The 143,501-nt window shown below is 41.7% G+C and overlaps 6 protein-coding genes across 25 annotated transcripts; 4 read left to right on the top strand and 2 right to left on the bottom strand.

Moving 5' to 3' along the window:
* Positions 1 to 34,121: 34,121 nt before the first annotated feature.
* Positions 34,122 to 44,367, top strand: ARMCX4 (armadillo repeat containing X-linked 4). Of its 8 annotated transcripts, none has more exons than XM_084788449.1 (6): positions 34,122 to 34,298; positions 34,803 to 34,870; positions 35,674 to 35,751; positions 36,091 to 36,173; positions 36,465 to 36,549; positions 36,864 to 44,367. In XM_084788449.1, the coding sequence occupies exon 6, from the start codon at positions 36,992 to 36,994 to the stop codon at positions 44,000 to 44,002; it is 7,011 nt and encodes a 2,336-aa protein (XP_084644575.1). In that variant the 5' UTR covers positions 34,122 to 34,298; positions 34,803 to 34,870; positions 35,674 to 35,751; positions 36,091 to 36,173; positions 36,465 to 36,549; positions 36,864 to 36,991; the 3' UTR covers positions 44,003 to 44,367. The 8 variants fall into 8 exon arrangements, with proteins under 8 accessions (XP_084644575.1, XP_084644573.1, XP_084644572.1 ...); XM_084788447.1 differs by having other exon boundaries at positions 35,674 to 35,763; XM_084788446.1 differs by having other exon boundaries at positions 34,803 to 34,928.
* A 19,001-nt stretch (positions 44,368 to 63,368) lies between these two features.
* On the top strand, positions 63,369 to 67,696 carry ARMCX1 (armadillo repeat containing X-linked 1). 3 transcript variants are annotated; one of them, XM_084788459.1, is made up of 4 exons: positions 63,369 to 63,502; positions 64,444 to 64,523; positions 65,261 to 65,365; positions 65,787 to 67,696. In XM_084788459.1, exon 4 carries the CDS (start codon positions 65,918 to 65,920, stop codon positions 67,307 to 67,309), a length of 1,392 nt encoding a protein of 463 aa, XP_084644585.1. In that variant the 5' UTR covers positions 63,369 to 63,502; positions 64,444 to 64,523; positions 65,261 to 65,365; positions 65,787 to 65,917; the 3' UTR covers positions 67,310 to 67,696. The 3 variants fall into 3 exon arrangements, with proteins under 3 accessions (XP_084644585.1, XP_084644586.1, XP_084644587.1); XM_084788460.1 differs by having other exon boundaries at positions 63,392 to 63,524; XM_084788461.1 differs by lacking the exon at positions 63,369 to 63,502 and adding an exon at positions 64,249 to 64,272.
* A 9,788-nt stretch (positions 67,697 to 77,484) lies between these two features.
* On the top strand, positions 77,485 to 78,285 carry LOC311601098 (protein ARMCX6-like). Its single transcript, XM_084788474.1, has one exon. It carries the CDS (start codon positions 77,511 to 77,513, stop codon positions 78,003 to 78,005), a length of 495 nt encoding a protein of 164 aa, XP_084644600.1. The 5' UTR covers positions 77,485 to 77,510; the 3' UTR covers positions 78,006 to 78,285.
* A 15,446-nt stretch (positions 78,286 to 93,731) lies between these two features.
* Positions 93,732 to 96,640, bottom strand: ARMCX6 (armadillo repeat containing X-linked 6). Of its 6 annotated transcripts, none has more exons than XM_084788471.1 (4): positions 96,531 to 96,632; positions 96,128 to 96,230; positions 95,730 to 95,811; positions 93,732 to 95,410 (listed from the first exon to the last, which is right to left on the bottom strand). In XM_084788471.1, the coding sequence occupies exon 4, from the start codon at positions 95,263 to 95,265 to the stop codon at positions 94,360 to 94,362; it is 906 nt and encodes a 301-aa protein (XP_084644597.1). In that variant the 5' UTR covers positions 95,266 to 95,410; positions 95,730 to 95,811; positions 96,128 to 96,230; positions 96,531 to 96,632; the 3' UTR covers positions 93,732 to 94,359. The 6 variants fall into 6 exon arrangements, with proteins under 6 accessions (XP_084644597.1, XP_084644595.1, XP_084644596.1 ...); XM_084788469.1 differs by having other exon boundaries at positions 96,154 to 96,230; XM_084788470.1 differs by having other exon boundaries at positions 95,734 to 95,811; positions 96,154 to 96,230.
* A 5,235-nt stretch (positions 96,641 to 101,875) lies between these two features.
* On the top strand, positions 101,876 to 106,719 carry ARMCX3 (armadillo repeat containing X-linked 3). 2 transcript variants are annotated; one of them, XM_084788466.1, is made up of 5 exons: positions 101,876 to 102,032; positions 102,570 to 102,648; positions 103,023 to 103,084; positions 103,347 to 103,417; positions 103,742 to 106,719. In XM_084788466.1, the coding sequence occupies exon 5, from the start codon at positions 103,889 to 103,891 to the stop codon at positions 105,026 to 105,028; it is 1,140 nt and encodes a 379-aa protein (XP_084644592.1). In that variant the 5' UTR covers positions 101,876 to 102,032; positions 102,570 to 102,648; positions 103,023 to 103,084; positions 103,347 to 103,417; positions 103,742 to 103,888; the 3' UTR covers positions 105,029 to 106,719. The 2 variants fall into 2 exon arrangements, with proteins under 2 accessions (XP_084644592.1, XP_084644593.1); XM_084788467.1 differs by lacking the exon at positions 101,876 to 102,032 and having other exon boundaries at positions 102,551 to 102,648.
* Positions 106,720 to 129,380: 22,661 nt separating this feature from the next.
* Positions 129,381 to 134,399, bottom strand: ARMCX2 (armadillo repeat containing X-linked 2). Of its 5 annotated transcripts, none has more exons than XM_084788454.1 (6): positions 134,259 to 134,384; positions 133,952 to 134,038; positions 133,623 to 133,876; positions 132,974 to 133,091; positions 132,606 to 132,670; positions 129,381 to 132,323 (listed from the first exon to the last, which is right to left on the bottom strand). In XM_084788454.1, exon 6 carries the CDS (start codon positions 132,190 to 132,192, stop codon positions 129,802 to 129,804), a length of 2,391 nt encoding a protein of 796 aa, XP_084644580.1. In that variant the 5' UTR covers positions 132,193 to 132,323; positions 132,606 to 132,670; positions 132,974 to 133,091; positions 133,623 to 133,876; positions 133,952 to 134,038; positions 134,259 to 134,384; the 3' UTR covers positions 129,381 to 129,801. The 5 variants fall into 5 exon arrangements, with proteins under 5 accessions (XP_084644580.1, XP_084644581.1, XP_084644579.1 ...); XM_084788455.1 differs by having other exon boundaries at positions 133,952 to 134,063; positions 134,259 to 134,336; XM_084788453.1 differs by lacking the exon at positions 133,952 to 134,038 and having other exon boundaries at positions 134,259 to 134,399.
* Positions 134,400 to 143,501: the final 9,102 nt, after the last annotated feature.

Raw genomic sequence — 143,501 nt, 5'->3', positions numbered from 1 at the left:
ATGTGTGAAGCTCACACACACACATACACACACACACACACACACACATACACACCCTAATGAAGAAAAAAGAAAAGTACCATCTTTAGTTTATAAAAGCTTCTTTAAGTTTTATGTCATGTCCTTTTGCCACGACCTCAATATCCTTTCATTTTTTTCCCCTCTGATGTAGTTTTTGACAGCTTCTTTAGTAAATTGCGTAACAAGATGCTTTAAGCTAAGTTTTCACATTAAATACCTCAGAACTGGCATCAGCCATTTTGCCAAAGTGTTGGTAGAGCAATAACCCCATATCTACAAAACCTCATATCCACACTCATATCATACTTATCACTATCTGGCATTAGATTCATGACATTTCGTTGCTTATGATCTGTTTCTTCCATTCATACTTTTGTTTTTTTGAGACAAGGTCTGTCTGTTTAGCCCTGGCTATCCTCGACTCATTTTTGTAGACCAGGCTGGCCTTGAACTCACAGAGATCTACCTGTTTCTGTCTCCTGAGTGTTGGGATTACAGGCATGTACTATCTGGCTCTCCTTTCACACTTTAAATGCATAGGTCCTTGGTGTATGAAGGGAGAGAACTTGGTTTTCTTCCTTCACGTATCCTAAACACAGAAGAGGACTTGGCATGCTGGCAGAGTCCTATTTATCAGACATTGTGATTATAGCCCTCGGCACAAGGGGAGTAGTGATCTTCCCAGAGACTGAGTCCTAGCTGTTCAGTCATTCATTCCACGTAGTGAGTGACTGGTCAGTTGCAGGCATTATTCTGGTCATATAACAACTGGGGCTCAGATTGGCTAGGACTGCCCAGATCAGCAATCTGACTGGGGACAGCATGGGTGGGAAGGCTTCCTCTCCAATGTCAAGCTTTAACCAGCCTGACAAGGTCATGTGAGCCCTTGGAATAGAGGGAAACTAGAGAGAGCATTGTCTCCCTTCAGGGAGAAAATGTTATGCAACTGTGAATACATTTAATTCCTTGCCTATATTTCCAGAAGCAACAGCAGCGATTTTATTTTATATTTCCAGAAGCAACTGCAGCATTTTATGCCAAAGCCATGTCTTTAACATTTGAAACATTATTAGTATGTTTTTTGAGACAGGGCCTCTCTGTGTAGCCTTGGCTGTCCTGGGCTCTCTTTGTAGACCAGGCTGGCCTCGAACTCACATAGATCCACCTGCCTCTGCCTCCCTGATTGAAATTGATTTTTAGTATGGGTGTGTGTTTATGTGCACGCATGTCGTGCATGTGGAGGTCAGAGGACAACTTTGTGGAGTGGAATCTCTTTCTATTTTTGCATAGGTTCCTGGGGTTGGATCTGGGTAGTCAGGCTGGTGCAGCAAGCACCACACGTACTGAGTCATCTCTGTGGCTCCTAGAAGTCACATCTTTGTGTGGGAGAAAGCTGCTTGGGTGAGGCTAACAGTTGTTCGATTCCTGCTGGGTGCCAGACATTCTCTGCAGATTTGCTTATTATGTTTTTTCCCTTACTGCCATCCAGAAGATAAAAGAGGAAAAGAAAGCACATTTTAGAAACAGGAAATCAAATAAAGAATTTTCTAGTCTTTTCTGAAGCCCGGAAGTAATTAATCTCATAGTCCTGCATTGTCTCCAGATGCCATCTGCACAGGATTTCCTGTTTACTCCTCACACTGTTATTACAACCGGCCTGTTTGGCCGCCTCACAGCATGTCAGTCACTGAGATGCTCTTTTTCTTTTTTTCTCTTTCAAAACAGTGCTTACAGGACATTCAAGGGTGGAAGAATAGACCTACATGTCTCAAATCTGCCTCACAAAGGATAGTTTGCTGATGTTAATGGGGAAGGAGATTGGGCTGATGTGGGGTGTGAGGGAAAAGTAATCAGGAGTGGAGTCATCAGTGGCCTGAACATTTATAATCAGTTTTCAGGATGCATGGTCAGAAAACAGGTCACAGTTAGTACAATCTGAGGGTGGACTTTTGAGGTTCTTGACAGCAAAGGTCACTTGTAGATCCAAGTGAAGTGTCAGTGGTTTCTACAAAAGTGCTTTAAAAGGTAACCTCAGTCACTGTTTCTACCATAGCATCATCATCAAATAGCATCAGATTCTCAGAATTAGTGATAGTTTGAAATTTATCCCCCCTCCGTGTGTGTGTGTGTGTGTGTGTGTGTGTGTGTGTGTGTGTGTGTGTGTGTATCTGTGTCTGGGCATGACATGGCACACATGTGGAGGTCAGAGGACAACTTGCAAGAGTCAGGTCTTTCCTTCTATCACATGGTTCCCAGCAATCAAACTCAGGCTTGGCAGCAAACTTCTTTACCTGGTGAACCAACCATCTCACTAGTCGAGAATTAGTGGTATTCTTATAAGACAGTCTTTTAAATGTTTTTCAAAAGAGAGTTTATTTTAATGACATCATAAATAAAAAGAACACAAAATTAAAATCTGGCAAAGAGACAATCACAGGGGAATAATGAAATAAAAATGCTAAATAAGAGAGACCTATTTTGGCTATATACAAAGGGCCTCATTTGTTTGTTTTGTTTTGTTTGTTTTGTTTGGAGACAGGGTTTTAAGGTTTGTCTGTATAGCCTTTGTTAGGGCTATGCTTCAGTTCGTCCACCTATGATGTCATTCCTTACCTGCCATGGGGGTGTGGCCTGCCCAGGGCCATATAAAAGAACAGACCCTCCACAAGGTCTCTCTCCTCTCTCTTCTTATTCTTCCTGTCTACTCTCTCTCTCTCTCTCTCTCTCTCTCTCTCTCTCTCTCTCTCTCTCTCTCTCTGGAGTATCCCTACCTCCTTCCCTTCTCCTCCCATGCTCATTTAATAAATGTCATATAACATAATATCTGGTACTGGTACCTTCTATCTGTCATTATCTTATTCTCATATATAAAAGCCTTGGCTGCCTTGGACTCACTTTGTAGACCAGATGGTGAATTCACAGTGATCCACTTCTGCCTCTCCGAGTGCTGGGATTATGGTGTGTGCAACCATATTTTTACATTCCAATTGTAGCCCCTTTCCTCTTCTCCTCTCAATTCCACCCTCTTTCCCTTTTCCCCCATCTCCTCTCCCTTATTCCTCAGAAAAGGGAAGCCCAACCCCATCTCATCAAGTCATATCAAGACTGGCCACTGGCCACATCCTCTTTCACAGTGGCCTGGCAAGGCAGTCCCACTAGGGGGAAAAGATGGAGAAGCATGCAACAGAACCCATGTCAGAGACAGCCCCACTCCCTTTACTTTATTTTAGTTTTTTTATGTTTAAGGGCATTTTGTCTGAATGTTTATCTGTGCACCACATGCATGCAGTGCCTGAGGAGGCCAGAAGAGGGTGATTTGGATTCCCTGGAGCTGAAGTTGCAGGTTTTGAGCCACTATAAGGGTACTAGGAATGAAACTTAGGTCCACTGGAGAGCAGCCAGTGCTCTTAACTACTGAGCCAACTCTCCAGGCCCAGTACTAGTGATTTATAAAATCAACTAAAAGAAAACAAAGCTAGAGAGTTTATTGAGGCTTTCTCTTCATTTCAAGTTACTTTGGTGAGTAGCAGAGTTTGATAGTTCCATCAAGGAGACCCACGCTCACAAGAGTATATCATATAAAACTCTACCAGCCATTAATCGATTAGAAAGGAGGGGCTAAAATGTCAGCATAAGTCATTTGTCGAGGATGTAACCACCAATTTCTGGACCTTACCCTTAGAGCTTCTGATTTAGGACCACAGTTCAAAAATCATTGATGTGAAGGCTGAGGGAATAGATCGGTGCTTAAGGTAACCATCTGCTCTTCCAGAGGACCCAAGTTCGACTCCCAGGACCCAAATGGTGGCCTACTACCATCTATAACTCCACTGGATCTGACACCTTTTATGGACACTGAATACATACATGGCAGAGATGTAAGTTTAGGCAAAACATCCATACACATGAAATACAATTAAATAGTATGGATAACAAACAAATCATAAAAGTTAGGGTGGTGGTTTGAATAAGAATTCTACCCTTGGGCTCGTAAATTTGAGTGCTTGGTCACCAGGGAGTGGCACTATTAAGATCTGTGACCTTGTTGGAATAGGTTATAGTCTTGTTGGAGAAAGCATGCCTCTGGGCTTAGGGCTTGAGGTTTCAAATGCTAAAGCCAGGCCCTGTGTCACTCTTTTTTCCTGCTGCCTGCCAATCTAGATGTAGAACTCTCGGTTCCTTCCCCAGCACCATGTCTGCCTGGATGCTGCCATGCTTCCTGCCGTGATGACAATGGACTAACCCTCTGAACCTGTAAGATAGCCTCGATTTGACATGTTTGCATGTTCTGTCTGTATTCATAGCTGTACTACATATGTACTACATAAGAGCAGAAGCCGCTGCTCTCAACTGCTGAGCCATCTCCCCAGGTCACTTATTACTCCATTTGTAGTGAATATCAGGGTATAAAGGAAGGTTAAATAAATCAGGGAAACTACCTTGGGGAGAGGCTGCTTCATAGGAAAATCTGCAATTATTCTAAAGCTTTCTCCTTATGTCAGGAAGTTTCCAGGGTTTTGACTGCTTAATTTCAATGAACAAAGAACAATTAATGCTGGCCAAAAACATTGCTTAATTAAAAAGAAAAACAGCAGAACAGTCTATGTGTTATTTTTAATATTAATATTCTTGAAAAGTTAGCTGGACAGTGGTGGCACACACCTCCCAGCACTTGGGAGGCAGAGGCAAGTGGATCTGAGTTTGAGGCCAGCTTGATCTACAGAGTCCAGGACAGCCAAGGCTACACAGAGAAAGCCTGTCTTGGGAAGAAAAAAGAAAAAAAAATAGACATGGTGGTGTATACCTGTATTCTCAGTACTTGTGAGTTAAAAGCCTACATGAGACACTGTTGAAAAGATACAATAAAATTTAGACATAATATATAGACCATTCAGCAAAGACTGCCTAAGATATTTAAAACTTGTAAAAACTTGTAACGGCCTGTCTGCATTAAGTACTGGGAATGCATCACGGACCATAAGAATTAACCACAGGCAGCCGGGCGTGGTGGCGCACGCCTTTAATCCCAGCACTCGGGAGGCAGAGGCAGGCCGATCGCTGTGAGTTCGAGGCCAGCCTGGTCTACAAAGGGAGTCCAGGCCAGCCAAGGCTACACAGAAAAACCCTGTCTCAAAAAAAAAAAAAAAAAAAAAAAAAAAAAAAAAAAGAATTAACCACAGGCCATTGCAAGTCTTTGTCAATACATTTTATGTTCCCATCCTTGAATGTGAGCTTAGAAAGGCTATGTGAAGTCATTGAAGCTGGAACCATTTGAATTTGTCATTTGTTTCTGGGTGCTAGCATGGCATGTTCCCAGGGGAAAGCTCGATTTTTGATATGCTAGACACGTTTATTTCATTTCTTATTTATAAATTATAAATACCTTAGAAGTTGCCACTTTAGTCATTTTCAGGAGCGCCCTTCAGAGGTACTAAAATGCATTCAGATTGTTCTGAGATATATGTCAGTAGGAAAGGACAAAGGCCTGGCTCCAACCCTCAATATCCATATACAAATAAGCATATTCACATTGTTGTGCAATCATCACCACCATTTGTCTCCAGAATTTGTCCTGTGTCACTGGAACTCTACACTCATTCATTTCCTATTTGCCCTCCCACACACCCAAAAATCCACTGTTCTACTTTCCGACTTGTATGAATTTGGATCTTGAGTACATAATAAAAGTGTAGGCATAGTATTCTTTTACCCTTTGCTGTCCTGCTTCTTTTGTTTACTGTGCTTTTTTCTTTCTTTCTTTCTTTCTTTCTTTCTTTCTTCTTCTTCTTCTTCTTGTTCTTCTTCTTCTTCTTCTTTCTTATTTCTTTTGGTTTTTTGAGACAAGATTTCTTATCTGTGTAGCCTTGGCTATCCTAGACTCACTTTGTAGACCAGACTGGCCTCGAACTTACAAAGACCCGCCTGCTTCTGCCTCCAGAGTGCTGGGCTCAAAGGTGTGCACCGTCACTGTTCTATGTCTAATATTCAAAAGGCTGCCTATACTGTTTTCTAACGAGGCTGCACTGTTTGTGTTCACATCAGCAATACAAAAGTGTGCCACTTTCTTCATATCTCTATCAACACATTATGTTCTATTTCTTGATAGTAGCTATCTTAATGGTGACTTTTTACATTATGCATTTTAAAATAGACTTTATTTTGTTAGTTATTTTATATGTAAAAGTTTAATACTAATACCGACACACGCCTATATTCTTAGCACTCAGGGTCAGGAGTTCAGGGTCATCCTTGTCTCCATAGTGAGTCCAAGGCCAGTGTGGTCTACCCGAGACACTGAAAAACTGATCATTTAAATTAAAATATAGAAAATTGTTAAGTAAGTACTGTGGATGCAGGAAAACAGTCAAAAGTTAGGTGAAAAATAGAATAACACAACGTTATGAAGGCTGGGCATGGTGGTGCACTCCTTTAATCCCTGCACTCGGGAGGCAGAGGCAGGCGGATCGCTGTGAGTTTGAAGCCAGCCTGGTCTACAAAGGGAGTCAGGACAGCCAAGGTTACACAGGGGAAACCCTGCGTTGAAAAACCAAACCCAAACCCAAACAAAACTACCCAAACAAACCCAACCAACCAAACATAAATTAACAAAGAAGCAAAAACAAAACAAAACAAAACAAAAAACAAAAAACAAAAAAACCCCCAAAACCCAAAACAAACTAACAAAAACAAATCAAAAAGCAAAAAACAAACAAACAAACAAACAAAAAACCAATTTATCCCTCTGGGTCACTCTGTTGACAAAACTCAAACCTGAAAATTTGACATTTAAAATGGTGTCAAGTAAGCACAGTCTTAAGTAAATACGGCCGTGGGAAGAGCTATCACAGCTATTGCAGCTGAGAAAGAAAACCCCTGATAAGAACCTGTGTGTGGCCATGAGCACAAGACTCCTGGGGGGGGGGGGAAGCCTCCACGTTCACAGAGAGCACTGGGGCCCTTGGGATTTCAGTACTGTGGAGACAGCGCAATTCCGTAGGTTCAGACGCCATTTCCTTTATCCTGGGCTGGTTTTAGCCTCCAGAAACAGGCATTCCTTTCCCCCTTATCTATCGGAACTTACGTCGCTTAGAACAAAGGCTTCCAGAAGCTATTAGCTTAGAGTTATCCTCCGTGAGAATAAGCAAAACCCCTTAGAGTCTACCAACTTAGCGGAGCACTAGCTGCCACCCACGCAAGAGCGAAGGACGTCACAGGGCAGCGTCTTAGACCTATACAAAGCCTTCTCCCTTCTCAATGTATCTGCTTCTCTGCTGTGCCCACCAAGGTAGTTTAAACTCGCCTTGATTCCACTTATATAAGAAATTAAAAATAGTCAAACTTAGCCAGGAAAAAGAAAAGAAAAAGAAATATAGCTGAGCCAGGCAGATTTCTGTAAGTTCGAGGTCAGCCTGCTTTGCATAGTGAGTTCCAAGCCAGGCAGGACTATGTAGAGAGACGATGTCTCAACCACCTCCCTCCAGAAAAAGAAGAAGAAAACTTGAAATGGGTGGATAATGAAGTGGGAGAGGAGAGGGTGGATTTGGGAAGAGGGGTGAATATAATTTAGATATATTATATAAAGCCAGGCAGTGGTGCTGCATGCAACTTTAATCCCAGCACCTGGGAGGCAGAGGCAGGCAGATCGCTGTGAGTTCGAGTCCAGCCTGGTCTGCAAAGCGAGTCCAGGACAGCCAAGGCTACACAGAGAAACCTTGTCTCAAAAAAATCCAAAACAAACAACAAACAAACAAACAAACCTTATGAGGTTCATATCTGCGGTATGTTAGGCAAACAGGCTTACTAAGACATAAGTGAGTTAAAGCAGTATTTGGAGCTGGGCATGGAGATGCATATTTGCTATCACTGCACTCAGGAAATGGAGGTCGGGGGGCTGGAGAGGTGGCTCAGCTGATAAGAGCAGTGGATGCTCTTCCAGAGGACCCGGGTTCGATTCCCAACAAACACATGGCAGCTCATAACTGTAACTCCAGTTCCAGAGGAGCTGACACCTTCACACAGGCATACACATAGGCAAAACATCGATGTAAATAAAAATATAAACAAACAAACAAATAAATAGAGATGGCAGGAGGATTCTGATTTCAAGGCTATCTTCAACAACAGAGCCAGTTCAAGGCTATGCTGGGCTACAAAGTAGTAGCTCATTATTTGTGCTTGTTGGGTACTAGTTCTTTAATGTCAGTGAACAGAAGAGATATAATGGTAAGTGAAGTAGGCAGAATGTCAAAATGTAGGTATGTAATGATTATGATTGTGTATACTATATATTTTAGGTAAATGCTTTCCTTTGTACTTAAACTGTACTCAGAGAAGCACGTGTTGAGAACAAACATCTATTTTCTTCTTTTAAAAATTTTTATTATTCACTTTTATTTGCATTATAATTAAAAAACATTTATTTATTACATACACAGTGTTGTGCCTGTATGTACACCTGCAGGCCAGAAAAGGACATCAGCTTGCATTATAGATGGTTGTGAGCCACCCTGTGGTTGCTGGGGATTGAACTCAGGGCCTCTGGAAGAGCAGCCAGGGCTCTTAACGGCTGAGCCACCTCTCTAGCCACCAAACATCTATTTTCAGCGAATATATTTGAGTCAGGGAGTGAGGGTCAGGCAGAGAAGCCACACAGTGTTCAGTTTACAGGTACACCTCTTTTTGCTATGTTTGAAAAGTTGTAACTAGGAAAATCATTAAGATAGAAATTTGGAGCTAGGGAGATTGCTAAGCAAGTAAAGGGGCTTGCTGCCAGGCCAGCTGACATGAGTATGATGTCGGGAACCTTGCTGCGGGGGTGTGGAGGTGCGGGGGTGTGGAGGTGCGGGGGTGTGGAGGTGGTGTCTCTGCGACCACCATAGGCAACAGAGTAACCATCTGAGGGAGGCAAGAAGGCAGTTGGGTTCAGTATGTCTGAGTAGCTGATGTTGATTAGAAATTTAGGTTCTAAGCCAGGCGGTGTTGGCACACACCTTTAATCCCAGCATTTGGCAGGCAGAGGCAGGAGGGTCTCTGTGAGTTTGAGGCCAGCCTGGTCTACAGAGTGAGACTAGGACGGCCAAGGCTACACAGAGAAACCTGCCTTGGAAACTCCCCCCCCCCAAAAAAAAGGAATTCAGAATTCAGGTTTTATGCTGGGGCTGTGGTGGCCCATGTCTTTAATCCCAGCACTTGAGAGGCAGAGGCAGGAGGATCACTGTGAGTTCAAGACCAGCCTGAGCTGTTTCACAGATAAACTCTGTCTCAAATAACCAAAAACCAAAAACCAAAAAAAAAAAAAAGAACAAAACAAAACAAAAAACCCAGCTTCTATAGAAGGACTGAGAAAAGCAAGCTTTTGCTAAGACCCTGGGGAGGATCTAGTCTATGCCCAGCCTTCTGGGAGGGTAATAGGACACACATTCCTTTCCTTGAGGGGACAACCCTGTGTGTTTAACAGTTCAGATTGCCCTTGTGTTTATCTGTGAGCACAAAGACCTCCTACAGAACCCATAGGGTGAAAGGAGAGAAGCGAGGCCTATTCTGACCAGAGAGAGAGAGAGAGAGAGAGAGAGAGAGAGAGAGAGAAATCAATAAATAAATGTAAAATTTATTTAAAATATAAAAAAACCCAACTGACAAAAAGTATGTACATATATTATATTTTGGAAGTGTGTACACAATATATTGACTTTCTGAGCAAAATATATTTAGATCAAAATGACGATTTTGGTAGTGTATCTTTGGGTGTGTTTTTGTCTCAAACAGTTTTCTCTTCAATTTAGGCAGGAATTGGATATCTAGTTTGGGGCTTTGAGACTGTAAAACATCTTGTGTTTAGAGAATCGCTGCCAGTAGGTTGTAAATTCTAGACAGATCTGGCTTACATCAGGAGTCTAAGCCCCTCCCTCTCTTTTCAGGTTCTGTTTGAGAAGCTTCAGGTTGTCTTTCAGAACTGCAATTTTTATTCTGACCACCAGGTGGCACCTGTCGCTATTGTCCCTAATTAAAGGACATAGGATGTGTGTGTGTGTGTGTGTGTGTGTGTGTGTGTGTGTGTGTGTAATTTAACTTGTAATATATTTAAATCAAATCACATCAGGAAGCATATGGTTAAAACAAACAAAAACATCAACATCCCTTACCAACCCACAATAAAAAAGTTCCTTGCAAAATAGATCATTTTTGGTAATAAGAAGACAATGTAACAATGAATCCAAGTGGAGCAGAGGACTAGTGTTTAGTTTCTAACTTCTAAACAAGCACACCTCACCTAATTTATCTCAAAATATTTTGATAATAAGCTGTATTGACAGGATAACTGCTTCACTATCCATAACAGGGTGCATGATTCCAATGATGGTCTTCCAGCTAGTTAACAGCATTTTCAAATACAGCCAGCCAGCTGCAGTTCTCTCAGACAAGTATATATGCTTCCCTAAAAGGTTCTTGCAAAAAATCGAGTGTACTTAAATGGGTCTTAATGGGGCTTTCATGATATAAAAAATATTTTAGGAAGTAGTGTGATAGGGTTATAACAGCAGTAGTCATTAACAGAACTCACAGAAAAGCTTGTTGCTTTCATGGACAACAAACAGCTGCACTACAGGAAACACAACCATGTGACCTACTAAACTTCACTCACATCTGTAACCTTTTTACCCAGCAAAGAATAAGTCATAAATCTTTCCTGTAAGAATTCCAAGTATTGAGTGTGCAGTTTCACATTACATCATGTTTTGTCTTATTTTCCAAAGGCACAGAACAATGGATTTCCCCCCAAAGCGGAATAAGATGTCCACATTAAAAAAAATTACAGCCACAGAAAGTTCCAGAGCTGGAAAAGAGTATTCATGTGGCAGAATGTGATCTCTAAAGTCCAGAATATTGAAACAAACTCTATGCATGCATCTTGTTTGCTTTCTGATGCAACACTATCTTTACTGAAGTGAAATCACAATGTTAGTTCTGCAGTCAACAAATAGACACAAATGTTTTAACTACACAGTTATTAAAAATGAGATTCAACTGATTGTGCCAAAATGATATCTTCAGTTGGATATTTTAGCATCTTGAAGACATTTAAAGAAGGGATTTCCTTGGTTTGTTTCTATTGCTTGAAAGGCTAAAAATGAAAAAAACGTCAACAACAAACAGCAACACTTGCATCCATATGGGAACGGAGAATCCATTCTCTGTCTTTTCTGAGCTGACATCTGCCAAGGGAACATACTTGGAGACAAATTTAGATGAGAACCATTCCCCTATCCTGAAGTCATCTGAGTTCTAGTGGCTGGCCTGCACCCCCCTTTGGTTGGTCTGCAGCAACTAGCATTAATTCCTGATGGCTTATAGGGGAACATTTCCTTAAGAATATCCCTTTCCACGGGGCGGGGGTGGGCTGGGGGAAAGCTGGGTACCTGTAATCCCAGCACTCAGGGAGGCAGAGGCAGGCGGATCTCTGTGAGTCCAAGACCAGCCTGATCTACAGCCAGGACAGCCAAGGCTGCACAGAGAAACCCTGTCTCAAACCAACCGACCAACCAACCAACCAACCAAACAAACAAAAAAACCATAAGTGGAGTCACTGGGAACAGGAACTGTAGGAAAAAAGCAAGGGTGTGGAGATTTGGGGGACAAAAAGCAACAAAAACAAAGTATGCTTAGAAATGCCATAAGGAAACTTGTGACTTTATCAGTTTAAAAAAAATGAATAAAAAAGAACATCAGAAAATGATGATGCCATCTGGGGATATAGCTCAGCAGTAGCATACTTGCCTAACATGCAGCAATCAATTGCTAGAACTAGAAGGAAAAGAAAAGACAGCAGAAAGTATATTTGTTACTTAGTTTAGGCAAGATGCTGGAAGTCCTTTCTTGTGTTAGATCAGCACCACAGAGCCACATCCTCAACCACAAAGAACATGTTTGTTTGTTTTTCGAATCAGGGTCTCATTATGTAGCCTTGCCTGTCCTGGAACTCGCTATATAGACCAGACTGGCCTAGAACTCATGAGTTCAGTCTGCCTCCGCCTCCTGAGTGTTGGGATCAAGGTGTCTGCCACCATACCTGGCTGATTGTTTTTGAGACAGATCCTCAATAAGTGTTTCAGACTCACCTGCAACTCCTATCTGCCTCTGCCTCTTGAATGCTTACACCTCCTACCTGCTCTTCTCAGACAAGGTTGCTTGATCTGTCTGTACCGTAGAGAAGGCTCTTGGGGGGGGGGGTACAGTTTGAGCTGCCTATGTGCCACAACTCTTCTCAAGCCTTAGTTTGCTTCTTGATGAGAGAAGATTTCTGTGCTGTCCTACCTAAATTAAGTTACAAGATTGAGATTGGATGTGTGTGTGGGGGGGGTCATTTTAACTCACAGCCTTAAGCTGCGTCATCAAAGTAAAGGGAAGAAAGCTGATCTCCATTCCTTTCTTGAGGGTTTATGAGGACTACTGATGGAGGCCATAGCATGTTCTGGTTTTAGAACTAACCAACCACAAACCAGCAGGAACCTCTTTATGGACTAGTGTCCCATCCCAGGCCACTGCCAACTTCTCAGGGGCCTGCTCCTCTTTGTATGCAACCAAGGCTTACAGTTTGTGTTCACGCTTCCCAAATTTTATTATAGAGCTTTCTAGCCCCCAAGGTCCAGCAGACACTATTTTTTGAATTGCTAACTGGCCATGCTGCTACTGGCTTAAGGAATTTATTCCAAGAGCAGGCCTTTACCTTTTGCCTGCAATCTGAACAGCTCAATAATCCTTATCTTTGCCGAGACCTCTTCTCCTCCCCCTGCCTCTCTTCCTTCCTCTTGTCTTCTTCCTGTCCCTCCCATTCTCTTCCTTGTTGCTGTAGTCACACTGGAGAGTAGGTTTTTCTGGACAGAATGTGTGATTCCAACCATCAGCTCCCAAGTACAATAGCTCTGTAAGGCTTTCTAGCTCATAATTTCCCAGAGCAGTTTCTCTGAAGCAAAGCTCCACTATCATTATGTAAACACTCTCGGAGGAGGAAATCTACTACCTAACAAGGGGCTCCAAACTTTTCCCAAGGAACATTCACGGCTCTTGAATACGTGGATCCAGGTTATGTGCACAGCCTCATTTCCCAAGTGCTCTGTGCTCTTGGAGAACTGCATGTTTTCCCGCTTCCTTAAGGGACTCCTGTGTTCCCTGTGTGCCTCTTTAGCAGGCTGGGAATGAAATGGACAGATTTTTAGCATTTTTGTACATATGTGATGACAGTATGCATTTGATGAACTCTTTGAAGGAGTGTTATCACCTCTTTAAAGATGTAGAAATGGAGTCTCAGGAGGGCCATGGATCAGTTTTGTCTTTGGAAAAGACACTGGGTTTATAGAATGAAGAGACTTGATCAGAACTTGGTAGTGACCATGAGTGGTATCATTTTGCTCTATGACAATGAGAAATGGATAAGGAGCTCTCTTAGTATGTGCAGTATTAGTTTACTCTTTCCCTGATATATTTTATTTTTAATTAAAAAAATTTGCCGTGATATTTAAATGACACAGGTTCTTTGTAGAACTCTTGGGAAATACATGGTGACAGAAAGATACTGGAATAAACACCTGGACGGCATCAATTAGAGCAACCTACCCCTTTCTGGGATTTGCTAACACCTACATAGTGGTAAGTGAATCAAAATAGGTCACGATAGGACAAAACGTTTTTCAGGTTCCATCTTATTCCAGCTTCAGTGATCATCTCCAGTCTCTGCCTCCAAATGTCAGTATTACAGGCATGTGCTACCATGACTGGACTGACTTTTAAAATGCTATCAAAAGCACACAAGTTATGAACATACACCTTGATAGCTGTTCCCAAAACAAACACAGTTGTTTGGCTAGAAACCAAATTAGGAAAGAAAGCATTTCTGGTGTCTTCTATACCACATTGATGTCCTCGTCCCCAGCCAGACGCAGTCATTGTTGGGACTTATGAAAACAGAGATCAGGTTTGTCTCGTTTTGTTTGTTTGTTTGTTTGTTTTGTTTTAAATTTAACCTAAATAGAATCATCCAGAAAGTATTTCTTTGTGTCTGCCATTTCCCTAATCAACACCATCAGTTCATAAATCACCCATCTGGTTGCATGAGAATGTCATTTATTCACCATTATTGCTGAATAGTGATTTACTGCCTACATATAATGGGAAAGAACAAATTCTAGCTATTAGTAAAATAAGAAGACAAAATTAGCAAGAATATAAAATTCTTGACCAGCATATTCATCATGTTAATATAACTAATGAATACACACATCTCCATTCTAAAAGTTGATAGCATATTTTCTCATTAGAAATGCAAACATCCACAAAAGCGACTACCCAAAGGATGTAAAGCAAGTCTCAACAAACTACAAAGATTCATATAGCACAGAGTATATTCTCTGATTGTTATGAAATAAAGTTAGAAATGAAGCAAAAAACTAGAAGTCACTGTGTTTTGAAGTTAAGAGCTAGATTTCTATTCTATTTTGTTTTTTATGTGTATGAGTGTTTTTTTTTTCCTATGTGTATGTTCGTAACTTTGTGTGCCATGTGCATACTTGATACTCAGGGAGGGCAGAGAAGTGCATCAGATCCTCTGGGACTGGCATTACAGACAGATGTGAGCTGGCATGTAGTTGCTGGAAGCCAAACCTGGGTCCTCTGGATGAGCAATAATAATTAAATTACTATGTATTATGATTGTGGTAGTAGTTACATGACTGCATACAGTTGTGAATACTCGTAGAACTTAGTCAAGTGTGAAAGAGAATGCCTGTAATCCCACCATTTAGGAGATTATGGTTGCAATATCACCAGCTGAGTCATTGGGATACATGGTGAAACTGTATCTTAAAGCAAAAAAAAAAAAAAAAAAAAAACAAAAACAAAAACAAAAAAACAAAAACAAAAAAAAAAAACCCCAAACTACAAATTATATATACAAAACAAAAGCTCATAGAGCTTTACCAATGGGCAAAGAACACCTTTGTGTTCTTGTATCACTCAGCAGCAGAGCAGACAGCAGTCCTTCGTTCACCCTAGCTTGATGCCTGGCTTGGTGACCAAAGCTATCTTATGCTTAGGACCCATAAAAATCAAATCCAGTCGAGGCAGACCAGCACAGGAGAAGGAAGACAGACAGACCTGCATTTTGCCATGCCATGTGGTACAGGCAGAGAAAGATGACCATAGATCTGGCTTCCACCCCATAGCACAGGTAGGCCATATAAACACAGAGCCCTGCCTACCACCATGCAGCACAGTGAGGGAGGAGGAGAGCAGACAGAGACTTGCAGACCGCCTTGCCACCCACAGACCTGCTTTCCTGCGCACAGAACAGGTGGACCATCTATACCTACTTGCCACCATGCTTAGCGGTGTGAACAGGGGTCCACCTGGCATGTGGCCAGCCTATAGTGGGAGCCATCACAATGTGCAAGTATGTGGTAGACAGATGGGAAAGAGAAGTGGAACAACTTGAGCATTATGAAGAAAGATGGAACTTGAGACTTGAGGGTGAAGAGGAGTATCCTGTTGTGAGTGGCCAGCCCTGCCACCTGGGGCCATGGTGAGATCCCAGCCTGAGTTGCTATTGAGGGCTATGTCTGAGTCTGTGGTTACACAGTAGCAGGGGTTGGTGTTGCTGTCCATGGCTCATATTATCACTAGAGAACATGAGGATGTCCTTGGTTCAGCAGTGCCTGGATGCCATATGGACGTCCATGGGCTGTGCAGAACTGTGTACTGAGGGCCCCACCCCTCACTGGCTGCAGCATTCAGGAGAATGGATGGCGTTCCTCACCCAGGCAGTATAGTGGAGCTGGCCCTGGTGGTGAGGCTGTGGGTGAGCTGGTCCTGAGGGTATGAGTGTGGCAGTGAGGAAAGCTGCCCACAGGGTCATAAGCACAGGAGAGCTAATCCTTCCCTCACCAGCTGCAGTACTTGGGAAAGCAGGCTCTGCCTGGACAACATAGCAGAGTTGATCCTGATGGTGGAGGCACAGGTAAGTCAGCCCTGAGGGCACAATTATGGGATAGCTGGCCCTACCACTCCTCTCCTGTGTAGTGGCCTGGGCTGGAGAGGTGCTCTCTGGTCCCTTACCCCTTACCAGCAGAAGCAATCGGGAGAGCTGATGCCTGGATCATGAGAGCAGGTGAGCTGACTGGCCCTGGCCCTCACTAGTTGCAGCACTTGGGAGAGTGAGCCCTGCATCTCACCTGGGTAGCACAGTGGGGCTGGCCCCATCAAGAGGATGTGGGATAAGCCAGCCATGAGGGCAGGAGGGAGGGAGAGCTGGCGCTAACACTCATCTGTCATGTTGTGGTGTGGGTTCAGGGGTCATGCCTTCTCCCTATTGCAGCAGTTACACCTCCCACCTGCAGCAGTTGAGAGAGCTGGCTCCAGGATTATGAGAGTGGGGGTGGGGAGCTGTCCCTGCTCCTTGCCAACCACAGCACTTGGGAGAGTGAACCTGCACCTCACCTGGGCAGCACAGTAAAACTGGCCCTGGTGGAGGGTGCATAAGCAATCCAGCCCCTAGGGCAAGAGTGTGGGAGAACTGGCCCTGCCACTCATCTGCTGTGAGGTGACATAAGTGCGGTGGTGATGCCCTTCCTTTTCCCCCTGACCTGCCCGGGTCAGGAGAGTTGGCCTCGAGGGCATGAGAGCTGGTGAACTATCCCGGCTCCTTACTGGCTGTAGCCTTCTGGAGAGTTGGCATGTACCTCACTGGGCAACACAGTGGAGCTGGCCCTGATGGCGAAGGCACAGTTGAGCCAGTCTGAAGATGTGAGAGCAGAACTGCCCCAGCCCTTCACAGACTGCAGCACTTGGGAGAATGGGCCCATGCCTTGACTGGGCAGCACAGTAGAGATGACTCTAGAGGTGTGGGTGTGGGTGAGCTAGCCCTGAGGGCATGAGAGAAGACGAGCTGACCCTCCTTCCTGCCAGTGGTGGCATTAGATGGCCTAGCTGGAGAAGTGCTGGAGAACTGACCCTTTGCACGTAGATAAGGGAGATCCAGCAGGGTGGCCACCCAGGCCCAGATCCAAGGCTAGGAGCTGGCCAATCCCAAAATCTATATCGTCTGTCAATGTTGGGGGATGTGAAAGGACTAGCCCTGCTGATACAAAGCTGTAGGATCTCCATGACACAGGGAAATAACACAATAACCAGGAAGAGTCCCAATAATGAGGATCCAATATTGGTGGTGTCACAAAAGTCAGAGACCTCTGACCAGACCAATGACTCATTGCAATGAACATTTGCCAGTGAAGATGTGTGAACAGGGGGATATACTGTGGGGCACACTGTGACACACTACAGCTTTCATGATGAGATGTTTTCTATGCAGTGTGTGTGTGTGTGTGTGTGTGTGTGTGTGTGCGCGCGTGTGCGTGTGTGTGTGTGTGTGTGTGTGTGTGTGTGTGTGTGTGTTATTTTGGGAGGGAGGTTACAAGAATAAAGGGTGGATATGAGAGGACAGGGAGATGAGCAGGACTGGGGTGCATGATGTGAAACGCACAATGAATCAATAAAAAGGTTTGGAAAAAAAAAGAATTTTAAGGCTTGTGAAAGCTATACCTCAATCAACTTAACTTGAAACAATAATAGCTAGAAGTAAGCCATCAAAGCATCTGTCTCAAGAAGCTGGAAAGAGTCTAGAGAGATGGCTCCGCAGTTAAGAGGATTTGTTCTTGCAGAGGACCTGGGTTCTGTTCCAGCACCTATGTGGTGGGTCACAACTATCTGTAAGTCCAGTTCCAAGGGATTTAAGAACTCTGTGGGCACTGTCCATGCATGTGGTGCATGTACATACTTTCCGGCAAAACATTAATAAGCACAAAATAAATAAATCTAAATTTAATAAGAAGCTAAAAAAAAAAAAACCCTGCTAAATCACAATGTGTTAAGTTGTTGGTTATGGTCGCTGTTCTTGGTTGTCAACTTGATTACATCTGGAGTTAACTAAAACCCAAAATGGCTGAGCACACCTGGGATGAGATTCTTTTTTTCTTAATAAAATCATTTAACATGAGATAACTGACTTCTAATTTGGATCTTCGAGGTGGGAAGATCCACCTTTAATCGGGACCACACCTTCAGCTGGAAGCCTATATGAAAGGCATGGGAGAAGGAATCTCTCTCTCTCTCTCTCTCTCTCTCTCTCTCTCTCTCTCTCTCTCTCTCTCTCACTCTCTCTCTCTTTCTCCCTCCTTCCTCTTGCCTTGCTAACAAGTCCATTCCTTCTCTGGCATTAGAGCTCACTTCTTTGAAGGCACTCAGCCTTGTGGTCTGAACATTGGATTCTTGGATCTTCTGTTAGTAGACAGCCATTGTTTGATTAGCTGGATCATGGCCAGTGAGCCATTCTAATAAATCCCCTTTCTGCAGACAGATTCTGTTCTTTTAGAGAACCCTGACTAATAGAGTGGTATAATTCTTCTTTTGGTATAATTTCGGTATAATTTCCTTCTTGAATAGCGCCTGATGCTTTGAATCTCTGTCAGATATCCTTGTCTGAATCAATCATTTCATTGAAGGGCATCACACTGGTAACTTTTGAATCTGATCATTATCATATTTTTTTAGTCTCTTTTAAATGAGAAGGCAGTAGTTTCCCCCTCACTACCTGTGGGTTTGGCATTGCCTGAAATATGGCTACAGTGGGGAAAACATACAAACGCTTGATGGCTTTCCTTTAATGAAATTAATTTCCCTTGAGAGTATACTGCTTTGGCATTTTTCAGTCACAGTTTTGCTCAGTTCAGCAGTTTTAGAAAATATTAAAAAATTCCCTCCCAGGCCAACCTATAGCTTGAGTGTCATTTTTAAAATTTTTATTTTATTATAATGTATTCACATTACATCCCGATTGTAATTCCCTCACTCTTATCTTCCTGTTCCCTCCCTCCCTCTTCAACTCTATTCCCCTCTGACAGGTGGGGTCCTCCTTTCCCACCATCTGACCACAGCCTATAAGATCTCATTCAGATAGCCTGCATCCCCTTCTTCTGCCCACAGGGCCTCCCCACCAAAGGGCAGTGATCAAATTGTGAGCACCAGAGTTGTGGGTACCAGTGTCAGAGGCAGTCACCCACTGTCCCCCCTCTTCCCCATGTGGAGCTATATATAGATCATCTAACACGTCTCCAGCACCAGACATGAAACATCTCTTTAAGCTTTTGATCAGGGAAGTTAACGACTCCCAGACTGAGACAGTCGATTGCTGTTCCTCTTGTTTGCTTGCCAGAGGTGGAAGGTAAGCCCCTACTGCTGAAGACATCATGTGTTTCAGACACAGGTCTCAGAAGATTCAAGCTGGATCTGACCTGAAAACCTTCTTCTCCCTGTGTACTAGCTTTCATAGTAACAGAAGGTGCTGGTGCTGTGCAAGCTGTCAAAAGTGAGAGCAATCAAGAGCCCTACACAGTTGTGATGTCTATGAACCACAACATGGCTTGGTTAAATTCACTTAAAAAGAGAGAGACTCAAATTGTATTACACAATTTGTATGTAGAATGCCATCTACATATTATATTAAATAACAAAATGGAAGAAGATGAACCAGGAGAAGCTAATAAAAAGAAAACAGATGTCACCTTATCAATATATGATGGACTAGAATTTCAGATAGAAAGATCTAAAATGGGAAAAGATAATACATAATATTAGCAAATATGGTTATATCACCTAGAAAACATAACACATAATCCTTTATGTATTTAACAATATAGTTTCAAAATATAGAGTGGAAAACATATGTACTCAATATTTGGTATACATGAAGGATTGGTTTGTGATTCTTCTGAAGATATCAAAACCTTTAGACGCTCAATTTCCCTTATCTAAAATGTTTGTATAGAAAGCATGTGCATGATCCTATTTTAAACCGCATACTACCTAACAGCACTTTAAATGCTATATAGATAGTTGTTGTGATGTATTATAGAAAATGTCTATATTTGTTTATTATAGTCATAATTTTTCCTTCTGTCTGAAAAAAGGTGAATCTATGAATGTGGAACCCATAGGTGTGAAGGAATACCTGTCAATACAATGACACATGGTATATCTATAGTCTTTGTTGAAAAGCTTAATGCAGTTCACTATCCAGCCACCCAGAGATTGGGAAGTTTACAAAGATTCTGCTGGTAACAACTTTGTATACAACAGAAAATATTCTTTGCAAATGCATCTGGTTTATAAATGTTGCCTGTGTGTGAGAACAGCCTCATTCAACAATGAAATTTCTCCAGTTTCTAATAAAACCAAAACAATCTGAAGAGCTATATTTATTATTTGTAGTTTATTCATTCTCAAATAATTTATTGAGTACCTATTAAGTGCCAGGCACTGCTTTAGATACTGACAACGTGATGGTGAATAAAGAAGGTGCCCTTGTTTCTAGAGAGAGGAATTGAATGAAGCATAAACAGGTGATAAGTCTTGAATGATAATGAAATTGAATGATGTCATAAATACTATGAGGGCCTTATTTTTAAGGTCATATTATGTTGCCCAAGCTGGCCTAAAACTCTTTATGTAACCCAAGCTGACCTACAACTCAGATACTCCTACCTCTGAGTGTAGGAATTACAGGCATGTACCACTATATCTGTTACATTACATAATTAAAGAAAGCTTGAAAGTATGGTGATATAATATGATGAAATAAAATTGACATTAACATATATACCAATAACCTGACTCTATAAGAAATGTTAACACCTGTGAGATGAGGCTAGAGTTATCAAGAGTCATTTCTATACTCGCATATATATTTGAAAACAAGAAAAATTTAAGATAAATAAGTGTAATAAGCACTTATCTCATAAGTTTAGCAGAAAACAATAAAAGAAATTTCAAGAAAACAGAAAGGACATAATAAAAATAACATGAAAATAAAAGAAACATTAAAATTATAGTATTATTGACTAAAATAGACCAAGTTTATCTGAGAAATTTTGTCACTTGGGACTAAGGAAAAAAGACAATAAACAACATTAAATCTATAAATACATATACAGAAGACAGCTAGAAAAATATAAGGAAGTACAAATCACAATTTGAATTTTATAGCCCTGGCTGTCCTAGAACTTACTATACAGACCAAGCTGGTGTGAAACTCACAGGTACTCACTTGCCATTGCTTCAGCTCTGTCTCAAAAAACCAAAAACCAAAAACCAAAACCAAAACCAACCAACCAACCAACCAACCAAAAACAAAAACAAAAACAAAAAAACAAAACAAACAAACAAAAAACAACAACAAAAAAAAAAACAAGAAAAAAAAAAGAAAGAAAGAAAAGGAAAGGAAAAGGAAAAAAGAGTGGTGGGATTAAAGGTGTACTACACCATAACTAGTAAAAACTCACAAGTTTTTGCTCACCTGAAATTTCAGACAAAACGAACCACATATTATTAAAGCATCATAAATCAAAATTGACATAAATAGTAAAAGAGGTGGGGCTGGAGAAACGGCTCAGTGGTTAGGAGTTACCTGCTGCTCTTGTAAAGGACTGGTGTTCAGTTCCCAGCACCCACACTGGTGACTCACTGGCAGCTGCAACTTCTGCTCCAGGGAATTCAACCCCAATTTTGGGCTCCTCAGAAACCTATGTGTACGTGCAAACACACACACACACACACACACACACACACACACACACACACACACACATGTACAAATAAACAATACAACAAATTAAAAAGATTAAAAAAAAACTGAACAGAAAAATAAACAATAAAGAATGTCTTCACCAAAATGAAGCCTCGAGGTGTGAAAGGAAGATGTTCCGAAGGTTGAGCTCCCAGACTTACCTGTCTCATATGCACAGGGCCCCATGGAGGTTTACCAGATAGCGGTGGCTTTGCATCTTTCCAGCCTTGTTTTTTCATAAGTCATCATCAGTGGGCAGCTCACAGCAGCAGGAATGTGTAATTGGAATGGAAGAAGTGTTGGTAGGACATCTCAATGACAGTCTCCTCCTCCTCCTCGAATCCCAAAACTTGTCGAGTACTTGAGCTCAGCCTGAGAGCTGGGGATGACTCCAAATTTCTTGTTGGGAAAGCTTTTCAAACTTGCAAGGAGTCAAACATTCTTTTTATATAAACAATTTCTAGACTATAAAATAAAATTCCAATTGATTTATTGTAGATGATACACACCTTGGAAAGTTTAGTACAACAAAATGAAAAGGATAAACTGATGTCATCAGTGAATACCTGCCAAATAATGAAATCAAATATTAGCAAATTAAGCTGGGCGTGTTGGTGCACACCTTTAATCTCAGTACTCCGGAGGCAGATGCAGGTGGATTGCTGTGAATTTGAAGCCAGCCTGGTCTCCAAAAGTGAGTCTAGGATACCCAAGACTATTTACACAGAGAAACCTTGTCTCAAAAAACAAACAAACAACAACAACAACAAAAAACCAAACCAAAATGAAAAGCAAATTAAAGTCTAATGGGGCATTGAAAATGATCATTAGCATGTGAGGCTTATATGTGGTAAAATTATAATGCACAAGATTAAAGTCATTTAAAAGTATGACCACCCCAATATGTACCACAAAATATTTGTTGGAATGAGGCATCTCTTCTTCCTCTTCCTCTTCCTCTTCTTCCTTTTCCTCCTCCTCTTCTTCTTCTTTGGTTTTTTTTTGAGACAGGGTTTCTCTATGTAGCTCTGGTTGTCCTGGAACTCACTCTGTAGACCAGGCAGGCCTTGAACTCACATAGGCCTGCTTCTGCCTCCTGAGTGCTGGGATTAAAGGCATACACCACATGGCCTGGCATTAGGCATCTATTCTTTTTTTTTAAATGACATTTATTTATTTTAGTATATGTGTGTGTATACATTTGGCCACTGGGTCAAGTCACTTCTCTCCTTCCACCATACAGATCCCAGGTCTTAAACTCAGGTCGTCAGGTTTGGTGGAAAATATCTTTACCATCTAAGTTATCTTGGCAGCTCTAAACATCCATTATTGAGTATGATCTCTGAGCATTCCTGAAACAGAGAAAAAAATTTTACTTGGCAAATGATTTGCACAGGAAATGTATAGGAACACACTCGAGGATGAACTATTCAAAGCACTCCCATTGTAATCAGAATTTAGATTGATTATAAGGCTGTTTATGATTGCCTTTATTATTCAACATTTTTCTAGAGGTTTTGTTCCATGAAATAAGATAAAGAGAATAAAAGAGCAATATGAAGTATGCAAAAAGCTATGTCTGGCTCCAGGACTATGAGTAAAATAAAATAAAATGTCAAAATAAAATAAAATGTCAAGACAGAAAAGCACTAGAGTGTTAATGATATACAATATAGTGTCTTTTAACAAAATCAGAGTCAGCCAGGCATGGTGGTGCACACCTTTAATCCCAGCACTTGAGGAAGCAGAAGCAGGCAGGTTGCTGTGAGTTTGAGGCCAGCATGGTGTACAAAGTCCAGGAGAGACAAAGCTACACAGAGAAACCTTATCTTGAGTAATTTTTTTGTTTGTGTTTTTTAAAAATTATTTTATTTTTGTACATATACATTTATATTATTACACATATGTACAATAAACTACCTATAGCAAAAAAAACCCATAACACAAATCAGGAATTATATAAATATTACATTCATAGTGTTTTGCCTATTTGTATTTGGCAACCTGAAGAAAACATCTTGGTGCATCTAAAATTTTGAATGTAAATCAATCTCCATCACATATTGTCATTATCAACTTAGAACACCTATATAGAAAAACATCTTAACCCCTAAACTAAAAAAAAAAAAAAGGTAATAAAGGAAAATTCAAAGCCAATAGACAGAAATTTTAATTTTGGTGTTTTGAGATGAGATCTCTTGTATCAGGCTGATTTCAAGCTCACTATTTAGCTGAGGAACACCTTGAGCACCTAATCTTTCTGCCACTACCCTCAAGTACTGGAATTAAAGAAATGTGCCAATATGCCCGAAAAACATTTCAAACTAATAACAAAGCTTTGTTTTTGTGTCTTGATACAACATCACAATTTAGAAAGCATAGCATATGCCAGCCATAAACAACTAGAAAATACATTAAAAGAAGCTTTTGTGTTAGAAAGCAGGAAAGAGGCCACCTCAGAGAACAGCTTCTGTTATTTCCAAAAATGCAGGGGTGGGGTTGGGGGAGGGGGAGACCTAACAACAGCAGTAAAGCCCTAAAGACAAAACAAAACACTCTAGGAGTGGAGTGGAGGTCAGCAGCAAGGAAACAAAGAAAGCAGCACATTCCACTGGCATCTTCAAAAAGGCGCAGCCCAGAAACAGAAAGAAATCTAGAGTGGAAGGTCTGAAAAGATTTAACGGTAAAAGAGTAAAAGACAAGGAATCTGAGGAAGAAAATTCCCTAAAGAGCAGATGGAACCGTCCAGCATGAATATGGACTTAGAACAAGAGCTCGGCGACAAGATTAAAAATCATAGAGCTGGGGGAACAGAAAGAGGATGAGCTAAAGAACAGAACTGAACAACACTAGCACAGAAGCAACAAATGTACCAGCACTGCCAAAATACAGGAAAAAAAAGGTCTCAGAAGTAATCAATCAGAAACAGCATACAACACAAGTATGTGACTAGAAATTGAATTATGGGCAGGTAGAGGCTGAAGATAATCACACTGACTGGAGATGAAAATGTGAAAGAAACAATTATATGTATGTTATACACATACAGGTGAACACAGATGCATGCGTATACTGTCCATAGGGTTATCACAGCTCCAGGACACTCCCACAGAGATTCCCATCTGTGGGTCCTTATGTACTTTCTATAAGATGATGTACTATTTGCATACAGCCTGTACACATCATTCAGTGGGGTTTATTTGTAGTATTTTTGTTACTATTAATTCATGCACGGAATCTTTTTAAGAAGTTAATTTGTGTGTATGCCACAGTATGGATACGGAAGTCAGACAGCTTTGACTACATTGCAGTACAATTTACACAAAGTCAGTTTTACACATAGTGCTCAGTTTGAACAGTTATTTTTGTGTTGAGGTGGGCAGGGGATGCCATTGCATGTATGTGGCAATCCCAGGACAATTTTTGTACAGTCAGTTCTCTCTTTCCACTTTTACATGGGGTCTGGGCATGGAACTCAGGTCACCAGGTTGTCATGGCAAGTGCCTTTACTCACAAAACCATCTCATCAGACTTCATGCCAGTTTTACAATTACTTATTTTTAATCTCACCTACTTGATTAAATCGTATCTTATTATTTGTAATATAAAATACAAAGCAAATGTCATGGACATAATTCTTAGATGATAATGGCAAAAACATCTGTAGTAGTTTATGTGAGTACATTTGAAATATTTATTCTTACTATTTTTGATTGTGTGTGTGTGTGTGTGTGTGTGTGTGTGTGTGTGTGTGTATGTGTGAGTCCTCAAAGGCCAGAGGTGCCAGACTGCTCTGGAGCTGGAATTACAAGAGGTTGTGAACTGTCCAATGTGGATTTTGGGAACTAAATTCGGGTCCTCTGGAAAAGCACTACATGTTCTTAACCACTGAGCTATTTCTTCAGGCCCTAGATATGTTTATTAATTGATATATTCTATCTGAGGGTTATTGAATACACAGCTATGGAACACATGCCTATGGAGATCTGACTATATATATCAACATTACTAAGATGGAAAGACTGAAATACATTGATTTAAAAAACACATAATGCCATACGCCTTTAATCCCAGCATTTGTGAAGCAAAGGCAGGCAGGTTTCTGGGCTTTTGAAGTCAGCCTGGTCTATACAGTGAGTTTCAGGCCAAACAGGGATATATAATGTAACCCTGTCTCAAAAAACCAAATCAAACCAACCAACCAACCAACCAACCAACCAAAAAAGAACATATATAGTGCTCCTGAGAAGCTTGACTCACGTATGAGAGCTTAGTTACAGCACACTGCTAGATTCCAAGGGATATTTTATTTTTTATCCTGACATTGCATTGTATTGTATTGTCTTTTCGTGATAAGCAGATATTATTTTTCTAACAAAACTAATAAAATTATTTTCCTAAAGAACAGAAGGAAAAGATAGCATACAAAAAGCCATATTTCACAACCTTCACAAAAACCATAAAATACCTGGGATTATAGTGAAAAAAAAAATCTGTGAAATCAATATGAAAAAGACCATACAATTTCCCTGAGGGAAACAAAAGTGGTTGTGAATAAATTTTAGGCAAGCACTCTGTTGCTGAGACACGCTTCCAGTTTCATGAATAAATTTTAGAAATACTGCATGACCATGGATCAAAATAGCTTGTTACTAAGATTTCAAGTATTCCCCAAGCTAATCAACAAATTCAATGAAATCACTCTGGCTATTAGTAGTTTGAATTCCTTATGAATTCTGAACATTAACCCTTTGTTAGATGTATAGCCCGAACATATTTTCTGCCACTCCCTACATACTGTCTTTTCACTGTGTCGACGTTTCTTTGTTATACAGAAGCTTTTTAGGCAGCACAATGTCATTTGATTATTTTTGTTTTTCTTTCTTGTGATTTTTGAAATCTTGTTTAAAGAGTCCTTGACCAGAATGACGTCATGCAATATCCTCCCGGGCCTGTTCTATTCTAATGCTTTCATACTTTCAGGCTTTACATTTAAGTGTTTAATCCATCCCAGACTTTAAAAAATGGCAATTAAATATCATTTCATTGTTCTTTGTATGGATCTTGCTTTTCATTTATTAAACAGCTTTTTCCTTGTTCTGCGACCTTGACATTCTTTTTTCAGAAATTCATTGGCTGCAAATATATAGGCTTGTTTTTCAGCTCTCCAGTCTAATCAATTGGTCTACCTTTCTATGTTAATGCAAATTCTGTGCTGTTTTTCTTACTATAGCTATGTACAACACTATTTTGAACTTAGTGCGATGTTACCAGCTTTGTTCTTTTTGTTCAGGATCATTTTAGCTATTAGGAGTCTGTGATGGCTGTTCTTGGTTGCCAACTTGACTACATCTAGAATTAATTAAAACCCAAGTGGCAGGGTACACTGGTGAGGGTGTTTTCCTTACTTAAATTATTTGTAGTGTGGGAAGCCCACTTTTAATTTACATCTTTTGGAGTGGGAAGATACACCTCTAATCTGGGCCACAGCTATATTCTTCTGGCAGCCCATATAAAAGACATGAAAGCAGGAAGTTTTTCTTTGACTGCTTGCTCTTGCCTTGCTAGCAAATCCATTCCGTCATTGTCATTACAGCCTATTTCTTTGGGATTCTTTTGTGTGCTGGAGACCGGTTGAGACATCCAGCATCATAGGCTGATCAATTACTGGACTCTTGGACTTTCTGTTGGCAGACAGCCATTGCTGGACTAGCTGGACCACAGCCTGTAAGACATTCTAATAAATTCCCATATATATTTATAAAATATAAATAAAAAATATAATATGTAAATCTTTTCCTCTAAAGAACCCTGACTACTACAGAGTCTTTTATGGTTCTAATGAACAAATAACCCGAGTAAAGTTTCTTTTTTCTTTTTTTTTAAAATTTTTTTACTTATTACATATACAATGTTCTACCTGCATGTGTGCCTGCACACCAGAAGAAGACATCAGATCACATTGTAGATGGTTGTGAACCACCACGTGGTTGCTGAGAATTGAACTCAGGACCTCTGGAAGAACAGCCAATGCTCTTAACCTCTGAACCATCTTTCCAGCTCTGAGTAGAACTTCATTAGAGAAGATAAAAAGTGATCAACAGGTATATGGAAAAAAAAAAGCTTAATGTCACTAATCATCAGGGAGATGCAAATTACAGCCCAAATCTCAATTAAGTATCACCTGACTTCAGGCAGACTAGTATGATGGCTAATATTCTTTTTCAACTTGAACTACAGCTCAAATCACCTCAAACCCAATTTAGACAGTTCTATGAAGGACTGTATTGATTAGATCATTTGAGGTAGGAAGACTCACCCCAAATTTGGCCACACCCTCTGATGGCAACCTACATAAAGGGACGTGGAAGGATACTTTTGCTTTTTGCTGGCTTGCCTTCACTCTCACTGGCAAGTTCATCTATACTGTTGTTGAGGCATCCCTTCATTGGTGTTAGAAAGTCATTATTTGAGATCCCAAAATAGACTGAAGACCAGAAGCTTTCTAGGAATTCTTTCTGACTCCAGCACCAGATTGGGACTTCTGAGATATGGTGGATTGAATGAGAATGGCTAGGCTCATATGTTTGCATGCTTAGTCTCCAAGTTTTGGTGAATTGTTTGAGAAGGATTGGGAGGTGTGGCCTTGTTGGAAGAGGTATGTCACTGGAGATAGGCTTTGAGGATTCAGACCTGTTCTATCTCTCTCTGCCTGCTGCCTTCAGATAAGGATGTAAAGCTCTTAGCTACTGCTCCCGCACTATGCCTTCCTGCTTGCTGCCATGCTCTCCACCATAGTGATAATAGACTAAGGTAACTCTTACAAAAGAAACCACTCAATTAGGGTCTTGTTTACAGTTTCAAAAGGTTAGAGTTTATAAATTTGTGTATTATTTTGGAAAACTGTATTCATGAAGGTCCCTCCAAGAACTAAAAATATAATATTTATTAATCACTTATACAAGGTGAGGTTTTTATGGGAATATTTTGATCTTTTTGTTAAAAATAGCAAGTATAATTTGACAGTACTCTAATAACCTATGCCCTAAACACTGATATATAAGAAATACAGAGGAGAGATAAAGTATTTGCTTACAGATATTTTAAAAACTACATTTATTTACTTTGTATTGTTTAGATTTATTTATTTTATGTGTATGTGTATGTGTATTTGTCTCTGTAGGCATGTATGTATACCATGGGTAAGCCTGATACCTGAAGAGGTGGGAAGAAGGTATATGATTCTCCAGAACTCAGTTTACAGATGGTTGTGAACTACCATGTGGGTGCTGGGAACTGAACCTGGGTCCTCTGCAAGAGCAATAGGTGCTTTTAATCACTAAGCCATTTCTCTAATCCATCTATCCATTCTTCCTTCTTTCCTTCCTTCCTTTCTTTTTTTTTTAAGACAGGGTTTCTCTGCGTAGCTTTGGCTGTCCTAGAACTCACTGTATGTATATATGTGTGTATGTATGTATGTATGTATGTATGCTGGTGTGAAAATCCTATGGCACATGTGTAGAGGCCAGAGGACAGCTTACAGGAATTCTATTTCCTCTTTTACTATGGGTTCCAACAGTGGAACGAAGTCAACAGCTTGACAGGCAGTGCCTTTACCTTAGCCACCTCACAGGTCCATCTTACCCTATTTTGAAAGGTAAGAAACAGGGGATGGGTTGAGATTGAATCAAGAATTTGAAGTAATGATGTTCAATCAAGATGCCACTTCTAGGGCTGCAGAGATTGCTCAGTGGTTTCAGAGCAGTGGCTCCTGCTCCAGAGGTCCTGAGTGCAATTCCCAGAACCCATGTAGCAGCTCACAGTTGTCTCTTAGTCCAGCTCCAAGTGATTTGACACCCTCACACAGACACGCGTACAGGCAAAACAGGAATGCACATAAAGCAAAAATAAATAAACCATTTTTAAAAGAAAGATGCACTTCTATTGTTTTATTTTACATATGGTATACTTAAATGTTCTACAAAGAATTTTTAAGTAAGGGTAAGGGGTTGGAAAGATGACCCGGCAGTTAGGGGTACTGCCTGCTCTTTTAGAGGACCAGGGCTCAATTCTCAACACCTACATGATGATTCACAACCATATTTAACTCCAGTCTCAGAGGCACCCTCTTCTGGCTTCGACCAGGACCAGGCATGACATGGAGCACAGTCATATATGCAGACAAAACACCCATGAACATAAACAAAGAAACAAATAAATAAAATTAAGGTAAATAAAAGAAACCAGAAAATAAACAAATAACAAAAACAAACTAAAAATAGGACTACCTTATGACTCAAAATTCCAACTGTTAGATATACATTCCCCTCAATGAAAATGGTATCTAAAAGAGCCTATCTCCATATTTGTTGTAGAACTACTCATAATAGTGAAGATATGAAGTCAAGCTAAACACCCATCAATGGATATATGGGCAAAAAAATGGGACAAATATAAGCCATGCATTGTTATTCAATGACTAAAAAGGATCTTTTCAGTTGCGCTAATATGGATGAACCTGGAAAACTGTTGTAGTTAAAATAATCCAGACATATACAGAAAAATACTACATGTTTTCATGTATTTGAAAAACTGCAAAGCTGAATTCACAGTTGAAAGTAAAATAATGTTTACATGGGGCCAAGGAACAAATAGATAGTACAGGGTTGGTCAAGATAGACAAGAAGTTGGTCAAATGGTACCATGTTACAGTTAGATAGGAGAAACAAACTGTTGTATGCTCCCACAGTAGAGAAAGTGTATGTAACAATAATGCACTGTGTTTTTCAAATAGCTAAAAGAAACTGTAGCTCCCTTTGATTAATGTTTAAGGTGATGACTACACTAAGTGTCTATGCTGGACATGGTGGTACAGACCTTTAGTCTCACTACTTGGGAGGCAGATATCAGAGGCATATGGTAAGACTCTGTATCAAAAATAAAATAAAATAAAAAGCAGAACATTTGAGGATTTTTCTTCCAGATACCAAAACTTGTTAGGAATCTACACCAAGTGTAAGGTAGCAAGAGATACATGCATCAGTGGAACACAAAATCCAGTGAAACAGATCTTACCACAAATGATGTTTTCACAGATGGTACATCATCATTTTAAGTTGGGGGAGCAATGGACTGCTTTTGTGAATGGTGCTGAGGTTTGGGTGTTTATATACAGTGCCAAAAGTCATAAGAAAATAGTCAATGTATTTTGTCATCAAATATCAAATGTGCTATAAAATTAGGATGATAGTGACAGAATGAGAGAACATATGTGTGTTCTGTGTAGCAGTAAAACAACCCATAGACAAAGATGTGCAATCACGCAAGCACTACAGTCAATGCGAAAATGTCGGTGAACATAGAAGGATATGAGTGACATTTTCTGACAGGACATGTAAATGGTCACTTAGCATATGAAATGATGGTCAGGTCAATCGATAATCAATGCAGATTGAGCTGGCTGTGGTAACACATACCTGGGAATCCAGATCAAGATGTTGAAGCAGGATAGTCATGAATTTGAGCTTTTCTTGACCTACATAGTAGGAGCCTGTTTAAAAAAATAGAAAATAGAATGAGGCATAAAAAAATAGAGCTAGGTATAGTAGTCCAACCTGTAATTCCAACATTTGGAGTGGCCTGACAGGAGTTTGTAGCCAGCCTGGCCTAAAGAGGGAGATTCTCTATCAAATGAAATAAAAGAAAAAAAAATAAGGAAAATTATTTACTTGTATTTATAGAAAATAAACAGTAAATAATAGGATTATTTCAATTGTCCTCTTAGGATACAAGCCTTAAGTTTTTTCTAAAAAATCAGTCACAATGTTAAAAAAAAAAAAAAGTTATGTAATCTCTCCCCTATTTATACTTTTAAAAATAATTTATTTCATTCTATTTTTATGATGTTTTATGATGTCTATTTTATGGTGTTTTGCCTGCATATGTGTCTATGTGAATGTGTCAGATCCCCTGGAATTGAAGTTACAGACCTTTGGAAGCTGCTATGTAGGTGCTGGTGATTGAACCCAGGTCCTCTGGAATAGGAGTCAGTGTTCTTAACCACTGAGCCATCTCTCCATGCCCTGATACTTTAAAACATGCGTACTCATGTGTGTGTGTGTGTGTGTGTGTGTGTGTGTGTGTGTGTGTGTGTGTCTATGTGTGGGCATGCCAGAAGAGAGCAGCACATTTTCTGTAGCTGCGAGCCACATGATGTGGGTACTGAAAACTGAACTCAGGTCCCCTGGGAGAGGAGTAAGAGCCCTTAATTGCTGAGCCATCTCTCCAACCTGGTACAACTTTTTTTTTTAACCTTTAATAGTATTGCAAGAAATATCATAGTTAGGTGTGGCAGTATGTATCTATGTCATTCTGTAAGGATATGTTTAACTAAATATCAAAGAATAGAATTAGCGCAGGAGAGAATTGTAGGTTGTTATATTTATCGTTTAATAGATTTTGTCCAATTGCCTTCCATAAAAAGATTGACTTAGAATATCTGTGTCCAACAGAGTATAGGAATCTCCATATTTACACAAAATAGTCAATAATATTATTGAATTTCTAATCTTTGACACCATAGTTGAAACACAGTAAGTCACAGCTGTTTTGATTTGCATATTTTTAAAATCAAGCATCTCTTTATATGTTTATTAGACATTTAGATCTTTTGTGTTTTTCCTCTGTGAACAAGTCTGTTTATGTCTTTGGCATTTTCTTTCTACTTGGGTCACTTTACTAATGATTTGTAAGGGTATTTAAGTTACAGTCAGTCCTCTGGCATCCAATGCATTTGCTTCATTTGAAACATGAGCAGAGATTTAAATTCTTATGTTAATCGATTGATGGATTACATTTTTGGTAGAGAAAGTAAATGTTGAATTCTGAAACTCCATTAGCAATGTCTTAAAGCGTTCTGGACTCCCTGGCTCACTTCCTGCAAGAACCTCCTTCACACAGGGGCCCCTCACCAAGGACCTCAAGCTGAGGAGTCATATTTCCACATTCTGAGAAGGAGGATGCCTGGACAGTTTATATTTGGAGTATGATTCCCCAGTAGAAACAGGTGGGCGCCTGGGGACTGTCCTGCATATTTTTGTTCCTGAGTTCTGAGTTTTGTGAGGGTGGTGCACTAAATTTATTAAGGAAGGCAGGAAGTCAAAAGGCCTTTCTCTGGGGACCACTTGGAACCTGAGACTTTGTTCTTCCATTTGTAAAGGGTAAAGAACACTGGTGGCCATGGTATTCGAATAATCTACTGTCCTCCACACACCCTCATGCCCGTTGGCGCTGGAAAATGCTGAACACTCGCCACCAACGCAGTGACAGACAGAACAGAAATGGCAGAACCTGGGGAGACCTCACCAGTGCTAAGATAAGATGAAAATTCCACCTGTTAAAGCTCCTTTCTTTCTATATGGTAACAGTTGTTCCTTTTGTGGGTGTGGTGAGACTGATGTAAAAACAAAACAAAACAAAAAACCCCAAAACCAAGACCAACCAACCAAACAAACAAACAAAAACCCAACCCAACCCAACCCAAACCAAACCAAAAAACCCCATCATCGGATACAAATGAGGCTAGCCTTTGACGTCACTACTCCGTGAGGCTAGCCTTTGACATCACTACTCCGTAAGGCACTGGCTTCATCTGAGTTTTGTCTTCAATAAAGTACCCAGGGTCCCCTATGAAGAAGTACTCTGGTACCTGATAGGCGAAGGTAAGTGGTACTGCCAAAACCTCGAAAGCTTTCAAATATTTCTTTAAAACTATCAAGTTTTGAAATCTGAACGTCTTTTCAAAGACTAACTTATTGATTGCATTGAAAAACGGGTTGGCTTTGTTTAGGGGAAATTTGTATTTAAAACGTCATCAATTACATCTGTTTTCAGTAGTTTATATTAACTAGAAAACATTTTAGGTGTCATAAAATTGTGTAAACGAACGAGTCTTTACATTTTTTTTTTTTTACAACCTGAGCATTTTCATGGCGAATGAAATGTCTTTACTGCATTTTCCCCTTAAGAGAGGCGGGGGAGGATGATGTTAACAGAAAAGGGAATACAGACAAAGAAAGTGAAGGCTCTGATTGCACGGTTTTCCTCTTTCTAGAGGCAATTTGGTGTTGTTGTTACTAAGGGAAGGCAGGCTGTATAGAGAGCCAGTGGGGAGGGTTAGTATTGTAGCCTAAGAGGAAAAGAAAGGACTCCTCAAAGATACAGAAAAGGCTACAGCCAAGGCCTGGGAGTGGGTGGGGGTACAGACCCTTCCCAGTAACCAGGGACCGGTAAAGTCCAACCGCTAGTCGGTGATGACACTTGTGGGCGCTCAGATTGGAGAGCTAGGAGATGAGTGACAGGGTGGGGCGCGCTGGGGCTCTGCGCGCGGACGCGAAGAGGGGGGGCCTGTGCTTACAGAAGGGGGTCCTGTTGACTGCCTTCCGACCAGTGGGGGGTTGTGAGGAGGAGGGCGAGCGATGACGCGGGCCCCTCACGTGACCTGGAGCTGCAGAGCGACGCAGCCTTGGGTGCAGTCGTCACTCCAGTCTGGCTACCAGCTCCCCGCTGCCCAGCGTGCGGCGGGCTGGCATCGGGCCCAGGGCGAGCGGAGCAGGTAAGAGGCCCCGGGCTGCTGCACCGCGGCTGGGCTAGCCGCAGCCTCCTGAACCCGCCGTACAACCGAGATGGATTGGGGAGGGGGCGTCCATGCTGGATCAAGTTCAAGGAGCCTTCCCCTCCGATTCTCCCGCGTCCCCCAGCCCCTAGCTGAATCAGTGCTGGGGAACCCCGTGCTTTGACAGGGCCGCTGGTGGGGAGAGTCTCTAGAGAGAAATACAGAGGGAGATGTCCATCCTTTTTAATTAACCCCATCAATGGGCGCCTGCACATGTCCGCAGGCTCCCTGCTCCTTTCAGAGGAGGGACGCGCGCGCCACCGTGGCATTTGCTGAGAAAATGGTGGGCCTTAGTGCCTGGACAGCGGGCTCCGTAGGGGTGGTGTCTCAGAATGAGGGGAGGGACCTTTGACAACCAGATTCTAAAAAGGAGAGTGTTGGGATGTGTGGCCTTAGTGCTGGCCTAAGCACTCAGTGCCTTTACTCTCTCCTTTTGTACAATAGTTCGATGTGGCACTGTTTGTGGTGAGGCGAGGGGAAAAACGGAGACGGAGACAAGAGGATCTATGGAGGTTAGTGTGAGCACCAACACTGAAACGTTGAAGTTCTATGTGGATTCTATGCAGCCATGTAAGCACTGTTATATTTCTCTGTGTATGTATATATATACACATATATACAAATGTATATATGTGTATATATTGTCTTTATATATATAATTAGCATGTGGGGTGGGGCTAGTCTAGGAAGTTTACCTAAGCTTTGTTTCCATACCAGGCTTTGGATTTTTCATTTAAATTCTATGGTGAACACCAATAAAGACAAACCTTTATTAAAAATTATTTTGATTTGTGTCGGATGGTATTGAAAAATACAATTTATTGTGTAAAAAAAAAAGATACTATTGTTTGCATAGCCTTTGGGGGATGGGATAATGATTTTGCGGAAGCAAAAGCCCTCCTCCACACCTTGTATCGTGTGCTGAGACTCCTAGAGATGGCATTCAGGGGAAGCAGATGGCAGGCTACGATTGAAGAATCATGGGATCTGGGGCCTCCATCTCTTCCGCCATCCTCCAGTTTCCAGACAGTCATGGCTACCTGGCCATCTTGATAAAGGAAATGGTGGACTTTTGAGGAAAGACCTCGAATCCTACAGGTGGTTTTTAAAATAAATTTTCTCCTTTTCTCCCTTTTGCCTTTTCTTCCCTACCCCCCTCCCACCTCTGTTTTATCCATCCCCGTGTAGATGAAGCCCTAGGTTATGCCTTCATCTCTTAATCTCGACAGGCAGGGCGCAGGGACACAGATGTTAGATGCTAGGCTGTCACAAGCACTCAGCACTCACCCTCTCCCTTTTCTTTGTCTGTTCCCAGAGCTTCTCATGTTTGAAATAGGGCTTTTCACCCCTGGATGCAAAGGAAGGAGGGGGAGACTGTTTTGGAACTGTGGAGGTTGGTATGAAGGTGGGTAGTGGCTGGGGATGACAAAAGAGGGTGGGCTGAACCTGAAAGGACATCAGTGGATGGCATTTCTGCCTTGTCTACACACGGCTGCTTTGCACAATGCTGCTCTACAACCTGTCAATTTCAGTGCAGCAAACGGAATATTTGAGGGAGGGTGAGCTGGGCTGTGACAAAGAAGGCTTGAGATGGGATCATAAGATAGGAATATATTTGTTAAAATGGACCAAGACCTTGGCAATGCAAGCATTGGAACCAAGAATTAGGGTGCTTCTCTGTTTTACTAAGGACACGGTCCCCCTTATCTCCTGTTTGTCTATGTGCCTATAGATCCTCCTGCATGTCTGCTTCAGAGTCTGAGATTATTGGAAGCAAAGAAGCAAACAGAAAATTATTTTTTATCAGAATAACTGGTAAGAGGGCAGGAACTGGCTGGGTATGTCTCGAATGCGGGTTAATGGAGAGCAGTGTGCATTCCATAAGGAACAGTCTGGAAGAGCTTCATATTCTCTTCCACGGCCATTTTTTCTCACTATTTCTGGTATTTTCCCCGAACCTTTGCCTTAATTCTGGTACATGGAAAAGAATGTGTTGGCATCTAAGGAAACTGGGTGAATTGTTGGAGTAAATTGCGAATACTATGTATGACTGCTCCATCAAGAAGGAGCTCCTCTTTTTCTCTTCCTTTGTTTGCGTTTTTCTAGATCTAAAAGTCTCATGAGTCTCCATACTTTAAGGGTGCTTCACCACACAAAAGACGGATAGAAGAGGGAACTTCATCTATTCCAGGTTTGTATTAGTGGGGACTTGTAATACTGGTGACCAGAGTAAATCCCTAACAAATCTAGTTCAGGGAGTTTGTGTTCCTCATCCATTCATCATCAGCCCTCCTGCCATCTTTGACACAATTCATTTGGCATATGAAAATGGCTGGGCATTGGGGGGGGGGTAGGAAGAAATAAAAGAAGGGATTAAAACTTCATTGATCATTCTCTTCTCCCAACAAGCCCATCGTTTCTACCCTTTACCGTTCCTGTTTCTATCTGTATAATACTGTACAGTTAGAAGAGACGGTTAAATCCACTTCCTTCTTCCACTTCTAGGTCTACTTCAAGTGGCAGCTTTACTGGCCTTTAAGTGGTTAAACGCCATTGCCCAGACACACCATCCTCTTTCCTAGCCCGAGTGAGCCCTCCTATACATTGTTTGTGCCTTCATCAGGGGTGATTACATGGGCCGCATTCAGGACGTGGGCTGGGCAACTGCAGGACTGGTGATTTGGGCTGGTACCTGCTACTGCATTTACAGATTAACCAAGGGAAGAGCTCAGAGTGTGAGCGCACTTGCCAGAAATGGGCCTGGAATCGAGACGGAGACTATGGTTGAGGAACAGAACCAGACCTTGGCCACAACTGAAGCCATGGCTGGAGGAGAGACTGAGACTAGAGCCAAGATTGAACCAGAAACTGGAGAAGGAGGTGAGCCTGTGGCTGAAGTAGACACCAAGGTCCCTGTTCTAGTTAGACCCAACGTCAACTCTCAGACCAAGGCAATGCTTGAGGAAGAGATAGAGACCCAATCTGAGACCAGTTCATTGGTGGAAACAATGGTCATGACAGAGCCAGTGACTTTGACTAAAGCCACAGCCCAAGCCAAGGAAGTAACTATGAAAGAGGCAGTTACACAAACCGATGCTGAGGCTGGGCCAGTAGGCAAAAAAGAGGCAGTGACTCAGACCAAAACTAAAGCTTGGGCAATGGCGGGCAGGGCAGAGGTCAAGAAAGAAGCAATGACCCAGACCAAAGCTGAAGCCTGTACAATGACTGATAATGAGACAGAGATTAACAGAGTAACAGTGACACAGAGTGAGGTCTTGGCAGTGACCAAGGAAGTAGTTAAGATTGGAACCCTGAATGAGACTGGAATTGTGGCTGAAGGCACGATAAAAGCACTCGAAGAAACTGTGAGTGTGACTAGGACTCAATCTGAGGCTAGGCTTGGTGCCACAGTCGATCCTAAGGAAAATCCCAATGAAATGTCTTTTGTAGTGGCTGGAGTGGACGTGAAGTCCTATGCACAGCCTCAGGCTGTGGCCATAATCCAAAACACTGACATGATCGGTGCTGAGGCTGACGACAAGGAGAATCTCAAAAGCATGCCTGAGGCAGGGACTGAGGTAGATACAAAGGTTTCTGGACATCCTTATATTGCTGCCAACATTCTGGCTGAAGCTGTGCCAGAGGCAAAGAAGGATGCTTGGGATAACACAAATGACATTTGTGACGCAGAGGCAGATACAAGAACTTGTAAAATACAACCTGAGACTGTTGCCAAGATAGAGACTGAGGCAACATCTGGTGACACAGCTGATGTTGGGGAAGATGGCAATGTTATATTTAAGGCAATGACTGGTGCTGACATAACTGATACCCAGCCTCAAGCTGTAACCAGTACTCAGACTGAAGCCATGCCGGATTCCAAGGTTAAGGTTAAAGGTAATGCCAGCTCCATGGCTAAAGCAGGGGCCAAGGCAAACACCAAAACCAATCTGCAAGCTGATGCCTTGCCTGATGCTGGGGATAAAAACAGAAGTGACACCGATGTCATGGCTAAGGCAGATGCTAGTGTGGACACGGTTTTCTGTACCCAGACTGAGCCTGTGGCTCAAGGTGATGACTTGCCTGATGGTCAAATCAAGACTAAAGACAATGCCAATACTAAGGAAGGAGCTCAAGCTATCGCCCAGAGCCAGAGTGAAGCCTTACCTAATACTAAAGGTAAGGCTAGAGGAAAAGCCAAGGCCAAGTGTAAGGCGGGAGCTGGGACAGACTTGAAAACTTGTGCACAGCCTCAGGCTGGGACCAAAACTCAAGCTGAAGCCTTGTCTGATTCCAAGGTTGATAACAAAAGTGATTCTAATGCCGTGTCTAAAGCAGGAGCAAAGGCAGACCAGAAAGCCTGTGGTCAGCCACAGCCTGTGGTCAATTGCCAGAATGAGGCCTTGCCTGGTACTAAGAATAAGGTCAAGGGCAATCAAAATCCTATGCCTAAGGCAGAGGCTGGGATAGCTACAGCAGGCTCTGCTCAGACAGCAGGCTCTGCTCAGACAGCAGGCTCTGCTCAGACAGCAGGATCTGCTCAGACTAATGCTGTGGCTAGTTCACAGGGTGAGACCACACCTGGTGCCAAGAATAAGGTCAAGGGTAATCGTAATTCTGTGCCTAAAGCAGGGGCTGGGCCAGATACAACGGGTTCTGTCCAGTCTCAGACTGTAGCCAACTCCCACAGTGAAGCCTTACCTGGTGCCAAGAATAAAGTGAAGAACAATCCCAATGCTGTGCCTAAGGCAGAGGCTGGGGTGGGTGCCTGTCCCCAGTCTGTGGCCACTGCCCAGGGTACTGCCTTGACTGGTACCAAGACTAAAGTCAAAGGCAATTCTAATGCTGTGTCTAAACCAGATGCTGGAGCAGGTACAACTGGCTCTGCCCATGCCAAGGCTGTGGCCAGTTCCCAGGGCGAGGTCTTACCTGGTTCCAAGAACAAGGTCAAGGGCAATTCCAATGCTGTGCCTAAGGCAGAAGCTGGGGCAGGTACAACAGACACGACTCAGCCCCAATTTGAAGCCTTGCTTGGTGCCAGAAATAAGGTCAGAGGCAATTCCAACACTGTGCCTAAGGCAGAGTCTGGGGCAAGTACAATACTAGCTTTGGCTTCTTCCCAGGCTGAGGCCTTGCTTGGTGCCAGAAATAAGGTCAGAGGCAATTCCAACACTGTACCTAAGACAGAGGCTGGGGTAGGTTCAAGGGCCTCTGCCCAGTCCCAGGTTGTGGTCAGCTCACAGAATGAGACCTCCCTTGGTGCCAGGAATAAGATTAGGTCCAATGCTGGTACTAAATCAGGAGCCAGGACAGGTACAAGGAGCTCTGCTCAGCCCCAGCCTATGGTCAGTTCTCAGAATGAAGCTTTGCTTGCGGCAAGGGATAGGGGTCTGTCTAGTTCACAGGTAGAAGCCACTGCAGAGAATAAGATGTATGCAAGGCCTGTGGCAGGGGCTATGCCCACTTCTGAACTTGTGAGTGGGGCTCAGCCTAACGTTCACGATTATTACTGGAATGGGATTGGTGTTGAGGATTGGATTGCTGCTGAAAGGTGGATCAAATTTAGGTTCCAGACTATGGATGGAGACTGGGAGAATAGTGTATCCTGGACTGATGATGAGAGTGGAGCCAGTATTGGGCCCTGGAATGGGGCTAATGATAAGGCTGGTATTGTTAGTTCCTGGGCTGTAGCTTGTGATGAAACTAGCATTAAGTCCTGGACTGGAGCTAGGACTGAGAATGAGGTTGCTCTTGGGTCCTGGGTAAGTGCTGGTGACCAAGCCAGTGGAGGATTCTGGGCAGGAGCTCAGGCTACTGAGGGGGCCTGGGTTGCGGACAAGGCCAGTGGAGCTTCCTGGACTGGGGCTGAGAACCAGATTGCTGCAGGTTCTTGGGTTGTCTCTGGGAACCAGGCCATTGCAGGGCCCTGGGCTGTGAGTCAGGTCACTGATGGGACATGGCCTACAGTCCAGGCTAGTGGAGTGTCCTGGGTTGTAGACCAGGCTACTGGGACCTGGACTGTGGCTGACAACCAGACTGGTGCAGTGTCTTGGACTGGAGCTGGCAATATAGTTAGTATTGGATACTGGACTGGGGCAGTAGACCAGACCAATGCAGTGTCCTGGACAGGGACTAGTGATCAGTCTGGTGTTGAGGTTAAACCAAGGTTTGAAGATCAGGCCAGTGACAAGGTATCGTGGCCTGGAGCTGGTGTCCAGACTAGTGGAGACTCCAGGTTGGGATCTGAGGGTCAGTCCAGTGGGCTGATGACTGCAGATCAAGCCAGTGCAGCATCCAGGCTTGGAACTGTTGATCCCTCTGGTGGTGCATCCTGGACTGGTACTGGGAACCAGGCTGGTGGAGGATCTACATCCGGGTCTGCAGACCAGTCCACCAGTGGATCGTGGCCTGGCACTCGGAATCTAGCTGGGGAAAGGTCTTGGACTGGGACTGGTGACCAGTCTGGTGCTGGATCCAAACCTGGTTTTGAGACTCAGACCAGTGGTGAAGGATCTTGGGTTGCAACTATTGGCCAGACTAGTGGAGTGTCTAAGTCAGTGTCTGAGGATCAGTCTGCTGGAAGATCCTGGGCAGATTCTGGAGACCAGCTCAGTGGAGGATTCTTGGTTGGGGCTTTGGACCAGGCCAATGCAGAGTCTCAGTCTGTCTCTGGAGAACTGGCTGCTAGTGGAGTAGATCAGACCAGTGGAGGAGGATGCTGGCCTGGTTCTGGGGACCAGTCTGGTGGAGAAGTTAGGCTGGGGTCTAGGGACCAATCTACTGTAGAGTCTTGGCCTGGCACTGGAGATCAGACGAGTGGATGGTTCTGTACTTACACTGGAGCTCAGACCATTGGAGGAGGCTCTTGGAGTGGGACCAGCAGTCAGGGCATTGGAGGTTCAAAGCCAGTGCACATGAACCAGTCTAGTGGTGGAGCTTGGCTTGGCACTGGGACTCAGATCAGTGGAGTGTCTTGGACTGGTGATCAGGTTGGTGTCTGTTCCAAACCTGGATTTGAGGATCAGACCATTGGAGGAGGATTCTGGCCTGCTGCTGGTGACCAGAGCACTGGAGGGTCCAGGCCAGCTGTGTCTGAGAATCAGTCTAGTGGTGGGTCCTGGGCTGGCATTGGGAGTCAGGTCAGTGGAGGGTCCTGGGTTGGGCCAGTGGATCAGACTAGTGGCTGTTCTAAGTCTGGATTTGAAGATCAAACATGCAGAGGAAGCTCCTGGCCTGGTGCTGGAGACCAGGCTAGTGGAGAATCCTGGCCTGGGTCTAGGGCTAATAATGAAGCCAGTGGAGGATCGAGGCTAGATCCTCAAGACCAGGCCAATGGAGGGTCCTGGATTAGGTCTGAGGATCAGGCCAGCGGACGGTTCCTTGTCAGCGCTGAGGTGGAGGCCAATGAAGGATTTTGGTTTGGGCCTGGGAGTGAGGCCTTTATAGGGTCTTGGTGCTGGACAGAAGAGGCTACTATTTTGCCTGTAGCTAGTATGAAAGATGAGGCCAGTACTGAATCCGCATCTGGGGCAAAAGAAGAAGCCATCACTAGTTCTGGCTTGGGGGATGAAAAGAAGACCAGCTCTGAGGAGGCAGCTTCTACAAGCACCTGTGTTGGTGGTGAGGTTGAAACTGTGGCAGGAGCCAAGGCTGAAGTTGAGATGGAGTCTAAGGCTAGAGCTGAGGCTGAGGCTGAGGCTGGGGCTGAGACAGAGGCTGAGGGAGGAGTGGGGACTAGGATTGAGGCTGGGGCAGCAGTTGCAACTGCAGCTGATACTGATGCTGGAGCTGAGGCAGGTTCTGGAGTTGAGGCAGGAGCTGGGGCTGAAGCTCCAATGGGGTTTTGGTCCTGGGATGGAGATGACACCACTAAAGCATCTAGGCTAGGGGCTGAGGTTAAGGCTGGAGTTGGGGGAGGGGCAGAGGCTGAAGCTGGGACCGAGAATAGCATGGGATTTTGGTTTTGGAATGGAGATGCAGCTACCAAAGGGTCTACGCTTGGAGCTGAGGCTGAGGCTGAGGCTGGAATTGAGACAGCGACAGCAACAGTGACAGGGGCAGAGGTGAGAGCAGGGCCAGAAGCTGAAGCTGCGACTGAGACCAGCATGGGATTTTGGTTCTGGGATGGAGAAGCAGCGTCTAAAGGGTCTAGACTTGGGGCTGAGCCTGAGGCTGGAGTTGGGGCAGGGGCTGAGGCTGGGGCTGAAGCTGGCATGGAATTTTGGTCCTGGGATGGAAATGCAGCCACAAAAGAGGCTAGGCTTGGGGCTGAGGCTGAGGCTGGTGCTGAGGCCAGGGTGGGGTTTTGGTTTTGGAATGAAGACTCAGCCACTAAAGGGTCTAGGCTTGGAGTTGAGGCTGGGGCTGGCTTGGGGTCTTGGACTTTTTCTACAAATGTAAATGATAATGATGAGGAGGGTGAGGAAGAGGATGAGCTAAGTAGAGAATCCAGCCCTGGTATTGAAGAGATCAGTCTAAGAACCCTGTTTGGGGCCGAGAGTGAGGATAATAATGACCTCAGATCTACAGATGAAAAAGATGTCAATTCTGAATCTGGGACTGGGGATAAGGCCAGCACTAAAGATAAGTCTGGTGCTGCTGATGGGGTTGATATCCGGTCTTGGTTCTGTGCTGGTAATGAAAACAAATGTGAGGATGAGTCTACATCTCAGGTAAAAACCAAAAAGTCAACAGAATCAAGTGGCTTATATCCATCCATGGTCCCTGGGGCAGGAATGGGTGTATGGGATGGAGCCATAATTTGTTCAGAAAGCAAGTTATTACACAAAAGCAGCTTTCCAGGTGAAGATGGCTTCCGAAAGCAAGTCATGAGTGGAGACAAGGTGCATTCCTGCAACTGCCGCTGTAAACGTGAGGTTAATCTGGATCCACAAGATCTTGAAAAGCTCATTTGCATGATTGAAATGACTGAGGATCCTTCTGTTCACGAAATAGCCACTAATGCGCTATATAACAGTGCTGATTATCCTTATCCCCAGGAAATTGATCGAAACATAGGTGGAATCACAGTTATTCAAAGCTTATTGAGTAATCCCTACCCCAGTGTCCGCCAGAAGGCTTTAAATGCATTGAACAACATCTCAGTTGCTGCTGAAAACCACAGAAAAGTTAAGACATATTTAAGTCAAGTATGCGAAGATACTGTCACCTATCCCTTAAATTCAAATGTGCAAGTGGCTGGACTAAGGTTGATAAGGCACCTGACTATTACTAGTGAATATCAGCACATGGTTACCAATTATATTTCAGAATTTCTCCGTTTGTTGGCTCTGGGAAGTGGAGAAACAAAGGACCACGTTTTAGGAATGCTTGTGAATTTCTCTAAAAATCCATCCATGACAAAAGACTTGCTCATTGCCAATGCACCAACAGCACTGATCAACATTTTTAGCAAGAAGGAGACAAAAGAGAATATCCTTAATGCCCTTTTACTTTTTGAAAATATAAATCATCACTTTAAAAAACGAGCAAAGACATATCCCCAAGACAGGTTCAGTAAAAGTTCCCTTTATTTCCTGTTTCAACGACCTAAAGCCTGTGCCAAGAAACTTAGAGCCTTAGCAGCAGATTGTAGTGACCCAGAGGTAAAAGAAAGAGTTGAGGTACTAATAAATAAACTTTGATTGGCTATCTGTTCCCCCATAGTATTTGAGTAACATTTTGGTTTTACATCCTGGACATGATGCACATTGTAAATTGCATTAGAACTTTGAAACTGATGTTGCCTATGAGTGAGTGTCTGTAGCTGGACAATTTTATGAACACCAAATGAATTCAAGCTTGTTCTGGAAATACATGTCAATTTTTATCTTGTCTGGATTGAGATATTTTTAGTATGCTTCATGAGCAGAAACCAAACCGATTCTTCATAAGTAAGGTAATCTTTGGTCCTTTGTGTGGACTTATGTTTATACATTTGAGACTTTATTTTTATGTCATCAATAAAGTTGTGTGTTTTAAGAAGCAAAAAAGAGATATTGTCTTCGTTCTTGGGTTTATGATCTGTTTAGAAAGATAAGACATATGGCAATAAAATCAGGAGTCCTTTGGTCGCAGACAGCTGTTTTCCATCAGTGCTTACAGGAAGCAGAAAATGCTGCGCAACGCATCAGTGCCCAGGGAATACGTTATGGGAAAGGGAGTCTTTTAAAACAAGCTGTTCTTGAAGAATAAGATACAAAAGGTCATAAAGGCCATCTGAGAGGAGAGAATTGGTGGAAGAAAGGCAAGGAAGTGAGACACCAGTTCTGCATAGCCTTGCGTAGAATGTTTTGGTGGGGGGAGGGCACGAGCGGAAATGAACATGAATTCCTTGGAGCACTTCTGATCGCCACTCTAGAATGTCTGAATATTATAGCTATCCCTTAGAAACAGCAAGGACTTTCATGACCAGAGGATGAAAGGAAAATGATATGGCTGGTTTGTGTTCAGGATGTGTCCAAGTTAGACTGAGGACAGGAATGGTGAGCAGAGACAGACAAAGAAACTAAGAAGCTACCACCATAGCCAGGGTATAAGATGGTATATATCTGAAATATTGTTAGTTCCTTTGGGGGCTATAAGGAGAAGAACTAAGTGAGATTTCTTTCTTTTGTGACTTACTATATGGTCACAGCTGGCGCTGAACTCCTGGTAGTCCTCTAACCTCAGTTGTCCAAGCAATTGGAATGCAGGCCGGGTGTAATGAGTAGGCAGATGCTCCAGCCTATTCTGGGGACATACAAAGAGAACCAGTTTTATTTTAGGGTTGTGGAGTCGATGGAAATATAGCCAGCTCCGGTGTGTATAGAAGTGCATAAGAAAAATAATTTTGACTTAAGAAGATACAGTTAAAAGAAAAATAATAAAATTTGGTGAGTTAACCCAGAAGCAGAAATACTCACAGGGTATATACTCACTTATAGTTGGTCACTAGCCCAAAAGGCGTGTCCCATGAAAGTCTTCACTTACCAGGAGATTGGGATAGATGTGAGGACATCCTACTGAGACTCTAGGTAAGAGAAATATAGGAGATGGGGAAATAGAAGGACCCAGAGGGTCTTAGAAACCTACAAGAAGAACATCATGATGGGTGGATCTGGACCCAGGGGACTCTGCTCAAACTACTTTCCCAACCAAGGACAATACAAGTACTAAACATCAAATCCCTACTCAGATCCAGCCAATGGTCAGGACATTCTCTACACTTATGTGGAGAGCAGGGACTGACTCTGACACGAACTCTGATGCCCCATATTTGACCACCTCCTCTTGGTGGGGAGGCCTGATGGCACTCAAAGAAAGAATAAGCAGGCTACCTGGATGAGACTTGATAGCCTATGACCATATAGTGGGGGAGGAGGTCATAGACCTAGGGGAGGGGAATAGGATGAAAGCAGGAGGGAGGGAGGAACAGGAGGATACAAGTGATGGGGTAACAATTGAGTTGTAATCTGAATAAATTAATTAAAAAAACAAAACAACAAACAAAGAAACAAAAAAGAGTAAAAAGAAAAAGATAAATAAATAGCCTTGACAGGTGACTTATGAGGAAAAAAAAGCATGCTGGAAGAAGGGATTAAAGACTCAGGGAAATGGAGAGATGGCTCAGTGGTTAAGAACACTGGCTGCTCTTCTAGTGGCCCCAGGCTCAATTACCAGCACCTACAAGGTGCAACCATCTGTAGTTCCAGTTCGAGAGATCCAAAACCCTTTTCTGGCCTCCCCCAGCACTACATGCACATGCTATACCAACATACAGACAGACAAAACACCTGTACACATAAAAGAAAACATTTAAAACAATCAAATAGGGAGAATGATAGAATAAATGTATAATGTAGGAAAAATTTCCCCAAGGACTGTTTTCTATTGGAAAACAGGTGAATGCAAATAATGCCCTGCAAAGTTAGAGTAGCAGGTCAGGTGTCATAACTTTCAGAGACCCATAGGGATGATAAGAAGAACACAGTGCTACAGGTGGATAAATGGTTACGGAATGGTTAATGAGACATAGACAGTTCATAGACATCTAATAAGCCACTCGGAGGACATCAAAGGTGGTTGAGTGTCGGGGGCCCTGCAGGATGGACAACAAAACAGCTCTAGAACTCATGGAGTACGGCCCACCAGTTAACATACCCATGATGGGCATGACTTGGTAAGGCATAACCCCAAGAACTTCGTGTCCTGCGGATCACGTGCTGTCATGAAATATAGCTCTGTTTCTTACCTTTGCGGTCCTCATAATCCTCCTAAAATGTGACTTGTGTGAGCACTACAAGGAAGGCTTTCAGCCCCTCACTGGGCAGTATCACTGACACTCACAATAACAACGCTTGATCTTTTTCAGGCATTGCTGCTGGAGCAGATTAATGATTCAACCACCACCCCTGACAAGAGCCTAGAGATGTAGATTGCTAGCAGCGACCACTACCCTTAGGAAGAATTTGGGAAAACAGATTGTTTAGCAAGGTTAGGTTTTGCTAATGGCTCTGATGTAGAAAAACTTAGGGAAAAATAGATTGTTTAGTGAGGTTAGGTAAAGATGTTTTTGCTATTGGCTCTGATGCAGGAAATCTTAGGGAACAATTTGAAGTTAAGAAAAAATACACTCTGAATAGTAAAGTTAGGGACTTTTTGGGGTTGATGAGCAAAGACAATACCCAATTAGCATTAGCTGACATGACTCTCTCACTGAAGCTGTACTTCATGGTCACTACTTTTTTACATTTATTTTTGCCTTCAGCTTCCTGATATGATTTAATAGAAATTACCAATGAGTAGATGAGCACCTTTAACATTTAAAGTAGAAATGGCTGATTATTTTTACATAGAAGTTTAGATTTGTGATTATTTTAAGATCTTCATAGTATTACTTTTTAAGATAATTGATTCTGCAAGTAAAGAAAAGCTGGCTGAGAAATTACCTTGCTTGCTTATATTCTGTTAATATCTCAAGTTGTTTAGTTATAAATGTTATGTGGGTTCTTGGAAATAACTTGTTTTTCATGTTCGTTTCTCACTCATAATACATAAAGCATTTGATCATGTGAAGGTATTGAGGAACATGTGTTTCTTACATATACTCATTGTAAACATTCACTAGAAGAGAAATAGAACATAAACACCTTGTGCTTTTTGTACTGCTTGAAAGATCTTGCTGGGATATGTAAGCTGTGGGAAGAATAATAAAGTTGTTGGAAGTCGCTCTTGGGAGTTTGGGCCATCCACCAAATGTACATATGTATGTATGTGCATATGTACAATAGCTGCTTGGGTTGGAATTCTTTTCCATCCACAAAGATGTGTGAATGTGTATATTATGTGTGTAAGGTTGTTGGAGTCCATTTCTATCCATCCAATATGTGAATGAATAAGTAAATGAATGAATGAATGCAAATATGTCCATGAATGTGTAAAGTAAGAAAAGCTTGGAAGAAGCAGCCTGTTTAAACTTAGCTGCTGGAGTTTGTCTTACTTCATCATCAAGTGTAAGTGTGTGTGTGTGTGTGTGTGTGTGTGTGTGTGTGTGTTTCTTGTCTCTCTTTCTTTCCCTTTCTTTTATAGGCACTCACCACTACCAGTGGAAGACCCTGCCAGGAGCCATCAGCTCTAACCCCAGCTTGCCACCATCAGTGGAAGCCATTGCCAGTAACAATCAGTTCTGTTCTGGAAGGCTGCCCTCAGAGAAAGTCTGCAGGGTCAACAGCCAGCCACAGGATCCACACCCTGCTTCAGTTATACCAGGTGATGTTGAAGTTGGACCGTGATATTCTCGCACCTAAACAGCAGGTACCTGATATTCTGGTACCCAAACTGCTCGCCTTTGATATTCGAGAGTCAGAATGAAGTTGCCAACAAAAAGTATCATATCCAGCTTGTGGTCTTAAGTCACTGAGGGCTTTTGACCTAGGTTATACTATTTGAAGGATGCTATCCCTCTCCCTGTCCCTGTCCCTGCCCTGCCCTCCTTTCTCTGTGTTCTTGAGTTTGAGATTGGGTTTCTCTGTGTGGCCTTGGATGTCCTGGACTCACTCTGTAGACCAGGCTGGCCTCAAACTCACAGAGATCCACCTGCCTCTGCTTCCCCGAGTGCTGGGATTACAAGTGTGTGCTGCCACCACCTGGCAGTGGACTATCTCTTGATGCCCAGGATAAAGTAATTCATAGGAATGCTTCCTTTTATCCTCATTAGGCTGAATATCAAAAAATGTTTGTACTCACATAGAATGGACAGTACTCCTTTTCTCAGTTTTCCTCAAGGCTCTACCAACTATCATTGAGTCTGGACAATGCTTCAGAAGAGGCAGCACAGTGGTTGCCTTGGAAGGACACATGCACTACAAAAGCTAGGAGCTAAAATATAGAAATGACCAGAAGATAGCCACATTTAATATAACTTTTAGTGCCTGAATTGTCTGAGGAATAACAGGAAACCCTTCTACATATTGGAAAATTTAGGGCATTTTCAGAGTTCTTCACAAAGAAGCTCAATATCTGGTTGGCTTATTTAAATTCTGAATGTAGCACATTTTACCCTGTTTCAGTGTGTATACTGATGAACAAAAGAAATGTCTAACATTAAGTGGGGCCTAGAGTTGAAGAAGGCAGTCCTGACACTTGGCCCATACAAAAAACAGGTGCTGCCATATTCATGTTATTTGTGGTGACAAAGTAAGCTTCTATGGGGAAGTCACAAATCAAGCCGAGTTTCTGAAGCAGAGCACTCTCTCATACAGGGGATGATAGTATACCTTTCCTTCACCTTGTTGCCTATGGCCTCACTGACATCCCTTAAGACAACTTTCCAAGAAAGGATATAGCAAGTGCTGCCTATAGATTAGTAAGCTTCCTATATAGGTACAAGAAAATGTAAGATAAATGTAATAGCTTGAGAGACCTATGTGATGAGAAGTGAGAACCTGGTCACATAACCAAGAGTCTGAGAATGGTGTTGATCTATAATTGATAGTGGAAAACAGAGACAGCCATTTGTAGCTTTGAGATCATGTAGAGCTGGAAGATACATTTTGTCCTTAGTTTCAACTGATCCTGGACGAACTGATCCCAGAACTTACATAGAGTGGATCAAGAAAGTACAAGGAGTATGGTATTGCCACCAAAGAGAACTTAGCTGTCATCATCTTCTGGGATTGCCTTGTTTGAAAAGTGCTTCCTTATTTACTATTAGGTCCTATTTCCTGGGTAGGGGGCACATGTCTAGTGACCCACTGATGTTGTCTTATCAGGCCCCAAGACTCCTGCTTCAATTTGGAACATCTCTGAAGTTTCATCCCATTCTTCGGAATTCTTGACAGGGAATGCTGAGAAATTCCACTCCCTGTGCACTGAAATATGAATTGTCTTTTAGCTGTCTTGTTTCCTTCCTTTTCTTCTTTTCGTAAGAGAATATTTCAGGAGTATTCCCTCAAAAATATTATCTCACAATCTGTTTCCTGGATAATACAATTTGACAAAGTCATACCGATGATATCTGCCTGTCTGTCTGCCTGTCTATGTATCTATCCTAAAATTAAGAGTGAGACAGGTTGTTTAATATTGTAATATATTTGTCAGCTTTCCCCCATATGCATCTATTGCAAATATTGCACCGGTTTTTATTGTGCAAGAAAAAAACTAGAAAATGGGCTGGAGAGATGGCTCAGAGGTTAAGGGCACTGGATGTTCTTCCAAAGGTCCTGAGTTCAATTCCCAGCAACCACATGGTGGCTCACAACCATCTATAATGAGATCTGGCTCTCTCTTCTGGCAGGCATGTGTACATGCAGGCAGAACTTTGTATACATAATAACTCTTTAAAAGAAAGAAAGAAAGAAAGAAAGAAAGAAAGAAAGAAAGAAAGAAAGAAAGAAAAAGCTAGAAAATGGAAGGGAGAAATAAAATGGACATTGCACATTACGAGAGAATGATAGTTTATTGAAAAAAGTACATTGTATTCATATATTTGAGGCTTTGGCAAATTCGCTAATATTTTCTTGTCCTTAAGTCTTTTGTCTCTTGAATCTTCCTTTCCTGCAGTATGAAATAAGGCTTGTCTTTTGTATGAGGAATGACATAATTCATAAATCTTTATGCCATTTAGACACAGTTGCCTTTTGTTTAAATATGAAGAGGCGTTTCACCAGAGCCTGGACAGTGTGTCAAATGTAAATGTTTAAGGTTACAAGTTACACCGTGCCAGAAATGAACAACAGAATCCTCAGGAAGCAGACATTCATGCGCTACTTAATAATTATGTGTTTAGGGATGGGATAACAATTGAGATGTAATCTGAATAAATTAATTAAATTTTAAAAATTGTGTGTGTATCAGGGGTGGAGGTGGGGAGGCCAGAGGACATAGACACACAAGCGAAAAAGCACAAAGCATGGGACTTACTAAGGCAATTTCTAGCAAGGGCTTTCTTCAAGGCTGCCTAACCCTTCTTACTATGTCCTCACAGGACCTTTCCTTGGTGCACTGGGGAAGGCAGGGAACAAAAGGGGAAGAAGGGAGAGAGAAATAAGAACCCCTTTGGTGTCTTCTCTTAGAAGAACTCAATGGCCACCGAAGAAGCAGCCTGCCTCCACCTTAATCTTAAAAGTCATCTTATAGTAAATAGGTTCATTCCTGTTTATCATTAATCCTGTCTCTGGAGGACTGGGCTATGCCTCACCTTGTAACCATACTGCAAATGAGTCTATACTGCCTGTTCCAGGAATGATTTTCATGTCTTTGTCTCAAAGGTTATTTATAACTATCTTGCAACCATACCTTTGTTTCAAAGGTTGTATGAGCACCTACGACTGCGTTGTTATGACTCCCTGTTGTTATGATCGTCTTGTTATGCTCACTTTGCAGCCATGTCATAGTTCCAGGAGGTCCTTAGGACTAGCTTGTTATGTTTATGTTCTGCCTCTGTAACCCTGCCTTCTTTGCCCATTGAATCCTCCATTTGGAACCCCCCTTCCCCCGAGATATAAAGCCTTGTCTTCCTCACATCCAAAGCTGACCTCTCAAACCCCTCCTTAGGGGGAAGCAGCCCGTGGATATGAGTTAAAAAGCTTGCCTTAATTAATTTGGCCATGATGATTTAGGTTGGTGGTCTTTCTCCTTTTATCTTTGGGATTAACACAATCTGTATACAGTCCCTGGAAGCCGTGTAGAGGTGGAAGGAGAGAACTGACGCCACAAAACCGGCCTTATAACGTCCACAAAGTGCTGTGGTTTGCACATACACCCCCTCGAAGCTAAATAAATAAATAATAAAGTTAAAATTAAAACAAGAACGCTAATTTTGGTGGAGAAGTGTGCGGAGCATGGTAGAGGAGAGGAATAAGAAAAAATATGAAACTTACATATGAAAATGTCACAACAAAAGTCGTTACTTTAGGGCTGGGTGTGGTGGCTCACACCTTTAATCCCAGCACTTGGGAGGCAGAGGCAGGTGGAACTTTGTGAGTTCGAGGTCAGCCTGGTCTACAAAGTGAGTCCAGGAACCCTGTCTTGAAAAACAAAACAAACAAAAAAACAAAACAAAACAAATCATTACTTAATATGCTAATCTAAAAAAGTTATTTTAAAATGTTATATATCTGGGGGACTACTGCTAAAAGAGTGGTTTTTAGCTTTAAATGCTACCATTTCTATGCAAAAATTATTTAATTCTTACCAGGCACTCATAAATACAAGTTTTAAAAATTCGATTGTGTGTGTGTGTGTGTGTGTGTGTGTGTGTGTGTGTGTATGTGTGTAATGGCATGCATCTGGAGGTCAGAGGATAACTTGTGGGAACTGGTTTTCTCCTTTCACCATGTAGGTCTAAGGGATCTAACTCAGGTCAATAGGCTTGGTAGCAAGCACCTTTACCTCCTGAGTCATATCTCTTGTCCTCCAAAATAAAAAGTGGGGTTTAGGGGTTTTTTGTTTTGTATTTTGGGTGGTTTTGTTCAAGACATAAACTCTCTATGTAACCTTGGCTGTCCTGGACTCAACTTGTAGACTAGGCTGTCGTTGAACTCACAATGATCTGCCTTCCTCTGCCTCCTTAAGTGCTGGGATTACAGGCATGCGCCATCCTGCCTGGCTTGCTTACATTTTCTTTGTCTTCTCTTTTGTGATGTTATCCAGGCTTTGGAGGTGGTGATAAAGATATCACCGTTAAGTCAGGGCACAGTGGCATAGACCTTTAATCCCAGCTCTTGGCAGAGGCAGGCCCAGAGAGACAGAGAAAGACAGGTAAAGAGGCAGAGAAAAACACAGAAAATGAGAGGAGCTGAGGGGCCGAGGGGCCAAAAGGGATTTTTTTGTTTGTTTGTTTTGTTTTACCAGTTTTGAGTCTCTGCATTGCTCTTCACCCACTGCATGAAGAAGTTTCTCTGGCCACGGCTGAGAATGTGGCTGTACAAGCACATGTGTATGGTGCGAATGCATGTGCCTCCACACATATCCACATACACAAACAGAAGTTTTAAATTTTTTTAAATGAACAAGGGTGCTGAGCAGTAGCATTCACCCCTTTCTGCTTTCTAACTGAAGTCACAAGTGACCAGGCACCCTTCTGCTCTTGCCACCGGGCCTTCTTCGCCAGGATGATAGCCTCTCAAATTATAATCCAGAATAAAGCCTTTCTTTATGAAATTATTTCTTGCCTAGTTCTTTGTCACAGTAATGAGACAAGTAACTAATACACCAATTGACACTTGAGACTTGCAGACATTTCCCTTAACTTTATATAATCTCTAATTAAAGACAATAGCTAAGTGATGTGTTTATCTAATATAATGCAAACATCCTGTGTACAGCTGAAAATGCACTGAAACTTTTCCCAGAGTATGCACAGTCCTTGGGCGATGTTCCCACTTCTCTTGCTATCCTGTAACCTAAATAGCATGATGTAAAGTTAATAAATCCAGTGCTGTATGATAAGAGAATAAAAGAGGGAAGAAATCTACTGTATTTTCTCTCTATGTAGTCCTAATAGAATTAGGAAGAGGCACACATAGAAATCGTGACCATCATTCCTGCAACTAGTTGTGGTTATTTCTGGGTTTTATAACTACTTTCTTTACTTCCTCTGCCCTTGGCAAGTATGTCAAGTGGCAATGGTTCTTGGCTAGCTCATGTTGACCTAAACCTTCATTCTCTACAGGCCTTTATTAGTCCTATTTGAATTAGATTTGCTACCGTTTTTCATTAATTTTCTTGTTAATAAGGACCAACAACACAAACTAGTAGAGCAAGTCCTATCATTACCTCTTGATTTAGAGTCATCAGGAGGTCAAAGTAGTAGGCGGTAGTTGTAATTTCCAGTTCACTGAGTCACTGTTAAGTTTGCAGCTGGAAGTGTTCTTTCATTTGTGACCAAGACTTCTAGAACAGCAGGATATAACATTAATAGAACAAAAATTTACTAGCAGATCAATAGTTATAATAGAGTTGCTATTCCTTGATTACAAGACTCATGAATTCTGCTTATTAGACAAACAGCAATATAAACTTAATACTGATTTAGAACAATACAGCTTTTTGGATAATATTACTCTCATATTGAATTACCTGTAAGGAAATGCTACTCAGTTTGTACTATAACTAAATCCTCATAAAGCCATTCCACATTGGCATAAGACCAGTGACTTCCATGTGCATGAGCCTGTTGCTATTCCTCATCTGTTATAAAGGGAGTTCCCTGATTAGAAGCAATGTTATGTTGGATACTATAATGATGCATGAGGTATTTTGTAAATCCATAGACCATAGTTCTGCAGAATCATTGAAATCAGGGAAGACAAATTTATATGCAGAGTGATCACCTACTCTTGAAAGAATTTTTTGAAAATTTCCTTTTAGAATGATGGGTACACTTCAATGTAATAAACCTGTCACCTGGTATCCAGCTGATCAATCTGAGAGAAGGATCCGTATGTTGGACTCATTGTTGGTACATAAGGATTGGGCACTTAGAAGTGGTTATAGGCAGGTCAGTCTTTGTGAATAGAAGCACACGTTGCTGAGCCCATCTTTACCACAGTGGCAGCTTTGTGAATGAGTTTATTGTAAAACATGCAAAGTAGCTGCAGAAAAAGTTGATGGGTACAAGCAGAACAGGTCAGAATGCCCACTTGATTATTCAGGTCTTTCTGTAGTGAGGTCACCATTTTGTGAATGTTCCCATAGGTCACAAATGTCTTCATATCTTCAGTCCACTAAGCACGGCCTCTATACATACATGTTCTTCAAATTCTTAGCCACCAGGTTTCTAAAGTCTTTCTTTGAAGTTCGTACCACTCAGCCCAGTGTTCATCAAAAGGCATAGGTTGCAACACAATAAACCACATGGTCATTTTTCTGTTCTATTTTAAGAGACATTTTCTTATTTATTTTTAAACTATTTGTATTAACTCTGAGAATTTCCTATATCTTATCTTGATAATAGTCACTCCTCCCTTGCCCAACTCCTTCCCAATCCACCCTCTTTGCCCTTACCTCCCTGTCTACCCGTCTTCAGGTTTTCTTCTTTTTAAAACCCATCAAGTACAATTTGTATTGCCAAATTATTTTGGGGATAGGAGCCTGCCCCTGTTTTGTTGACCTACTAGGTGAACTCTCCTCCTCCCTGCAGCTTTCAAATGCCTATAGCTTCTCAGCTAGTGGCAGGATTCCATGTTCACACTCCCACCATGCTGAGACTTGTCTTGTTCGAGCTCGTACAGATCTTGTGCATGCTGCCACAGTCATCGTGGGTTCACATGTGCCACTGTCTTGGTATATCATGAAAGTATTGTTTTCTTGAAGTTATTCAACACTCCAGCTTTTTACAATCCTTCTACTACCCCCTCTTTTGCAATGATACCTGAACCAGGAGGAGTAGGATGTAGAAATTCTATTTAGTCCTGAACATGCCACAGTCTCTTATTCTCTGCATGTTGACCAGAAGAGGGTCTTTATGTTAATTGCCATTTACTGCAAGAAGTTTTTTTTTGATGAGGATTGAGAGATGTACTAATCTATGAGTATAGCAATAAGTCATTAGGAGTTGTTTTAATACTATGCCCATTTAGCAGAATAACAATATTAAATTGCGCCCTAGAGTATATGACTTAGTTAGCCACAAGTTCATGGAGCAAACCTTAGATTCATCACAACATGGATGAATCTTCCATAATATTCATGCCCCTGTTGCAACAGTGGAGATATTTGTGGGGCCAGTCATTATTGTAGGTCATAGGATACATATCTGAGTGAGATTGACAGTTGCTTTTTTCCCCTCTAGCAGTGTGCACAGCACCTTCCAGCATTATGCAAGTTAGAAATGAGTGATGAATCCTTTAGATGAGTACCACATTGGTTTCTTCATCTTCTATGACTCAAACATATGTTACGTTCAGCAATAAGGTCTTATTGTCAATTCTGGAAGGCCATCAAGAGCATTGGCAATAGTGTGTGTAGTGACCATTTTTTTTCTGAGAAAAAAAACCAACCACAAACACTGTTCAAGTTCTACCCACAACTTAACTTCATAACTGCCCCTCAGAGATTGTTCAAGAATTAATCTGCCTTATTTTAGTTTCCAGTTGCTGTGATAACAAAAATATTCTGACAAAAGCAACCTAAGGAAGAAAGGGTTCATTTGGATCATAGTTTCAGGCTGCAGTCCATTATGTCAAGGAAGTGACAACAGCAGGAATTTAAGAGAACTGGTCACATCACATTCACAGTCAAGAGTTCAGAACAATGAACTAATATATATCAGTGTTGAGCGCTCTTTCTTTCTTTCTTTCTTTCTTTCTTTCTTTCTTTTAAATTCAGCCCAGGAACCCCTTGCATAGGGAATATTACTATCTACAGTTGGCAGGTTTTCTCACTTCAATTAGTATAATCAAGATAACCATGCACAGACATGCCCACAGGCCAAATGGATCTAGATGGTTCCTCATTGAGATGCCTTCCCAGGTGACTCTAGGTTCTGTCAAGCCAATAACAGATTAACATGTACCATCACAGGACCAAAATGTTCAGGTCTTACAGTTATGAGTGGTGCTTCAGTATGATGCAGAACCACCTATAAACTAGATAAGACTCTATTCTTCCTCAAACAATGAATTGTAGGGACATTTCCAAGTGGCCAGGTGCAGGACAGAAGAGATAGGGTAATGCATTACAAGTGAGGACCATGAGCATTTGAACAACTTTCTCACATAATTTTATTTTCAGGGACTGTTGGAGCTCAATCCTGATATATGTAGGCCAGACAACACTCAGAATAGTTCACACTGAGCTATTCAGGTTACATTGTAATTTGGTGGTTCATGATTTGGTGTTCAGTTTCCATTAAGAGCTAGTGACATATTGGAACCCATTTCTTTAAAGGAAAGTTGCCATCTGCAGAAGATGACATGGTTCTGCCCCAAAGCTGCGTGGGTCTGGACTGTTGTGCATCTATAACAGATTGCAACCACAACAAAAATAAAGCTAAACCAAAACCAAACCCTACATCTGACCCTGAAATTTGGAACATGACTCAATGGGCTGGACTGTAGAGTTCCGGTGTCAGAGCAGCTTACATGGCAGTGTGGACCTGTTGTCTAACTTTCTTTTTTTGTGGGCTCCACTCAAAACCAACAGCCCTTTAAGGTGAATGTGACTCAGTAACACATCAATATAAGGAAAATGCTACCTCAAAAATAAAAAATTCAACCATTGGATGCCGTGGCTCTGTTTCAGTTGTAGGAATGATTGCATCCAACAGCCTATTATTTGCCTTAATGGAGATACTTTCACACAGTACATATCACTGGATCACTAGACATTTTGCCAAGGTGAAAAGCTCTTAAATTTATTATTCAGGCCTTCGCACGCAAATGATGTTTCTTCTTTGCTTTTTCTTAAGAGAAGTAAGCCTTTGTTTCTCTGTTTCTCAAATTAAGCTGGCTGGGTTTGTTTGAGGGGATTAATCGTAGCATTTAAGAAGAGGAGGCTTGCAGATGTCTGAGAGTTCAATGCCAGGTTGGTCTACAATAACAAGTTCCAGGACAGCCAGGGCTACATGGAGAGCTCCTGTCTCGAAAACAAACAAAAACAAACAAACTGTGCTTGCTGGTCTTATGAAAACTTGACACACAAACTAGAATATCTAAAAGGAGGGAACCTCAACTGAGAAAATGCCTCCATAAGATCAGTCTGTAAGGCATTTTCTTAGTGATTGATGAAGAAGGGCCCAGTCTATTGTGGGTGGTGCCATGCCTGGGCTGGTGGTCCTGGGTTCTATAAGAAAACAAGCTGAACAAGCCATGGGAAACAAGGCAGTAAGCAGCACCCCTCCATGGCCTCTGCATCAACTCCTGCCTCTAAAATTCTTGCCCTGTTTGAGTTCCTGTCTTGACTTCCTGCAATCACGAACAGTGTTATGGAAGTGTAAACGAAATAAACCCTTTCCTCTTCAACTTGCTTTTTGTCATGGTGTTTCATCACAGCAACAGTAACCATAATTAATGCACACACACACACACACACACACACACACACACAACCAAAAACCAAAAACCAAGCATCTTTTCAATTAAGTCTAGAACCATTGCTAGTTCTTCCTCACTTTGTCCTATCAGCATAATGTCATCTTCATTAATAGGATGAAACAGTGTTGTAAATGTTGGAAGAGAAAGGAAACCAAGGCCTTTGCAGATTAAATTATGAAACAATAGAGCAGGGCTCATCTGTCCCTGAAATGAACCAGTTAAGGTGTATTTCTGTTCCTTGGCAGGTGAAAGAGTATTTCTGGTAGTCTTTTCAAATAACTGTAAAAAATTTGCATTTTCTAGATCAATAGCTGCATGCACATTTTCAGGGGATGTGCTAATGTACTCAATTTATGCAAGCAAATCTCAAGCAGCAGCTGCATTTGCAATCATCACTTAACCTAATTTATGACAGCCCACTGTTATTGTCAAAGATACATTTTCTGCATAGGCCAAATAGGTAAGTTAAGTGAGGATGTGTTGGGAATCACTACCGATTCATCACATCTTTGATGGAGGCACTAATTTCTATAACCCTTCTAGAAATGTGATATTGATTTAGATTTCCTGCTTCTTACATTGCTTGTTTGCTTCCTTCCTTCCGTCTCTCCTCCCTCCTTCTCTTCCATCCCTTCCTCCCTTCCTTCATTCCTTTCTGTTCATCCCTTCCCCTTTCCTCCTGTCTCTCTTTTTGAGACAAAGTCTCAGTATTTGGCAACCTGGCTGGCCTGAAATCTCTATGTACACCAGGCTGGCCTCAAATTCACGGAGACTGATCTGATTCTGCCTACCAAGTGATGAGATTAAAGGTGTGTGCCACCATGCCTGATCCTAGTTTCAGTAATTCTAGTAACACATGGCACTTTCTAGCATAATATTCTTTACTTCAAAACTGAATGTGGCTGGATATGTTTATTTCAGTTATGTGTTTTTGAATTTATTTCTTTATAAAATTGTGTATTATTTTAAATATGTGATGATATAAATAATATTACTTAAATTACATGAGTGGGACATCTTAAAATTTTGCCAGTTGTAAAGCCAAAATTGTGTCTCTTTCACTTCTTTTAACTTGGTTTTTAGGTGGTTAGTATACAAAGCAATGGGTGTCATGATGACATCTTCACATATATGTATCACTGTACTTGGTTCTCATTTATTTCCCTCTCCTCAGCTTTCCCCATTCTCCCTGTCCCTCTGACTGAGTCCCTTCCTTTCACTAGAGCAGTGGTTCTCAACCTTCCTAATGCTGCATCCCCTTAAGTACAGTTCCATATATTATGGTGACCCATGGCCATAAAATTATTTTCATTGCTACTTCATAACTATAGTCTTGCTACAGATACGGACCGCAATGTAAATATCTGCATTTTCTGATGGTCTTAGATGACCCCTGTCAATGGACTCTTCAACCTCTAACAGTTGAAATCTACAGGTTGAGAACCACTGCAATAGATAGTCCTCATTTCTGATTTCTTATCATATGTATTCTATTACTCCATTTTCCATCTCCCTCAAGACTCCTTCATCCTCTTTCATGATCCTCTATCATAACCTCCCCACACAGAAGGCCAGCCTAGCTACAGAGTGAGTTCCAGGACAGCCAAGGCTACACAGAGAGACCCTGTCTCAAAAAAAAAACCCCACTAAATTTAAAAAAATAAAATCTCAGAAGATATGTTAGTTTTCTTTTTTAATCTTGGTTACTTTGACTAAAATAATTTCCATTCACTTTCCTACAAACATTATGGTTTCATTTAGTAAGGTTTCATAAAATTCCTTGTGTACAAGTATCCCATTTTATTTGTCCTTTCATATGTTGATGGACATTTAAACTGGTTCCATTGACTATGTCAATGAGTGAAACAATAAACATGGATATGTAAGCATCTCTGTGGTATGTTGATTTATTTATCATGCTAGAAAGAAGGAAAGTGAAAAATTGTTGTCTGTCAGCGAAAATTTCAGAGATAAATTTAAAGCAAAATGTATTAAATAGTACAAATTAAGTTCTGTTATATTTAAAATGTTACGATTCAATAAAAACATATAACAGAAACTTTGCTAAATAGTGTAGCATTGAAATATACAAATAATAGTTCTTAGGAATGCAGCCAATAACAGCAATTTGGACTATAGTAGCTAGTCAGCTAATGGAAAAATGGTAGCTTGGGGCTGGAGAGTATAGCTCAGAGCTTAAAAGCACTGACTGTTCTTCCAAAGGTCCTGAGTTCAATTCCCAGCAACCACAGCCATCTATAGTGAGATTTGGTGCCCTCTTGTGGCATGCAGGCAGAATACTGTATAAATAATATTTTTAAAGGAAGAAAATGGTAGCTTGGGAGAAAATATAAAATCCATGTTAGACATTTTATTTGCTTGGTTTTTTTGCTTTTGTTTTTTGAAACAGGGTTTCTCTGTGTATCTTTGGCTGTCTTGGACTTGCACTGTAGATCAGGCAGGCCTCGAACTCATAGTGATCCAGCTGCCTCTGCCTCCTAAGTGCTGCGCCACCACACCTAGATATTTTATTTTAATTTGTGAAATATATAATTTACATTCATTTGGCCAAATGTGATACAAAACTAATATTTTTCTTTGGGTGTCAGTTTTCTCATAAGCTTCTCATGGTTTTCTTGAATAAACTGTTATGTGTGATGCATTGTCTTTGATTTTCAGTTTTGTTCAATTTGTTCATTTATATACAATGTCATTTAGTAGATCTCTAAAACTTATTCATGTTGCATTACTGAATTTTTTACCTATTCCAGAACAATTCCCTATTTTCCCTTCCACTGAGTCCCTGAAAGCCTCTTGGTGACTATGAGTTTGACTTTTTTAGATACTGTCTTGAAGTGGAGTTACACATTATTTGTCCTTCTCTCTGTAGCTTGTTTCATCTCACATGATCTTTCTAAAAGCCATCGAAATCCCCACATATAGCACGATTAGCATTCTATCATGTCGTATATTCTATATTTTCTTTTCTTATTCATCTGTTAGCTGTTTCTATATCTTGGCTAATACGAATGATGTTGTAATGAACATCAGAGTGTAGCAGGTATCTCTTTGTGCTCTCTCTCTCTCTCTCTCTCTCTCTCTCTGTGTGTGTGTGTGTGTGTGTGTGTGTGTGACCACTAGAGCATACGTGTGCTGGTTAGTTTTTGTCAACATGACACAAATTGAGACATATCTGAGAAGAGGGAACCTCAATTGAGAAATGTCTCTCTTAAACTAGCCTAAGGCAAATACGTGGGGTATTTTCTTGAACACTGGTTGATATGATGAAGGAGGGGCAGGGGATGGGAGTCCAACCCACCGTGGAGAGGAAAGGAGAAGCCAGCAAGCAGCACTCCTCTGTGCTCTTTTATCTTGGCTTTCCTCAGTTCCCCAAAAACTTGGTTTTAGTTAGTGCATTATCACAATAGAAACAAAACTAGGACAATATTTAATTGCATTTTTCACTTTCGGAAGCAGCTTTATATTGATTTCCATAATATTTGCACCATTTTATAGTTCCCCAGCAGAATATTGTACCAGGGTTTCAATTTCTCAACATTCTTGCCAACAGTTGTTTTTGTCTTGATAATAGCCATTCATACTTAAAATGAGATGATGTCTCAAGCTAGATATTGAGCATTTTCATATAATCTCTTGGATTATATGAAATTATTTCATATTAATCTCTTAGAGAAAGGCTCCATTTTCAAAAGATGTCAGTATCAAATTAAAGTGCAGGTTTATTGAAAATTCTGCATCAAATATCAACTTTTTTCTGTAGGTTGCTCAATTCTTTATATTTGCATAAAGAAAATTATTAGAAGCGGTTGACGGTAGCAAAGGCATTACAGGGCACAATTATATATTTTCTATAGTTTTGTACTTTGTGCATATTTAAAGAAAATTAAATTAGTGCACATACAATGAGCAAGTTTATGAGGAAATCTATCATCTATCAATCATCTGTGTATGTAAGTATGTATGTATGTATCTATCTATCTATCATCTATCTATATTTTTCTAAGTGAGTGGGTTTAGGGGTTTTTCAGTTGTTTATAATTCATAAGGATCTGGCAAGAGCCCTGACTCTTCTCTCTATTAAAAGGGACTTCTGTACACATACAGTCTTAAGACAATTTCAGGTGAAAATGCCTATTCTGGGTCAAGTGTGGTTACTAGACCTGGGGATACATTTGACTGTGGGATCATCAATGTGAATATGAACTTGTAGGTAGTGACCCTGAAATAAGGTTAGGTTCTACCTGGATGCTAAGGAGGCCAGAGAGGCCTGGCAAGGCGTCTCTCTCGGGTACTTAGAGCAGCAGTGTCAGGAGCACCATGAGCAAGGGCAGAGAGGTAGGTGGAAATTGAAAAGTTCTTCTATGCACTGCTTAGATACTTCTTGGGAATTTGGGGAAAGGCATGAAGGAATTAAAAATCTTTACTTAGGCTTGTTATATAAATAAAGGTGGCATATACCAGGGTGTGTGTGTGTGTGTGTGTGTGTGTAGTGTGTTAGGATTGAGCAAAAAACAGCTGCGTGAATACAGGGAATGGGAGGCTCTGGAATGTAGGAGGGCAGCACATTCCTCCCTTGTTGGTAGGAGAAGGGGAATGAAACCCTCTCTTCTCTCCCTCTCAGCTGTCTCAGCTTTAGCACACTGGCATTAATCCAGAAGCAGTTGCTAGAGCAGCCATCAGATCTTTCCTGTAGCAAGCAGTTAAGACTCTGGGGCTTAAATACACATTTTACGTTAATTAAATAATTTACGATTGATTGTGTTGCTTTTATTTTACCAAATTGCAAGTTGAGCCAAAAGTAGAAAAAAAAAAAACACAACACAACAGTTTGCATAAAATGGTCCAAATTAGACAACTAGTCATGTTTTTTTAAAAAGAGTATTCATTCACAAATCATGTAAAAATTCCAGTTTTCGATTTTAGAAAGAGTTACTGTGTTGTGATAGCAACTATTTGTCTGTAATCAGTAGGGATATTTTTGTGTAATTTTGTGCAGTTAGTAAGGTCCACCGTGTTTTCCTCTTCGACTTAAATTTTTCTCCACACAAATTAAAAACAAATTTATATCCTCCATGTAAAAGTAAAGCTGATTTTTAACAAGTGTGCAGAAAGGCTTAAGAAAGACAAAGACAATTCCACTCGGTCTGGTCTCTCCTTTTCTAAAATCCTGTTTGGCTTAAGAGTGCAGGGGAGTCACAAGGTCTTCCCAGCTGAAAGGGAAGCGGGGGAAGGGAAAGGCATCTGGGTCAGGAATAAAGAAAAGGCAGAATTATTCCTAGAAGAGATAAAAAGGCCAGGGCAGTCAGTCTCTGTGTTAGCCATAGAAAGGCAAATTTCAACCACAAAAGAAGCTCCTTCTGGTTTGGGAGACGAACAAAGAGGAAAATGAGTAGCAGGACCTGGCTGGAAAGGGAAAGGCTGCCTCCTGTCGCAGTGTTGGCGGGAGTGCTAGTTGGAGTCCTGATCTCACTGGTGACGTGCCCCTCCCCACGTGAGCTGAATCCTACGTGTGCAGACGTCCTTCTAATTCTGGTCTACGTTTGGTGTTTCCTCTTTCTGAGTTATTGCAGAGAGCAGGCAGGCCTGCTGCGGAAGGAGGAGGAGAAGGTAATTGCCGGGATCCCAGCAGGTCTGTGTTGTGGATGGGTTGGTGCCTGGGGAACGCTGTCTTGTGGGTAGCGGTTAGCAGAGGTACCAGCCATATAGTCTGCTCTTTCCACGCACTTGCAATATCTTCGGATCCTCTTAGGAAAAAAGGAAAAAGAAAAGAAAAAAAGAAAGAAAGAAAGAAAAGAAGAAAATGTTGGACCTTGGAGGGAGGGATTCTAGGAGAGACCCCAGATCAGGTTTTGTGGGAAAGGAGTCTTTGACATGTCAGGACCTGGAATCCAGAGGGGCAAATATTATGGACTGGCGCATAAATCCCTCTACAAAGACATTTTTTTAGGCAGTGAACTCTTATCCTCTGCCATTCAGTAAGGTACAGCACTGTTTGGAGCAAAGGAATAACTGACATCTAATTTCTGCATCTCAGTCTAAAGTTGAGGCTGTAAGTAGGTAGTGGGGTCTAAGGATTTTATCATAACTTGGGACCATCATTATTCACTTGTTAACCCTTTCTGTGTCCTTCCCCCTCCCCCCCCCCCCGCGCCCCACTCCTGCCTCATGAAAAAGGACTTTTCTCATTGCAGTACAGGAAAAAAAAAGTCTATCTTTCGGCATGGGCTGGGTTGGGGAGAAGAACAGAAGAGATCTGCTGTCTTCTTCCACTGCTCGAGTTTTCCCGTACTCTCTGGGCCCGCTTCCAGTCCTGCGTTTCTAAAGGGGTGTGGTTTTTGCTGGGAAAATGGCCGACCACCGCAGGAAAGAGTGCTAGGGTGCAGTAGTATATCGCTGGGGCGGCGTCAGCAGAGTCCTGGGAACTGGGGGGGGGGGGCGGGGGGCAAGATGAGAAATAATAACATTAAATCCGTCTGACTAACCAGGTCCCCGGATTTGGAAAAGCTGGCATTTACATGGTCTAAGTTTTGTGTTTTGTCTCTGCTTAGGCGCCTGTACTGTGGACCTTGCTCCAGAAGACCACTCCAAACTGAGGAGCAGCAGAGGGAGGAAAGATTTCCAGAGTCAAGTAGGCGAGAGGAAGCATGAGACACTGTTTTTTTTTTTCGGGGGGGGGGGGCTGTCACCGGGGTAGACGATAATGGTGACTATGAACTCAAGTGGACTCACAGACGCTCTCTGCATCCCCCTTTCCTGATTATTTACTTTGGTCCTGAGTTTACAAAAGGAAATACTTTGCAGATCAGAAACCGAGAAGGAGATGGTTAGATGGAGATAGCTGTAGAGAGTACTGGGTTAGAGATGGGGAGGACATTATCCTAAAATACTGTATGGCGCAGTCCTTGTTGGTGTTAATCTAATAGGCACCTAGATTGTTAGTCCTTAGGTATGGTAAAGTCAGGAGCAGAGGTGAGGGAGGAAAGAAATTTCTCAGAGCAATAGAAATTGCAATAATTGTTCAATAGATTAAGGATGCAGTCTTTAAGATAGTCGGGGTGGCAGAAGCAAGTGTGGATGCATCTAAAGTCTATCTGATTTCTAGGTATTGCTGTCTTGTTTCTTTATAAGGAAGGGCATGTAGTGTTACATGAAGTGAAAGATAGGGTAATGGGGTTGGTGGTGGACAGATGGACAATCAGGGGACTGATCATCCAAGGAGGAAAGTAATAGGAGGTAAGAAACACTGCAGTGAAGGACAAGAAGCTGGGAATTGAGAAGATGGATATATGTCTTGTGTCTTGTCTTGAGTATGATTTATCTGGTTCTGAATTCTCAGATCAGACCTCTGTATTCTTTTGTTTGCAGATTTGCAAGAGGCTGGAAAGGAGGGACTACTTGGATCTCTGAGGGTGTATGTGAGAGTGACTCTGTGACCCTGACTCAGGACATCTGAAAGAGTAAAGATCACAGGCAAGTTATAAATATATTCAATTTAACAATTCTTGGGATGGGTGAAAGAACAAGGTTGAAGAATCTAGGTGTTTGGAAAACTTCCAAAAATTGCTTCCAGATAAAGGAAAGGAATAATTATGAGGGTACCAAGTCTCAAATGCTAGTCAACATCTCTCTGTATGTTTTTATGTTTGTAGACAAATGATTAAGTCTATTTATGTAGCTGGGCGTGGTGGTGCACGCCTTTAATGCCAGAACTCAGGGAGGTAGAGGCAGGTGGATCTCTGTGAGTTCAAGGCCAGCATGGTCTACAGAGCGAGTCCAGGACATCCAGGACTACAAGAGAAACCCCGTCTCGAAAATCTGGGAGGGAAAACGTCTATTTATGTACAAAGGCATAAATGGAAAAGTCAAAAGTCTGTAATCTTTTTCCCCCTAGGTATCACTGTATCTTCTGCTGTAGCTGCTTCCACCTGTAAAATCTGAAGACTTTGCCCTTGACCTGGGAATATTCTGGACCAGAACAAGGCAGCTCTGTGTCTAGGTTAAGCGTTTCATCCCAGCCGTAACATGGGGCGCACCCGGGAAGCCGGATGTGTGGCTGCTGGCATGGTCATTGGGGCTGGTGCTTGCTACTGCGTATATAGACTGGCCTGGGGAAAAGATGAGAATGAGAAGCTGTGGGATGAAGAAGATGAGGAAGATGAAGAAGAAGAGGAGGAAGAATCTTGTAGTGGCAAGGCAGAAACTGGGGGCAAAACTGAGAAGGAAGTTAAGACTAATGTTGGGGTGGCGGCAGGAGTCAAACCTCAAGATGACTCAAAGGCCAAGGCTGAGGTGAACGTGGGACCTGAGAATGGTCTAGGTGTAAAGAAGGAAGTGCACTCAGACTCCCAGGGTGGGGGTGGCCTAGAAGCGAAGGCCAAGGCCCTTTTCAAGACCCTAAAGGAACAGGCAAGTGCAAAGGCAGGCAGAGGAATCAGGTTTCCTAATATCTCTGGAAATAGGACCCTGGCCCAAAGTTTGCCCTGCCCAGGAGGCAGGGGTGGAGGCTGCCACCCAGGTAGGACTGGTTCTAGGGCTAGAAGCAGAACAAGTGGAAAAGCCAAGAGAAAGAACCGTAGTAAGAGCAGCAAGGCTCCAGCCACAGCATGGCCTGTGCGCAGGGGCAAGTTCAACTTTCCCTATAAAATTGATGATATTCTGAGCGCCCCTGATCTTCAAAAGGTCCTTAACATCTTGGAGAGAACGAATGACCCTTTTACTCAGGAGGTAGCATTGGTCACACTGGGTAACAATGCAGCATATTCATTTAATCAAAATGCCATACGTGAATTGGGTGGTGTCCCAATTATTGCAAAACTGATAAAAACGAGAGACCCCATTATTCGGGAAAAGACTTACAATGCCCTTAATAACTTGAGTGTTAATTCTGAAAATCAGGGCAAGATTAAAGCTTACATCAGTCAAGTGTGTGACGATACCATGGTTTGTCGCTTGGACTCAGCCGTACAGATGGCTGGACTAAGACTGTTAACCAACATGACTGTGACTAATCATTACCAACATTTGCTCTCCTACTCTTTTCCAGACTTTTTTGCTTTGTTATTCTTGGGAAATCACTTCACCAAGATACAGACTATGAAACTAATTATAAATTTTACTGAAAATCCAGCCATGACAAGAGAGCTGGTCAGTTGTAAAGTGCCATCAGAGCTGATTTCCCTCTTTAATAAAGAATGGGATAGGGAGATCCTTCTTAACATCCTTACCCTTTTTGAAAATATAAATGACAATATAAAAAGTGAAGGGCTTGCGTCATCCCGGAAAGAATTCAGCAGAAGCTCATTGTTTTTCTTATTCAAAGAATCTGGAGTCTGTGTTAAGAAAATCAAAGCGTTAGCAAATCATAAGGATCTGGTGGTCAAAGTGAAAGTTCTGAAAGTATTAACCAAACTATAATTTGGGATCTGTTCCAAACAACACTGATGTAATGTTTCTTAAGTTTGCACGTGGGGACAATGCATTGTATAAATTCTTAGGTTTTTCATTGCGCTTGGGTTGCAAAGAGATCCTTTGAGCTGCTATCGCAGGTTATCAATAGCCATTGATGCTGGCTTTAGACTGAGCCGTTTTAAGTGTGCCAAATACATATTAGAGCTTGCACAAAGAAAGCATTTATTAATTCACCTTGCTACCTAGTTTGAGAGATTTTTATTGTTTAACTGAACTGACAGTGAAGAAACTATATGTCATAAATAAGCTATACTTTTGTATTGATTTAGATTTGTTCATCTAAGAGCTGTGCTTTATCAATAAAGATATGTTTAAGCAAAAAAAAAAAAAAAAGCATTGTCTTTGTCCTTGGGTTCAGGATCTGTTGGGAGATGCAGTATCTGACAATCCATAAAATTAAAGACTATTTATGTTTGTTTATAAAATCTGGAAGAGTCATGGGCAGATGCTTCCTATCAGTGCTTAGAGGCAGCGGAAACTGTTGTATACAATGGTGCCCAGGGAATGTTTTACGACAAGGGGGCACTTAACGAAGCTGAGTATGAGGAATAAGATACAAAAGGCCAGAAGGTTATCGAGGGTGGAGTGGTGGAAGAAAGGCCAGGAAGTGGCCTTTAGTGAGCAGGCTGGGAGCCTGTGTCAGAATTAAAAAGGAAGGCCTTATATTAAGAGTTCATAAAAAGTCAATGGAGCTGACAGGTTTTGTTTGTTTTGTTTTTTTTTTAGTTTTCTTCGAGACAGGGTGGTTTCTCTGTGTAGCCTTGACTGTCCAGGACTCTCTGTGTAAACCACTTTGGTCTGGAACTCAAAGCGATCCACTTGCCTCTGTCTCCCTGAGTGCTGGGACTACAGGCCTGTGCCACTGTGCCTGCTGAGCTGACAGTTTATAAGGAAAGGATTCTTACAGACAATTGTCCTAGGGTAACGGTTACAGATTACCAGAACCACGAGCGTGTGCGGATGCTGCCAAACCTGATGCAAAGAGGACTTTAATCATTGATGCCATGGATTCTTGTTTGAAAACAGCAGAGATGCCCTTCCTTGTTTTGTCTTTACACCTCTTGCCTTGCCTTGGACTCTGAATATGCCCATGGTTGAATATGCTCTGTGGATCGGAGTTGGAATGCTCCCCGTTACTCTCGACTAAGAATCAGTTTTCTTTGCTTAATCTCTCTCTGGTATTTTCATTTTTATTTAGGTTGATGATAGGATAAGCAGGATCCTCGCTAGCGCTGGATGAGAGAGGTGTGGGGCAAGGCCAAGCTACTTCCTGATGTCCCAGGGTTTCCCTGGAAGGTTGCAGCTCTCAGTCATTTTTAGGAAGAGCAGGGTCCTGGCTGTGACTGTGGAGCTCATGGGTCAGGTCAGGGAGAAGTTAGCTTCTTCTCTTTCAGGGATGGTAGTAAGACACCCAGAGCATAGTCTGCTATTGCGATTTTCCTCACCAACCAGTGTTTAGCATCTATGTCAATCCAAATGTGTTCAAAGATATTTTCTGATAACGGGGCTCAGTGGTTTACAAATCGACCCCACCACCCACAAAACATCAGGCTCAGGAAGCGGAGTTTTCTTTCTTTAATTCATATTTCATCTGCCTGGTTTCAAAAGAAATGGCAGCGTGGGGCAGACAGTTGATGAAGCCATGTTCATGGCTTTCTGGTTTGGCTCTGTTCTCTTGAGAATGCCTTTGAGAACAGTGATCACCTAAGACGACTTTTCTGTGCTGTCTGTTTACATTCTGTTTCCACCACCTGCCAGGCTGAAGTGTGTCTGTTTTAAGTTGTGGCCCTTCCTTGTCTTGAAGTGAGAGCAATCTCAGACCTACTGCTAGGTCCCCTGTGTGCTCAGGCTGAGGGCAAGGTGGGGGCAGGGAAGGGGCACCTAGAATGGACAGTGCTTCCCTTGCTTCACCTTCTGCCCTGGGGCCCTGTCAGGCCTGAGTGGAGAGCCTGGGCCACGTGTTGTGCACTTGAAGAGGGCTGTGGGAGGAGGGGAGGGAGGGAGGGAAGGCAAGGGGTGCAAGGCCTAGTGGAGGGGCAACTTAGTCTGCAAAGGTTCCTGCAAATGTAACTTGATCCCTTACTGAGAGTGGGCTGACCATTAACATCCTGAAAGGTGAAAGAGGAGCCAGAATAAAGGCAGCTTTGTTGGAGCTTGCAGCCTCCTCCTTTACTGAGCCTTGCTGAGCTTGCAGGGGACGTAGCATGTTCTCAAATAAAGTGGCACTTCTGTTTGAAAGTAAAATCCGGAACAATAATTTATTACTGTGAGGAATAGAACTAATAAGCACAACAGATTCTTAATGTTTCCCCACTTAGGACATTTTCTCCCTAAGATCAATGTGGATTGTGATCAAAGTCATCACACACTTTTTTTTTAAATGATCTGAAATTCAGACAATTTACATTGCTATTGCTCCTATTACAGTGGGCAGTTTGCTGGCGACTGCGATCAGTGGAGACAATGGTTTGGTAGAGAGCTGCATTGTTTCACTTTGTTTGTGCTTTAGTAATTAGTGACTGACATTTCCTTAGTTTCTCTTTATGGCTTCTAGATTTTGGTCATACCGAAGAATTCTATAAAAAATGCATTATTATTTTATAAATGTATTTAATATTTGTATCTAAAAGGTTGGTTGTGTGGCAGGGGAGGTGGCTGGCTCAGCAGTTCTAAACACTGGCTGTTCTTCCAGAGGACACAGGTTTGATTCCCAGTATCCATATGATGGCTCACAACTATCTGTAACTCCACCAGGGGCCCCAACAACCATTTCTGGCCTCCCTCGACACCAGGCATGCATGTGACATCCAGACATACATGTAGGTAAGATAGTCATACATATAAAACAAAGTAAATAAACCTAAGAAAATAAAATCCTAGTTATATCCAATCATCTATATTACAAAATAAACATTTATTGTCAAATCAATTTCCCAGACTTACTTTATGAACACAGTTTTATATTTAATCACGTTTTGGCTGTTTATGATACCTTACTCTAATTTTGTATTAGAAACATTATTTTTATATTTGCTACATTTGAGGCATAGCAAAATTCTATCTTTTACCACAGAGCCCAGGACTAGAAACTGGAAAACAAAACCTTACCTGGTGGCACTTTAATGGGATATGCAATATGAGAAAACATGAGTGAAGAAAAAGGTAAGGCTAGTTAGGAAGCAAGCATATTACTATCTAGAGGTATCTAAGCTGTGTTCTGGGAAACAGTTTTATTGTGTGTATATAACAGGGCTCAGGGGATAGTAGTCCCTAAAGATCAAATCCCTCAGCATCCAAACATTTTTTTTTGTCCTCTAGTTGACTATGTCATGATTGGGTATTCTAGTCTGGTAGACAGTGACTACTAGAATGAGAAGGGAGGGCAAAGCAAGGGGCTGCAGGGAGCTATATGGCTTCTCGAGTACGTGACAGCTTGCACATATGCCTCTGCTGGATATTGACCAGACCCCATGGCTGTTTCTTGTTTTCCTTTCTCTCAGCCCTCTAGGGTCCCCTCCCTCTACCACATTATGAGTTCATTATGCAGGGTTCTACAAGGACCACGAGATAGGATACATTATACTTTGGACTTTGAAAGTTATTTAGTTTGTAAAAGTGGTCTGGACCAAAAATTTTGAGGTCAGCAATTGAAGTACTCATATATACCATTTCCCCTCAAAAAGCCTTACAATAAATGTGCTAATTAGCACATTTGAGTATTATAAAAATGTGTTGTCCAGTCCTCCTATCCAAGATATAATACATATTGTCAGTTTGTACATTATAATCAAAGAATATACATTATAATACAATATCCATAAAGCATACTTAAATCTTGAATATATGAGTAGCTTCATATCATTTTTATCAAGTCTTGATGTTAGGTTGTGTAGCTCAGTTTTCACGTCTATAATGATGTCTCTATCATGATATAGAAAGCTTTATCAATAAAAATGAGTGCATAGTGCCCATGGACACCACAAGAGGGCATCACTTAATGGCTGTTAGCCACAGTGCGGGTTCTGGCAGTCAAACCTGGATACACTTTTAAAAACAGCCAGTGCTCTTAACCGCTGAGCCATCTCCGCAGCCCCTCTCATCTCTTCTATTCGAGGCAGTTCTATTATGTAGTCCAAACAGGCCTGCAATTCAAACTCGGTATCTTCTTGTCTCAGACTCCTGAGTGCTGGGACTCCATGTGGATAACATGTTCAGTGCAGGAAGATCTCTCAGTAAGTAGAAATGTTGTCAATGTGTTCCTAAATTTTATTTAGTCATGGAAGTTATATACATTATATCCTAGGAGCGTTCTTGTTTTGCCATTCATATCTGGATTTATAATTCTCCTGCAGTTGACTTTGATTAGCTGCATTACATTTTTTTTTCCTGGGTGGCACTATTTCTTGAGGAGAACATTCTTCTACTACTACATTGCTAAGCCACCTTTGTGATGATTATGCTGCAGGGTGTGTGTGTGTGTGTGTGTGTGTGTGTGTGTGTGTGTGTGTGTGTGTGTTAGACTTCCTGTTCATTTATCATTGCAGCAATGTCCTTGCATCTTGTCACAATTAAAGTAGTTTTTAAATACAATGCAATATTGGCTAATATAGATTATCCTTATTGTTAGTTTTCAAGATAATTTTGATTATTCTTGGCTTCTTCCATTTTCACATAGGATTTTAATTTTCACATCTGAGGATTGAACACAGGGAGTCAGGTATGCTGGACAAGGGCTATGCCGCAATGGTCCTTATATATAGACTTAAAAAAAGTTGTTAAACACACATATACACCTCTTAAGATTTTTATTTGGATTGCACTGAATCCACATACCAAAGTGGTAAAAATTAATGCACTTATGACATTAAATTTACCAGGCCAGCACCACTGTCTATACTTTCAATTATTTTGGTCTTTTAAAATTTGTCTGAATATCTCCCTGCTGTATGTAGTTTGTTTTATGCATGCATAATAAAATAAATGTATTAAAATTTTTCTCTGAGAAATATCTTGCAGTTTTTAGGTATAAAAATGTCCTGGTTTGAAGGATTTTCAAACAATGGAGAATATTTATTTATTTATTTATTTATTTATTTATTTATTTATATGGGGTATTGAAACTAGGGTCTCATGCACATGAGGAAAGAGATAGAGCTATGTATCCAGGCCTCCTTTTTACTTTTTACTTTGAGGTAATGGCTCACTAGGTAGTCAGACCTGACCTTGAATTCAGCTGAAGCCAAAGCTGGACTTGAACTTGTGAGATCCTCCGTCCTTAGTTTCCCAAGTAGTTAGGATGTCAGTCCTTTACTCTCTCCTCCTTTCGGGTTTCTCATTATGTTTCCTTCTGTCTCTTTGATGGTGTTCCATGGATAACACAGGGTTTGTACAGGCTCTCTTCCTCCTTTGCTGTCTGTTGCTCAGAGTTCATAATTTCAAATTTCCCGTCCTTATGTTCACCAACCTATTTTTTCCCCTAATGTTAGCCCTCTAGTGGTTTTTCATTGTGATTATTGAAAATTTAAATTCCACAGTTACTCTTCCCTCTCCCTCTCCTCCTTCCACTCTCTGTTCCTATCTGTTCCCTGCTCCTTCTCCTCATCATCCTTTTCAAATTTCTATCTCAGTCAAATTTCGGCATTTGCTGAGAAATCATTGTTTTCCTAAAGTATATTAACAAATCCAATGTACAGGATTCCTTCAAAATGTTTGTATTCATTTATTGGTTCACTGTGTATTGCCCAGATTGTCTCATGTTTTCATGTCTTGCAACACTTTTCTTAAAACAAAACAAAACAAAAACAAACAAGACAACAACAACAACAACAAAAAACACAAGGCCCAAACTGACAAATATGATTATTTTGGCAACTGTAAACGAGAACCTGCTTTCATGAGCTTTACTCTGCTCTTCGGTACGGAGATTTGTTGTTGTGGCTGTTGTTGTTTAGTTCTTTTACTAAAGCAGTCTGGAAAGACTGTTCTTTTTGGCCTGTGGCCACTTTGATGAATGTTACATGAGTTTAACATCCATCTACCGTGTCAACAGAAATTTCCTTTAAGACTCGCAACTAAATCAAATCAAATCAAAACAAAATACTCCATTGTTTTCAAACGTGCCATGTGTGTTTGGGGTCTACTCATCTGCGAACTTTAGAACTTTTCCTTGGATTTCACTTCTGCATATATTTCCCATTCTACACCTAAAGATCAGTCAAAAGTGAGAGCCTAGGATCTTCTTGGTCTTCTTCTCCTTTTTCTCCTCCTCTTCTTCCTCCTCCTCTTCCTTCTTAATTATATATTTTTTTCTAGTCAGGTTGTCACTAAGTGTTCCTGGCTGGCCAGAAACTTCCTATATAGAGCAGGCTTGCTTACAACTCTCAGAGATCTACCAGCTTCTCTGTGGAGTAGCAGGACTAAACACATATGCCCAACAATGTCTCCAGACCTGTTGGTATATTATGATTTCAGAAACAGGCTGAAGCTTTACCAAGGTCTTCTTCCTCAGAGCATCTTGTTCTTCAGGATTTCCTTTTAGTTTATGCAGTCTATTTCTTTAAACCTTCATTGCTGCTCCACAGCCCAGGCATTAGTAGATAAACATATTTGCCTTTACACATTTTCAACGAATGTCCCTAAAGTACACACTCATTTTTGGAAGAGTACTGAGTCTGGTAAAATAAATGCAAGCTCTTTGAACTGGTTCCTCAGAGAGTCACCAGAATGGTAAAAATCAATAGTCATAGATTCTTAAGAATATAGTCTGTTTTGCTCTTTTGGGGACTAGGAACACCAACAGATAATGTGGGTGGGTTTTTTTTTTGAGACAAGTTTTCTCTGTGTAGCCTTGGCTGTCTTGGACTCACTTTGTAGAGTAGCCTGGCCTCAAACTCACAGTGATCTGCCTGCCTTTGCCTCCCAGAGTGCTGGGATTATAGACATGAACTACCACCACCTGGCAAGAACTAGCATTTTGGTAATATGTTATAATTGCTATTTTTCTTTCTTCTGGCCAAAAACTATGAATGATTTTTTTTATTTTCCTCTTATCTTCAATGAAAAAAACCTATTGAGTTTTTGAAGTAAAGTCAATTAACGTGTACCTTTACTATTTCCTTTTAAAAGGAAGGACAGAGAGAGAGAGAGAGAGAGAGAGAGAGAGAGAGAGAGAGAGAGAAATATTCTGTGTTAGCTTGCCCCTCTTCTACACTTCCCTAAGAATGGTTGTCTAGGAGTTTTTATTCTCCAGCTAGTTCATATGCAACATCTACCAATTTCTCAAAATTGTTGTTGAAGTGCTCCTACAGTTATTGGCTCCAGAACCTTCTGTTTTAAACAAGCTGGTTGTGACTGATTTTATCTGTACCTCCAAACTGGGGAGAGGGGTATTAGCTTACCCAGTGTTCTGTTTTCATTTCTGTTGCTATAATAAAATACCCAGAAAAAAAAAGAACCAACAACATAGGGCCAGGTGCTGTTTGGTGGCCTCTAATCCCAGCACTGGAGAGACAGAGGCTGGTGGGAATGGAAACTGGGGACCGTAGCATGGATCTTAGGTGACTAAGAGTGGTAAAGAGATGAAGCTTTTTTTTTTAATCCAGTCACCAACTCTTACTGACCTCAGGGAGACGATATTTATAGCCATATAGAGAAGAAGTGGCCACTCTGGTTATGAACAATTTGGTATGGAAATCAAGGTTACCCGGGAACATAGGGTCAAAGTCGGGCCACAGACTCCTACACCCAGACCAAGCTCATTTTAGTTCCATGAAATTGAAGAAGTGGGGCTGGTTTGGGGAATCTGGAGTTGAGATGTGGGAAATGTTTTCCAGTGTCCTAAATTAGTGAAAGGTAGGATGTATAGCCTTATGATCTGTAAAAGAAATTTTATTCTCCTCTTTTTAAATTGTTGTGTGTAGCCCAGGCTGGCCTTGAACTAGTGATCCTCATGCCTCTACCTCCTTCAGCAAATCCTACTGGCGTGCACCACCACAACCAGCACCAGGACAGTAACAGAAAGATGAGTTGCAGAGAACACTCAGGTAAAGATGGAATGAGCCAGAAAAGGAGAAGAAGCCAGAAGATTAGAGAAGATCGCTGAGTTAGTTTGAGGCCAAGCAGAGCAATTCCAGGCCAAGAGAGAAGCCAGATTAAATAAGTCAGCTGGGAGAAGAGTTTGAGCCAGAACAGCTGAGTTGAACCAGTCAGCCCAGAGCTCAGAAAGAACAAGAAAGGGTGAGCTTATTAAGCAGTAAGTCTCAGAGGCTGAAAGCATTCTAATCCTAAGTTAGATTGTATGGAATCTAGAGACTTCCAGGATTAGACTTAGGCCAGCAGAAGGAGGTAGTAAATCTCCCAGAGAACAATTGGGAAAAGAGAATAAAATTACTTTTACAATTATCCAGTTCTAAACATTGATGGACTTCACATGCAGATGTTGTTTTGTTTTTCTGCCTATAGAGGGCAGCACAAACCAAGGGAAGGGAAGAGGAAGGCACCTCTGGAGATTTGACACTAGCTTATGATGTCTGTATTCTTTTAAGGAAACATCATGCTTGAACCAGTAAGAAGACCCTGGGTGAATTTAAGCTGTATATCAGAACTTAGTAGTCCACTCTCATTCCCAGAAAACCCTTAATCCTAGTTCTTTTTGGTTCTATGATCACAGTGGCAGCATCCACAGTGTAGAAAGGACCTTGGGAAACTGCAAAGCAAAAGAGTCCAGCAGTTGTGGAGGCAGGTTTCCAGGTCAGAAACTGACTCGAAGACAAGGCGGATGATACGCTGAAAGCCTAAGTGGCAGACATTACTTCAATTTGACTTAGTTTATGTACAAACTAAGGATTACCTTATAATATTTTCACACACACCCTTGTACCTTACTCATATTTGCCTTCCATTCATTTGTATGCATGTATTTCAGTTGCACAAAGTAATGAGCTTCACAATTAATTATATCTTCATGCAGGTATCTAACACACAGGGCTTAAATGGCAAACTTCTAAAGCTGGAATTCAGGGGGATCATACCTGAGAATTCTGTATCAGCGCATGCACCAAACTTGATTCTTTCTTGTCTCTTTTCCCTGTAGACAAACTAGGAGAGGGAGGGAGGAAATCTAGCTCTCTAAAGTGTGATATCCCAGAGAAAGTGTGGGAATGGGGTGTGACAAGGCAGAATACAGAACCCAGAGGCAACAATCTTTCTGCTTCTCTCAGCCTTTGTTTTCCCTCACCCAGCATCACATTATATTTAAGTATAACATATACAGGGAAAGTCAGGTGTTATATTTAGGGGGAAATTTCAGATAGAAACATTTGGACATTCTAATTCTGAAACAAATGAGGGAGCAAGGGAGGAAGAGAAAGAGGGAAGGGCAGAAAAAGAGAGGGAAAGGCAAAGAGGAAGAGACAGACAGAGGTTGCTTGACCAACTAACTGATTGATTTGGTGTTAGCATGTCATTCTTGAAAGACTCCTCACAAAGCTCTATTTCTCTTAGGGCATTAGGAGACTCTGTTCAGAAGACATGCCTAATAATATGGGAGCCAGAATACTATCACTAGAGAAGGTGGTTGAGAGTGAGTTTTGATGGCTGTGGGATGTGCTCAGTTGATGAACTATGGAAAGGAGGTGTACAGGCCAGTTCTTGAAGTGGTAGGAGTGCTCATCTGAAAGTACAATGAAGGAGTACCAGTTAGGAAAAGAACAGAAGAGCAGCTTGCTTCAGGCAGGACTCATGAAGGCCATTAGTCTCAGCTCAAGGACCAAAGAAAGCTGAAGTCCAGAGGATGATGGAGGATGAAATCATTTGTGAAAAGGATTTAGAAAGCCACAAAGAAAATATCATATGAGTAAACAAGAATCACTCTTCGACCAACTGGGAAGTTGACACTCTTAACGCAAGAAACTTCTTTTTCTTTTTCTTTTCTGTTGGTTTTCTGTTTGACAAGATAGGGTTTCTCTGCATAGTCTTGATTGTGCCGGAGCTCTCACTCAAGGTGCCCTCGAACTCAGAGAGATCTACCAGTTTCTGCCCCGCCCCCCCAAGTGCTGGGACTAAAGGTGTGCAGCACTACCACCAGGCTTACAAAAAAATTACTTGAGTTCTTGACCTGACCAAGTATGGTCCCATCCAAAGGGAAAAAATGTCCACTGAGCCCACAAATGCTGGCTTTTCCCTTAGCCACAGTGTCAGAAGGCATCTGGCCAGCCTCTCAGTGGTTGACAACAGGAGCCTCACCCCCCAGCCTGCTGTGGGGGAGAAGGCTTTGTGTGTCCCCGAATTCCCAAGCACCAGTATTGAAAATCAGGGCCTGATTAAGATGTACATCGATGAAGTGTGTCGGGAGACGGTGTTACGTTGCTGCGAGTCATTTCTGCGGCAGGCCGGATTAAACCTGCTAATAAGCATGACAACTATTAATAACATGCTTGCCAAGTCCGTTTCAGACCTGAAGTTTCCTTTGATACCCGAGGGAAGTGGATGGGCAAAGGCTCAGGGTTTGGAACCGCTGATGAGTTTGTCTGAAAAGCCAGTGGTGGCTGAGGAAGCGCTGGCTGCCCAAATGCCATTCTCATCCATGTGCCTCTTTATCAGAAGTGGGAGCAAAGAGATGCTTGTGGAAGCCATCTCCCCTTAAGTGGCTGTCTCAAACACAATGACGAGACTGAAGCCATCCAGAGCCCGAGCAGTTTACTTGAGGGCAAAGAAGCTGCAGTGGGTGCCACCCAGGATGCAGCCTCAGCCTGTCAGCTCCTCCCTGGGTGAAAGTTCCTCCCAGTCTCTCAATGGAGGACCACAGGCTCCTTGGCAGGGCAGGGCTCCCACAGAGCTGTGGGCAACTTCTGGGTTTTGTGGTCTGCAGGCAAAGTGCACTGTAAATCGCTGCTCCCTTGCAGCCTTCTTCATGCAGTTAAAGGGTAAAAAAGGATGCCGGTGGCCGCTAGCTGGGGATGACTAACAGAACATCAAATCGCAGTTGTCATTGGCTATACCACTTTGGAACCGTGTGCCCTTACTGAAGTACTTTGTGTTTCAATCAGAGCACGTTTGCCACCACAACACTCACCTTTAAGTGCTTCTCCTGGACCGGTATTGCCATCACTTAGTCAATCTTTGCTTGTTAGCAGTGTTTGATTAAGCGACATTGGTAGAGCCAGGTGTGGTGGCACACACCTGTAATCCCAGCACTTGGGAGGCAGAGGCAAGTGGATCTTTGTGAATTCAAGGCCATCCTGGCCTACAAAGCAAGTCTAGGACAGCCAAGGCTACACAGAGAAACCCTGTATCAGAGAGAGAGAGAGAGAGAGAGAGAGAGAGAGAGAGAGAGAGAGAGAGAGAGAGAGACAGAGAGAGAGAGAGAGAGAGAGAGAGAGAGAGAGAGGGAGACAGAGGGAGACACAGAGAGAAAGACAGAGTGACAGAGAGACAGAGAGAGAGACAGAGAGAGACAGAGAGATTGGTAGATTCAGTAGTGAAAAGCTGTGGGTTGCCTTACTCCTGCTTTCCTTGTTGGGATGTGCTGGTAAGTTGGCTTCCCTTTGTAAATGTTAACAAGCTTCTACCTTAGAAAGCCTCTCAGGAGTTACTTCAGCCTATTAGAAGCTTATTGAGAACCCCACTGCTACTGACTTCAATAACGTACAAGTTGGGCTTGTAAGTCTGGGGTTCAGAAGGGTAGTGAATCAGAGGCCCTCACAGCCCTGCAGAACACGACCCTTCCCTTTCTGTGCCAGATGTGGCATTTGTCCTCCACAATCTGCCATTCTCCTCTTATCTTTGCTCTGGGCCTGGAGCATTATTTTCCTTGGCTCACTCCATTTTCAGGATTTTGTTTTTGGTGTGTGGATCTCTTTTGACACTCTTCAATTACAGAATGTGCCCTCTTCATAGCTTTTCAGCTATCTTGTGCCTTCTTATTTCTACTTTTGACTTAGGGATCTGCTAAGAAGTATACTATTATACCAGCCTCGGTGGTGCACACCTTTAATCCTAGAACTCAGGAGGCAGAGGCAGGTAGATCTCTGTGAGTTTGAGGCTAGCCTGGTCTACAAAGCCAAGCCGGGACAGCCAGGGCTATGTAGAGACTCTATTTCAAAAAGCAAAACAGAACAAACAAACAAAAACAAAAAAGAGGTGTTTTCTGTTCAGTACAATGGGCATAGTAATGTAATGAGTCTTCTTTTCCTGTGTGAACAGTAGAGTTCCTTGCCATCACTAGTTCAGTAGTCCCCTCATGTCCTAATGGGGCATCTTTATCCAGCAAACCCAGCATTTTGTCTGTGGTACACTCCTTTCTCCTAGGCTACTCTAACTGGCTTGAGGAGCCTCAGCTTTCTGAGTGACCTAATGCGGATGCTATGTGTTTTGGTGAGGGGGTTGCTTTATGTGATTGCCAACTGGCTTCTGCCTAGTTACTCTCTCACATATATTGAAGCCTGTGGGATGCTCAGGAACCCTCATTCCGCTGACTTTAACATCGTGGGAAAATCAGGCACTAGTCTCTCTTTTGCCAATGTGTTGTATCTTTAATACATATTAAGTTGCAGATTGTGTGCTGTGCTGTTGTCATAAACATCATATATGTAATATTATGTTCTAGTATATGCAATTATGTATTTTCTGATGTAATGTCAAATATCTGTGAAATAGCCCCCAAAAGAGAACTTGGATTTTTTTTAATGCTACCAGGTATATTGAAAAAGCAAAGGAAAATATTTTTACCAAGACCCTTTCCTTTTAAACTTTGTACTTATGTATTTCTTTCCCGTTCAAAAATAAATTTCCTAGGCAACAATTACTCTTCTTTGATATAAAAGATATTTATGTAATATTATTCTGTCCTCAGGTTCTTTCTACAGTAAACTCATCATTTTTACTGTTTTGCCTCTTTATTCTCTCTGACCTCTTATGTAGATAAACGTAGTTTACAAATTATGGCACTTTTATCTCTTGCTATCCAATGGTTCATACATAGTTCATTCTCTTTACTTATCTCTTTGCGCTGTCAAGGACCTCCAGAACAACAGTACTGATGATACAGTGAATATTTGTCTTCTTTCTGATATTAATGGTCTATGTTTCAGTGAAAGGTTGATGTCTACTGGAGGTTTGTGAATAAGTAATATGTCATGCATTTATACAATCAATTTATAAAACAGTAAAAATAAGTGTACTAGATCTCTGTATATCAGTCTAGACAATTCTCCAGTTCCTTGTATTGAGTGAAGCACTCAGTTTGCAAAAAGATACAACAAAATGTCATTCATATAATCTTAAGTCTCTGAAATAATACTATATATAATTTTGTTTACATATATTTCTAGAAAAAATTTAAATGACCTACTGAAAGATGCGCATCAATTTTGTAATAGCATTTGCATCTGGGAGGGAGAAAATGTCAGAAAATGTGACTGTAACAATGTATGTAAATCAATTTTATTAATTATCCTTAGAGATTATAATGAAATGTTACAGTATATTAATGTTTGTTGTTAGTCATCACAATTTCCCATGTACTGTTTTTTAATTAAAAAGAAAGATGTATTGTATGCCTAATTAAAAAAAAAAGAGTGCCCTTGCACTCAAGAAATTTTAGAAGCTGGGTGTGGTGGTACATGCCTTTAATCCCAGCATTCTGGGAGACAGAGGCAAGTAGATCTCTGTGAGATTGAGGCCAGCCTGGTCTACAAAGCGAGTCCAGAACAGCTAAGGCTACAAAGAGAAACCCTGTCTCAAAAAAAAAACTAATAAAAAAGAAATATTAGAAAAATTAACATTGAAAAATAACCCTGCAAACTTCTATGGGTAGGAAGAAACTCACAAATCTGATTGGCATTACAACTTCCTAGCCATAACCTGATTGTGAAATGTCAACACATGTATACATTCATTTTATTTATTAAGTCCTTAAGAATATGGCTTCTTTTGGTAGTCTACCCCTAAAATTGTTATTTGTTAGATTACTTGGAAGCAATCAGTATGTTTTCATGTAAAGCACTGATAGACCAAAGTAACTCCAGTTTGCTTTAAACTCCCATTTCTGTATTTGGGTGACCTACTCCTGAATTCCGGATCTAGAAAAACCCATAGAAGATACAATTGGCACAGAAATATAGAATAACCAATGAGAAAACAGAAAAGTACTAAAAGTACAGACACTCCCCAAGATCTCTCAAGAGTTATTTCTTAGAAGTTAATCATCTGTGGTTTGATACCGGACTTGTAGCTGATGAATACCAATTAGTTCAAAAGGCAATCAAACGGATGCTTGCCAAGCTAGAAACTCACTTACAATCTATAAAAGTTCTTTCCTACTTATACTTGGGAATCACACCTGATCTGCTGCGTCAGTGATAGTATAGGCCCAGTTTAAGCTGAAAATTAAAAGACCCTTGTGTGTTTGCATCTATATCAGCTCCTAGTGTTTATTGGGGTTTCATTTAAGCCTAGCATGACAGCACATGCTTAGCATTCACGAGATCACCACAATCTATTATCCCCAAAAGGGAGGGGGTATCAGGAATTGATTACCCAGAAAAATTACATCTTATAGATCTTCACTTAGGAAATATTTGAACATGCCCTCTGAAAAAGTGAGCTATTTAATTAAGTCTAAGATAAATATATAATACAGGAACTAGTGATCCCAACTGAGATAGCGATAATGATTGTTTTTAAGATTATAGCCAAGCACCTGGCCTTGACTAATCGGAGCAAAGTGGAGCAGGGTGACAGGAGACTTGAAGTAAAAAATGAAGTCCTGAACAGCTGAAGAACTGCGATGCTGGGAAATGACTTAGAGACTAGAAAAAGTAGAATAAATAAAGACGTGCCTGCTACTATAAACCTGGTCAAATTCTCAAGACCAGGAGGGGTCATAGGCTGTATGACAAAACCTATTATGTTTTCTTAAATGGACATATTGTCAAACTGCCTTCTAAATATCTGTTTATACCCATAGATTAGCGCCTATATCAACTCTACTCAAAGTAGTTTCATTGTGTGGTATGCAGTGGTTAATGCAGAGAGTCATAGTTGACATGTGTGCTGAGAATAATTTAGCTGTTGAGTGTTCAGCCTTAGACAGTCATCATCTTTATTACAGTCCTTCCCAAGCTCAGGATGTATCACAGAAGGACATAAGGGGAAGGGAAATGGGAGGAACGCCATGAACGCTGTCTTCGGAATATGACAAGGATGTTGTCCTTATGAGCTCACTGAGACTGTGGTTACCTGCACAAGACCTGCACAAGATTAAACCCATTATCATTTGACCATAGATAACAAGGGGAGGGGACTTATGAGGCCCCACTTCTGGCTGAGGAGCTACTGGTAGTTAATGGTAGGTTGGGGAGAGAAGAGCTATTTTTTTCAGGGTTGCAGCCGCTGCAAAGTTGGCCATATTCTGTAAATAAGCCCACACTTATGTTTATGCAAGGAATTCAGTGAGCCATTAAAGAAAGACAAGAAGGCAGGAAGGGACTTGGCTGGGAAGAAGAGACGGTCCAGAGAGAATGAAAAAGGGTTAAGAGTGGGTAATGGTGGAAAATATGATAAAAGTATCATGTACATGTATGAAATTGTCATGGAAAAATAAATAGAAATTTAAAATCACAGAAAGGCAAATAAATGAACCAACTAAAGAACCTTCGAGAACATTGTACAACAATGGCTCCCAGTGAGACACACCTCCATCCATACCACCACTTAGTTCATTTACATGTGGCCTTGAGCTGGAATGTTTCATTTATGTTGCTCAGTTTAAACTTTGGTGAACACATCCCAAGAAGTAGCTTGGATAGTGAATTTTTAGTGAAACCATCATGTGTGGAGCTGCTCATGGTAGTCTGTGGCTGATGGAGTAACGCAGAACAAAGATGAGCTATTCTGAAGAAACAAATACAGAATTGCTAGATAAAATAATGGGCTTCCAGTTAAAATTGAATTTCAGTTGAAAATCAGATAATGTGTATGTGTGTGTGTGTGTGTGTGTGTGTGTGTGTGTGTGTGTGTGTGTATCACAGATGTGTGGAATATACTTTAGCTTAAAATAGTAATTGTTCATCTGGAAATGAATTTTAACTAAGCATCCTTGATTTCCACTTGATAGCTATGGCAATTTTAGCTAGAAGAAAGCAGCTCCAGTCTGATCTGCCACCTGACTCTAGGCATGTTAGGTGACTTCAAGCAATAACAGCAGAACTACCAAGGTAAGCCTAGCACAAACTACTGATCCATAAACTAAAAAGCAATTAAGATGACTGCTCAAAGCCACCGAGTTTTGGAGTGGTTCTTATGCAGCAATAGAGAAGAGATATACCAAACAAAGTCGTGCTTGTTCCCAAAGTGCAGCTAACTAAGGCAGAGAGTAAGTTCTGAATTTGATGGAATATAAAAGAAAATAATCCTTTTAGCCTTGAGTATGAGAACAATTTTTCTAAGTGTCATAATACCCTTGACCTTGGTGCTTAGAAGATTTCCAAGCAACAACTGTATGCTGAACTAAAACAAAAGTCAACCTCAGGCATCCCTAGAATTTAACAATGTCACATAGGATGGGGCAGATTTGAGAAACTCCTAAATTACTCAGAAGGATGCGGGTAAATATTCCTAAGATAAAATGCATTCATGGTTCTCTGCGGCTGAGAGACTCAAAGGCTTAGCAACACTGGAAATCACTCTGTCAAGAGAAAGAAAGCTGAAAGGAAGCTGGCATAGCTATTCTGATAACAGATAAAGTTGATTTAAAGTTAAAATTAATCAGAAAAGATAATGAAGGTCACTATATATTAACAAAGGGTACAGTTCATCAAGAAGTTATAATGGGCTGAGAGAGATGGCCCAGTGGTTAAAAGCATGTACTGTTTTTGTAGCGAGCCTAAGTTCAATTCACAGCACCCATGTTAGGAGTCTCATGGCATCCTGTAACTCTAGCTGGAGAAAATCTGACACCTGTTTTTAGCCTCCACGCGCACCTGTACTCATTTATATTTACCCATTTCTCCTCCAACTCACACACATAGAAATAATTAAATATAAAATTTATTTAAAAAATATTATAACAATTATAATATATATGCACCAAATTTTGAGGCCCATAACTCTACCATAGTGAAAAGACTGCCTACAAAATAGGAGGAGGGGATGCCAGCCATGTGTCAAACAAGGATTTTACATGTAGACATGCTTGTATAACCATGTTTATTTCACTACTCATTCACATTGGTTAAGGAATGGAACTATGCATAGTAATATGTCTCAGTGGGGACTCTTTCGCCTGCTCTTGGAACCCTTTTCCACCTCCTGGGTTGCCTCATCCAGCCTTGCTATGAGTGTTTATGCTTAGTCTTATTGCTTCTTGTTTTGCTGTGTTCCATTGACATCCCTGAGAGGCCTGCTCTTTTGTGAAAGGAAATGGAGGAAAGGAAAAGGTGAGGGGATGGGAAGAGTGGAGGGAAGGGGAGTCTGCAGTCAGGATGTATTATATAAGAGAAGAATAAACAAACATAAAAAATGGCTCAGTAGGTAAAGGCACTTGTTACCAAGCACAACTACCTTAGTTTCATCCCCAGGACTCAGGAGGTAGAAGGACAGAATCAACTCCCACAAGTTGTTCTCTGACTGAAACATGAATTTTGTAGCATACACACACACATATACACACAAAATTACTTAAACATTTTAAACGAAGCTGGGCGTGGTGGCACATGCCTATAATCCCAGCACTCGTGAGGCAGAGGTAGGTAGATCGCTGTGAGTTCGAGGCCAGCCTGGTCTATAAACTGAGTCCAGAACAACCAAGGCTACACAGAGCAAACCTGTCTTGGGGAAAAAAAAAAAGAAAGAAAGAAATTTAAATGAAGTAGAATTATCCTAAATTTCTATCTTATGATTTTTTTCCAAGAGAAGAAAAGGAATAAGCCTTCCATTTTACCCTAGGAAAAGCTTTACTTGTCTAGGAATTAGCAAAAGGCATAACTTAGAAAAAAATTATACCCAATAAACAATCGTATGAGTTTTTCCCCAAATTTCTATCAACTATAGAGTGATTAACAAAGATGTGGTGCATATATAAAACAGAATTTATTCAGTATGCTGATGGGTTTTTATGTCAACTGAACACAGATTGAGTCATTTGGGAAGAAGTAACCTCAACTAAAAACATTCCCTGCCCCAGATTGTTCTGTTGGCATGTCTCTGATGCATTTTGTTGATTGATGATTCGTGTCAAAGGGTCCAGCTCACTGTGCGTGGTGCTACCCCTGAGATGATGGTTCTGGGCGTTATAAGAAAGCAGATGGAGCAAGCCATGAAGAACAATCCTCCATGGCCTCTGCATTAGACTCTGTTTCCCAGGTTCCTACCTTGTTAGAGTTCCTGCTGTAAAGTCCTTCAGTGATGGACTGTGATATGAAACTGTAAGCTGAAGTAAACCATTTCCTTCTGAAATTGCTTTTGGTCATAGTGTCTTATCAAAGCAATAGAAACCCTAACTATATATAGTTTATAAAGGAAAATAAAAATCACTACATTTATAGGAAAATTGATGGAAATTATGCTAAGCAAGATAATCAAGACTCAGGAACACAAATATCATGTATTTTCTTCTATATGCAAAATGTATATTTAAATGTGCATGTGTGCCTGTCTGTGAATGTTGGTGTTCACTTATGAAGACTGAAAGGGGACCACAAGAAGGGAGTAAGTAACCTTAAGCAGGAAAGGGCAAATAAAGATAATGGACTATGTCATGAATGCAAAAAGGGAGAATATTTTGATGGAGTGGGAGACCAGCCTGAGGGAACAAGAAGACATGAAAGTAGGAAGTGGAGGAAGGGACAAGCAAGAATAAAGTATCATGGCATTCATGTGTGGAAATGGAACAATGAAATACATTATTTGTATGCTAACCTAAAAAAATAAATTAAACGGTTAAAAATACTTGTCACTTGTATGATTGAACAAAATTAACACAAGCATCAAGAATAGGATACAGGGATAAATGATGGTAGTACAAATGAAAACGTACATCTCACCTTAATAGAGGAAGGTCATTTGATGTAAGTGGGTTTGGGCATTTTTTGAAAGGACATCTCAGCAAGTGGGTTACTCAACTTTGCAACTTGTACTTGCCACGCAAGCATGAGTACCAGAGTTCTGACCCCCTAGAATTCACGTAAAAGGCAAGCAGGCATGGTGGCCACCTCTAATCCCAGCTTTCAAGAAGCAGAGACAGGGATTCCTGGGACAAGCTAGATAGAGTATTCGGAATTGGCAAGCTCTGGGGCCAGCGCGATCCCCCTGCCTCACCCAATAAAGTGAAGGACAATGAACTAAGGCACGCAATGTCAAGTTCAGGCCTGCACATGTACATGCACCTGAACATACATGTGCCTACACACATAGGCAACCCCCGCCACAACTATTAATCTTTGGCACCATGACTGTCCTACGTACTACAGTCTTTAGTTTACACCCACAAGAAGTCAATAACATCCTTTCTCCATTTTGTGAAAACTAAAAAACACACCCAGACACTAGCCGATGTCTCCCTGTAGGAGCAAAAGGACCAACAATTGAGAACTATGACACCGGAAGGACTCTAATGAGTTCAGAAAAGTTGAAACTCCAGAAAGGAGTATCAAGTCAGGCCCTTCCCTTCAATATTGTTTAGCATATCTTATACTTTTATCCTTGCAAAACCAATACACATTTATCAACATTATTTCAAGTCTGTCAACTATTTCATGCCAAGTCAGAATTTCAAATTGAGGAGTGGACAATGAAAGTGAGAAGAAAACACACTTAAGATTCTGTGCTGCATAGTAATTAAAACAGCATGGTACTGGCACAGCAACAGGCTAGTTGATCAGTGGAATCGAATCGAAGACCCAGATATGAATCCACACACATATGGTCATTTGATTTTTGACAAAGAAGCTAAATCCATTCGATGGAAAAGGGATAGCATCTTCAACAAATGGTGCTGGTCTAACTGGATGTCTATGTGTAAAAAAATGCAACTGGACCCATATTTGTCACCTTGTACAAAACTCAAATCCAAGTGGATTAAAGACCTCAACATAAAACCAGAGACACTAAGTCACTTAGAAGAAAAAATGGGAAAGAGCTTGGAACATATTGGCACAGGAGACAACTTCCTGAACAGAACACCAACAGCACAGGCAGTAATGTCAACAATTAATAAATGGGACCTCATGAGGCTGAGAAGCTTCTGTAAGGCAGGAGACACTGTCAAGAGAACAAAGCGACAGTCTACAGACTGGGAAAAGATCTTCACCAACCCTACGTCTGACAAAGGTCTAATATCCAAAATATATAAAGAACTCAAGAAATTAAATACCACCAAACCAGATAACCCAATCGAGAAATGGGGCATGGAACTAAACAGAGAATTCTCAATAGAGGAATATCAAATGGCTGAGAAACACTTAAAGAAATGCTCAACCTCCTTAATCATCAGGGAAATGCAAATCAAAACAACTCTGAGATTCCATCTTACACCCATCAGAATGGCTAAGATCAAAAATTCAAGCGACACCACATGCTGGCGAGGATGTGGGGAGAGAGGAACACTCCTTCATTGCTGGTGGGAATGCAAACTAGTACAACCACTTTGGAAATCTCTCTGGTGCTATCTCAGAAAAATGGGAATAGGGCTTCCTCAAGACCCAGCTATTCCACTCCTTGGAATATATCCAGAAGATGCTCCAGCACACAACAAGAAAATTTGCTCAACCATGTTCATAGCAGCCTTATTCATAATAGCCAGAACATGGAAACAGCCTAAGTGTCCCTCAATAGAAGAATGGATAAAGAAACTGTGGTACATATACACTATGGAATACTATTCAGCTATTAAAAACAAGGACTTCCCGAAATTTGTGGATAAATGGATTGAGCTAGAAATGATCATAATGAGTGAGTTAACCCAGAAGCAGAAAGACTCAAATGGTATATACTCACTTATATCTGCATATTAGCCCAAGGGGCATGTCCCACGAAAGCCTTCACTTACCAGGAAACTGAGACAGAGGAGAGGACATTCTAGTGGGATTCTAGATGAGAGAATCATGGGAGAAAGGCAAAGTAGAAGGACCCAGAGGGTCCAAGAAGCCTACAAGTAGAACATTATGATAGGCAGATTTGGGCACAGGGGTCCCGCTCAAACTAAGGCACCAGCCAAGGACAATACAGGCGGTAAACCTTAAACCCCTACCCAGATCTAGCCAATGGACGGAACACTCTCCACAGTAGAGTGGAGAGTGGGATATTACTTTCTCACATACTCTGGTGCCTCACCTTTGACCATGTCCCCTGGAGGGGGAGACCTGATGGCACTCAGAGGAAGGACAGCAGGTTACCAAGAAGAGACTTGATACCCTATGAACATATAGAGGGGGAGGTAATCCCCCTCAGGAACAGTCATAGGGGAGGGGAGTAAGGGGAAAATGGGAGGGAGGGAAGAATGGGAGGATACAAGGGAGGGGATAACCATTGAGATGTAACAAGAATAAATTAATAATAAAAAAAAATTAAAAAAAAAAAAGATTCTGTGCTGCCGGGAAAAGAGAAATTCAATACTAAACAAAATAAACTCTATTCCTATGTCTTTAGTGTTTAATATACAGCAGGCAACACAGGAAAAAAAACAGGAAATATAATGGAGTATGATAACTTCCATGAAAATTAAGATAGGAAAAATACTACATAAAATTGCAGTGGGTGGTTTAAGCACTTTTGATGTCATCTTTCTTGCTTTTAGTTTCAAGCACAGGAAGAAGCTGTTGTGATCACCTTTCTTCCTGTACCTGTGGTAAGAAAGCTCAGGAAGACTGGCAGAAAATACGGAGGTGTTTGCCTTTTAGAGCATAAATAGAAGTTCTGCCCAAACAAGGCCTCTCCGCATACTGGGCTGACTCCATCACAGTGTCTCCGTAGGTTTGTAAATTGGTTTTACGCTTGACAGTCTGTTCAGTTAATTTTCCAGAACTTCTCAAGCTGCACTCTCTGAGTCAGCTACTAGATAACCACAGGGGCCTGAAAATGAGAGGAAGTTTGTACCTTTCATAAAAATAATGAAAAAAAAAAACCCCAGCAATAACAACAAAACAAAACCAAGAGGCATGCACAAAATTAACAACAGACGCTGGATGCTCTCTGTTGGGTTACAAGAAACAGAATAAATTAGGCTAAATATGACATTAGAAACAGGTCATAATTTTGGAAAGTAATCTATCCCCTTGATGTCTTCTGACTAGCAGGACTAAAAAGACTGCATTTGCATAGCTTGAGAGCTACCTCTCAAAGATACTTAGTATCAAGAAAAAGAACTCTGGCCAGGCATGGTGGCAGCACGCCTTTAATCCCAGCACTCGGGAGGCAGAGGCAGGTGGATCGCTGTGAGTTCGAGGCCAGCCTGGTCTACAAAGCGAGTCCAGGACAGCAAAGACTACATAGAGAGACCCTGTCTTGAAAAACCAAAGAGAGAGAAAGAGATGTTAATGCAACAAAAGACCATTCGGCTAATAAAAATCAAGATATTTGTGTAATGGAATGAGGAATGGCAAGGTTATTCACACACTGTTAAGTGTATGTGCTCATCTGCATGTGCCCCAAATGTGTATGTATGCACACTGTGTCTCTGAAATAACACACAAGACTATACACAGCATTGGCTCCCGTTGGGAAGAACTGAATATTGCCACGAGAATGGAAATGGGAGATTTTGAGGTATAACACTTTATTTGGGGACGTTTGAGCCATTAGATCAGATACATACTTGGTATGCCTAGAGCAAATGAGGATCTTCTGGCGATTTGGGCCATTGAACCAAGGCACCCCAGAGATCTAGACTTCCAAACTAATCTCAAGCTGGGAGAAGGAAAAGGCTGAATGAAGTCTGATGTCACAGAGAGAGAGAGAGAGAGAGAGAGAGAGAGGGAGGAAAGGGAGTTCACAAAGTGCTCGATTAGCCAGGACCACCTTACAAGAGAGACTGGACTCCAGACAATGGTGGGACAGTCCTGGGAGCACACCTTGACCGAGACTGCTTAATTATTCACGTCGATTACCTTCTATTTAAATCTGCAAGACCCTGAAGAAAGATTTGGCAGGAGGAGATCCTGTAGGTCTCTTTGTCACTCTTCCCAATGTGCCCACTCCTGTTTCTCCTTTTCATTATTAATCTGTTTCTGCTTTTCATTATTAATGTTTCTGCTTTTCATTATTAATTTGGCTCTTTTAATTGGCTTCTTTAGGATGGGTGGGCAAGCCTAGTTTTTTAGGGCTGCCAGGGCAGAGGCTACCACCCTAATGCCTGTAACAAATGGATTATCTATTTAAACAAAAAACACCTTTGAATTTAAAAAATGCAACGGAGGGCTTTGATCTGTTGTTGCCTTGTAAATGTCATGGTACATGATCTGTTTGATACATGTTTTGCAGTTTGTTTATTCCACATACAATTCTTTTTGTTCTGGTCCCCTAAAGACTGAGAGAAACATATAGGGCAATATCCTGACTGCCAACTTGGCCCCCTGAACCCTTGCTCATTCCCATTATTTATCATCAAGCTTAAGTAATTGAAATAACAATCTTACACAAAGAGAAGCAAAACATTGCCTGTATATCAGTCAGAACTTTTGAGTTCTCAAAAGTAACTTTTAAAATCCATATGCTATCAATTGGGAGTTCTCCTAACTTACCAAACCTGCCCTAACTGAAACTGGCCTTGGCACTTTTTTTATTAGAGACATGTATTTTCTACAAATCACAGATAGTAAGAATTCAGCATTTAAAGAGATTTTCTACCAAAGGGGAACTTTACGGACAGGAGAGAGGTCACAAAAGGAAAAACAGCCAATCTCATGTCTTCTGCCTCATGTGAATTCCCAGGTGGAAGCCTTAATGAATGTGGGTATTACATGTGTCCATACATGATCCTGAAAACTGAAGAGTATAATGGCAAGTTTTTCTAGGGCCAGAGACACAAGCTGCAAAACTATGAAGCCCAGCACGGGCCACCTCAGGCTGCAAGACAAAGCCGATGAGTGCTTTCACATCCCGCCCTTACCTCCAGTCCCACGCATAGTCAAGAAGTTGCCAGGTGCATCTACTCTCCAAATGAAGGGCCTGGATAATATTCTGGATACAATGTTACATTTTTGACAGTTGGTATCGGTGAAACAGAAACAATTATTCTAGAGAAGATTTGTGACTCAGTTATTTGGAACGCTTACTTGGGACGATGTAAGCCATCCAGTTGCCACTCCGTCATTCACAATCACACCATCGTCACCACATATATGTAAGAACTAAGAACAATCGAATATTGGTGGCTAGACTAATGGAAGAGCTTGCCAGTGCTTTAAAAAGAGGATGACTCACTAAACCAGAAGAACTAGCTCAGGTTACTCCACTGCCAGCAAAGTTTGGTGGAGAGAAAATCCACAAGTACAGTGAAAGGGTCTTTAAGGAGAGCTGTGCGGTTCTGGGGAAAAGAAGACTTGCAAAACAACTGTACCAAATGATTCTTTGTAAGCACTTCCTTCCTTGTAGAGAGTATCCATTTGGCCATCTCCATTTTTCACTTGCTGTTCCCATGAATAATAATAGAAAAAACCAAATGTATAGAATTCAAAGTAGGGCTGGAGAGATGGCTCAGAGGTTAAGAGCGCTGTCTGTTCTTTCAGAAGTCCTGAGTTCAATTCTCAGCAACCACGTGGTGGCTCACAGCCATCTGTGATTTGATCTGATGCCCTCTTCAGACCTGCAGGTATACAGGCAGATAGAGCACTCGTATACATAAAAATACATTTAAAAAATACTTTAAAAAAAAGAAGTCAAAGTAACAAAATTAGAGAACACATTAAAAATGTCAACAGAGAGGGTTGGATGGATGGCTCAGAGATTAAGAGCACTGTGTTCTCTTCCAAAGGTCCTGCATTCAAATTGCGGGGACTACAGCATGGCTCACAACCATCTATAATGAGATCTGGTGCCCTCTCCTGGCACACAGGCATACATGCAGGCAGAACACTGCATACATTATAAAAATAAATAAATGTTTAAAAAAGACAAAAAATGTCAACAGAGAAAAAAAGATGTATTTATAATTGCATGGTCTCTTTTTCCACCCAGGGAAGTCATTTCTATTCAAGGGTACAACAAAGATACACCTATTTCCTCAAAATTGCATTATCCTTGTTGCAGCTGTATGTCTGCAATCCAGTCTGAGTTTCCAGGGAATTGAGTGGAGGAGTCTCAAAGCACAACAATCCCGAGGGACAACAGGTGTGTGTGTGTTGGGCGGGGGGGCGGCACCATAATGAGTGTGGAGAAACGGTGCCTTCTGGCACCACACACAACGGACCTCTGGAGATGCAGCTTGTTTAAAAACTGGAAGGCAATCTGCAGCAAGTGCACATGACAGCAGACAGCTCGGGCCAGGGTACAGCTCTGTAGACTTGGGTGGCAAGGGCAGCACTGATGCTCTAGCTCAGTGATTGTGGTGGGAAAGCCCAGCAGCAGACAGGGAGTTCCTAGATGCTCCACCTCTAGGAAGGGATAGGGAAGAAAGGAGCTTCCCTCCCCCTGCCCCCCCCACCCCCCCCACCCCCCCCCCCACCCCCCCCCCCCCCCCCGCCACAAGTGAAGCAGCTGCCAACCCTCTCATCCTCCCAGAGGGCAGTGCTTGGGCTCTTGGGGAAGGAAGGAAGCAGGCAGGAAATGGTTTTGCCAGCATCCTAGGGGGACAAATAGAAGGAAGCAGAGCTAGCAAGGTAGTAATCCTTCCTAGGAGAATCCTTCATGGGGCTGGGCACAGTGGGGTGACATAGCCATTGTGGAGGTACACAGTTAAATGCCATGGACTCAGGCCTCCAGCCCAAGGAGTTCGAGGCCAGCCTGGTCTACAGAGCAAGTCCTGGACAGCCAAGGTAACATAGAGATACCTTGTCTCAAAAAACTAAAAAAAAAAAAAAAAAAAAAAAAAAAAAAAAAAAAAAGAGCTTCCTATGCTAGGTGGGGGAGGGGGAGGAGAGATGGGAGGGGAGGACAAGGGGAGCAGGAGCCAGGACTAGTGCCTGCTTCAAGGGTGTTGTCCTCTCTGGTTCTCTACGCACACCTTCTACCTACCCCACCCTCACCCCTCCCCTGAGCCCCTTTCTTGAAGCTCGCTTCTCCTGAGCACAGCAGTTCTTTTCCGCCCCTGTCTCCTGTGGACACTGCTGAGGGCGTCTGTCAGGGAGCAAGGCCCCAGACAGCTGGACTCTCTGGTGCATTTTGTCTCCTCCCTGTTTATGCAGAGCGCGAACTCAAAGAGGAGGCCCGTGCCCCTTTTTAATTTTCTTGCCGATCAAAGCACACAAGTTTATTGATGATACACACCGGTGGTGGAGGGAGGGCAGTTGAGAGTAAGAGGGTCAGTCAGTACAATGGACAGGAGGGGAGTGCATTTCGATTAACATGCTAGCCATCCTTCAGCTAGTGTAGAAAAGAGGAAAGGGGAAATACTTCAACCTAAGCAGCGGCAGGCACGTGCTCGGCAAAGGCTCCCATATGGGTGTAATTTCTGCTAAGTGATCCCGCTTAGACAGGGAGATCACCACAGGCAACAGCAGCACTCATGGCGCTGCGATTTGATGTTCTGTTAGTCATCCCCAGCTAGCAGCCATCGGCATCCTTTTACCCTTTAACTGCATGAAGAAGGCTGCAAGGGAGCAGCGATTTACAGTGCACTTTGCCTGCAGACCACAAAACCCAGAAGTTGCCCACAGCTCTGTGGGAGCCCTGCCCTGCCAAGGAGCCTGTGGTCCTCCATTGAGAGACTGGGAGGAACTTTCACCCAGGGAGGAGCTGACAGGCTGAGGCTGCATCCTGGGTGGCACCCACTGCAGCTTCTTTGCCCTCAAGTAAACTGCTCAGGCTCTGGATGGCTTCAGTCTCGTCATTGTGTTTGAGACAGCCACTTAAGGGGAGATGGCTTCCACAAGCATCTCTTTGCTCCCACTTCTGATAAAGAGGCACATGGATGAGAATGGCATTTGGGCAGCCAGCGCTTCCTCAGCCACCACTGGCTTTTCAGACAAACTCATCAGCGGTTCCAAACCCTGAGCCTTTGCCCATCCACTTCCCTCGGGTATCAAAGGAAACTTCAGGTCTGAAACGGACTTGGCAAGCATGTTATTAATAGTTGTCATGCTTATTAGCAGGTTTAATCCGGCCTGCCGCAGAAATGACTCGCAGCAACGTAACACCGTCTCCCGACACACTTCATCGATGTACATCTTAATCAGGCCCTGATTTTCAATACTGGTGCTTGGGAATTCGGGGACACACAAAGCCTTCTCCCCCACAGCAGGCTGGGGGGTGAGGCTCCTGTTGTCAACCACTGAGAGGCTGGCCAGATGCCTTCTGACACTGTGGCTAAGGGAAAAGCCAGCATTTGTGGGCTCAGTGGACATTTTTTCCCTTTGGATGGGACCATACTTGGTCAGGCCAAGAGCATAATTGAAGGATTTAAAACTTTCAACACCCCATGTGGTTTTGTGTTCATAAGGGAATGGCCGCTGTTTTATTGGGTGTGCTCGATTCGCCTTTCCACCACCTGACCGTCTGTCCTCAGTCCCACCTGGGGCCCCAGGTTCATCCCAGTCACCATCATCACTCCAGGGTCGAGCCATGGCTGTGAAATCAAACCAAATGTCTGCCTCCTCTTCATCCAGATCCTGCTCATCATCCCATTCGTCTTCCTCCTCGTCCTCCAGTTCGTTACCCTCATTTCTTCCCATGGCCAGCTTGTACATGCAGTAGCAGGCACCAGCCCCAATCATCAGTCCTGCTGCCATCCAACCCATTTCCCGGGCCCGACCCATGCTTATAGAGGTGTGAGCCCTGTGGCCAGAAAGAAGAGGGTCTCTCTTCACCTGATTGAAGAGAACTTTCAGAGTTTGTGTGAATAATGGTGCAGGCTAGTAATCTTCAGCCTCTCTTGGGCCTGCTGTGATTCTTGCGATGAATCTAAGGGCGAGAGAAATAGCATCAGGACTCTGAGCTGTGACTGAGTTAGTATCTGCCCCGACGGGTAGGAGTTCGAATTCTCATTGAGAAAGTTGGTTTGTTGGGGGGATGATTTCACTGTTCTTTTCTGTCTTTCCATATCTACCCCCAGGATCTACTGTTACGCTTCCAGGATTCTCAAGGATAGTGGGGCAGATGAGACTGTTATGTGATAGGAAGGCAGGTGAAAGGGTCAGCTCACCCTCATGCAGTCTCCTTTACCATCCACCTCCTTTCTCTCCTCCTCCTCCCCACCCCAAAACATGGCATGTCTGCTTACCAACCTCTACAAAAATCAAGTGAATTCCTTTTTCTTCTGTGTCTTCTGCTGTATTCCCTGCACAGTGATAGGTGGACGGAGCCTGGCAGAAGGACAAGCAAAAAGCGATGTAGACAGCAATAGAGAACTGAAAGTGTAGTTGGACAGGTCTAACTACACCCATGGGTGTTTTTCCGAATTCTGAATTTTTGAGTAAAAATTATTTCTCCCACCCTCCGGACTTTGCTAACGAGGGCCTCCCCGCCCCCTTCTCATCCGCCATTTCCCCAGCAAAGGCCGCCACACCCCTTTCCCTGCACCGAAATGGGAGGGGGTGTGGAGAAAGAAGGGGCCAGGAGAGGGCGACTCGGACTTGGCCCGCAAAGATCCCAACCCCTCCCCCCCTCCTCTCCCACTACCTTCTTAGGTTCGGGATGAATCCCACCTTCAAACCTGCAGCAAGGTTTCAACCAAAGCCGTTTGCTCCTTTTCTAGGCAAGGCTTGAGAAGAGACTTACAGACCTGAACACAGACAGGGAACCGAGGGGACAGAGTGCTTGGTGGACTGACCAGCACCCAGGACATGCTGCCCGGATTGTGGATGCTTTCTTTGCTTGTATTTGGTGCAACCGCCTTCACCCCCCACACCCCAACCTGAAGCCTGCCACTTCTCCTTACTAAAAGAACCGAGGGTGGGATGCGGGTCGGGGTATAGGTATTTAAAAAGTAGGTGAGAAAGGGACATAGCCCCATTCTAACTTGGACGTGCAGTGCTCTTGGCCCCCTCCCACCCCCATCATCTTCCAAGCAGCTTCCACCGACCTGTATGGTCCTAGCGAGTTTCCTTCTCCTTCACGCGCCTGCAGAGTAATAGGGGGTTGGTACCCAGTCTGAGGCGACTAACAGGACTTAGGCTCTAGGCGGCTCTTGGTCACGTGACAGCCACGTCACCAGCGAGCTCTAGCCCCCACTTTCCACTCCCACAAGCAGTGCGGCAGGCGCCAGTAGATTCCGTACCTCCCCCAATACTTGGGGCCCTGTTCGTCGTTTCCACTGTAACAATATCAGAAAACAGAACTTATCGTTTCTCTATAATATCTGAGTTTGACTTTCTCAAATTACCGTGCATTCACACTTTCTTCTTGGGGAAAATGTTTCATCCTTTCGTTGGTTTTCAAACTCCTGCAATCCCTTTAATTTTTTTTCTCTCTCTCTGTTTTCAGGCTCTGCAGCAGAATTGGGGAGAGAGAGAGCAGAAAAGAAAAGGCAGATAGAGAAATTTGTATTAACACTTTTGATTCAATTCTGTTTTATTTCATCTCTCCTATTTGATAGGCTATTATTTTGTAATCATCAGTCAAAATAAAGCGATTTCTACTTGGATAGATTAACAAATTCCAATCTTTAAAAAAGTATGTTTAAAAATAGATTTTCCAGCTAATAGTGAGACCTCATTGATTTTGCAAAGTTATTTGTACAAAGTTGAAAATATTTTCTTCTAAATAGCAGCTTTAAAATAGCATCTTGCCATTTTGAAACATAACCTTACGAAGTAAACCAACATGCTTTCAATATGATCAGTGAAATATAAATTTGTAGTGAGGTCAATGTTCAAGTTTTGCTAATTTTAAATGAGTGAGCCATTTATTTGCCTCTTTATCCTAAGTGAATTCACAGGTGTCAGGTGATTGAGATCTTATACAAAGTTCAATAACGAGCCTTACCCCAAAGATAGATTTTATGCAGACATCAACTTACGTTTTAGACTTTACAAATTAGTAACGTCACAAATTACCCACTTTTCATTAGAAGAAATTTAAACTCTGTTCTGGGGTTTCATGATGCAACCTATAAACCATCCTGAAATTAGAGAACTCTGTTATTCCATTGACGAGAGTTATACTTAAGAGGTGGAGACTTCATATCAGCATAAGAGTAGTGAGGCCTCCTCAGTTCTGCCATTCATGTACTACATCACTAGATGAATGGTGAGTCTTCAGCACTTTCTGGTGACAATGGGGTCTGTGAATGAATGTGGATTATTAGACCATGGGTGGCAACAGTTTTTTTCCCCTCCCATAGGTAGAAGAACAAAGTGTAGGATCCCAAGTAATCAGTCCCCAGGAGAAAAAGACCTTCTCATTCACTGCCTTCACTAATAACTTCAGTGTACCATTTTCACAAACCCCTCAGAACTCAGGGACAAAATATGCAGGAGTCTGTCCCCAGGCACCACCTGTTCACTGTTGGGAGTAATGCTCTAAATATAGACCCCCCAGGCTGCCTCTTTCTTAGAATGTTGAAATTTGAGCCAGCCAGAAGCCTTCCCTGTGAAGGGCCTCTGTGTGGAGGAGGCCCTTGTGGGAGGTGAGCCAGGGAGTCCATAATGCCTTGCTGGCACATCATTGCTCCGCAGTCTCCCTAACAACTAGATGCACTTACCAATATCATACCCCATTTTCTCTATCACCTCTCCACTTCATTAGTTTTGCCACTGTGCTCTTATGCTGTCTTTTTCTATGATTAGTTAGCTTATCTAGACAACTGAATTCTGCCTCTGAAAGTTTAGGAACAGAATCCTCAGGTTCAACTGTGCTTTCAGCTTTTGGCTACTATGAACGTACACAGGACACTCTTGTTATTTTGAATATATACCTTTGGAAGAACTAAGAAGTATGCAGAGGGTATTAAACTCATTAAGGCAGGGGTTTTGGCTCTGCAATGTGAACTCATTTTCACAACATTTTGTCAGGTTTCAAGACCAAAAGCTTCACAGCCACCTCTCCTCTTTGCTAAACAACAACAACAACAACAACAACAAAACAAAGCAACCCCCCCCAAAACAAAACAAAACAAAACTCTCTTCTGCCCCTTGGTATGTCATCCAGCCCTTTCAGTGCTGTAGCAGAGAAGAAACAGCCCACCAGTCTCTCAGTTTATCAGGACTGGTTTTGATCCACTCCCTGTTTAAATCTTAAACACCAGGAGCATGAACCTTCAGTTATTTGGTTTTGTCACTTTAATTTATAGTTCTTACCAGCAAACACAGGGGCTATGATTTAAAAACCACTTTGTTCTCCATCATGTGCACTCACAAATAACTTTTAAAGGACAAATCCGACATCTGATACTCCATCTTAAAAGTGAAAAAGGAAAATGGCTTAAATAAGCCCCTCTGAGAAGTCAGTGCGATGTTTTTAGAGCCTATTAGAAACAAACAAACAAACAAACAAACAAACAAGCCTGTAAAGTCACTGCCCAAGGAAACCTTTTAGTGGCCACATAGAATACATAACTTATAAAGTACCTGACTATAAAAATGGACCAGTGGTTGGCAACACTATAGATTGTGGAGGGAGACAAAAGAGAAGGTTGGCATTTGAAAAGCTACAGTGCTTGTGATGCTGTGTTGCCTGATGTATTGTATCTTAGTTAAGGTTGTCGTGTTGCAATCAGCTTACCCAAGTCGGGTTAGCGCAGAGAACAAATGCTAAAGAGTAATGTTAGCTTTCAGGTGTCTAGGTAAAAGGAACTGATAATTGATTGTTTCACATGCCATACTTTCACAGATTTCAGATTTTATCTCTAGATTAAACTTTTAACAAAAGAGTTTCTGTTTGGTGTGCTTTGGGCATAGTGTCCATCTATTTGCCAGGGAAATACAGAGTACATTAAATGTGTAACACACTCCTCTCTTTTTAGCATTAGAATGCAAATTGTTTGAAATGGTGATTTACTTTGTAAATTTTGACTTTATTTTTAATTCATGTGTATATGTGGGTCCCTCTCTTTTGTCTGGCACCACGTTCAGTAGAGGAGAGAAGAGAGGGTCAGATCCTTAGAACTGAAGTTATAGGCAATTGTGAGACACCCCATGTGGATGCTAGAAACTGAACTTGAGTCCTCTGCAAGACAGCAAGTATTCTTAAACACTTAGCCATATCTCCAGTCCTAATGTATAGTGCCCTTTAATTATTTTGTATAATAAACCTTTGCTTAACTGTCACTGAGATGCTGGGAACCTACCTACCACTACATGCCTTAGTCATAATTCCTACATTGCAGGGTCACTAGAAAGGTGCAGTATAAAATGGTACTGCATAATGTTGCCCATTAAACCAAGGCCACTTGACTTCCCTGACAGGATTCCATAGGGTGGCATATATAGCTCAAACTGTTGTCTTGAATGTTGCCCCAGATTCTGCCTGTAAAGAGAGAGCAGTTGCTTCTGTCAGTGATAGATTCTCATTCAAGGATACACACACACATGCACGCACGCACGCACGTGCACACACACACACACACACACACACACACACACACACATCAAGATCTGAATGTTCAAACTCATCAGTCTGTATTTTCTCCCTGTTAAGTAGGCTCCAGTGAAAGTTACGTTTCAACAGGAGTATCAACTGAAAATTTTACCTTGAGAGATGCAAGGGTCAGGGAGTAAAAGGGGTTTCTGTGTGTCTTATCTGTTTATTCTCATCCTGCGAATAAGCTACTATTTGAGAAGTCACAGCTTCCGAAGATTGCTCGATGAACCGAGAGTCAGAGCAATGGCATTCCTTTATCTTAAGAAGTGACTTTTAGCCGAGGAAGTCTGAAGTATTCTTAAACATTGTTGGGATGAATTTGCTAAGGATGAAATGATCCCTTCACCTTAACCAGAGTTTCCTTTCTTCCAGTCAGTGCTTGCGTGGGAACTATCAGCATTTTCCTCTGAAGCCCTTTTTGCACGTGAATACGTCTCTGTTTTGGACATGATCTTTCTAGAAATACAGAGCCAGGTAGTTGATTTGGCTCAGTTTTCCAAATTCAAAATCACCTCTCAATTCTGCTTTCTAGAAGTGACACTGATATAATAAAATTTCCTGGAGATTAGCTTCTTCCTAAACTCTCTGGACTACTGATTTACTCCCATGTTTTCTGTGGATTTTGAAAGTTTTACTCAGATACCTACCTTGTATCTAAACTACTAGGAACTTTCTCACTGAAGAGCTCCTGGTTTGGAAAACTGCATTACACTCTGTATTATGTTATTTGTTTTTGTACTATGTATTAAGTTAACCCTGTTTGGCAGCCAGTGTCTGAAAGTCAAACCTGGTTAATGTAAACAATGAAAGAATGTAATTACTTTATTCCCTTTTCTGTTTTTGAAAGTTAAAATTGCAAGTGAATTCTTGTGCTCATCAAGCTAATCAGTGTGATGGTTTCCCACTAATTGCTGGATGCCAAGTTCAGTCAAGTTTGCCTTGGTCTTTGTGTTCCTGGAATACTATTTCATTTGCAGATGCTGTTCTCTGTTTGTACCCCAGGATGTTTCCTACTGTTCTTTGTATAGCACTTGTAAATCAGTGTGTGTACCTTTTTATCTTACAGATTTACTTTTCTCCTTAATCTTTACTGTTGCTGGTTTTAGAAAGCCCAAGCCTCCTCCCTGGGTAGCAGGGTGAAGTGTGCCCTTCCGAGCCTGTTGCTTAGTCAGAAGATTTACATATTCTCAGGCAGGCTGGTTAGTTCATTCAAGTTGTGCTATGTTCTTTCAGCTGTGTTATGTGATAGGCCCCAGAAGACATTAAAATTCCTTTGAGTAAAGTGGGTAACCCTTTCCAACAAGTGAGGCCCTGGCACTTTTAGAGACCATCACCCATCACTGATCTCCCACCTCTGTTCTTATTCTTCCTCTGTGGAAATATATGTTTGTATCTTTTCCCTCATAAGTAGAATGCAGGCTGTGAGCAGGGAAGCCAAGGCGAAAATAACCAAAAAAGTATTAAGAAAGAAAAAGATACATTCCCATTCCATGTTTCCTTTTCTGGTGACTTAATTCGTTTCAGGTCTAGGACTATATTGCAGAGGAAATGGTAGATATTCAGAGCTGGGAGGAGGGGAGGGAGAGAGAGAAGCTGCTGTCCCAGGAGTCAGGGAAGGAAGAGTCAACTAAAAAAAAAAAAGTACAAGTGGCCAGTAGCCCCAGGGGAGGATGCTGTCCTGTTTTGGTAATTGGAGGAAGGGAAACACAACTAGAGGAAGATGGGATTAGCCGCAAAGAAGAAAGAGTAGCAAGGCCTAGTATGGGGGAGGGAAAAGAGGGGGGCGGGTCCTTTTCTGCCGCACTGCTGGTGGGAGGGGAAAGTGGGGATCCGACTTGGTGGATGACGTCGCTCTCACGTGATCAAGAGCTGACGTGTGCAGAAGTCCTTCTTGTCCTGGTCGTTGTTCCCGTCTGAGTACCAGCTCCCTATTACCCTGAGGGCGGGCGGGCCTGTAGCCGAGGAAAGAAGGAGGCGGAAAAGAAATTGTCTCAGATCCCTGCAGGTCAGTGCCTGGGATATTCCATAAAGTGGGGGTGGTGGAGGGTAGAGGGCGGAGGCCGTCGCAGGAACGGAGGCGCCGCCGTCGTCTCTCCCACTTGCCGCCCTCATTCCAAAATATACGTCCCGCCCGCAGTCCACTTCGATGCTGCCAAACAGTGAGTAGTGGGTGTTTGGGCAGGCGACCAGAAATCAGGAGATGGGAATCTGCTGCAAGCTGAGGCCCGCAATCCCGAAAGGGAGCTATGGCCTGGGTGTTGGCCCCTGGTCCACCAGAACTGGGCGGGAGGGGGAAAAACTAGATATGGGGTCCCGGAGTTGTGGGGTACAGTGTGATGTGTCGGCCAAACCCCTGAGCCAGCGGGTATCAGGCGGGAAACCTTTAACAACCAGGCCTCCGAATTAGGAAAGAGTTTTGTTCTCTGGGGACTGGTCCGTCCACCAAGCACTCAGTAGCGACTGTTTCCCAGTCTTTCTGCCTGTGGCGGTGCCTTCCATGGATCTGTGTCTAAGTGGGTCCAAGCCTCTCCTGGGTGGTCAGTCTTTCCATAGGTTGCGGTACAACGCCAGGCAAGAGAAAAGGAAGGAAATTAACCAGCTCGGTGAAGGTCGAGTTGAAGGTAAGACCATCTGGGGACCCTAGGAGCGGCAGGGGTAGAAAAGAGGGGAAAACCAGAAAAGGTAATTTAGGTTTACATTTGAGTCTAAATGTGTTTCTCACACTCCTCGAACTGTGGAGAAATGGCGTGCGCACTCCTTCCTCTCTTTCTCTCTCTCTCTCTCTCTCTCTCTCTCTCTCTCTCTCTCTCTCTCTCTCTCTCTCTCTCTCTCTCTCTCTCTCTCTCCCCCCAACCGTGTGTGTGTGTGTGTGTGTGTGTGTGCACTCGTGGAGGTGGGGGCGGGGGACGGTAGGGAAACCCATCAGATAGTTTGTTCGTAATCCTTCTCCCTCAACAGCACTTAGTGTCCATGTTTTCCATCTGTCATCCTGCAGGTCTGCTGTAGCAGGTGGCACTGCTTGAAATAAGGGAGGAACTTTCCCCCGGATCAGTAGAGGTTAGTGTGGGCGCGGGGGCGGCCTGGAATGGGGGAGGGGTTAGAAAGCTGCTTGGGTTTGGCCAGGCTCACTTGATCCTACTCTGCTTTCTTATGCCCACCCATTTTAGACTAGGGAGGGGGCTGAGCGTGTGCACGGTTTGGATGTCACAGTGAGGTTTAACACAAATCTGACGACCTGGATGGTAAATTAGGAAAGCATCAAATATACAGTCGGTGCATCAAGCCCTGGTCTTTTTCACTGTTTCTGGTATCTCCGCAGATCAGAAAGATTGTTGGGCGTGGTATACCTCACAGGAAAGGAAGAAAGGGAACACTGCTTGTTTCCCGGAGGTTAGTGCAAGGGTGCTTATCCCATGGGGTACTATAGGAGCTTGTGACTGATGAAAACCCAGCAGAATTTGTGGATGCCATTGTCTTTATGCTTAGAGGCAAGAGTGAACTGGGGGTGGGCTGGGTGGGTGGGGGGAGGCATGTAAGGAGAGAGTGAAATGAGGGAGTTAGAGGTTTTTGTTTCTTGTTTTTTGTTTTGTCAATTAGCTGCATTCCCTATCCAGCATTCAATTACTACTTTCTTGCCTCTCTGTGCGTTTGTCAGCATGGAGCGACACAAAGAAAGGAGAAAGCCAAATGCTTTTTTTCTTCTTCTGTTTCTAGGTTTACCTCCAGAACCAGTTATTGTGGCCTTGAAGAAGTGACTGAAGAAGATCACTCTCCACAGGCCTGCTGCACTCAGGCTCGAAACCCTCTTTCCCTATCTTGACTGACTATTTCTTGGTCCCTGCTGTTGTCAGGGACGGTTGCATGGGCTACGCCAGGAAAGTAGGCTGGGTGACTGCAGGCCTGGTGATTGGCGCTGGAGCCTGCTATTGCATTTACAGACTGACCCGAGGAAGAAAGCAGAACAAGGAGAACATGGCTGAGGGTGGCTCTGCTGATGTGGATGATGCTGGGGACTGTTCTGGGGCCAGGTATAACGACTGGTCTGATGATGATGACGACAGCAATGAGAGCAAGAGTATAGTTTGGTACCCACCATGGGCCCGGATTGGCACTGAAGCAGGGACCAGAGCTAGAGCCAGGGCAAGAGCCAGGGCTACCAGGGCTCGGAGAGCTGTCCAGAAAAGGGCTTCTCCTAATTCAGATGATACTGTTTTGTCCCCCCAAGAGTTACAAAAAGTACTTTGTTTGGTTGAAATGTCCGAAAAGCCTTATATTCTTGAAGCAGCTTTAATTGCTTTGGGCAATAATGCTGCTTATGCGTTTAACAGAGATATTATTCGTGATTTGGGGGGTCTCCCAATTGTTGCAAAGATTCTCAATACTCGGGATCCCATTGTTAAGGAAAAGGCTTTAATTGTCCTAAATAACCTGAGTGTGAATGCTGAAAATCAGCGCAGGCTTAAGATATACATGAATCAAGTGTGTGATGACACGATCACTTCTCGATTGAACTCATCCGTGCAGCTGGCTGGACTCAGATTGCTTACAAACATGACTGTTACTAATGAGTATCAGTACATCCTTGCTAACTCCATTTCAGACTTTTTCCGCTTATTTTCAGCAGGAAATGAAGAAACCAAACTTCAGGTTTTGAAACTCCTTTTGAATCTGGCTGAGAATCCAGCCATGACTAGAGAACTGCTCAGGGCTCAGGTGCCATCTTCCCTGGGCTCCCTCTTTAATAAGAAGGAGAACAAAGAGGTTATTCTTAAACTTCTGATCATTTTTGAGAACATCAGTGACAATTTCCAGTGGGAAGAAAATGAGCCTGCTCAGAATCACTTTAGTGAGGGGTCACTTTTTTTCTTTTTGAAAGAATTTCAAGTGTGTGCTGATAAAGTTCTGGGAATACAAAGCCATCACGATTTTCTAGTGAAAGTGAAAATTGGAAAGCTTGCGGCCAAACTGACTGAGCGTATGTTCCCAGTGAGCCAGGAATAGCTTGGTAGCTTTGTAGTGTAGCAACAGCACACCTGGTAAGCTATTCTTTCTCTCTGCCTTGTTTATATGGCAAAGGAACCCTTTCAGCTGCCAGTTTTGAATAAGGAATATCATAGTGTATCATGGATGCTGATATTTAACCAAGTTTGTCTTCAGGTTTAAGTTGAAGGAATGACTATCACTACTTGTCCGGAAAACATGTTTGTTGCCTTTTATCTTGTTGCCTAGATTGGGATATTTGTACTGTTTTCCTCTGCATAAGTGACAGTGAACCAATTCATCCAAAGTAGGCGCCTTTCTGTCATTTTCATTCATTTTTATTTGTGCATCATCAATAAACTTTTATGTTAATGCTGGAAAGAAACAACAGAAGAAGAAAGCAACTAGCCCGTCCTTTGGTTTATGATCTAGTTGTAGAGATAGGAAACACACAAACAAAAACCTAAAAAACAAAAACAAAAACAAACCCAACAACCTGAGATTATCTGGGACATACATTCTGTCAGATCTGTGCCTTCAAAACATAGATAGAGGAGGCAAGGACTTTGGTGGCTGGCTACGTGAATCAGTTAAAGCTTCAGGGAGGACAGAGCCATTGAAAGGGAGTCCTGAATGGGGCAGGGAAGTTGCATTCCATGAGACCAGAGTTGAGGGGAAATGATGTGAGGAGAAACCTTATGGTAGTCAAAACAGCCTTCTTAGAGTGTGGAGAATAGCATTAAAGAAACCTAGAAAACTATGAAGCCCATTACACAAGGCTTCTTGGACGTATTTTAACTAGAAAAGAATTGAGGTCAATATAAATGGCCTTCCCACACCGTGTGTCATCAAGGATGGTGTAGCAAAATGGATCCTTTCTGACTCTGGTGATGGGCATTTGGCAATACATATCATTAAGCCTTAAAATATGTAAACCCTTTGTCCTAAGTGGGTACCTGAATAATTGGCCAAAGAGTGTATGTGCAAGGCCGTTCTTGTCAGCATTGTCCTGAGGTAGTAACATTGGGAACAATTTCAGTGTCCAACACACTGAATTGAGTAAATAAATTAAAGCACGTCCATGCTGTGTGATAAATGTGCTGATGGAACTCAGTATTGCTAGATAAAGATACTCATCAGGTATTGTTAAGTGAGCAAGGAACATTAGATAGCAGTATTCAGAGTATGATTACATATGGGGGGTTAAATCAGATTTAAAAAGAAGCTAAAATCTATGGAATTATATACACCCAGTAAGTACTAAGAGTTATATTTGGATAAAAGATAATGAGTGATACTTACTTTTTGTACTTATTATTCATCTATGTTTTCTTGTTTATGAAAATTAATACTGATTTTTAAGGAAAGGTTTAGAAAAAGAAAAGTACTGGGAATGCAGCAGGTGATTAGTTTGAATGTGTACTGAGTAGAAAATATTTAGGCCCCAAATGTGGTGGTTTGAAGTTTCCTCTTCAGAATGATAGATGATGGTGATGATAAGCTTGATTGTGAGACTGAAATGAGAGAATTTATGCAAAATATTTACAATATTCTGGCATATAGCAGCAGTTAATTGAGAAATGTGAGTACCTTTAAGTACCCAGAATGTAGTGTTAATGGGTTTGGTTTGACTTTGTTTTGCTGGGGCATTCTGCTATGTTTCAGTGTCATTTAATAAATAATAATAATAAAGGTTACCATTTATTAAGTGATGACTGTGTAGAGTTCTGTCATTCCTGCAAGGAAACTTCTGCTAGTCATTTCTCAAGGGTTCTAGGACTAGAGGTGTCACCTCAGTCATGACCTCTCCAGCCTTCATGGTATTTTCCTTATTGGTGTGACGGTTGCTATGCTGCTTTGTGTGTGTGAAAACAGGATAATGGTGCCGTCTTCTGTCTCGGTTTTATCTAGGTTGAGTTCCAGGTTTTCAGGTATGTACTCTGATGTCTGGAGTAGGACCAGGGACTGTTTGGCTTCAAGACGTTGGCTTTAGTAACCCTGCTAAGTCATTCACGTGTAGGACCTCATTTGATAGCACTATAAAGAATGAGATGCTAGAGGATGAAGTGAAAATTTTCTTTGCACCTACTAAGCAAGATAAAAGGAATTGCTACTGTGTGTGTGGGGGGGGGCAGGGCAGAATTTGAGGTGTTTATGTGAGAGTCACATTGACATTTGAACGATGTAATCCTTTCAGCCGAGGCGCCTAGGCTGCAAAGAGGAATTTGAGAGAGCTGACAGGGGATAGAGGAAGACTGAGGAGAGGGGCCTGGATGTGGGCTGTGGGGGAGTTGCCTAAGAGAACTAGGTAAGCAACTAGCAGCCTGGGAGAGAAAGCACACAATTTAGTCAGCCTGTTTGAAATTTTTTTAATCAACCTCCCCCTCCCAAGAAAAACAAAAGCTAACTGCTCCTTCGGGATGCTTGAGAAAACAGAGGCAACGAGGACAAAGTTGCTCCTTAACTCCCTCACGTAGAATGAACACACACACAGGCACTCAGATCAAGCCATGTTGAGCTTAATTGGGGTAGTGAGAGGCTCCAGTGTGGTAGTCAGTCGGACTACCTTCTGAGGGTGGTGCCTTTAATTCCGATGATACAGTGCCACTTGCAGGGGACTTTTTATGTAGAATGGCACATACATTGCTGTGGCCATAAAGTAACTGATTTTTTTTGTTTGTTTGTTTTTTGGAATCCTTGAACAGAACCAACGACGAAGGGAATATTTTTGGCTTGGGGTTGCCCTGTGTCCTCTGCATGTATTTTTATGCCCCCCTGGACTGGTGCAATTTAGGTTGAGTAAAATACTCTTTGGGCAAGCTGTAGGTGAGAGAGGTGTGGGGCAAGGCCAAGCTACTTCCTGATGTCCCAGGGTTTCCCTGGAAGGTTGCAGCTCTCAGTCATTTTTAGGAAGAGCAGGGTCCTGGCTGTGACTGTGGAGCTCATGGGTCAGGTCAGGGAGAAGTTAGCTTCTTCTCTTTCAGGGATGGTAGTAAGACACCCAGAGCATAGTCTGCTATTGCGATTTTCCTCACCAACCAGTGTTTAGCATCTATGTCAATCCAAATGTGTTCAAAGATATTTTCTGATAACGGGGCTCAGTGGTTTACAAATCGACCCCACCACCCACAAAACATCAGGCTCAGGAAGCGGAGTTTTCTTTCTTTAATTCATATTTCATCTGCCTGGTTTCAAAAGAAATGGCAGCGTGGGGCAGACAGTTGATGAAGCCATGTTCATGGCTTTCTGGTTTGGCTCTGTTCTCTTGAGAATGCCTTTGAGAACAGTGATCACCTCAGACGACTTTTCTGTGCTGTCTGTTTACATTCTGTTTCCACCACCTGCCAGGCTGAAGTGTGTCTGTTTTAAGTTGTGGCCTTTCCTTGTCTTGAAGTGAGAGCAATCTCAGACCTCCTGCTAGGTCCCCTGTGTGCTCAGGCTGAGGGCAAGGTGGGGGCAGGGAAGGGGCACCTAGAATGGACAGTGCTTCCCTTGCTTCACCTTCTGCCCTGGGGCCCTGTCAGGCCTGAGTGGAGAGCCTGGGCCACGTGTTGTGCACTTGAAGAGGGCTGTGGGAGGAGGGGAGGGAGGGAGGGAAGGCAAGGGGTGCAAGGCCTAGTGGAGGGGCAACTTAGTCTGCAAAGGTTCCTGCAAATGTAACTTGATCCCTTACTGAGAGTGGGCTGACCATTAACATCCTGAAAGGTGAAAGAGGAGCCAGAATAAAGGCAGCTTTGTTGGAGCTTGCAGCCTCCTCCTTTACTGAGCCTTGCTGAGCTTGCAGGGGACGTAGCATGTTCTCAAATAAAGTGGCACTTCTGTTTGAAAGTAAAATCCGGAACAATAATTTATTACTGTGAGAATTAGAATTAAGCACACCAGATTTATAGAATCTGCTGTTCTGAACATCCTTTCCCTAAGATAATAAGATTCAGATCAGAATTGAAATTATCACAGAAATGTATTGTTTATTTAGTGCTCAGGGAACTTAACTTAGATAAATATTGGTGCAGTCTAAGTAAGGCAGCCTGGTGCATCATGTCTGTGTTAAACACTGCCTCATTGCTAAAATCCAGTGAATTTAACCAAAATCTAAAGCACAATTATAACTTTTGTCTGCCTCCATGCTTCTGCAGGAGAGGGAAAACATTAGTTCTTGGTAATTTCATGACAAAAATAAATGAAAAAATATTGGCTGCTAGAAAATGAAGACTACATATATTCTCTTTCAGCAACGCAGCATATCTGGCTAGAACCATCTGTTGCTTTCCTCCTAGGAAAGCCAGCACAGGGCACCTTCTGATAGCAAGAAAGCTAGTCCTCCGGGAGGAGTTTCAGATCAAGGCCAGCTCAGGGGCCTCTGAGCTCTGTGCCTGAAATCTTTAGTGCCTTCAGCAATATGGAAGTTCCTTCCACCTCTGGGAGGCAACGGCAGTAGTCTGAAATGATTGGGACAGCACTGCCAAACAACTCAAAAGGGCTTTGCCTCCTAGCAGGTAGCCTTGTCACCCAGATGGGAAAATGTAAACTATAATTATATATATTAACTCGTATTATATATTATATATTACAGGTATTTTAAGTAGTTAATAGTATAATAATGATATTTTCGGACACTCTTATTGTTAATTTTGCCTCCCTCCCTCCTTCCTCTGTATCTATTGCCTCTACCTTTGGATTAAAGCCCACTGATTTCACACTTTGCCCTTCAGATCACTTGTACTTTGCTAGTCCCCACTCTATTGTTCCCCCTCCTGTCCACAATGTCCCTCTTTAGTTTCCTGGTGTCTGCAGTTATTCCACACCTGGAGCCAAGAATCTCAAAGGACAGAACATAGCATGTTAGTCTTCTGGGGTCTGGGTTACCTCACACAATATGATCTTTTCTAGTTTGATTTAACTGTAAATTTCCATGATTTCATTCTTCTTCCTAGCTAAATAGAATCCCGCACTGAATATGCACCACATTTTCACTATCCATTTGTCAGCTGAAGGACATTTTAGGTTGTTTCTATTTTGTATCTATTGTGCTTATAGCAACAGTGAACACATCTTGAGATCTGGAATACTAAATTTTTGTTTTTGTTTTTTTGAGACAGTGTTTCTCTGTGTAGCCTTGGCTGTCCTGGATTTGCTATGTAGACCAGGCTGGCCTCGAACTCACAGAGATCTGCCTGCCTCTGCCTCCCGAGTGCTGGGATTAAAGGCATGTGGCACTGCCACCTACCTGGCCTTGTATCCTATTCCTCCAGCACTTAGAATCCTAAATGTCATGACCAAAGAAGCACTTTCACATGAAATATTATAGTCCATATCTCAAAAATACCAAGAAAAAATAAAAGCAAGATTGATAGGCTTAAGGGGGAAAAAAAGCTACCTAACCTACAAAGATAGGGGACACAAAATCAAATGAGATAAGAATCTCATTATCAAAAAAGTTAAGAATGAAAACAGTGGGGCTGGAGAGATAGCCCTGTAGTTAAAAGCGCACACTGCTCTTCCAGGGGATGTGAGTTCTAAGTGCCTCTTGAGTTTTGATGTTCCCTGTTCTCAGGCACCCATGGTAATTTATAAACAATAGATTGCTCCTCAAGATGGCTGCTGCTCATTCCCTTCCAAGTCATATAATGACAAAATGAAATCCCTCTGACTGATGACCTATCCACCAGAGAAATCAGGTCTGGTTGAAACATGCATCTAGGTTTGAGGCTTCTGAGGGCCCTAGGGCTTGTCCTGGAGGTAGAACTGACAGATGTTTTTCTTACCTTGGACTAGTTAGCATACCTTTTGCATGAGGTTTTTGGTTCTCCTTCCGCCACTGCAGAGCCTTTCCCCTGCAGCTGTGTTTGGCTTGGCCTACTTCTCTCCCTCTGCTGCTCCCTCCCTCTCACTTCCTCTTGTTTGCCCTTCCCTCCAACCTTTTTGGTTCTTTCATGGTCTCATGGACCCCAGGCTGATCTCTAACTCACTGTGTCTTTGGGACTGGCCTTGAACTCTTTAGTTTTCTTGTCTCAGTCTCCCAACTGCTGAGCTTCCCTACCATACCAGGAGTAGTCATCATCTTTTCCTTGGTACATTTTAGCTAGTCTAGCATTACCTTTGTGAATTTACAAAGCATTTCTTTCTCTTCTTGGAACAGATTCTACGATTTCTTTTGTTGATTGATTCTTTTCCTTCACTAGCTGGCATGGTAGCTGTTCCTATTCCTCCATCTTATCTGAAATTTCACCCTCACATTTTTAACAGCAAATGAATCCAGTTTATGTATTGTTTTATTCTCAGATGTTAGTCCTACATCAAAATGTCATACATCTCTACACGTTCATTTTTCTTCACCTTGTTCATACTGTCTTTCGCAGTAGATGTTTGACATTTTCTGATCATCCTATCACTTATCTTTCCCTTGTGTTTTCTAGATTTTTCATGCGTGGGCTAGAGTCTTGCACTTAAAAGTTAAAAAAAATTAAAATGTTTTTTCTAAGCTTTTATCCCACCTCCCAATATATTTGTGTCTTTGTGTTTTAAAAAATTCTTTCCAGTACGTATGTTTGTGAATGGCATGAATTAGAGATGTAATTTTATTTCTTAACTCTAGCCTCAAACATCAACTATGCCATTTTTCCATTTTTGACAGGACTTTTCACATGGTATTAGTCATAGGTGATTCCTAAAATGTTCTTCTTCTTATTATCACACTGTTTTTTGATAGAGCTCTAATGCACTGCACACTGTTATAGAGTGTGGTTCTGCATCACTGAAATATAAAGGGTGGAATTAATAGCATCGGGTCGTGATTCCTGGCATTCATTGTTCTGTGCATGCATTACAAATATGTTTAAAACCAAGAAGATAAATAAAATGAACTTTGGACTATGAAGATGCCATGATTTCTAAAAGGTGACCTAAAAAGAAGGTAGTTGCTATTTTTGAATATATGAAAAAGAGGGATCTACAAGTATATTTGAGAGTTTGGAAGTTTGATGATTAATTCAGTCTTCCAAGCTGGAGAGTTGCTATACATTGTCCCTTGGAACTAAAGATAAGAAATGGCTCTTTTTTAATTTGTGAAATGGTTCATCAACTCTAGAGACCTTGCACACTATGAATTAAGACATTTGGTGTGAAGTTAGTGGATAAAATATTACTTTTAGCAGAAAACTGGGTTTGATTACAGATTTAAATTTATAAAATTCATTTGGATTTGTACCTAAGCAGAGCCTAAATCCACATAATGAAAAAAGTAAATATCAAAGAAATATTGATAATTACATGACTGAATTAATGACTAGTGCACTTTTAAATTGTGATATCTTGATTTTCACCATGGATCAATAATTTATGTCCTTTTAAGAAAAAAAAAACAGTATAAATATTAGCACAGAAACTCTCAGTGTGTCAGTTTTCAAAACTTGCTAGAATGGAGGGAAGTAACTAAAATTTTGTGTTTATCTTATGTATGACCACGTCTAATTCTTTATTAATTTTCTAATTTGTAATATAGTTCCTTGTATTTAGAGCACAATCAGATTGATCAAAATAATTTTATCTTTTCACAATTTACTGTAATAGATATAATCTCTGAAAATACTCCCTTTTTTGTTTATTTGTTTTGGATTTTTCGAGACAGGGTTTCTCTGTGTAATCTTGGCTGTCCTGAACTTGCTTTGTAGACCAGGCTGGCCTGGAACTCACAGAGATCCACCTGCCTCTGCCTCCCGAGTGCTGGGATTAAAGGTGTGCTCCACCATGCCTGGCTGTTTGTTTTTTGAGTCAGGGTTTCTCTGTGTAGCTGTGACTGTCCTGAAACTCAATCTGTAGACCAGACTGGCCTTGAACTCAGAGATCCACCTGCCTCTGCCTCCAGTGCTGGGTTTGAAGGTGTATGCCACCATTGCCCAGCTGAAAATATTCTTGAGTGTAAGTGAAGATTAAAGGTGACACTGGCCTGTTTCTGGTTTTATCAGAAGTGTCCTTGGCATTTTGTAGTTTGAGCGAGGATTGCTGTTGACTTTTAGTAAAGGATATTCTCTCTCTCTTTTTTTTTTAAAGAAAAAGATTTATTTATTATATACACAGGTTTTGCCTGCACACCAGAAGAGGACAATATATCTCATTACAAATGGTTGTGAGCCATCATGTGGTTGCTGGGAATTGAACTCAGGACCTCTGGAAGAGCAGACAGAGCTCTTAACCACTGAGCCATCTTTCTAGCCCCCGGTGAAGGCTATTTTCAATATTTGTTAGTCTCTTCTATTTTTATTAGTGCCTGTTAGGATAAAGCTGCTGATTTTTGCCCTTATACCTTTTCAACATATTGACAGAATTATCTATCTTTTCTCCTTTATTTATTTTTAAATAGTATTTTTATTCTTTGAGAGTCACATGGGTCATTTATTTATTTAATATTTATTAACTCTGTATGTGCATGTCCTTGTATGTGTGTATGGATGTGAATTGTGCATGCTATGGTGTGCCTGTGAAGATCAGAGGGCAACTTGAGGAAGTTAGTTCTTTCCTACTGCCATGTACATCCGGGGAGCAAACTCAGGTCACCGGGCTTGAGGGCAGTGCCGTTCCTTGCTGAGCCATATCACTTGTTCCAGTGATGGTTAGTTTTACCCCGGGTCTCTAGGCTTATCTAGTTTCTGATTCTTGGTTACCCAAGCAGTGTCAGCTGTGGGCTCTTTCTTGTGGAGTGAATCTCAAGTTAAATCAGACATTGGTTGACTATTTCCACAAGTTCTGTGCTGCCATTGCCCCAGCACATCTTGTAGACAGGACAGATTGTAGGCCAAAGGTTTTATGGCTAGGTTGGTGTTTATGTTTTTCTTTCCAAAGCCTGCAGAACACCTTCTTGTGCCAAAGAGACTGGAATAAAGGAGTGAAGGCGCCATGTAGGCACCAGCTCATCTTCTGCATGTTCAATGAGTTGTGTGGCTGCTGTCCTCAGTAATGGGGCTCTCCTGTTGTCAGTTTTTGGAGAGAGAACAACCCTTAATTTTAGCATTAGCCTTGTTTGTTTAGGGGATTTCCATGGGATCCCCTTGGCCAACAACACAGTTGAATGCAACTTAGTCCTGCTACAGGAAGGCTTGTCTGGCTACAAGAGATGGCCAGTTGAGACTCTGTATCCCCATTACTAGGATTCCTCACTGGGATCATCTTCATCAATTCAAGGACATTTCCACTGCACTAACTTTCCACACAACACCCAAAGTGCTCCCCTATTCCACTGTCTGTCTCCACACTCTCTCTACTTCATCTTCCTTACCTGACCTCCAGTTCCAATCTCTGTCCATCCCCATCTGCCCGTAAATCTAGTCTATTTCCCCATCCTGGGGAGGTTCCTGCAACACCCCTAGAACTCTCCTCTTTTACCTAATCTTTCTGGGACTACAGATGTAGCTTGGTTATTATTTAGTTAATGGTTAATTTCCCCCTTATAAGTGAATACTTACCATATTTGTCTATCGGGGTATAGGTTACCTCACTCAGGGTGGGTTTTTTTTTCTAGTTCCATTCATTTGCCTGCAGATTTCATGATATCATTTTTTAAACAGCTGAGCCATATGCCATTGTGTAAATATACCACATTTCCTTATTCATTCTGCTGCTGAGGAACAGCTAGTTTGTTTCTACCTTCTGGCTAGTAGGAATAATGCTGCAACGAACATGGTAGAGGAGGCATCCTTGTGGTAGAAAGAAGCATCCTTTGCATACATACTTCTGTATCTAGTACTCAATGTAAGAACTCATTGATTGGTTACACCCTTTTGATCAATTTTCCCAAGTATTATAAAAATATTTTTCTTAATAATTTTCATTGTTCTTATTTTTTTATTTAACTCAGCTGTATATTCATTTCTCAATAATGACATTCCTGTTTTCGTTTAATCTGGCACGTAAAATCATGCTTTTTTTAAATTGCAGAAATTAAATGTTGTTTAAATCTTTTCTTTTTTTGGTAGTATGTCTTTATTTTTATTTTAAAGCTTAGTTCTACAAAATGATACAAATTAGACAGGAAATGTCTAGACAAGCTCAAAATCTCCTTCCCAATGCAATGGCTACTAATTTCATTTCTTTGAACTCATTTTTCTCTGTAACCTTTACATCTTCAGAGTCTGAACCATTTATTCTAACTTTATTAGCAATGATCATGGGTATATCTGTTTAAAAGATGCTGTGAAGTGCTTTTATTTGTGTGCTGTTGTATTATATAGTTATATCATGCATGTATTCTCTTCTTCATAAGAGAATATTTTTCTTTTTTTTACTTCTTTTTTATTAATTTATTCATATCACATCTCGATTGTTAGCCCTTCCCCTGTTTCCTCCCATTCCTCCCTCCCTCTCACTTCCCCCCTTCTCCCCTCCCCTATGTCCGTGATTGAGGGAGACCTCGATATTCTAAGAGCATGTATAGGGGGAGGAGGTCTCCCTTAAATCTTTTCTTTTGCTTGTTACAACAACTTTTAGCTAAAATATGTGATATATGAGTCTTCTAATAGACCTATTTAATAGAAAGAGAATAAAGTGTTGTAATGCATAAGTCAAGGAACTGGATGAGAAGCGGAAGTGGGAGTTGATTGAAAACAATTTGATACTTCTCAGTGTATATTTTATTGTATAAACATTTGGCTTCATGCTTTATTTTCTTAGACATACCCAGAGAGGCTTAAGTGGTAGGTTAAAGACTTTTCATAAAATATTTTAGACTGTAAGCCATAAATTCTCTGTTCTTTTGATCCCAACCTGCATTTCACAGGTGCACAATGCTGCAGCTATCAGTACTGTAAGTTCAGTACCTTAATTGTTTCTAAAAGAAGTTCAATGAACTCAGGGGAAACCAGGGGACAAATACACAAATTGGGTACAGACTGTGGCTTGACCAATAGATGACACCATTTTCCTATCAGCTTATTCCGTTTATATCCCCAAGGCCAGCCTTGGAATTGTTAGAAAAAAGAGAGAGAGAGAGAGAGAGAGAGAGAGAGAGAGAGAGAGAGAGAGAGAGAGAGAGAATACACAGTTAATTAGTAAGGAAGGGTGACATACACAATAAACTAGGAACGGTTTTGTACTTTCTGACTAAAACCCTGAAAAGAGTGTTATTTTCATCTTTCATTGATGAGAATTTCTTATTTATTTGAAAATATATTATGTATTTCTATATATGATACTTTCATGTACATATGTATGACAAAATACTGTATCTTATATGTAAATGTGTTCCTCTTTTCTCATTCCACTATAGTTCTTACTTTTTCATTTTGTGCCTTCTTTGCATTAGGAGAAGCGTTTTGTGGAGGAGCATTAAATTTTCTAAATTCACGAAAATGTAATTACAGGTATACTATGCCCCATCACAATGTATCTAGCTATGGTTCTTTTGTTTTATCCACTCAAAACTAACATGTTCAATATCAAGACTTATATCTTGCTTTAGCTGTTGAAAATTGTACGCCACAAGTTTCTTCAAATATTAAATTGTCCTTAATGGAATTCCTTACAAGTGTAGTTTTAAAAAGTTCCTTTCTTTCTGCTATGCATTCTAACTTCTATTTTATATTCTGTGCCACTTTATCTTTGAGTGCTTCACTTGGGGTGATTTCTCTTTCTATTTAAATTATCTCCCAGCTCTGAGTTTGCCTCCATCATGTGCGTCATTATTTCCATATTCATTGCCGTGTTACACTGCTTTAGAGCTATGAGGATGGGGCTGTCGTTTAGATGTAGAGCATCCACACAGCATGCAAGAAGATCTAGGTACAATCTCCCATACCACAAAAGTAACCGAGAGGCACCTGCTTTGTATTGTTTTAGCAGACAACAGGATCTTACCATTTTTTTTTTTTACCATTATGGCATAAATAAGAAAAATGACAGAAACTGTTTTGATCACTGATGAACAATACAAGTAAATCAGAGGGCAAGCATATCTGAGGATCATGAAGAAGGAATGGACATTGTAATTTATGTCATCATTTAAGAAAACCATTATTTATGTGTTCACTATGATATGAGTGTGGAGGTCAGAGGACAACTTGCAGGAATCATTCCTCTCCTTCAGCCTTGTGGGATCCAGTGATCCGACTCAGGCCGTCAGGATAGGCAGCAAGTGGCTTTGCCTCCACCTTGCCAGTTTTTAAAAAGAAAATGTGCTCGTCACTTGCGTTTCCCATTTAAAAATGATTACAAACTGATGCTTATTTTTAAGGCAACAGTAGTACCCAAAAATATGGAGTAGTAAGCACAAATCCTATGTTTATTCACCAATTCTATGTTACCATCATGTCCAGTTTAACACCATTCTTACACCAATTCTCATCTGCCACTCTCCTCTTACATTTTGCTGAATTGACATGATTACAGAGGATGTGAGAGATATTACTAAGCATGGACATTTGAGCCAGAGGGAGAACGTAGGAATCAGAATAGCACTGAAAAATGAAATTCAAAATCATTGTCCACTCTGGAAAATGAAGCACTAAGACCAGAATCCCAGATCATGCCTTTTTATAACATTGAATAATTCCCTCCACACAGGTCTTGCACATTGTAATAGAGCTTACTGGTTTCTCCCATGTTTTGTGCTTTCTCTTAGGAACCCAGGATCAAGGTCCCTTATTATTGGGTGAGACCATGAGACTGAGTTCTTGTCAATGGGTAGATGCTGTATTTCAGAGTTTTACTTATAATGCTTTCCCGTGCCTGTCTGTGTTAATGGCTGCTTTTGCAACCCTCCTGCTGTTTTCTGGTGTTGAATAATGTATTAGTGTTCATCTACCTTAATTTACTTCTTCATTTCCCTAAAAACAGAATCTAGTCTGCTTTCAATTCCCTGTTACCTCAAACTCTGTGCAGTATGTTTTCATGCATATCTCCCTATGGATCTATGTGAGAGGTGCCCTAGAATACATATATAAAAAGAAATGTGATTTTTTTGGTCCACAGGGTATATGTATAATTAATTTAAGTACTGCAAGATTGCTCCTTGCAATTGGAGTTGCTCTCTAAACTCTAATAACTTCATTTCTTCCATTTATATCCTTAGAAGCATCTCATATGTCTCAGCTTTCTAATTTTGCTAGCAAAATAAATATAAATTAATTTTATTTTAGTTACTGATTATCTGAATAATGAGTACGAACATCTCTTTATTTCTAACAATTTTTTTCTTTCCCTCAAGTATACATTTATACATTTTATTAGTTTAAGGCAGTATGTTCCTCTTATCTGGGGGTATTTCATGTATTTCAGTTATTAATCCTTTTTAAAAGTTTTTCAAATATATTTCCCCTTAAGTCATCTGTTACCTTTGTTCATGGCATTCATTATTAAACAGATTTTTAAAAATGTAATCAAAGTTATTAGTCTTAGGAATTTTTTTTATCAGTTTCTCATGTGTGTTTCATCATGCATGTGTGTAAGCGTGTGCACATGTATGTGTGTGTGTGTATGTGTTTTACCCAGGACTTATGCACACAAAGAATGTACTCTACTGTATCAGCCTTCTGAAAGGCTTCATCCAGCAGTTGATGGAAACAGATGCAGAGACCCAAAGCCAAACAATAGGCAGAGCTCCAGGAGTTCTGAGGAAGAGTGAGGAAAGATAAAGGGAACCAGAGGGGTCAAGGACACCACAAGAAGACCTACAGAGTCAACTAACCTGGGCCCACGGGGGCTCACAGAGACTGAACCACCAACCATAGAGCATGCATGGGCTGGACCTAGCCCCCCTGCACATATGTAACAGATTTACAGTGTGGTCATCATGTGGGTGCCCTAACAATGGGAGCAGGGGCTGTCTCTGGCTCTCTTGCCTGCCTTTGGATCCCTTTCCCCTAACTGGACTGTTTTGTCTGGCCTCAATGGGAGAGGATGTACTTAGTTCTGTTGTGACTTGATGTGCCAGGGTCGATTGGTACCCATCAGGGGTCTCCCCTTTTCTGAGGAGAAGGTGAGAGAGGAATGGGGGAGGGGATGTGAGGGTGGGACTAGGAAGAGTAGAGGGAAGGGGCTGTGCTCAGGCTGTAAAATGATTAAATAAATTAATGAAAATATATATAAAAGAGAATGTGCTCTACCACTAACCTATGGTCCCAGCTGTAATGCTATTTCTAAGATTTGGTTTAAGGAACTGTTATCTACTCTAAGACAGAAAGACATTATTCTTTATTCATTAATTTGTATATGGTGTATGTGTGTGTGTGTGTACACAAGTACATATGTGTGAATATGCATGTGGAAGCCAGAAGGCAACCTTGGTTGTCAAACCTTTAGGTTCCACCTTCTTTAATATTTGAAGGTTTCCCACTAGTCTGGAACTCCAAGCAGGCTAGGCTGGGTGGTCAGTGAGTTCCAAGGACCCTCCTAACTCCACATCTCCAGTACTGGGTTACAAGCAAGCAAAAATACATCTAGATTTTTATATGTGGATACTGGGAGATCAAAATCAGGCTCTCATGTTTGCTCAGCAAGCACTATACCATCTGTGCTATCTCTCCAGCCCATTCTATTAGTTTCATATTTTAGCTTCCATATTTAGATTGCTCATCTTCTAGAGTCCAAGTTTATAGAGTTGGTACTAGGGAGAGATGAATAGCAAGTATACTATATACTAAATAGTTGACTTATTTCCCATTGATTTGTGGTGCTAATTTCAGTTTATTGCTTCTCTATTTAAGTCTTCCTATAAGCCTTTCCATTCATCTATATATCTTTTCCATACTACCGTTATTGATCTGATGTGGAAGGGATACATTTTGCTCACCAAATGATCAGTGTACTTATATTCTCCAGTTTCTTAGTATACAGAGTATTGGGCAAGACACTGTAAGTAAAAGTAGTGCAGATGACTTCTGGGGCACAATGGTTAAGTTTCTGTATAACAAAAGCAATATACTGAGTTGGAGAGCTATGAGATTGAAGAAACTTGCTTTCCTGAGTTTGTATACCTATCTATTCTGGATAATTCAGACAATTTAAAAATTAAAATTATTTCTCCTTAAACACATTTTATTGCATGTAATAATTTTATATTATCATTTTCTTTTTTAAAAACTTGGTATAAATTAGTGGTTTTATTTACATCTTTAACACTAGCAGGTGATGTCCATGAGCATAGTTAATTATATATTTATTTATTTTTCAATATTAAATACTGCTTTCTAAGATTTAATTCCAAATACTATTTGATTTACATAATTTTGAACCCAAAGGCAATGGAAATAATATAATTGCTTTTTAAATTTCAATCACCAGATTCTTCATTTTATACTTTAAATATTTTTAACAGACTTAAAATAGCATATGAAATTTAAGTATTCTTTGCAAGCTTCTCAAATTCTTATCAGTACAACAAAGTAATAAAAATTAAAGATCAAAGATTGCACAGAGCAATTTTTACAAAGAATTCACAAAGAACAGATGAAAGTTATCACAAGATTTTGCATGCCAAAAAGATTAAAACTCAAAAGGATCTAGCACTTGGGAGGCAGAAGCAGGCAGGTCACTGTGAGTTCAAGGCCAGCCTGGTCTATAAAAACGAGTCCCACCTTGCTTTGAAACAAAGAAACACCTCAAAAGGAACACTTCTGCAGAGATAGATGGAGGGTACAGAAATCCATAAAAAAGAGACTAAGTAACAAAAGATACAGCCACTTCAGCCTGATCTGAATGTAAGAAGTCAGAGCTTGATAGTAGCAACTGGCAAAGAACATCTTTTTATAAAAGAGGCATCAACATGTAGCAGGTTTCCTTTTTCAATTTTGGACATAGGGTTGAGACATGTAGCTCAAGCTAGTTTCAATTTGGCAATTCATCTACTTCAACTCTCCCAGCACTAGGATTGCAGGAATGTAGGAGGCCAAAGAGGGTGTCAGATCCACAGGTGCTATTATGAAGAGCCCATCATGCGTGCTGAGAATCTCTGGTCCCCTGCAAGAACAGCAAGCTCTTTTAACCTCTCCATATTCTCAATGGGTATAGCTTAAATGTAATAAAGGTGCAAACCTTCCTAACAAGGACGATTCTTAGAAAACATGTAGACTCCACAATGAAGCTGAAACCATGATACTCAACCCTAAAGTACCTGACTCTTCTCCTTCTTGGAGACCAGACCATCCAAAAGAGAAGAAATGCAAAGCTGTCCTAGTAGACCTCTGAGTCCAACTCTAAAACATCAAACTGGAGATAACAAACAAATCTGAGTGTTGGAAATGAATGGTTTATATGTCACACATTGGTTTTACAACCATCTTTTTGAGTTTAGAAAATTGGAGGCAGATACTATGCAGAGGCCAGCCCCAAACAGTTCTGAAGCTTTCTTGTATTGTACTCATTGCTTCAATATACTGAAAAAGGAGAGATCTCCCTTAAGGTTTGCGGGAAATGGAACATTTTCTTTTCTTGTTAAAAATTTATTTAAAAAATTTTTCATATGTGTGTGTGTTTTGCCTCTATGCATGTATATGTACCACATTCATGCTTAGTACCCACAAAGGCCAGAAGAGGACTCCACACTCCCATGTAATGGGAGTTAAAGATGGCTGTGATTCTTCACAAGAGTAGCAAGTGCTCTTAACTGCTGAGCCAACTGTCCAGCCCACCTCCTCCTCATGAAAATAATTTTGTAATGTTTTCTACCTCTCATGCATACTGACTATCCTCCAGCACACAAAGAATTTGGAACTGTTTGATTTTCGGCATCTTCGAATCTCAGAGCTGGTCTGGTCTGTTAGGCAAAGATATGAGGCCCTTTCACTAACAATGAAAGTGACCACCACCATCATTTTCTTAATTCTGCTGTTAATATTTAAAATGTTCTGTTACATTTCCTTTTATAACCTACCAAAAATTTAAAGGCATACTCTAAAAACCCAGAGCACAAGCATTTGGTTTTGCTAGAGTAGTAGTTTTTTTGAGACTGTGTAGCCATACAGCTCAGACTAGCCTTGAACTGGTGCTCCTTCTGTCACAGTTTTCCATGTGCCACTGTGTCTGGCTATTGTTTTAAAGAACAAAAATCCCAAATGTTCAATTTTACCAAAGCAGATGCAGAAGCCAGATGCTAGGGTGAAAGCCTATTAGCTCAGAGAGGCAGAGAAAGCACCCAGCTGACTTTCCTACTCAGCTCACATCCCAGAAGGAAAAAGCCCTTTCCCACTCAGCTCATGTCCCAGTAAGAAAAAGCTCTTTCTTCTCCATGCTGCTTTAAATAGTCTGAACTCTATGTCCCTCTTTTCTGTTTAATCTCTGTCAGCTTGCTTCACCTCCTGAACATGGTTGGCTTTATTAGTTCTTCCTTACAAAGAGCTCTTGGATTATAGGTGTGTGCTAGGGCTGAGCCACACCACAAGAAGAAAAAGATTTTTCAAGTTCACATGTTGAGGTTAGCAATGGGATCAAATATCCTGCAACATCTGGCTTAGGTTTTTATTTTGTTTTGTCTCAGTTGCTTTATTTTGAGACAGAATCTCATGTAGTCCAGGTTGGCCTCGAATTACCAATCTTCATGCTTCAGCTAAGTTTATGGGTCCATTAGACTCAGCTTGGCTCATGGGATTTTAAAAATGTTATTTTGTTGTATTTTTCTATCTGAACTGTGGATTGGTCCAATAAGCTAATCTTTATGATAAATGTTCTTTGAATTTGCTGATAATTCACATATATCCAAGTTCATGATCAGCTATTGTAAATGTACTATGTTTACTTAAAAGGGGCTATTTAATTTTTTTGCATCTCAACTGCAGTTTCCCCTCCCTTCTTTCCTCCCAGTTCTTTCATCTCACCTCTCCTCTCCCCTCTCTCATTTACTACTACTCCTTTTCTCTTCAGAAAAGGTCAGGCCTCCCATGAATATCAACTAGCCATGACATATCAAGTTGCAGTAAAACTAGGCACTTCCCCTGTATCAAGGCTGGACCAGGCAACCCAGTAGGAGAAAAAGATCACAAAATCAGGCACCAGAGTCAACTCTCACTATTAGGAGTCCCACAAGAAGACTAAGCCACACACCTGCAACATATGTTTAGGGGTTCTAGGTTCAGCCCATGGTTGCTCTCTGGTTGGCAGTTCAGTCTTTGTGAGCCCCTATGTGCCCAGGTTAGTTGATTATGTAGGTTTTCTTGTACTGTCCTTGACCCCTCTGGCTCTTATACTCTTTCCACCTCCTTTTCTGCAGGATTCAAAGAGTATTTTACTTTTATAGGGTTCTGTATGTTTCTTATTTAATTAATTTGTTGCAGCATTCAGCATTTTTTATCTTTGCTGTGTATTTTCTTCTCTATGTTTAAAGATTAAGAAAATGTGTTCAATTCTTCTGTGTGGCTGATGATCTGATGGTTTCTTTTATAGCTCTGTAAGAGTGTTCTTTTTAGTTTCACTTTGATTTTTTCCACTATCCATGAACACATCTTATTTTGTTCCAATCCAGCCTTCTTTTCCCCCTCCACTTTCTCTCAGATCCTTCTTCCTACATACCCTGCCCAACTTGATGTCTTTACTTAAGTTACTGAGTCCAATTAGTGTTGCCAGCATGCACATCGGTGTTGGGCTGTCTACTGTAGTACAAGCAAAATTTACTTTTTTTTTGAGAGAGGACCTAGAACTTGCTACATAGCCTAAGCTGCTCAGGAACTCCAGAGTCTCCTGTCTCTACTTCCTAAGTTCTGGGAGTATAGACATGCAACACCATACTGAGAAAGACTTTTGTTCATATATTTTGAGGTGATTTTATTGAATATACATTTAGATTTTTCTAGTAAAATGTAAAGACTTTTATTTTGAAGTCCTTTTGCATTTACAGGAAATTGAAAAGAACAGTACAGAGAAATCTCTTTCACTTTTCACACAGTTTTTCTCAATGTTTAAGTTGCCCAGAACTATTATACAATATCAAATTTAGGAAACTGACATTAGAACAAAGTAGTTATATAACTATGTCATTTTACTCTGCAATTAGGATACAGGTCTAACCCACCACCACACATATCTTCTTTATGCTGCCCTTTATTACTTGCATACATTCTCACTTCACCGTCCTGGATCCATGGCAACAACTATCTATTCTCCTCCTTTCTCTATTTTGACAGTTGAAGAATTTTTTAAAGGCAGCTCTCATTATTTGTTCTGGTTTTCCTGAAACTCACTATGTAGACCAGATTGGCTTTGAACTCATAGCGATCAATCTGCTTCTGACTCTCAAGTGGTGGGATTAAAGGCCTGCACCATTATGCCAGGCCAAGAATATTTTAAAAGTGGAAACATAGTATGCGACTTCAATTTTTATGGGGGCTAGAGAGATGACTCAGAGAGTAAGAGCATTGTATGTTCTCCCAGAGGACACAGGTTCAATTCCCAGCACCCATGAGGCAGTTCACAGCTGTCTGTTAAGTCTAGTTGCAGGAGATCTAACTCCCTCTTTTGGTGTATCTGGGCACTAAGTACTCACAAAGTATATACATGCATGCAGACAAAACTCACACACACATAAAAAAGTTCCAAATATTTTAAATTACATATATTTATTTGTGTGTGTATGTGTGTGCATCTGTCTGTCTATGTGTCTGTCATGCCAAAGTGCTCATATGGAGGTTAAAGGACAACTTGTGGGAGTTGGTTATCTTCTTCCATCAGGTGGGTGCTGGGGATTGAACTCATGTCCTTGGGCTTGATGGCAAGATTCTCTACCCACTGAGATATCTCACTAGCCCAATATATGACTTTTTGAAATGTTCTTCAGTACAAGGCCCTTGGGATTCATCCAAGCTGTTTGTACTAATAGTACACTTGTTGTCATTGACAACCAACCATGGAGTCAATATAAAGCAACTTGCTTAGTCATTCCACTCTTCTTTATTATAATAAAGATTTTTCTCTTAAAGACTTTTAAAAAGTAATTTTGACTGTGTTTGCTATTTTTTGCTTAGTGCTTCTATAGTATAACTTCTTGTGTCTTTTACTTCTGAAGTTTCTCTTTGCCTATTCATCAGCATGCACTGGGTTTTTAAAATTGGATGCTATCTTTTAACTAGCGGATGCAGCCTGTTTTCGTGTACTGTGGTTACTAATACATTTGAACTTTGTGCTTTGTTTGTCTTGCTATTTAAAACATTTCACTTTTCTCTCTCATTTTCTTTCAGATCTCACATTCTTTTCTCCTGAGTGAATTGTATTCTTTACTGTTTTATACACATGTTTTATCCCTCATTCCCTGTCTCTGTCTCTGTCTGTCTGTCTCTGTCTGTCTGTCTGTCTCTCTCCCTCTCCCCCTCCGTCCCTCCTCCCTCCCTCCCTCCCCCCCCCCCTCTCTCTCTCTCTCTCTCTCTCTCTCTCGTGTGTGTGTGTGTGTGTGTGTGTGTGTGTGTGTGTGTGTGTGTAGATGTATTTCCTCAATCACTCTCCACCTTAATTTTTGAGAGTATATCTTAATCTTTGAAGCTCACCAATTTGGCCAGATTGGCTGGTCAATAAACTCTAGAGACCTTACCGACTCCACCTTCCCAGTGCTGAGATGCCCTGACTTTTATGTAAGAATCTGAGGTCAGGTCCCCATGCTTGTGCAGCACACACTTTTCCTGGTTGCTACACTCCATGTTGATTATTTCAGGGGTTGATCTTGAAGCTTTTCTCTTCATATTTTATTCAAATCTAGAGCTAACCCACAACAGTAATAGATGGGAATTCCACTGTGATTAATTTGTACTGATCTTATATTAAAAATAAAAGCTCATTCAAAATCTATTATTCTCTTGGTTCCTTTTTTAAGATTTTATTTTATTTTTAACTCTTTGTGTGTGTGTGTGTGTGTGTGTGTGTGTGTGTGTGTGTGTGTGTGTGTGTGTCCGTGCGTGTGAGTGTACGTGTCTACTGAGGCCAGAAGAGAGTATCAAAGGCCCTGGAGCTAGAATTACAGACAGTTGTGTGATCCCCAATGAGGGCGCTGGGAGCCAAGCTCTGGTCCTTAACTGCTGAGCCATTTCTCTAGGCCATTCCTCTTTTTTCTTATATTGTTCTGTCTTAACCACACACCTAACTTAATTTAAAATTTCAAAATTTGAGTCTCGTATGAGGCAACTTTCCATTTTCCTCCTTATCAGGGCACAATGAAAACTAATTTTTTAAAAGCTCAAAGAGGCTCAGGATTTCCCAGATCACTTACTTCAGTTATCAGTATTCTTTGTCTTACTAAAGACATCTGGCAAGGTGGTAAATTCAACTTATATTACAATTAAGCAACCAAGAAGCCTAATTTTGAAATTCATTCCCTCAGAGGTCTGTCTGACAGCTCTAAGTGGAACAGGATTCTTATAGTAGGCTTTCTTAATTTCTTTATCTTTTATGTTGAACCCCTTATTCAGTCTAACTAAATGTTTTTACTAGATGTTCTCAGTATTCTTAGAAATCAATATCTGATCCCATCCAATTTGTAATGCATGTTTCAGTGGTCATGTTTCAGGAATAATAGAGAGTGGATGGCCAATTTCTAGTGCCTATTGTTATTAGTTTGCTAAATCAAATATTTTGAGGAACTGTTTTAAGCTTCGGACACATGTACTTTATGTTGTTGATTCTCATATGGGATGTGATTTAAGACACTCAAATCTAGACTTTGCAAAACAAAATGTCTAGTATATGATTTTTTGCTCACTCATAAGGCCTTGACACATGTGTCTGTACAGAACAGGTTTCATTTCAAGGGGATAGAAGTGGCCAGTGTCAACCTGAGCAGAGGAATATGGTTTAATTACCTCAGCAACTGGAATTAAGCTAACAGATGCTGGTGTACCCATTTGCACCATATGAGCTCAAATAGAAATTCCAAGTCAAGCAGAAAAACACATGACTATGGCAGGACCAACATCTTTTCAGGTTCTCATTATCAAGGATTCAGAAAAATCATGAGTCTCTCCTCATCACAGCAATTCTATTACTTATTGAATGACATAGGCACAATACCACTAAAGCTGAATAAGAGCAATTCTCCTCTCTAAAGCTTCCTTCAGCTCTCCCCTAGGAAGATTGGAAGGGGAGAGGTCACTGACCTTCACTATAATTGCAACATCCCCAGAAAAACTTCAATTACTATGAGCAGTCAAGCTTAGAGGTGAGCATTCTAGTTCGTCAAAAATTTTCTCTTCTTAAAAGCTAAGATTTTATTGTTGGGGTCAATACTGTGAAATGCTTTCCTTAAAGAATTTTTTCAGGGGCTGGAGAGATGAGTTAGAGGTTAAGAGCACTGACTGCTCTTCCAGAGGTCATGAGTTCAATTCCCAGAAAGCACATGGTGGCTCACAGCCATCCATAATGAGATCTGATGCCCTCCTCTGGCCTGCAGGTGTACATGCAGGCAGAGCACTGTATACATAATAATAAATAAACAAATCTTTAAAAAAAAAGAACTTGCTATCCTGGAGAGCCATCTTAGAGATAGATACTATATATATAAACAACAACAACAACAGCAACAACAAAGAATTTCTTCAGATAATTAAAAAAATAGTCTACCAAATGCATAAGTGTGAAAAGCTATAGACTATCTGAAAGTCATTCCTAAGTAAAATGATGTTCTATGACCAATAATTACTTCAGTGAACAACTGAAATTAGTGGTTCTCAACCTTCCTAATGCTGCGACCCTTTAATACAGTTCCTCATGTTGTGCTGACCCCCAACTGTAAAATTACTTTCATTTACTATTTCATAACTGTAATTTTGCCATTATGTATCATAGTGTAAATACCTGTGTTTTCCAATGGTCTTGGACAAGCCCTGTGAAAAGGGTCTTTTGATCTCCCCAGAGGGGTTATGACTCCCACATTGAGAGCTACCAACTTACATAATTTTTCTTCAAGAAAATCATTGACTTAAAATAGCAGTGCAGTGTTTTGCATGTACTTCTTACATCATCACACAGAATATTTGAAGGACATGCACTCAAGCATTAAGGTTTAGCATGTGCCATTTCATAACGAATGGGGACTTTATTGAAGGATTTAAAAAATAAAACTAGATTTTAAGAGTTTATCATTGTAAAGAAAATGCAATCACTACTAGTGTTGTTTGACATCATTGTCCTGGTCCCTGCTCTTACACTGGTAATTTTCTCATCGCTTTTGCACCAAATGTCAATCCTATGAAAACAGTAAATAGCATGTTAGTATTGTTTTAAGAATGGTTTTGACCTTACATTTTCAAGAACCTGTAATATTTTGTGGGCTACACATTGAGAAATACTGATTACAATATGGTCCCAATTTATCTAAGAAATATATAGAGATATACATACTAAATATCTGAAAAATTTTCACTCAATTGTGTGAACCCTTATTAGTGTCATAAACTCTTAAAAACCATGCTTTTAATTTGTGTGTAGATCCCTTCTCAGCCTTTTGGCTACAATCAAGTGTAATGCTTGTATAGCAGTATACTATTTTTAATTTTTTAGCTGAATTGAAAAATGCTGAGTATATTCTTGTGCACAAAATCATGTTCTAATACATGTACATATTATGGGATGATTAAATTGTTACTTTATAAAATATATCATGTTTACTTTTTGTTATTAGAACATTGAAATCTTCTGCTATAGCAATTGTCAAGTATATAATATGGTGATATTCCCTCTAGTTATCATGATGAACTGTAGATCTTTCTCTCTCTGTGCATATGAGTGTGTGTGTGCAAGGATGCATTTGTGCACTCTTGTGTGCCCATGTCTTATTACCACCCCATTTCATCATTCATCATTTCGGGCTTGGTTTATTATAACGTTCAAACAAATGCTCTCATTTTAGCTCTCCCCCTAAGCCCATGTCAGCTGCAATCCATGTTGCACATTACCTCCAGATTACATTTTATTTTTATGTGCATGGTCATATGTGTAGAGATCAGAGGATAAGCTTGGATATCATTCTCAGAAATGCAAATCCTCCTTTAATACAGGCTTTCTTAACTGGCCTAGAGGTCATCAAATAGGCTAGACTGGCTGGCCACTGAGGCCCAGGGATCTTCTGGCCTATTCAAGCCCCGGGCCAAGATTCTAAGTGGACCTGATCACATACAGCGTTAAGTGGGTTCTGAAGATCAAACCCAAGTCCTCACACTTGTGAAGCAAGGACTTTCCAACTGATCTATCTTCCAGCCCTGGTTTTCCTTTTATATATGCCTTTCTTCATACCATTTCTTTTTTTCTAGGCTACTTTTCAGCTTATCTTAAGTGCATCCTTAATTCATGTTCTGCTTCATGTTCCCAGATAACAACTTCCCAGTGTCTGACACTGAGCACATGCCCAGGTACTGTTACTAGTCCATGTGTATTCATGTTCCTTAATCATGCAGGTAGGCTGAGTTTACGCATGAGAGAACAATTTCTTGCCATTTGCAACATACACTTTATTGATGCTACACATATGAAGTCTTTGGTGACAAAATTCAAGTCAAAGCAAGTAAGAGCAGAGTAGGCCATTCATAAACAAGATTGTTGTCAACTCACATAGAGGACCCAGTAAAAATATTCCACCCAAGTAGCACAATTCAAATCACAAATATGTCTTCAGGACTACAGGGCTACAGGACTATTTGGTATTCAGAAAATGGTTCAGCTTAAAGCCGGTGACAGTCACAGATAACATCACTCTGAAAGATACATTATGCAGAACTGGCAGCTGAGAGGATTCCTTTACTACACACACAAGTAGAAAAGCAACGATGTCTCACTTTTAATGCTTGCAGACTGGAACGCCAAGAAATCACACACACACATACACACACCTTGAGGGCGCAGCTCAATCAGAATTTGTTCACCAGTTTTATAACTTTCACTTTCACCAAGAGGTCATGGTGATTTGCCAAGGCTCGAATTTTCTTCACACACACCCCAGATGTAGTACATAAGTAAAACAGGGAGCCCTTGTTGAATTCCCTGTAGTTGAACACTTCTGCCCTGAGGTTGTCAAAGATAATCTCAAACAGAGTAAGGGCATTAATAAGAATTTCTGATTCCACATAAGAATTATAAAGGGAACTGAATGAGGACGGCACTTGGGTGCCGAGAAGTTTCTTGAGCATGTCTGGATTTTCAGCAAAATTGGAAAGTATTTTCAAAATCTCAACCTTGATTTTTCCACCCCCTTGAGATAACAAGCGGAAAAAGTTGGCAATGGAATTGACAAGCAGGTGCTGGTAGTCATTAGTAATAGTCATGTTTGTTAAAAACTTTAGTCCAACTACCTGTACTGCTGAGTTCAGGTTAGAAGCCATGATATCATCCATCACTTTATTCATATACACCTGGAGTCGGCCCTGGTTTTCATAATTCTCACTCAGGTTATTCATGGCCATCAAGGCTTTTTCCTTAATGTGGGGGTCAGTTTTGTTGATCATGTTTGCAATAATTGGGAGGCCTCCCAGCTTTCGAATCGTTTCTTGATTACACGAGTAATTGGCATTGTTGCTCAGGGTGAGCAGCGCTACTTGCTGGATGAAGGGGTCATCTGACTTCTGAAGCAAGGCTAGGACTTTTCTGAGATCTCGGACACCCAGAATCTCATCAATTTCATAAGGAAAGGGACGCTTGTGCATGGGAATGGTTCTCTTTCCCTTCCCTCTGGGCTGGACCTCAGGCTCAGAGTCTGAATCTGACTCTGTATCAGTCCACCCAGATTCCCCTTCCTCAGACTCGGGAATCTCTGCTAGGAAAGCCTGTCCCCCATTAGCAGAGGCTGCAGCAGCTGCCGCAGCCCCATCACCAGGGCGGAAGCCCATCCCCAATTCATCCACTTCAACCTTGTTTTTCCTATTTTTGCCTTTGCCTCCATTCCGGTTCCTGTTTCCACCCTTGCCTCCACCTTTGGGCACAGCTCCAGTGGCTGAGCCAGCCTTAGGTATAGCCCCAGTGTGAGCTCCAGGGGCTGCTTTCTTGCCAGCAGCTGCTGCTGTCTTAGAGGACCCTGAAGTCCCAGGAGTCTCTGCAGCCCCAGAAAGCATCGGCAGAGAGGCCTCAGCCACCATGGCAGGTGTTGCCATTCTAGGAATCTCTGTGGATTCAATAGGTGCTCCCACCCTAGGGACCTGCATGACTTCTGTAGTTGCCCCACTCTGGGTAGATGTCTGTGCCCTAGCTAATGCTGTTGCCTTGGGAGTTGTTGCCTGCCTGGGAGGCACTGGTGTCCCAGAAGGGGCTCCTGTCATGGAAGGCACTGCTGCTCCAGAAAACTGGACTGCCCTGGGAGCCACTACTACCCCAGTAGATTGGGCTGCCCCAGGATGCACTACTGGCACAGAAGACTGGACTGCCCTGGGAGGCACTGATGTCACAGAAGACTGGACTGATCTGGAAAGCACTCCTGGCCCAAGAGATGGGGGTGGAAGGGGAGGCACCACTGTCCCAGGAGACTGGGTTACCCTGTGAGGTGCTGCTGGCCCAGCAAAGTGGGCTGCCACAGGAATGTAGACTGCCCCAGGGGGTGCTACTACTGCCCAGGATGGTGCTGCTGGCACAAGTGACTGCACTGCCATGGGAGGCGCTGCTGGCCCAGGAGATTGGACTGCCCAGGGAAGTCCTGCTGGCCCAGGAGTCATTATTGATGGGGAAGGTACTGCTGGCCCAGGAGACTGGGCTATCCCCAGAGGCACTGCTGGCCCAGGGAGTGCTGTTGCCACAGAAGTCTCTGTGGTGCTGGGAGCTTCTACCATCTTGGGAGTCCCTACTATTTCTGGGGCCTCTGCAGCAGTGGGAACCTCTGCCACCTTGGGAGGAGGTGTATCCACACAGGCAGCTGGAGTGCCTGCTGCTGATTCTGTATTAGACTCAGTCCCAGACCCATCTGTCTCCTGGACTTTACTTTCTGCCCCATTCTGCACCTTAGGGCTGGGTGCAGCTGGCACCACCTGTTCAGCTACAGCTGTAGCAGGAGTGGGTGCTTTTTCTTGAGCCTTGTTCATGGCCTCAACACTGACTGGGATTGGGGGATTGAATCCTGGCCCAAGGTCAATTGTAAATCCAGCTCTTAGCCCAGCTCTAGCCCTGGTTCCAGTACCCACAGATGCCCGGTTCTTAGGCTTGACTGGTCTCTTCTTCTTCTGATCTTTTCCCCTAGTGTATTTGTAGACACAGTACCAGGCACTAGCCCCGATCACTATTCCAGCAGCTACGCAGCCAGCATCCCGAGCACGGCTCATGGTACGCCTGGAGTGATTCTCTGATCCAGGGTGTGGAACTGGCTTGCTTAAGTGGAATGTATGCACCAGTCAAATCGAGGCTTTCAAGCTCAGGTTTGAAAGTTCTTCTGAGGCTGCAAGCTGAGTTGGACCTAGTAGGAGCAAATGTCAGAAATGAGAGGCGCGGGGTTTGTGTTCAGTTTGTGCTTAACCTTAGAGTCTGGGGTCAAAGCCTGCACTGGCTGATGTAGAGATCAACTCCAGGCCACACCTTCTATTCTAGCTCACCGTCCCAGTGCCAGTACCAATAATCTATTTGTTCCTAAATGGGGAGGGGGTAAAAATGGAAACCCGCCAGAGAACGGGAAGTCTGAGATTCACCTACAATACTTGCACCCCATTCAAATATCCTCAGACAGTGCTCACGTACGTACCAACTTCCTGGGATCAGGAGCAATTTCCACCTGCTTGCAGCTGCAGAGCCTAAAGGCAGATGGATCTGTGGGTAAGGATGACAGGTGGTTTTGAGCCTTTAGTAGACAGAAGGTTGTTTCTCCCCTGATATGCATTCTGGTGGGCCCCAAAACAAAAATCCCTCAAGACTCCTCCTTTCCTCCCCCCAACTATTAACAAAAAAAAAGGAGCAGATCTCACATGCCCCCTTCCCTGCACCAAAAAGGACAGGCCAGAACAAAGGTGTCTTAAAGAAAGGAAGGATGCAGGGGGAGGTATTCTGGTTGGATATTCTGGCCCCTGCCACACCGACACCAGGGAGCCAACATTTGTCACCCCAAACACTGACCTGCAAGAATTCGGAGGCCTTTTCTCTCTCCTCTAGTTCAGCCAAAGGAGTTTCATGCTGAGGACCGGCTCAAGGGCAGAAATACAGACTGCACGGGCAGCCTAAGAACCTGGTGGACCTATCAGCATGCAGAACAAGAATCCTAGTGTTAGCTTTTTCCTAGCTGCACAGCACAGCGGCAAAGAATTCCACCTTTCAATTCCTTTAATTCTTGCTGCCTTTAGCATCTCCCCTACCCCCACCCCTCCCCCACCCCTCCCCCCACTTGCGCAGGCTCCTCTTGCTCTGCATCCCCCCCCCCTTTCTATTTCGCCCCACCCCCCTCGCCGCCATTTTTCTGAGGCAGCGCCACACCCCTTCTACTGCATTGAAGCGGAGGGGGCAAAGCAAGAGTGCTCAGAAAGCTGGCTAGAATGCAGCATAGGGGATTCCTGCCAGATACTCTAGGGTTCCCCGCCTATGCTCAGCTGTTTTTCTTCCTCCGCCCGCCCCCAGTCTTCTTGGCCTAGGAGTAGTCTGCAGAAAAAGGGACGCTAGGCCCGCCTCCTCAATTTCAGGGTCGCGATTTTCTGTGTTTTTTCTCCTCTGGGCTCCACCCCCCACCCCCAACCCAAATTCCCAGCAACCGCCATTTCTTTAGCCTGCATACCCGAATTCCTTTTTCAGGGCGGAAAAAACTAGGATGAAGGGCTGTGGGGGCCGCAGGTGTCTGGAAAGCAGCCTGGCAGTTAGCATGGCGGTTTAATACCAGATTCTCTCACGGTCCCCGAGCCTGAGAAGCCCGAACAGCGCCAAATCCGCCATCTCTCCTACAGAAGCTGGCACACCCATTTCCTAGCGCCCCAGGACAGGGGGCTGGTCGGGGAAAGGGAGGAGGGGAGCAGGGTTGTGGCTGCAAGGTGTCTGAAAAGGGAAAATGGGAGTGAAAAATAGAGATTGCTTCCAAATTTCAAGCCCCTCCGGCCACCCGATCCCAACCTCTTTGCTGGGCTTTCATGTGCTGCCACGTTTATTTCTTTTGCCTCCACCTCTCCAAACAGCAGGCAAGTAGGGAGCAGAGTCTGACTGTCAAAACAAAACCGCAAAACAGCTGGGAGAGAAATAAGCGGTTTCTTCTATACGCCGCCGGGTAGCCCTTTCATTCCACCCCCCCACCCCTTCCCGCTGCCCACCAAAATCCGCTGCCCCAAGTGGGCCCGGGGTCTGGAAAACCCTCGCCCGCAGAGGCGCCTGTGGTCTTGACATTCAACACGCCTAGGTCCAGAGAATGTTCATTCTCACTCACCTGGCCAGTTCTGAGGGATTTTTTTTTTCTCTCTTTCTTGCCTGGCAGTGCGCAGCTTAACAGTGTTGGTACCCGGAGAAAGATGGCAGGGATGGCCGTCAAGGCTTTAAGTACCTTTGCCCACGTCAGCTCTTTGTCACGTGAGGGCCTCATCACCAGTAAGCTTGGGTCCTTGAATTCCACTCCCACCGAGAGCAGAAGCCCCCTCCTTTATGCCACTCCTACCTCAGCCCACCGCATCAGGTCCTGTCAGTCATTCATTACCTTTGTAACCCCTGAGGCCAAAAGTAGCCCCTTCTTCCTATATGAATTTTCTTTCTCTAGTTACTGGGGAGGAACAGCTACTAGGAGAACTGCTGTTCTTGTTTTTTTTTACTCCCCACCTCTTTTGGAACTATCTCAATGCCCACACCACCCCCACGCCCCGTTACTCCGAACTTTTCTCTCCGTTCTCCATCCTCCTCCAGTCACTACCTAGTTCTGACCATCTTCCTTGCAGTTGAGTTTCTGTTCCTGTATAGATAAGGGACAAATATCAATGAGGAGGCGAGAATTGGACATGAAACCTGCACTTCTAAAAGACTTTTAACCCTATGTTCACAGCTATATTTTTACAGGAAGAAGATACAATAAAACAAGAACTCTGCGGGAAACAGCAGCAAAAACGAAGAGAAACGTTTTGTTTAAAACAAAGACTTTTCTTTTACGTTAATTTTGATACTTTTTTACAACATAAAAAATGAATTCTATTAGACACATAAGAAATAGATTTCAAAGCCTAAGTATTTGAGAATCTAAAAATGTATTTTTATTGATAACATAAACATATTTCCACATATCTGTGAATTGATCTGTGAAGATGCATTCAGTGGCCCTATCTTATATATTTTGGATATATAATATACTATTTTTCTTCTTCTGGGATAACTTTTAGGTTGAATTAAGTAATGATCTTCTCTTTCCTTGTTAGAGAAATACATTTATTTAACAAGACCATGGCAGTTGCTTACTGCTGTGTGAATATCCTGTCATTTCATGGCTGTAACCATGACAATTTTGAACACCTGTCCCTGGGTTAGGTTCCAGTTTAGGGATTCATCTTTGGGTGAAAAGAAGAGCTTCAAGGCTAAAAAAAAAAAAAAAAAAAGGAATTGCATGAACGGTGCAGGATGGTAAAATCCTCCTTGCTCTGTTAAGAAAGATAGACGCTGATGTTCACTACTCCCTCCCACACGTCTGAGCCTTTAGTGATTCCCAGCATGTAGACATCTAACTTTGTTGTTTACACTCAAAAGATATATGGACACGTCATCAAAGTGGTGGCACGGGTGAGTGCCTTTAGCCCCTTATCTTTCCCCTCTAGGGGTGACTCAGTAATGCATACAGTAGTTTGTTCTTCCCGTCTGCCCCTGGAGTTGAATATTTCAATGAAGACAGAAGTGGTTGTTGGATTGGCTTGATGCATATTCTTTCACACAGTGTCCTGGTGACTGTTATCTTTAATACACCATGTTATCTTTAATACTACCTGGTTTGATAGTTATTGCCTGATGGTCTTCTTCCTTCTGGCCTCCGTAACTCCAAGGCAACCAGTAGAATCCTAGGTTTGTTGCAAAGTAGCCGCCATTCCTCATTCATGTTTTTGTGATAACTTATAAGAGTTTACGTATAGCCTTTTGAAGTTATAACAAGACCTCAGCCTGGTGGTACATGTCTCATTCTGGCATGTAGATGGTTTGGGCAGGAAGGACCATGAGTTTAAAGCTGATCTGGCTGCACATTGAGATCTGCCTCAAGAAAGGTATTTTGTGTGTGTGTGTTGTGTTCTTGGTGCTCCCTTAGCCAAGTATGTGTCCAGACCCAAACTGCAATGCTCAAGTGCTACACTGATTAACCTTGGTTGGGTGTTAGTACTTGGCTAACTCTATGCTCTATCTGAAATTATACTCATCTTAATGGTTTTATTCTTGATTGTATGCAGGTCTAAGTAGATTTTAGGAGGTGAGATTAGAGGCCTGTGACGCCCAAACAGTTTTTCAAGGGGTTTGTGATCCAGCTCTCAGATTTTAAGAGGCAATAGAACAGCCAAAAGAGTTTGTGTTTTGTGTATCAGTCAAGATTACAAATCTCTTTTGTCTAGTAGTAAATACTACTAGGCACATTTAAAGACTCAATTCAACCTCCCAGCATGAAAGGAAAACTAGATTAAAAAATAAGAAAATATGTAAAGTGTATACAAACAAAGAACTTTATAGCTTTTCTATTCCCAGTTATTGCTAACAATTTCTGACTTTCTTCTAAATCACATTTTAGTAGGAACATTTATGCTTATTGATTGAGTTCCAAATGAAACAAAAACCATAAAAGAAATAGGCATGACTGTTTGTATTGTAAATCTTCAGATTTACTTGTGGAACAGTATTATCTTAAAAGGAAAGGCTTCCTCTCTAGGAACATGTCATGTGAGCACCTGTCCAATATTATGTTATGTTTTTTATTTCACAAGTTTCTTCAGTTATCTAATTCAAGGTTACTTGCTAATTTTTCTAAATTTTTAGTCATTTTGTGTTAAAAACACCATTTCTTTTCAAAATTGCTGATTATTTTTATGTGTATGTGTGTGTCTGTGTATGTATTCCACAGGTATATAGGTGCCTGTGGAGGCCATAAAAGGGGTTTGATTTTCCTAGCGCTGGAGTTACAAGTGCATATGAACTATGGTTCTTTGCAAGAGCAGCAGATACTCTTAACTCCTAAGCCATTCATTTCTCCAGCCCAACCACTATTTCTTTCTTGAATTTCAGTTTCTGATTGGGAACGTTATATCAAGAGAAAATATTCTACTATTGTATCTTTATTTTTTTGTTAGCAAGTGATTGGAGATCAACCTGACTGTACTTCCCAAGTGGTGGGATTAAAGGAGTGTGCATCCATGCCCAGCTAAGTTTTTGATATCTTAATAGTTCCAATAGTTCTTAGGTGACATTTTCCGTTTGTGTACATTTATACTAAATGTGATTTTTCTATAAATATGTTCTCATTTCCTCCTTTCTTTTTTTTCAATTATATTCTTTATTGTTACCAAAACAGGGATAATTTTTTTCTTTTTTTGAAAAATAGCTATTTATTTTTATTTTTATTTAATTATTTTATTCAGATTACAACTCAATTGTTATCCCATCACTTGTATCCTCCCATTCCTCCCTCCCTCCCGCTTTCACCCCATTCCCCTCCCCTAGGTCTATGACCTAGGGGGACCTCCTCCCCCAATATATGGTCATAGGCTATCAAGTCTCATCTTGGTAGCCTGCTTATTCTTTCTTTGAGTGCCACCAGGCCTCCTCACCTAGGGGAGGTGATCAAATATGGGGCACCAGAGTTTGTGTCAGAGTGACAAAGAGAGTCCCTGCTCTTCCTATAACTACGGAGAATGTCCTGCCCATTGGATAGATCAGAGTAGGGGTTCGACGTTCACTACTTGTATTGTCCTTGGTTAGTGCAATAGTTTGAGCAGACCCCCCTGGGCTCCGATCCACCCATCATGATGTTCTCCTTGTAAGTTTCTAGGACCCTCTGGGTCCTTCTATTTCCACATCTCCTATATTTGTCTTACCTAGAGTCTCAGTAGGATGTCCTCACATCTATCCAAATCTCCTGGTAAGTGAAGACTTTCATGGGACATGCCTTTTGGACTAGTGCTCAATTATAAGTGAGTATATACCATATGAGTGTTTCTGCTTCTGGGTTAGCTCACTCATTATGATCATTTCTAGTCCCATCCATTTGTCCACAAATTTCAGGATTTCCTTTTTTTTAAATAGCTGAGTAGATTTCCATAGTGTAAATGTACCACAGTTTCTTTATCCATTCCTCGACTGAGGGACATTTAGGCTGTTTCCAGGTTCTGGCTATTATGAATAAGGCTGCTATAAACATGGCTGAGTATATGTCCCTGTTGTGTGGTGGAGCATCTTCTGAGTGTATTTCAAGGAGTGGAATAGCTGGGTCTTGAGGAAGCCCTATTCCTATTTTTCTGAGAAAGCGCCAGATAGATTTCCAAAGTGGTTGTACCAGTTTGCATTCCCACCCGCAATGAAGGAGTGTTCCTCTTTCTCTACATCCTCACCAGCATGTGCTGTCACTTGAGTTTTTGATCTTAGCCATTCTAATGGGTGTAAGATGGAATCTCAGAGTTGTTTTGATTTGCATTTCTCTGATGACTAAAAACGTTGAACATTTCTTTAAGTGTTTCTCAGCCATTTGATATTCCTTTGCTGAGAATTTTCTATTTAGTTCTGAGCCCCATTTCTCAATTGGGTTATTGGTTTGGTGATGTTTAATTTCTTGAGTTCTTCATATAGTTTGGATAGTAGACCTTTGTCAGATGTAGGTTTGGTGAAGATCTGTAGGCTGTCGCTTTGTTCTCTAAACAGGGATAAATTTTAAACAGGAAAAAAAATGCAGTGATTTTCAAGTATATGTATAAGTTTTAGTTTAAAGTTACATTTTCCCAAATATTATACATTGTGAATTCCAAATGTTAAATAAAAATATTTTTTGAGAAATACAATTTTCACCAGGAGACATTCTGGACAAGGACCATTGATTATAAAAAGGCCAAATTTGCTTTTGCTTTTACTCTACCATCACACAGAAAAGACAACGAAATGCCTACTTATACAATCTTTGAAACATTTATTAAAAAATGGAAAGGCAGAAATAAAACTGACTTTTGTACATTAAAAATGGTTTTTAAAAAGCTTTTCTAAACCTGAGTTGCTGTTAGTTGATACTCTCATCCCGTGTAGTACTTTTAGAAACAAAATGCCAGCATAATCCAAAATTCCAATTTATACATGCAAAATTCAAGCTACAATGAACACTGAAGATATTTTATAAGTTTGTTGTTTCTTCCTTTCTAATATTCCTGACTCCTTCTGTGTATTGCTTTTTGTTTGTGTGTTTGAGCAGGACCTCTCTGACTCATTTTGTTCCTGTTTGTTTTATCATGCAATATAACTTGTGTTATTTCTGATTGAATCTCTTTTTTCAAGGTTATTTTAACTTATGCTTACTAGTAACATTAAAAAGTAATATTCAGAAATATTTTCAATGAGTGGAAGCAACTTGTAAGATCTATTGCCCTGGTAGCTCACAGGGGAGTGATAAACCTGCCAGGTCAGAGGGCTTTGTGTAGTCTTTATCAGGTTAAGGATATTTCTTTTATATATAATTTAATTTAACCAATACTGAATTATTAAATTGCATATAATTCTTTACTACATAAGTGAAGTTTCCCCTCTCATTAATTTGTTAATAGTTTGAGATTTTAAGAATGACTGGTTTAATTTACTAAGTGCTGAGCTAGGGTTATAGTTCAGTGGTAGAATGCTTGCCTGCTAGCATGAGGCCCTAAATTCAATCCCTGAAGTTCAAATGCTTTGATGGTAAGATTTCTTTTTTCTATTAATTTGCTGTTATAAATAATGATAGAAATAGATAACTCATTCTTGTCACTTATGTTGCTATACAGTATAGATTAAACACATCTAGACATAGTAGCACTTTTGTATACTTCAAACCACCTTCCTAAGTTGTTGAAAATAAATACAAATATCCTCATTACAACTGATAAGACTCTACCATAGTCAACCTTATTACATTCACTTTCTTTTCTCTAATCACCCTTCTTTGGTATTCCTGGGCCTAACTGACCACATACCCTTCACAGAACCTTCATATTTTTTTGCCTTGCTGCTTGAGATTCTTTCCTCCTACATATCACCAAATACTCCTGATAACATTGTGTCTTTATCAATACATAGGTCAACTTTAAAGGTCTGGGATTATAGCTCAGTGGTAGTGCTAGCATAGCATATGCAAGGTCCTGGATTCAAGGCCCAGCCCCCTCACAAAAAGGTGAACTATGTGTGTATAGAAATATATATATATATATATATATATATATATATATATATATATATATATGGTAAGTGTATATTGTTTCACTGTGACATTTTCATATATGCATGTGATATACTTAAGTCACCCTCTTTTGTTCTCTTTCTCCATGATCTCCTTATTTCCTAATAGTCCTCATTCTCCTTTCAGGGTTTTTCCTTTCTAGGTTCCACATTTGCAAGGAAACATGGAATATCTATCCTTCTGAGACTGGCTTACTTAGATTAACATAAATATTTTCAGTTCCACCCATTTTATTTCTTTTTTGGCAACCAAACACTCATTTAGTGACATATTTTTTCTTACACATACACACACACACACACACACACACACACACACACACACACATACACCCCACATTTTCAAAGCTCAACTTTCTAGTGAGTCTTTTCCTGGTCAATTTGTACCCCAGAAATAAAGATGTCTCCTCCAGTTATCAGAGAAAAGCTTAATTTTTGCCACATGTTCAAAGATTATAAAGGCTAAAAAAGAGACACTGTATTGTAGTTGGGGTTAGAAAACATGGAGGATTGTGTATGTCACTCTTTGCTTGAGACGTGGTCTCATATAATCAGGACCTCACATACTGAAGTCTTGTCCAGACACAGGCTCTTTTTTTGCTGTTGTTGTTTTTGTTCTTTGAGAATTTCATTCATTGTATTTAAATAATACTTACACCTTCCCTCAACTCCTCCAGATTCTCCATCCTTTTCCCTATACACCCAACTGGGTATGTTTTTAAAAAAAACCCATTTAGTTCTATTTGAGTTATCCATATATTCTTCTATATGTAGCCTGACACTGGAACATGCTCAATTTACCAGGGTTTACACTTTTAAAGAAAGCTGATCTCCACTCCCAGAAGCTTTCAGTTACGAACAGCTCCTAAGCTGAGAGTGGGACTCTATGTTCACCTCCTTGCTCCGTGGGGAGTTTCTTCTGGCTTGAGTTTTTGTAGGTCTAGTGCATGCTGTCCCAGCCACTGTGAGTTCTTATGTGCAACTTGCTCCGTTGTATGCAGAAAGCATTGTTCCTGGCAGTCATCAACCACTTCTGGCTCTTGCAGATAGAGGTTCTTATTCAGGCAACAATTCTATTCTCTGGGGTGCTATATGACTGTGACCTAGGAGGGAGGAGGAAGAAAAGGAGGAAACCCATTGTGACTCTGATCCCTGCAGGTTGGTGGAGAGTAAGAAGTGATTGCAGACTACTTGGGGGGTGGAAGATAGAAGCACACTTTTTAAGTTTGGAGTGCTTCACTGTTTCCCAGAACAGCTTGTGCTAACTTAAGCTCTTTCTCATTTCATTCATGTCTTCTAAAAGTCAAGGCGGTGATAACAGCAGAAATAGTTGGTGACTTAAGAAGGCAAAATGAAAGATGTTTTCAGGGAGCTGAAGAATGGAGGAAACCCATTGTGACTCTGATCCCTGCAGGTTGGTGGAGAGTAAGAAGTGATTGCAGACTACTTGGGGGGTGGAAGATAGAAGCACACTTTTTAAGTTTGGAGTGCTTCACTGTTTCCCAGAACAGCTTGTGCTAACTTAAGCTCTTTCTCATTTCATTCATGTCTTCTAAAAGTCAAGGCGGTGATAACAGCAGAAATAGTTGGTGACTTAAGAAGGCAAAATGAAAGATGTTTTCAGGGAGCTGAAGAATGGAGGATTACATATAGCCAACTCGGGGGTAATGCAACTGTAACTGGGGTTACAGTCAGCCAACATACAGAGAGGTATATGTTTTTCACACTATTTGCATCTAGACTATCCATCAGCCAAGTATCTAAAAGCTTTTCAATGAGTTATTTAGCCAACCTCCTCCCTCCCACTGGTGTAGAAGAAATAGGGAGGCTGGGAGCCTGGTTGGAACCCAGCTTGCCAAGTGTATCATATGGCCGTCAGCACTGAGCTATTACTATTTTCTGAGATGTAGAGGAGCAAGACAAACCTCTCATCTGTTCAAGGGATTCATTGACATCTCTTTTCTCTCCTTGGTTGTGTGTGTGTGTGTGTGTGTGTGTGTGTGTGTGTGTGTGTGTGTGTGTGTTCATAGGAACATTTTTGCTTTAGCATGAGGAAAACATCTCTCTTCCCAAATTCCATTATGTATAACGGATTTAGGGTTTGGGAGAAACAAACTCGGTGAAGTGCTGCTATAAACTCTGTGAGTCAAGAAAACAGTATTTGGCTTGACTGAGAAAAACGTAACTGGAGAACATATACAGAAATTGATACAAATTGCTTTCTGGTGTGTTAAGTAGGACTCCTAAGAAGAAAAGCTTGGAAGGAAGATTCTTGTGAAAATGATTTACTGACAGAGTTCTTTTAAGTGAAACCTATGGAGACAGCAGCTTAAGACAGGGGAGGAATCTAGGCACATAGTTCGGTTAGAGTCTAGACTTAGTCTTAGATCAAGGAAACTCTGAACTCTGAAACACAAAAGATGAAGGTATTGATTCATCTTGAGGTAAGGGAGCTAGGCTTCTATAGCCACAGAGAGAGAGAGAGAGAGAGAGAGAGAGAGAGAGAGAGGGAGGGAGGGAGGGAGGGAGGGAGGGAGGGAGGGAGGGAGGGGGAGGGGGAGAGGGAGAGGGAGAGGGAGAGGGAGAGGGAGAGGGAGAGAAACATACACATGGATAGTGTCAGTTGAGAGGAGAGGGGTTTTGATTCCACCAAGTGGCTCTGGCAAATATTCAAATATGAATCTTTAGTAGCCAACACTCATAGCAGCTGGCAAATAGATGCATCCATCTAGTAAATGGAATCTGAAAGGTCATAAGTAAATTTATCTACTATAGTTAGCCAGTCTGCACTCTCTTGCAATAAAAATGAGCTTCCCATCCGTGTACCTTCACCACCAGAAGATTCAATTTCAGTATTGCTATCTTCGGAGTCTTTTCTTGCCTGCAGTCTATCCGGATATGGTCAGCTTATCCACAAAATAAAGGAAGGAGAAACTGCCTGAGCTTCACTGATCTTCTAGTTGCCTTGTAAATAGCTGCCTTCAGAGGCTGGCTATTTTTCTTTAATGGGGAATCGGCTCACCCCCTTCACCGTATGAACCGTAGATGGGGACTATTCATGCAATTTAGCACCCAGTGACCCCTGTCTTTTGCATGTAATGAGATTAGGGACATACAGAGGTTGAGGGAAATTGAGGCACACGCTCCGACACATTTAGAATGGGTTTTGTAGAGGTTAAAACTGCCCCATATGTCTTTCTATCTGTATACAGTTCAGGGTGAGGTAGGCCTATGGAAGGACATGGAGGCAAAGGGTCCC

Source organism: Acomys minous, assembly GCF_964271855.1.
Source record: "Acomys minous genome assembly, chromosome: 7".
Lineage (NCBI taxonomy): Eukaryota > Metazoa > Chordata > Mammalia > Rodentia > Muridae > Acomys > Acomys minous.
This window is presented reverse-complemented; position numbering and strand designations above follow the sequence as displayed.

What these genes read in the sequence shown, in the direction of transcription:
- ARMCX6 (XM_084788468.1), bottom strand. Translation starts at nt 95,265, where the DNA reads ATGGGTCGGGCCCGGGAAATGGGTTGGATGGCAGCAGGACTGATGATT.
- LOC311601098 (XM_084788474.1), top strand. Translation starts at nt 77,511, where the DNA reads ATGTCCACTGAGCCCACAAATGCTGGCTTTTCCCTTAGCCACAGTGTC.
- ARMCX2 (XM_084788453.1), bottom strand. Translation starts at nt 132,192, where the DNA reads ATGAGCCGTGCTCGGGATGCTGGCTGCGTAGCTGCTGGAATAGTGATC.
- ARMCX4 (XM_084788449.1), top strand. Translation starts at nt 36,992, where the DNA reads ATGGGCCGCATTCAGGACGTGGGCTGGGCAACTGCAGGACTGGTGATT.
- ARMCX1 (XM_084788459.1), top strand. Translation starts at nt 65,918, where the DNA reads ATGGGGCGCACCCGGGAAGCCGGATGTGTGGCTGCTGGCATGGTCATT.
- ARMCX3 (XM_084788466.1), top strand. Translation starts at nt 103,889, where the DNA reads ATGGGCTACGCCAGGAAAGTAGGCTGGGTGACTGCAGGCCTGGTGATT.